The sequence below is a fragment of the Sapajus apella genome, unplaced genomic scaffold (assembly GCF_009761245.1).
Source record: "Sapajus apella isolate SASKATOON/1434 unplaced genomic scaffold, GSC_monkey_1.0 scaffold10, whole genome shotgun sequence".
In the NCBI taxonomy this organism is placed as follows: domain Eukaryota; kingdom Metazoa; phylum Chordata; class Mammalia; order Primates; family Cebidae; genus Sapajus; species Sapajus apella.
In genome coordinates this window covers 40,755,385-40,899,563 of record NW_022436950.1, presented here as the reverse complement: position 1 = coordinate 40,899,563, position 144,179 = coordinate 40,755,385, and positions in this window count along the sequence as shown.

Below are 144,179 nucleotides of genomic sequence, written 5' to 3'. Positions count from 1 at the left end.
TAAAGCAAACTTTGTAAAGAATCCTAAATATGTGTAACTATCTTTTTCATAAAGTGCTTCAGAGTGAAGAGATCTCAGTTTAGAATCTGAGTCTTATACGTTCAAAATGTCTGCATTTGGGGCAGTAAATGACACTTTTAATATGTCCTAAACTTCAGAATGTAACCCCCTTTTACCCTGTAAATATGGATAGCAATGCAAAAATGCCAGATTTCCAAAACAAAGAACAAAAAATCCACTTCTTTTAGTATTGACTAAAAGTGTGTGAACCATTACTATCTAAAAGTGTCAGCTGAGATTAGAACAGTCAACAAAAGTAAAGCAGCTATTGTAAGGATAGAAATGAATTTTGGAATCAACAGTAAATAAATAAATACATAAAATCTTGTGCTGCCTTTAGCTCGTGCTTCACTGAAGATACAGTCTGCAGAATTTTTATTGGCACTCTGCCATACTTATTTTCATTTATCTGCCTCAAAGCACCATTTCAAAAAGTGCAAAAGCATGTTGTTGATAAAGTAGATTGTTTATAGCTGAATTGAAAATTTCAGAGCAACACGCATTGTATAAAGTGGGGGAGGAAGATCTGGGAAGACTGCAGCTGCTGCTTTTTGAAACCTATGGCAACATCACTGTTAGAAATGGGAAGATGTGTTATTTTACCCTACAAAATTTAACAAGGAAATTTTTATAAACTGTATTAAGTGACAAGTATTACCAACAGCCACAAAGTCTGCTGAGTTTCTATTTACTGAAATGCTTTCCTAGCACATTGTTCCCATATTGCAGTCTCCTTTATAGTGTTGTGTTTTGTAATGTACTCAGCTACTCAGGGGTGATTTCAGTGATAGTAAATCCTGGGCCTGAGAGTCCCCATGTGTACCATAGTAATTTTAATACTTCTACAGTTAAGTACTGTCGGGTATAAATTTCAGCACCAACTTTAGTTGCTTCAGTGTGTTTTTTTCCTTTGACTGTTTTAGCAAAAGCACATTCAATAAATATGAAGTAAGAAAAACGTTTAAGCAAAGACATAAAGAAGTGAGGTGGTACCTTTTCTTTATTTATATGGCTAAATACCATAGCTGATACAGTTTATGTATTCCATTCAATGTGTAACTATTTTTACATATTGAATGTTATTATGTTCTGTTAACTATTTTTTAAATGAAAACACTAATTTTTCTAAACCGAGTTCCCCAGGCTACTGGGGTTCCTAGAAATGTTACTTATTATTTCTGGAAAAAAAATTTTTTTGTGTGGTCAGTTGTGTTTAGTAAGAAGTACTGAGTTAAACAAAGTTGGATTTCTTTTTTGATTTTTTAGTATTTTATATGCAACATGTAATGTTAATCTCTAAGAAGATGTATCATCTCCCAACAAAAGCATCCTTTTTTTTCTTTTAACAAACTTATTCAGCAGTTGTTGAACACTGGTGTTCTATATCACATTGCAAGACATGCTGGTTTAGAAGGATGTAATACATTTAGTACATTGAGATTTAAGCAAAGTTCTTGCATCTAAACTTTCAGTGTTTAGGGAGATCAATGCCAAGCATAGAATACTTTGTAAAACCTTACTATTTGTGGAATAAATTAATAAATTCTAGAATGAAGGCTATCTGCTAATAAATGAATGCCTGACAAAACAGCTGGTACACACTCTGCTGCTGAAGCCAGTGGCTTTGTATTAATCTTGAGGATTCTGTTGAATTATCCTCTCGTCCAAATTGTCTGCTGGAAAACTGATTGTTTTGCATTTGTGATCTACCTTTTTCCCCTTCCATTCTAGGATCGCTTAGAATTGCTTTTAAAATTTTTCTTAGGATTTACTCTCAGAATTAGATCTTAGAAGCTCTTTGTCTTTGATGTTCTTCAATTTTACTATCATATGTCTAATCTATGACCCTTTGTCTCCTGAAGTCCTTCTTATCTGTTTTATTATGTGATTTTTTCATCATAATTTTTTCAAATATTTTAAATATTTTTTCTACTATTTTCTTCTGAGTCCTTTATTATTTGTTTGTTGTTAATGTTACATCTAGTCTCCTTATCATTTAGTTTTTAAATTGCTCCTCTTTTTTTTCCCAGTGTTTTTCAATTCAACCTTACTTTTTCAGTAAATTAATTTGTCTTTTGACTGTGTCCACTCTAGAGTTTCTAGATAAAATACTGAGCATCCAGTTAAATTTGAATTTTGGATATGAAAAAAATTTAGTGTAAGTATGTCCCGCTTTGCCTCTTATATCATCTTGGACATATTTATACTGAAAAGAATGTAGTTATCTAAAACTCAAATTTTACTGGGAATTCTCTATTTTTATTTGCTAACTGTTTCCTCTGTTTCTACATAGTAAACTCCAGGGCATTTTTTTGTTTTTGTTTTTATTTTTGCTTTCATGATCAGTAAACTTATCTCTAAAAGTACTGGTTTTTTGTTCGTTTGTTTTTTAGTGGCAATAGTATTCTCCTGTCCTAGGAATGAACAGATATAAATAATTAATATGAACTTTTAAGGAAAACTTTAATAGATATCCCTGATGTGTTGAAAATAGAATGAAGAGTACCTTGGATCAACTAAGCATTAGTCTATTAAAAAATACAACAAATTGATTTTAAAACTTTTTGGGACTACTGTCTGTATGATATAGGATATTGTCAACTGCTATAACAATGGATTCCCAAATGCTTAATGCTTCAAAAACTAGGATTTTTAGCAGCCATGATGTTGGTTTCTTCCACACCTTTATTTTATGTTCACCCTGGTTACCCCCATCCTGGTCAGCCAGGAAAGGAGCCAACCACGGAAGAACATGCATAGAAGTGATCTAGTGCATGCAACCTGAGAGTGATACCCCTCAAGTCTACTCACATCCTGTTTGTTGGAATTCAGTCACACAGCCATGCCTAACTGCAGGGGAGCCTGCAAAATGTAATCCAGCTCTTCCCAGGAAGAAAAAGAGAAGATAGACTTTAGTGTGTAGTTAGAATTTGCTGTCACACAGCCATGCTCACATGCTCAAATGGTTATGCTAAAGAAGTATGAAAGCAACTTCGTGGATAATGGTTACAGCATGTTTTACCTTCCTGGAATTTATAATTGGAATTTTTTCTTCACTTATAATTATTTGTTGATGTGATTGAATAACACAGGTGCCTCTAGGAGAAAATAAAATAAAATAAAATATTTTGACATTAAATTGACATTTCTCGATTCTAGGAATGAACAGACTACTCTAATATTTAACAGATTAATTATTGAGATAGATATTTAAGGTGGTTTGGGAAAGACAAGGTGGTTATATGTAGAATATGGGTAAACCATTCAACAAAGCAGAGTGAGGAAGCCTGCCAAGGTATGCGAGTACCTCTTTAGCAGATGAATCGGAAACTTCTGTTTGCAGAGCTGTCAACATAGGCCTTCTCCTAAATACTAATTGCTTAACAAACAAGATATTAAGATCTTTAAAATAAGTGTTTCTTTGTCCTATATGTGTATTTATAAACATAGAACGGAAATCTCTACATGCAAAATATTTAGAGTTAGATGGTGTTGTAGGTAATTAGTGAGAAAGGCTGTATGTTTTCTCATCCACCTGCTGGTAGAAGCAGATGGTAGTTTATTTCTGCCCATGTGACCTACAGATTCTTCAGGTTTACCACAATACTATGACTATGGCAATATCATTGTTTCTTTCCCAGGTATGGTTAATCTCTGGTGTCTATAAATAGTTTGCTTTCCTTCTTTGCTTCACTAACCTTCTGAGAAGAAATACAATGATATGGGCCTTGCCATGTGAAAAAAAATTAAGTGATGCTTTTAGAAGCATATTTTCCCCCAACAGTTGTAACTTTTGATAGAAAAAATGCTATGATTTTCAATATTACAACGATCAGGAACCCCTTGGGGTATACATCCTGTCTGATTTTAGCAAAACACAAAACAAAACAAACACAATAAAATGCGGTGTTGTGAATAGTCAACCCACAGCCATTAACACCCTTCTCTAAGCATTGCATCATGCCTAGATATTTAGCTCTTCATTCTTTTACAACAAAAGAATGCATACTTTATAATTTTATTAGTTTCTTAAAGAAAACTAGATACATTGTGTTCATTCAGCACATTTCATCTGAGTATAGTAAGTCCAAACAGAGTTAATTTTTACTTCTTTCCTTTAATTACCCTTACCTAGTTCTAAAAATGTACATTAAAAGATAATATGAAAAACTACAAAGGACATTTTATGCAACATCTGCTTAATTTTAGTACTCAAAGATGTTAATGAAACTAGTAAGATAAAAAATAATTCATAAAAAGATACTAGATTATGGTTATAAAATCAGTACCCGATAGTCTTTACTCTTTGGAAGAAAAACCATTACAGTAGGAGATACAAACATTTGAAGCCTGCTACCTCTCAGATAATTGTCTAGTTGTTATTAGAGTGACTTGTCTTTTCTTAAAAGCCTATTCTAGGTGATTTTTCTTGTTAACCCTCAGCATCATTTACTGTTATTTTGTTTTAAGCTTTGCCAAGGCTCTTGAGTGAGGTCTTCTGAAGAGTTTATTTACATGTGGTGGGCAGGACATGAAATGTTTTTTCACTAAGCTTTTCCTGATGCCTACAAATGTGGTTATTTTCAAATCACACTTTTTGGACATTTTAAATGAGCTTCAATATATATATTTTTAAATAATGCATTGATGGTCAAGGCTTTTCGTTTCCTTCCTTTCATTGCATTAAAAGCAGTGCAATTAGCTGAAAAGGTAAATAAATTCAAGAATTTTAGTCTTCAATACTGGGTGTATTGAAGACCCCATGAATGACTCTTACAGGGCCATGACTCCCCTCTATTCAAGACCATGGACATATCCACTCATTGCAGTGAGTCTGTGCTTCCTTTTGGGATGGCAATACCTTGTCTCTTTTTTCCCAAGGGCTATTTGTAAGCTTAAAAAGAGTGACATAGAAATATTATAGAAAAATTACTGTGAACAAAAGCAAAATGTTATTATTAAAATTAAGTGGCAGGTTAGTTAAGTGTACACTAAATGCTTCGAAGGTTTGAAGCTTCTCTATCAAAATGTGCTCCTGGGGTTAGCAACACAGGCATCACCTGGGAGCTTGCTAAACACTCAGGATCCTACCCCAGATTTACAGAATTGGATTTGCATTTTAGCAGGTGTTTAATATGCACATTAAACTTTAAAAAAGCAACTTTTACACTAAAAAGCAGCCTTGAGAATTCTGTATGGTGATCTCAGTTCTGCAGATAAGGAATCTGAGGCTCGGAGAAGCTAACTTGTGTGACTTGAGAATTTAAGCTCAGGTCTGTTTGAAGCTCGTATTCGCACATTTCTACCATACTTCACTGCTTTCAGTGTACTGTAGTTCGTTTTTAAAGACAAGTGCAAAATTGTCACCTATTTTTTCCGCCATTTTTACTAGGTTTTGACTATGCTGGCAACATTCTCCAAAAGGACTAACACAAATTCTGATGACAGTGAAGTCATGCATTGCTGAGGAAGACCAAGTTTGGTGGGAACATCAATAGCATGGATTTTTGTGGCTTTGCACAGTTCTATTTTTGAGTGCTTGGAGGATCTTATTTATTAGAGCGTGTTTGCAGAAACTGTCAGTAAACATCTTTTCTTTGTTAATATTTAACCCACCAACTCTTTCAAGCTTCCATCTTTTCCAGCCTTACAGTCCCACATGCTTTTTAATCCACTAATAGCACCAAACTGTCTCCATGGTGCAATAAAAGTCTTCTGTTTTATGACTTCCTTGAATTACTACCCTAACTTATAATTTGCCAGATTTGTTTTTGCCTTCAAATCCCTTACTTCATTGTAGCCACATGAAAAATGTTACACCCTGTACATTTTTCTCCCCAAAGTCTAATGCTTATTTTTAATATACTAATAGTTCTTGCCCAGAATAATTTAGTCTTGCTGTCATCCAGAATGTTTTATTCACCATTCAAAAAAACTCTTAGAAAGTTTCTCTATAAAATATTGGAAAATATTTGAAGTAACTCTGATGACTATTGAAATTGAGTATACTTTAATTAGATTACATAATTGACAAAAATTCACAAAGAGTTTAGGGAAATAAGAAAAAAATCAGATTGACCATTTAGATGCTTTCTAGACTTACTTTTTAATGCTAACATGTTTCCAGAGGATTTGTGGGCTGAGTTTCTGGAAGCCAAGGACATTTCTTTTTTGAGTGGCAACCATAAATACCTTGATTTTTATCTGAAGCAAGTGAAAAGTGTGATTTCAGTTGGAGATAATTTTATTTTCATTGTATTTATTTAAGAGCCAGAAGGTGGGGATGGGTTTAGTTTATAGCTTCCTGTCCTAAGGAAGGGGAGATAAACTTGTAAAAACAAAAAGTATGTAAGCATCAGTCTTCTCTCTCTTATCATAGCTCCACGGGTTGACACCAGTCGTGTGTGTGTGTGTGTGTGTGTGTGTGTGTGTGTGTGTGTGTGTGTGCGTGTGTGTGTATGTAGTAAAGGACTAAGCAGAAGGAAAGGACAGTGCAGGCTTGACAGTGATGGGCACTTCTCCCACTCACCAGAAACATCGAAATTTATATAATAACTAAACCACTTCCCAGTGGATCTATGTGTCTAGGACATCTTGGCCTGTGAATCAGAATCTGATTAATACCTTTACATAGTCCTTCTCTTGCATTGGCAACAATGCAGACTCTTCCAAAGTAGAGGAGCTGAGATGGTAGTGAGTTGTTTTCAAGCATGTATCACTTAGCTTAGAACTTTGTCCAGGATGCTAGGGGACTATGCCAATTTGTACACAATTGAACCAAACACAAATGCTCTCGGGATTTCTAACTAAGAAGGTTCAGAGCATGTAAGGCAGTGAATAGACAGGGCAGGGTTAAGTACTCTTCACCACACGTAAAGCAGCTGAGTTAGACTATTGAATGTAACAATGTACAGATTGAATTGCTGGAGAAAATGGTGTTTTGGCCTCTTAGGTGGAAATACCAATCAGGAAATACTGAGAAAAGTTGTCTCTTCTCACATCCATTATATTTCTGAAATAGTAAAGAAGACATAAAATACATTGATTTAGGAACAGAATTCTGTTGACTGGCAACTGACATAATTTCAGTAGAAACCTTTTTATTTTAGTTGATTTTACTAAATACTGTTCATGCAACTTGCTTAGTTGCTGGTATGTAGCAAATTCTCAAAAAATATAAGCTATTTTATTATAAACAATAGTGATAAAAATTTAGAATTTTTCAACATAAAATTGTTCCCAATTATTGAGGAAAATATTGTCACAGACTTTTAAGTGATGAATCACAATCATTTGATGGAAAATACAGTGTGGTTTTTAAATGGAAAATATTATAATGCTTTAAGAATATTTTGTTTGTATTGTAACATTTGAGATTTGTAAAACATATTCAATTGAGTTTAGCATTATAATTTATTCTTTCTAGGAAAACATAAAAGTATAAAATGAAACCTAGACTTTTGCTTCAAGATGAATTAGATTATCAGAAGAACACTTCCACTGAATACTCCCAGAAGATCTCTTTAAAGGAGAGGTTATAAAGCATCAAAGACTTGAGTAGACAAGATGACAGAGAGAAGGAAAGAACAGAGAAGTGATCTTAACATTCAGCTTTGCTTTTGCGTTGGAGGTGCTTGCTAATTAGCAGGTACTGACAATAGGCTCAAAAGGTCAACAGAGCTTTCAGCATTTTTAGGTATACCCCCAAAGGGCTATACCCTAATTGTGAGGGAAAATAAAAGTTTTGCAAAGACCAAAACTGGGATTCAAAGCTGAGCATAATGTCAGGTTGAATTAAAGTGATATTCCTGACAGATGCAAAAGTAAATCCTCTCTGGAGATAGATCACAATGCCTAGATCCTCAAACAATCTCTATAATTTTTTGTACAAAATATCCTGTAGTCAAGTAAAAATTAAAATGTACTAAGAGACAAGATGAAATGACCAGAAATTAAGAGAAAAATGAACACTAAAAACAATCCACTAGAAGTCTAGATATTGTAGTTACTAGATGTAAGTGTTAAAATAACCATAAAGTATTTAAAAATAGTAAGATAAAAATTTTATTGATTTTTATTATATAAAGGAATCAAATTAATATACTCTTCCCAAACTGCTAAACAACTAAATTTAGAAACTTCATAGATGCTTTTAATAATGGGGCAGATAAGCTTAAGGAAAGATGAATGCATGAGAAGAGAGGTCAGTAAAATATATGAGCGTGAAGCATGGGGAAAAATATGCTCATTCTGGGAAAGAATGTAAGAGACACTGATGACATTAAAAAAAAAAATACACTCAGGTGTGACATATGTGCAATTAGCGTCCTAGAAGGAGAATAGAAAGAGAAAGAAGTAACACTATTTGAAGAGGTAACAGCTGAGATAAAAGGTATAAAGAAAGAAATTTAATAAATGCTATAAACCCCAACCAGTTTGTGTATAATAAAAACCATATCTACAAAAATTATAATAAAACTACTAAAAAACAAACAAAAAGAGTAAATCTTAAAAGTAACTGGATAAAAAGAACAGATCAGAATTTCATGTACCAGAAATCTAAAAGTAAATTTTTATTTTTTTCCCCGTTATCCTCAGCTCGGGACTGGAGGCATCCTTCAACTTAGACAACAGCTCCAGAGAGAATACCAGGACATTTGCTCTAGTTTTATCTTGAGGTGCAGAAGAGAAGACTCTTAAACCTTGGAGTATAAATAAATCACCTGGGAGTTTTTTTTTTTTTTTCTTTATTCTACTCTGTTGTGTAGCTATGATGGTGCCAGTAGTGACAGTGGCAGCAGAGGGGGCCTGCAGCAACTGAAACTGATCAGAGAAGGCACGACCCCAGGAGAATGGGGAGAATGCCTGTTGCCTTTTTTTCTCCTCCTCCCTTTCCACCACTTAGCTCTGGAAACAGATACAGTCAAGGCAGAGTGGAGTAGCTGTTGTTCCAGCCTTCCTGATGGACAACAGAAAAGGAGAACCTCAGGAAACTAGAAAGTACAGGGAAATTACAGAGAGAGATGAGTTTAGAAAAATGGCTGCACATGAACTCCTGGGCTGACTCCTAAGCTGCCCATTCACAGATCTAACTCTAAGTAAAATATAAAGGGTTTTGAGAAAACATTGGCCATACTTCTTAGGTTCCAGACAATCCAATGGTTAGCACACACCGAAAACTAAACTGACATTTTGTAATTTAAATAATAGGCTAGTCAAAATTTGTGGCCTAAACCCAATTGAGTTGATTGCCTACTAAAGGATAAATATCAACAGTTTCCATAGGACTTTAGAAAGATCCAGATTCCCGTAACCACATATTGAAAATATCTTGGATACATTCCAAAATTACACCACATACAAAGAACCAGGAGAATCTCAACTCACATGAGAAGAGGATCAACAGTTGTCAATGCAGAGATAAAGAAAAATTGTAAATGTTAGATAAAGACTTTAAAGCAACTATTAATAAAGTGTTCCAAGAAGAGCTAATACTCTTGAAATGAATGAAAATATAGATGGTCTTAGCAAAGAAGATATAAAGAAGAACTGTACAGAAATTTTAAAACTGAACAATATAATAACCATAATAATAATAAAACAAAACTTCACTGAATAAGCCCAAAAGCAGAATGGAGATGGTGGAGAGAGCCAGTGAACATGAAATAGATGATTATGAATGACAGAGAAAAAAAAGACAAAACAACAAAATATCTAAAATTTTTATCAAAGCAGTCTCAGAAGGAGAAAAAAAGGAGTACAGTACAGAAAACTAATTTGAAGAATACTGCATCCCACAACTGCAGAATACAAAATTAAACAAGTTTAAAATATTAAAATAATGCAAAATATTACTTTCATTATCCTGCAATGGATTTATATTGTTAACCATTGCAGGATGATAACAGGGGAAGCCCTAAATGCTTAAACAATACACTAAAATTAGCAGTGGGCTCAAGGGGAAATCTCAAGGACAAATTGAGAATATTTTGAACTGGCAACTACAGCCATACCACCCTGAACGTTCCCAATATCATCTAAAAATATTTTGAACTGAATAAAAATGAAAATACAACATATTGAATGTTGTATATGCAATTAAAACAGTGTGTAGAAGGGAATTTATAGCATTAAATGTTGAGCATTACATTTATAACATTAGAGAAGAAAATCTCAAATCTAAGTTTCCAACCTTAATAAACTATAAAAAGTAGCAAATAAAAACCCAAAGCAAACATAAGACAGGAAATAATACAGATAAAAACAAAAATTCATAAATTAAAATCGAAAAATGATAGAGAAAAAATCAAAAGCAAATTCTTTGAATAAATAAAATTAATAAATCTCTAGTAAAACTGACAACAGAGAAGACACAAATTATAATATCAGGAATATTACTATATACACTAGAGATAGAAGGATAAAAAGAATTTTTATGAAAGACTCTATAGACATAAATTCAACAGCTTAGATCAAGTGACTCAACTTCTTGGAAACCACAAACTACATACCAAATAGTCCTGTAACTATAAAGAAATAGAATCTTTAGTTAAAATGCTTTCAAAAGTTATATAGATTCAAAATTCTTTGTAGTCTTGGATACAAAAATTTTTTATGAAGCATTAGCAAATAAAACCCGGTATATATGTGTATGTACACATACATAGGCAAATATCACATAAGAAGTGAATGCAAGGATGATGAATGCAATAATGGCATATTAGTGGTTACCAGAGGCCAGGAAGGATGATGGGAAGGAGGAATGAGGAGAGGTTGATTAGGGGATAGAAATATACACTTAGACAGAAGAAATAAGACCTGATTCTTCACAGATAAGTTGGGTGGATATTGTTAATATTAATTCATCATACATTTCAAAATAGACAAAAGAGAATAATCTGAATATTCCTAGTGCTAAGAAAAGATAAATGTTTAAGTGATAAATATTCCAGTTACCCTTATTTGAGTTTATGAATCTATCAAATTATCTCATGTACCCTGGACATACGTACATCTAATATGTATCAATAAAAATAAATAAATACATAAACATTTAAAATTAATCAATGCAATCCACCATATTAATAGTCTAACGAAGAAAAAAAAAACACATAATTTTATTAGTTGACAAAAAACTTGACAAAATTCAAAACGTGCACATTGATTTTTAATAAACATGCACAGTTAATTTAATGGAGAAAAGATAGCCTTTTAACAAATGCTATTGTAAAATTGGATATTTATATTTATGTATATATTTATATTTGACTTAAACTTCACATTTATGCAAATTAACACAAAGGAGATCAAGAGCTAAATGTAAAATATAAAACTATAAAATTTTAGAAGAAAATATAGAAGAAATTTTTTGTAACTTGGGGTTAGGAAATGTGTTCTTAGATATGATACCAAAACCATGATACTTTAAAAAAAATTGGTAAATTGAAATTTATCATAATTTTCAAAAACACTTTGCTAAAAATACTAAAAGGAGAATGAAAAGAGAAGCTACAGATTGAGAGGAAATATTTGCAAAGTACATATCCAACAAAGCACTTGCAACCAAAATATTTTAAAAACTCTCCAATTCAACAATAAGGAGCAACCCAATTAAAAATCAGCAAAATAGAAACTTTACCAAAAAAGATCTATGAATGACAAATAAATTTTAAAAGGATAAAATAATTTGCAATTAAAACCATTAGGAGATACTACTATGCATCTATTAAAATGGCTAAAATTAAAAATCTATTTATACTAAATGCTTACACGAATGTGGAGCAAGTGAAATTCTCATGCACTGCTGACAGAGATACAAAATGGGGCAGCTACTCTGAAAAACATTTTTTTTTAATGTTAAACATATTTTTATCTATATGAACCAAAATTGTCCTTTAGTAATTACCCAACTTACAGCCACAAGAAAATTTGTTCACAAATATTTATATGGCTTTAATCATAGTCACCCAAAACTGGAAATAATCCAAATGTAGTTCAATGGATGAATAAAACAAAAACTAAAGTACATCCATACAATAAATATTATTTAGCAATACAAAGGAATGGATTATTGATATGCCCAGCAACTTGGATTGCTCTCAAAGACATTATCCAGAGTAAAAAGAACCAGTCTCAAGAAGGTACATACTGTATAATTCCATTTAAATAACATTCCCCAAAGGTAAAACTACAGGGATAGAGAACAAATCAGTGGTAAGAATGTGGAAAAACTAGAAATCTCATATACTGCTGATTGAAGTATACAAATCTGAAAAACCCTTTAATAAATACTAGAGCTAGTCCTTTGATACAACAATTGTACTCATAAATACCTATCTACAAAAATGTACACATACATACAGCAAAAAAGGGACGTGTGTGTGTGTGTGTGTGTGTGTGTGTCTAGAAGCACAGTTCATAAGAGCCAAACTCTAGAAAAAAAAAATGCCAATTAATAGTGATATAGATAAATTAGGATGTATTCATGCTAGAGAAAACTGAATGAAAAGAGCCAGATACAATACACACTGCACGAATTCATTTATGTAACGATTAAAAAGCCAAAAATAATCTGTAGTATGAGAAGTCAGGAAAGTAGTTTCCCTTGGGGAGGAGTGGAAAAAGTGTTGACTTGGAAGTGGTACAAGTCTAGTTGGGTCCTAGATATATTTTATTTATTAATCAGAACAATGGTTATAGTAGTGTGTTCATGGAAATTTTATTGATTAGAAAATACATGGTCTATGAAATTTTACATATACATATTTTTAACTGTTTAGAGAAAACACAGTCGTTTCTTAGTAAAGTCTGCTAAATGAAACCATGAGTTAGAATTTCTCACACGGTCAGACAACATAGCTATTTATGTCCAACAGAGGAAACATGCAAGACACAAATATTTCAGAGGCACAGTAGAAGAGATAGATACTGACAGTTGGCAAATGGTAGGTCCCCCAAAAGCTATAGATGTCTTCACGGTGTGAATTAAAAGACTTTTGGAGGATGCGGTAGGATAATAGGGAAAGCAGAAAAGAACAAACCTTTATTGAAAACCTACTATGTATCAGCACTATGCTAGATAATCTGTACTGTCAAAGACAAAATTCACAAAACCATATAGGAGATTATTTTATTTAGGCTATTGCAATAGAGAGAACATTTATTAATCAGAAACCTATCAAGTAAAAGGAAAGGGACTTGGGATTTTATAGAGGTAGATAGACAAGGGAATAATCCCTGAGTCATGGGAGTCATGAGAAAGGAGAGTAAGGGATCTTAGCCAAGCCACTGAAGAAAGGTGAAAGTGGAGCTAACCTCAGAACATACAAGAGCACCACACTCTAAGATTAGCCATTTCCTGGAACCCAAAAGAGTGGTGGTGGGATATTTTTTAAACCTTTCTTTGTTTTGGGGGAGCGAAGGACGCAGGTAAAATGCAACGTTGCTAGTATATAACATTTAATTTGATCTTCATATAGACCAAAACCATGGAACATTGTATTACCCTTATTTTATAGGTAAAATGGAAGCTTAGAGGAAAAAGAAGTGACTCAACATTTTGAAAAACGTAAAAATTCTGAAGAATTAAATAATCCTTAGTCACTGCCTTTTAAAGCATGCAGATGGATGACTTTTAGGGTCTAAATCTGGAATTGGAATTTCATATACAAACTGATCAAGAAAATCTGATGCAATCTTACACAGAAGCATGTGGAGTTCATGAGAGGCTGTCTTTCAGCAACTGAAGTGGCTCAGGAGAGGCTTCCCACTAAAACATCAGGAATCTTGTTTTTTAAATCTAAAAGCTATTGTGAAATAGACTCCGTGAAAAAGTCTTGAGGAACTGAATATACATGGGCAATTAAAATTCAAACCCTAGTTGCTTTGAATCTGCCCTTAACTAAAGCCTGAGCCCAGATAATGGCCCTAAAACCTCATATAGATGGTCTTGGTTTAAAGGTGGCCTACTCAAAGAGCATTACAGGCTTTTCTGTGGGGCATCGCCCCTCTCTGTAGGAGGGGCAATGAGTTAATCAAATACTTTGTGAACCCAGGCTAAATGTGAGATGTTTTATTAGATTTATGAAATCAAAAGCTTTAAAAATTATGACCCTGACCTTGAAGATCTCCCAGTCTAGAGGTAACAAAAATAATAATATAGTGGGACTAACACAATAGTAGAAGTGGGGATACTTTGCACTTACATACCTGTCGCAGACTAGAAAGTAAACATTTGGAGACCTCAGTATCAAGGTGTCTAGTCAGCTATTTTTCCATGCTTACAACAGTATTTTGTTAAACTGTACCACACTTGTCAAGCCTCCTCCCTCATTGAGACTATATTGCCTTAATAGCAAAATAGTAATAATAAATGCTTTAGCAATCTGCAAAGTAAAGAATAGTAGAAAGTTCTGTAGAAACAATTGTGTCACTAAAGTCTGAGAACTGAATTTTTCTTGATATGACGAAGACAAAAGAGGAAGAAAGACATGATATATATTACAATTCCAATAAGGCATTTGATAGAACATTTATCAAAACTTGAATGAATTAAGATGAATTCTTGGTTAATAAGTCAGCCTTGTAAATTTAAAACTCCATCTTTTCCAAAATAATAATCATAATAAATACATGGCAAGGCAGATAAAGAAGGAATTAAAAAATTTCCACTGGACTTGGCATTCAGTTCTATTTTGTTTTGCATTGATTTTAAAACTTAAAATTGCTAGATAAAATCCAGTCAACTCTATAAACACATTATTCAAATTAATAAGCTAATTCAGAAAGACACTTGCAAATTACTTATAAAATTAATTTCATTCTTTCATAACAAAAGCCAAAGTTAGGAAATGCCCATTTGACTACATGCGTAATATTAAAATAGAATTTTGAAAACTACAAGAGCTTAGAAGTAAATCTAGCAAATTGAGTATTACTTTTAGGAGACAAATTGTATAACATTTTATTAAAATACTTTAATAAGCAAAAAAATGAGAGCTAAATGATAAAGACGTTAATTCTCTCATTAATCCATAAATTCAGTGCAATTTTAAATTCTAATTCTAACCTTTGTATGAAAAACCAAGCAAGAGGTGCTAAAATATTATTAGAACAGCAAGGTAATAACTCATAAGATATCAAGACTTCTAAAACCACAGTTTTATAGAGAATATGGTATTTGCACACATATGGACAAATAGAATAAAGATCCCAGAAACATACACCCACACGTGGTAACTTGATATAAGGCAAAGATGGCATTGCAGATCAGTAGAAAAATATGAGCTATTTGCTAAATGGTTCCGAAACAATTAGCTATTCATGTGGAAAAATATATAATGAATTTCTGCACCACACCATACAGAAAAAATAAATTCCAGCTGGATTAAAGACCTAAATGTGAAAAGCAAACTCCGAAATGTAGAAAGAATACATTTGCATCCACAGAATACTATGTCTTAAGTAACCCACAAAAAACTCAAACCATAGATAAGAAGACTGATAATTTAAATGCATGAAAATTTTAAAAAATTGTGCTCCTGAAGGTAATATAACAAAGTGAAAAAAGTGAGCTACAAACAGGGGAAATATATTGTATAATATATATCATTGTAAAGGATAAGGGACTGATGAAATATGCCTAGAAATAAAGAAAAAAGGAAGGAAGGAAGAAATGAAATAAAGGCCAAGCCAAGCGAATATAAAATGATCATAAGATATAAATTTTTCACGAAAAGGAAACTATAGTGGCCAATACATATATGAAAGTACTCTTAATCTCATTAGAATCAAAGAAACATAATTAATCCCCCAAGAAGAAACTCTTGCCTAGCTATCATAATTCATCCATATTAAAATACATAACCACACCAGATATGAGTAAGAGTGAGGAGTGACAGAATCTTACATTCTGTTCACATTGTGGGAAGTAAAAACTCACTTTGGAGAGAAATTTGGCAATAGCTTGTTAAGATGCATATATCCTAAACCAAACAATTCCACTCTTAGAATAAAACCTAGTAAAACGTCCCCCTATGCAAAAGAAGAAACGTACAGTTATGTACAAATCAGCAGTGTTTATAATAGAAAATAATTGGCAACAATTTAAACGTCAGTCAACAAAAGAAAAGATCAATGAATTTGGATATTGTGCAGAGGACTATAGAGTAGTATAAAGTGAATTATCTGTATCTACCCCTATCTACCTGGATGAATCTTGAAAATTAATAACTCTCACAAATAATATCAGAAAGTAATGTTGAGGAGGAATAAAAGCAAGTTACAGAATACATTATGATGTCATCTATTTATGTTTAAAAGCATACAAAACAAAATTGCATATTGCTTAAAGATTGAGGAAAATATATAAATCATTAATAAATCCATGGACCAAAAAGCAACAAATAATGACAGCTACCAAGGGGAAGGGTCAGGAGTGAGATCTGAGAGGGTACATGGGGGTTTACTTACATTGATATTGTTTTATTTATTAGGCTGGACACTCAGTACATGCATAGGTAGTTATTCACTGCACCAAAAGTTACTGAACATAGGTATAGTTTCAGACTAAGGAAGATGATGATACGAAAGTCAATTGTTTGAAAATATGTACCCTATATGTAACATATATATATATATATACACATATGATATGTAACATATTTATATGAATGTGTGTGTGTACGTGTAAACATACATCTACTTATGAATGCTTATGTATATATACACACATAGAAATACACACATGCACACAAAGAACATTTGAAAAACGTTGGTGACAATGTCAGAAGGGCAAATAAACAGGAAAGGATTTTGGATTTCACAGAACACTTTTCCCTTACCAAATACCGTGACTGTTTCCAGGGAAATTTGGTAAAGTTAGACCCATCTCTCTTGTAGATCAGTTGTCTGATGTTTACTGACATTCCCAGGGAGAAGCATGTGATAGCTCAAGCATAACTTCTATGAGTGGATACAGTGGCTAACTTGTTTAGCTCTGTTTCCTTAGGTTTGGCAATTAGTTTCCAATGAAAACATGCTAACTAATAAGCTCCTGTTTCCATACGACAACGTATTCTCAAATCCCCTCCCAATTATACCACCTCTCTCTCTGTAATGTCACATCTCATAATAAAGTGTTAAACTTACTGGAGGGGAATGGGGATTTCTTCTTTTCAGGGATACTCCTAAAACTCTTCTCAGGGTCTGATTTTGGCCTCTCATTGAACTTACTGCTAATTGGCATTCCAAATGTTCTAAATCAGTGGTCTCCAATGTTAGGGAGCATCAGAATCCTGTAGATGACTAGGTAAAACACATGTTACTGGGCCCAGAATTATTTCTCCTTCAGTAAGACTACAGTGAGAACTGAGAAATTTGTATTTCTAGAAAGTTCCCGGGAGATGCTGCTATTGCTTGCTTCTAGAACCGTGCTTTGAGAGTCTAGATGGTCTAGTACTTTGTAAACTTTTCATAAGAAACAGTATACAAGATTATTTTTTAAACCCTGTACCTTTACATTTTTTAAATTCTGTAAGTAATTCTAACGACCTTCTATACCAAAGGAGATGCTTTCCTGAGTGTTTCTTCTTAGATCAGGAAATATGAATGTCAGAAAATTTAACAGAGAATAAAGGAGAGAAACACTAACCCAATTAGGTGTGGTGACAGATCCCGCCCTTAGAGGAGGAACAGGTAGAAGTGGAGTCAACCAGTTCTACATAAATCCTCTGTGCAGTATTTGACACTGTCGATGTATTCTTTTATCTTAAAACGTTCTCACACTTTACATCCTCCAGTTTCTGAACGTCATACTTTCCAGGTTTCATTTTCATTCCTCAATTTCTTTTATGAGCTTCTTTGACCATCCCATAAAAATGATATAATCTATGTTTCCATCTTTAGGTACTTTCTCATAATTTCATTGCAAGGTGATCTTCTCTACTGTTACGTTTTCATTTACCATTAATGTGGAAATAACTTTTAACTCTCTTTTTGTAACCTAGTCTTCATTGTATACCTACATTTTCAAACACCTACATGGCTCAAACTGAATGTAATTAAAATTAAACTCATTATTTCTCAAATATTCCTACTACCCTATCTACTCCCTATCCTCCCACCCAAAGTCTAATTTATTTTCTTGCATCTCTCATCTGCCGTATGCTGGGAGACGGTAAGTATAGTGTTTACATGCATAGACATTGGAGAGAAACTGTTGCTTGATGTTAGGCAAATTACTTAATATCTCTTAAATGTTGATTTTCTTTTTTATAACATGGAGCTAATAATAAATCTTGCCTCATAGGTTTTTAAATCATGTATCAGCAGCATCAGGGGACTTATTATAAATGCAAATTCTAGGGCCCTATTCCAGACCTACTGTATCAGCAACTCGGGTAGGGCCTTGCAATCTGTGTTTTGACAAGCCCCCAGGTGATTCTGATGCATGCTAGAGTATGAGTACCATTGATCTAAGGGAATGATCTATCCAGGCACTTAAGCCAGAAATCTGGAAAATCTTCTTTTCTTTCCCACATGTAGCCAAATTATATTGGTCATCAAGTCTCCCCAAACTCATCTAAATTTCTCATTGCATCTACTCTCCATTTCCATGTTCACTGTTGCCATAAATGCTCAAGTAGATGGTTGTGATTGCTTTCTGAAATCACTGCCACCAGCTTTGCCATCATCTCATTACTTCATTACGAGGCCATGAGAGTAGGGATTTAAAGAAAAATCTAATTGTATATTTTCTTTTTTTTTTCTTTTTTTTTTTTTTTAACAATTTTTTCCTACTCCTCTATCCATTGCTGGAAAGAGCCCAGACTCCTTTGCATAAAGTAAGCAGTCCTTCATGACTAGCTGGAGAATAAAATTACAGACATCTTCCTCCACTCCTGCCAAGTTCCTTCTCAGCTATTCTTTCTCCCGTCCAGACTTTCCTTGTTACAGAGCTGGTGTCTGTGAGTCTTGGTATAAAGCAGCAATTCCTGCAGGGCCCTGACTCTCATATAGGCATGTGTTATTAGTGTGGAAAGAGTGTAGGTTTTTAAATCTGGCACATCCAAATTCACCTCTCAGTTTTCTCTTTTAATCTTTATGTGATTATTTAATCTTCCTGTGCTTCTGTTTTCTTATGTCTAAAATGAACAAATCAATATGACTCACTTAATTGTGTAGTCCTGAATCAGATGAGTGAATGCGTGTACTACATGTACCATAATGTTTTCTCTAGAGCAAGTGATCAATACATAAAACTTCTCTTTTCTCTCCAATCCTCGTCTCTCTAGGGTCTCATGGTCCATAGTGGCTGTGTAGGTACTGCCATCAATATTGGTTTCTTCCTCTGATAATTGAGGCATAGCATGTTGGATGATAAGTAATTTATTTTGGTCTTGGACACTGTTTGGCATTTGGTTGCCAGCATCCTATCCTCTTCCTTATGGCACTCTAAATGCTCAGCAAATTATCTGTCACCCATTATGTGTAGTTTTGCTGAGAAGGTAATTCTGGCTTCTGGCATCCCGCTAAGAAAGACAAGGGAGCCTGGACCTTTTTCTTCCCACCCCATGATAGGGAGGGCCTAGGTCCAGGGCAGGAGGCTAGTGAAACTCAGCCACTCTGAAGTCTCTCCAAAGACTCTTACAGAATGTAGGCAAGAACCGGGTGCCCTTAGTCCTTCATCCCAGCAGAGGTATCCTGACTAGGATGTTTTCAACTCCAGGATGTTTGCTGTCTTACCATCTTTTGGGGCGTGTAGAATTTCCTTGCCTAATGAATTTTCCAAATAGGTCCCTCTAGGTTCCTGTCAATGCTGACTCCCCAGAGAGTCCACCTGTAAAACTATAGTTTGTTTCTGCTGATCAATTCTAAGAGGACTGCTATGATATCCTTTTCTTTGATTTCTTCTTTTATCTTATTGAACTTAAAGACAGAGCCCGAAAACCTTTTGTGGTGAGAGAAGAGGTCACAACTTGAGAAGAGTTCATGTAAGCTCTTGTGAAAATGCCAGTGCTTTCGGCATTAGAATTGTATACATGATTTGTAGGCAGTATATGACCTCGATTCTCTTTCTAGCTCCTGTTGATTAAAAATTGTATTTTTTTAAAAAAAAAAACAGATTGTCATTGCAAATGAAGAGGGAAGCATCATAACTATATTTATCACTAACAGTCCTCACTTGCCAGCGATTATCAATTAGTAAAAACAGATTTTAGGGATTAAAACAATAACATACAGTATTTATCCTCCAAACCATACTTCTCATTAAAAAGTCTTTCCAATTGGCCTGTAAAGGGCAATGTTGTCTTTTCTCTATGTAGAAAGAGAAGGCTTTCAATTTTGCACCATATTTGTGTCTCTCTTCATAATTACCCATGTGTAAAATGTTTCATTTCACGCTCATTTTTTTGTAGTATTCAATAACTAAAAAGAAAGATCATTTACACTCCTAATCTACAAATCTAATACTTGGTTATCAAATCTTGTTATTTTACCCCATGATGGTTCCTGGTATAGACAACTTGTGACTTGTTTTGTAAAAGGCATTTTAGTATAGGCTTTAAAAAAACAATTTCTTTTGTAATAGTATATCGTTCTTAAATGAACTCTTTTCTCTGCAGTCAGAGTGTTCCATTATCACTTCAAGAAACAAAGATATATAATCACTCTAATAACAAAACTACAACTGATTTTAATGATTCAAAGAAGTACACATAATAAAACATTTTAATTATGCTTAGCTTGTTCAAACTCATACTGTCCAATCTCATTCAGAGCTCTGGTCTCCAAAAATGTCAGCATAAATTTGCTTCTGTTAATTTATTCAATAAATATATGTTGTATTCCTATTGTGTACCAAGCTCTGGGTTAGGTCACAGGAATCAAGACAATGGTTCCTGGGATATGCCTTAGTTTAGAATAATGGAGGACAATTTAACTCCTTGAAGAGGTTTTATGTATTCCCTGCTGTAGACAGCAGAGATGTGGTGATGCACTGAACCTGGTCGTCAGCACTCCTGTTCCTGGGATAGGATCTCAGGTGTACCTCCTCCCCTCCCACTTCGTGTGTGTGTGTGTAACAAATTTTGCTGTTAACATCGTCCAGAAATTCAAAGTGACAGAACCGGAGGTACTGCAATGTGGAATTCTTAACTTTTGTAAACTGGTGAGAATGGTGGAATGGCCAAGGTCTCTAGTTAACGACTTCTCCATCTTCTCTTATAGACTCCTCTGCTCTGCCATTCAGGAATAGGATATGTGTTAGACAGCTAACATCTGGTCTGAATATCTATTAGGAACATATGCTTTCTTCTGCTATATTCTCATCCTAGAATAGATTAAGGGAAATCCAAACCAAATGGGGATTTGGGGAAATTTTCAAGGGTCACTTAATAAAGTAATTTTGGTTTTCCCTTTGGAAAGAACATAGCACACTCTAGAGACAACATAGAGACCTAGCAAAAGTCTTATGGCAGAAATAACCTGAATAAATAATTGTAATCATCCTCACCTTCCTCACAATTTTCAAATGGAAAATAGAAAACTGTTCATTGTCACAGTTACAAATGGATATACGCTGCTGGGATTTTAGTTGAAAAATGACATTTCTTATCATCTAAATGAAAACCAGTGGCTTTGGCTTTAGCTTTGCTTTCCCAAATTCTCCTTGTTAGTAATATTCATAGTTGCTTTGGGGACTGGCTTTGTTCTTCTCCTATACAAATTTCTTGATTTATGGTTATAAGACCTTCACGGACAAATGACAAAGGGCTAATGTTTATTTGCACAAAAGCGAATACTAACTAGTGTTCTCCACAACCAGGTAGTTGGAGAGTAAAGTTCAGTTCATTAGATATCGATTTTACAATTTGAACTTAAGATATTTGGCTTTGAGAATGTGTTCTCACATCAAAATTCTATCAATGAAATAGATATTATCTGTGATTTTAAGACTGGCTCTCTCTACTCTTTTAAGAAATTAGGTCCACACAGAATTAGTAGCTAAAGCAGTGAAGATGAGTTATGATAGTAACCAGAAGTACAAACTTTAATTAATATTTTATTTTCAGCATTCTTATCAAATCAGGAATAATTTAAAATTTTATTCCTGAATTTAAAATGGATTAGAAACATGTTTTATGAAAATAATTATATATGAAGTTTAACTGGATCACAGGTATTTGGTAGGGGTTGTGTCTAAAGATATGGTCTGTAATTAATTATTTTTTGAGCTCACACCTATGTATTGAGACTTTTGACATAGTGCAAACATCAGCACAGGGGCAGGTGAAAGAATATTTGATTCCATCTCAAACCAAAGTTTACTGGTTGAAATTAGGTTGTCTATAGCAACCAAAATGCTACTTCTGACTTTCCATCATAGGGACAAAGCTATGACCCATCTGACTTTGCATCATAGGGACAGAACTAGCTTTGAACGCATTTCCATTTGAAGACTTACATTTGTTTAATAAAGGCTTTTCCACTTTCCTTGGTATGATCCAGGACCCTGCTAATGAGCAGCCAGTAAATAATTTCTTTAACTGGCTCTCCAACCATTTTCTCCAATTTTAAGTTAAATAAAAGCTACTGGCAATATTTGCTTGTAATTTATTCTCTCTTCTTCCTCAGACCTTCTCCTTCTCCTGCCTTCCCATTTCCATTAAATAAAACTGTTCTTCCAGAAATTAATTTTTAGAAATTTGGGTTCAAGAGAAAATAGAAGAAATTTATCTGGGAGTTTTTTGTTGTTAATGACTAACATATTACTTTTAAAAAATGATAGTAGCATTGCCTTTACAAATAAAGGATGCATAACTTCCAACTGAAAAAAAAAGGACATTTCATCAATAGAGAAAAATCTCTAATTAAAGCACTTTGATAAATTATTTTTAAAACATCAAATGAGGTCTTTGTAAACATATTAAGTACAGGAGAATAGGAAAGTTCAATCATCTAGGGCCACTGCTGCAATTGGAAGTCATGGGCTTCAAGTCAGGATCTGATTTCTAAACTTTTTCATACATGTAAAAAAATCCCAAACATAAACATTTTTTAAAAATCTGGGCCGGGGGCGGTGGCTCAAGCCTGTAATCCCAGCACTTTGGGAGGCCGAGGCGGGTGGATCGCGAGGTCAAGAGATCGAGACCATCCTGGTCAACATGGTGAAACCCCGTCTCTACTAAAAATACAAAAAATTAGCTGGGCATGGTGGCATGTGCCTGTAATCCCAGCTACTCAGGAGGCTGAGGCAGGAGAATTGCCTGAACCCGGGAGGCGGAGGTTGCGGTGAGCCAAGATCGCGCCATTGCACTCCAGCCTGGGCAACGAGCGAAACTCCGTCTCAAAAAAAAAAAAAAAAAAAAAAAAAAACTGTATAAAGATAAGATGTTATTTTTAATAATGGAGACAAGGAGGCTACATTTTTGAAATCTTTTTTTTCTATTTGCTTTAATATATAATTATGTAAAATATGTCTATATCCTAGAGAAGTATATACATTTTTATTTATAGAATCATGTTTTTCTTATTAGTTAGCAAACAAATGCAGTGGCTCACTCAGTGTAATATTTCAAAGATTAAAAGTAAAGCTTGAGTCTATAGTTCAATCATTACGGAAGGCAGTGTGGTAATTCCTCAAAGACTTAGAGGCAGAAGTACCATTTGATCTAGCAATCCAATTACTGGGTATATATCCAAAGGAATATAAGTTTTTCTAATATAAAGATAGATGCCAATATATGTTCATAGCAGCACTATTCACAATAGCAAAGACATGAAATCAACCTAAATGTTCATCAATTATAAACTGTATTAAAAAAATGTGGTAGATATACAGCATGGAATACTATGCAGCCATAAAAAAGCATGCAATCATATCCTTTGCAGGGACATGGATGAAGCTGGAAGCCATTATCCTCAGGAAGCTAAGACAGGAACAGAAAACTGAATACTACATGTTCTAACTTAAAAGTAGGAACTGAATGATGAGAACACATGGACACATATGGGGGAACACCACACACTGGGGCCCGTCAGTGGTGGGGGTGGGGGAGGAGGGAGACCATCAGGAAGAATAGCTAATGGATGCTGCGCTCAATACCTAGGAAATTGAATGATCCGTGCAGTAAACCACCATGACACACATTTACTTATGTAACCAACCTGTATGTCCTGCACATGTACACCTGTACTTAAAAGTTGGAAATCAAAAAAGTTAATAGAAATAATCAAGATGTTTCAACCATATCTTTAATGGTACAATGAGTTTCATTTATCTAAATATAGAAAATGACACAAATATTCTTGCCCATTAATATAATCTACTCTTAGCCAAAAGTTGAATGTGTTTCTATTTTCTGGCTAAAATCAAATAAGTCATAGTAGATAAGACATTCTACATTTGGTAGTTAACAGGGCTAAACTTTTCATGATACTATTAAAAACCTACATAACTTTTCACTTGCTGCATGTACTGAGTTTTATTTTTCTGTAATATATCAATGGGAGGCATAGTGTTTCAGAAAAAAATAAGAAAAATGTCTATTGGATGTTTTGTTTCAAATTAAATGCAACATCAAAATTATAAAAATACTTAACTTTTGTAGCCTTTGTAAACATTTGCTTTACATATATGTGTGTGTGTGTGTGTGTGTGTGTGTGTGTGTGGTGGGAATGTAAATTAGTTCACAAACATAAAACCTGCTTGATGTTCAACCAACTATATATGTGATCCTGTGTCATGTGTACAAAAAATTCAAGAATTCAAAAATTTTTCGTTGCTGAGTGGTTAAGGACTATAGACATGAAGGGCTTTCCTGTAATCTTAAATTACACTTAATTTTAACCTCAATTAGGTTGAATTAAATGGTCTAGGGAATAGCATGTGATCCTCAAAGTTTTTGTTATACTCCTATGACATGTGATAAATGACTCAAATTGAAATTATAACACATATTGCTTCTATATCTACTACACTGAGCACAATCTTTCTTGTGCCATAGAGTTTTAATTGTTTAAATAAAGCCTGTCCTAGAAATCTTACTACATGTAAAATATGAGTCAGATTTCACTTTGGGAAAATACTGGAAGTGAAATGGAAAACATTCAAGTTATTTTGGTAAAATAAAAAATAGTGTACTTTCGCTTAAAATGTGATGTCTGAAAATAAATGTATAGCTTTTAGCTTTGTTATTGGTTTTGAGCTCGTTACATTCTAAATTATGTACCTGAAACTCATGAAAAGTAACATTTAGACTAATATATAATTGGTGTAAATAGCAGAACAGGTTGACAAATAACCTGTGTTCTTCAAGGTCATGCAGTTGCTACACAAAACAGTCATTCTTAACCTTGCCTTTGCAAGCTGTGACTAAAATAATCTATTAAAATACATATTGGTTCAGACTTTTAGGAAGGAACAGCATTTTATGAACTCTGTCTAGGGTGTATCCCAAAAATATTGGAATACCCACTTACAAAGAAGATGAAACCACATAGCTAATAGGTAAAATTCTCCTTGAGTGTAATGAAAATAAAATTTGGCATAAATATAGAGAAATAGGGAGAGGATTAGAATTTTTAGAGAAATCTACATACTGTCATGCTGTTTAATCATGTATTCTCATGTATCCATTCTCTCGTTTTTATTAAGGTGGTCAGTGCTTTCCGAGGTTAAAAGTACAGGCTCTTGAGTTACAATGATTGAGGTGCAACCTTAGCTTTTCCACTATTAAACTATATCAGTTGCGACAATTTTACCTTTCTTATCCTTATTTTCCTTATCTGTGCTATAAGGATAATATAAGATTTACCACAAAGGGCTATTTTAGGAATGTAATGAGATAATCTCTACAAAGTATTGCAAAGATTTAGCATAGTTTCTGGCTCATACCAATATTGATGCTGGCTAAATATCCCTTATCTGAAATGCTTGGGACCAGAAGTATTTCATGTTTTCAGATTTTGAGATATTTATATATATATAATGATGTATCTCAGGAATAGGACTCAAGTGTAAACATGACACTCATTTATGTTTTATGTACACCTCTTAGACACAGCCTGAAGGCAATTTTGTATACTATTTAAAATAATTTTGTGCATGAGACAAAGTTTTGAATGTGTTTGTCACAAGAGGTCAGGAGTGGAAGTTTTCACTTGTGGCATCATGTGCACAATCCAAAAAGTTTTGGGTTTTGAAGCATTTTGGATTTTGAATTTTTGGATTAGGGATGCTCAACTTGTATGTGTTTTATGATTAAATAGTGGTAAGTATTGATTGTGGAGATGAAGATATACATAAAGATGAAAATAAAAGTGTGCACACACTCACAATTCAAATATTCTGGAAAAGCAATGCTGTATTTCCTTCTAGTATTTTATATATATATATGTTATACACCTGTGTATAGGTGAATTTCCATGTTTAATTTTATATAGAGAGGGAAATGAATAGAACATATGATTTTATGAGCAGCTTTTTGGTACTGTCTTGTTTTGACACAGAGTTTAAAGGGGACTCTTTATGCTAGCAGGCAATGAAGAATGCTTTTCAGACTTAAAAAAATGGCCAGTTCTGTCTGTCATGTGTGTATCAATGGGTCCTTATTATTGGACAGGGTCCTGAAGCACAGGGAATGCCTACTAACTCCGTGAAAGATGATAGCATATCTTGAAATTATCTCAATCAGATAAAAATGACAATGTCTTATATGATTATACAATAGTGCATGTGTGTGTGCATGCAGACACACACACATACACACACACACACGCACACACACTTAGAGTTTCTGACCTCATCTCATGAGGTATAAATACTGATTTCTATTTTTGGTGTACAGATCAACAGAGTTTCTAATACCACACTTCTGCCACTATTTTGTATTTGTTCTATTCTGTGTTTTTAAACTGAGTTTAATCCAATGACTTTCTTTCATTTTAATCTACTTTATATGTATTTGATCTTTCTAGAGGCCATTCTAAAGCACCAATTCACTCAAATGATCTCTCCACTCCCTCTCTCTCACTTTCACTTTCTCTATTCTTGACATTATCTATTCTTCTGTCACCATTGGAGTATCTTCCTCATTTTTTTTTTAATACTTATATAGGACAACTTTCCTACAAAAACCAGATCAATTCCTGGATCTTCTGTGAAATCTCCCTCTCTCTCTCTCCCTTAATGATTGTCTTCTTCATTAAACTCCAATATAAACTACTATATACACCAGTCACCCTGGGTGACAGAGTGAGACCCTGTCTCAAAGAAGGAGGAGGAGGAGGAAGGGGGGCAGGGAGGAGGAAGAGGAGGAGAAGAGGGAGAAGGAGGAGGAGGAGAACTCACAAATAGATGATTTACAAATTAAAAGCAAAATTACAAGCTACTTTCTTCTATCTCTCTTATAATGTTTGTATTAGTCCCTTTCCATGCCACTGATAAAGAAATACCTGAGACTGGGCAATTTACAAAAGAAAGAGGTTTCATTGGACTTACAGTTCCACATGGCTGGGGATGCCTCACAATCATGGTGGAAGGTGGGGAGAAGCAAGTCACATCTTACATGAATGGCGGCAGGTAAAAGAGAACTTGTGCAGGTGAATTCCCGTTTTTAAAACCATCAGATCTCCTGTGACTCAGTCACTATCACGAGAACAGCACAGGAAAGACCCACCCCATAATTCAATCATTTCCCACTGAGTTTCTCCCACAACACATGGGAATTGGGGGAGTCACAATTCAGGATGAGATTTGGGTGGGGTGAGGACATAGCCGAGCCATATCAATGTTCTTCACATATATGGAAGAACATGGATTCACAAAAGGGATGAAATAATAGAATCATTATTACTTCCATGAATCTACCAGATTTAGTCTTTGTTTATTTGTAAATTACAGGATACCAAAGGGCCAGAGCCTTTGAAAAGGGGATTCTAATACTAGCAGTTAGTATTGTTATTATTTTTTTCTTACATTTCCTGTCTCCCATACTACTTTATACACTTTTTTTGTTAATAAACTATTTAAATAAAACCAGAAAAGACCCTTTCCCCCTTACACACCAGCACATGCACGCTCGCACACCCACACCCTCCCTCCCTTGCTGCTCTCTGACCAAGGCCACCTCAAACCCTGAGGTTCTCATTGTGACCAACCACCCTCAACCTGTAGACACCTGTACAGGGTGCAGATGCCCACTCATCCCTGTCGCTGGCAGAACACGGGCCTACACAAGAGCTCTCCACTCTCCTGGGGATGAAAGGAAGGACCCATCCTCCCAGGCACCCAGACCTGGTATGGCTTCCCTACAGTCTGGGAGCACTGCCAGGCAGCTGGAGTTGCTGTCTGCGGAGGGCAGGACTTTTCACTCCAGGCCAACCCCTCCTGTAACAAAGGAAGTAAGAGGATTGGCAGACAAGTTTGAGCATGCCCTGAGGGATCCTGCAGTAGGTATTGTTTAGTTTGGGAAGAGCAAGGGAGAGCAATTGAGCACCAAATTCCCTAACCCCACACTGCAGGAGGGTGCTGAGAGTATGTTCAGCATCCTCTACCCAGAAAAAGTAAACACAGCTGTGCAGCAAGAGTGTGATGGTGGAAATGACAGGGACCTACATTTGCAGGACCTCGTCATGACTTCACCCCAATACCAGTGCAGCAAGAGTGTGAGGGTGGGAATGACAGAGACCTGCAGCCATAAAAAACGATGAGTTCGTGTCCTTTGTGGGGACATGGATGAATCTGGAAACCATCATTTATGGGGTACATGAGAGATATTTTGATATAGGCATGCAACGTGAAATAAGCACATCATGGAGAATGGGGTATCCATCCCCTCAAACATTTACCCTTTAAGTTACAAATTTAAAATTTACAATTTTAGATTTTACAATTAAGTTATTATTGACTATAGTCACTCTATTGTGCTTTCAAATAGTAGGTCTTATTCATTCTTTAACTATTTTTTTGTTTTGCTTTGTACCCATTAACCATCGGCTGTCCCTGAATCCCTAGTTTATAACAATATTGATATAATAGTGCCTAATTTGACATGAACATTTTGGCACAGTTAGGAGAACCAATATTAAATACTCCTAATATCTAATGGAAAAATGAGTATGGCGGCAATGTGGGCACATATCAATGCTTCAGTGATAATGACCCTGATAAAACATTTCAAGCTAGTTATAAAATTACATTTACATGCTTAGAACAGTTTCTCAACTGGGGGCAATTTTGCCCCTATGAGCGTATTTAGCAATGTCTCCAGACATTTTTGGCTATCACAGCTAGGGAAATGCTACTGGCATCTAGTGGATAGGAACAAGGGATGCTGCTGAACATCCAGATGCACAGGAAAACCCCCACAGCAAAGAATTATCTGGCCCAGATGCGAAAGGTGCTGAGGCTGAAACACAATGGCTTAGCGTTTCTAAGTGTAATTTTTTTGGTGGGTTCTTCAGAATTGGAGAATAGTCCTTTCTAGTTTTGGGAATAGAGCTTACTCAATGTCCTTCAGGGTGAGACACTGAATAAAAACTGCTCGAGGAACTAGAAAATATCATATTTCTACAGAAGGTTACAAAACACTCTCACCAACCTGTTGGATACACGATAGGAGAGCTGCCACTCACTCCATAAATATTCATCACTATGGAAACCTTCCCACATCCATGCACTCCTATAACCTTAAATGGCAAACACATACTTTATGAGGATGGTGAAGAAAAAAGCAAATTAAGTCCTCTATTAGCATCCTATTGAATGTTTAATTGAAATTCTAGACCAGGGTTCTTCAATTCAGGTTGTTTATTAAGATTGCTTGAAGAAACTTAAAAATTCTGATGCTCAGGCCCTTGTATCCTAAAACAACTGAGAAATTGTGATGATGGGCTCCAGGCATCACCAATTTGTAAAAGCTCCTAAGTAATTCTCAGGTGTGATAAAGACTGAGAAGAATTGTTCTAGCCTTTATCAATAATGTTGCACCTAGGGGAAAAAATAGACTGACTGGAAACATTTATATATCATGCTAAATAAGTTATGTAAATCATTTAATAAGTTAAATACCCCAAAATTCAAGACAGAGATTCTAGATGTCGCTTTGTTAGTATCAAGGTGAGCACTGAGTGACTCTAAGGATTATGTACACAGTTCTTTAAAAGTTGGCAAATAGCTGGGAGGTGTTAGCTAGTTACTCTAATTCCTGCTGATCTTCATATATTCAAAGAAATGAAAGCAGAATAGTTTTTTTTTTCTTTCTGTATTTCAAGGGCAAAACAAGGTTTTGATGAGGATGGAATTATAAGACACATAATGCGACAAGAAGTAAAATTTGAATTCATCCCTAAAAATTTCTGCAAGAAGGGGAAATGGTGTAAACAAGCCATCTGTGTTGTGATGTGAAACACATTCCCTTGTGGTGGCCCTTGTGGGGTGCCTTTATTATCGTCAGAAAAAAAAAAAAAAGAGAGGAACTTGCTGCAGGACCAAAGGCAGCAGGAATTCTGATCAACTTGTTTTCTAAATATGCACAAAATCATTCCTGCAAGGAGACAAGACAGTCAAAAGTCAGGAAATGGATGAATTAGTATAAATTTAAGAATTAAATAAAATACAGTATTGGCAAAGCAGAGCTTTGATGCTGCTCTACATAAACACAAAAATGAACCGTTAAATTTAGAAGTGAACAGATTCAAATGCAGTTTGTCCTTTTTCTATCTATAGTATGAATCCTTCTGATCACGTACTGTACACTTGATGGAAGCATGTGGCTGTGGCAAATGTCCCCCAGGAACAGATCCAAATCAGAAGTTCAATTTGCTTCAAGATCTTTAAAATGTTCCAGGGGTGCAAAGTGGGTTGAGTTCACTCAAATTCTTATGTCTTTTAAAACAGCAAAATACACCACAGGGGGTAGTGAAGGCATGAAACTTCAAAAAGCACAAGTTTGTTTTAAAGAAAACAAACATTTTATCCTAATTTTCCACGAGAGAAAAATTAATAGAATTAAAAAAAAATCATTATCTGCCCCATTTTCTAGACCTGCAATAATTTCTTCTTCTATTATTAATATTTTTGACTTTTTCAATCTCTGAAGTATATGCTATCCTTGGGGTTTAAGGCATGAACCTCAGCTCCAATTCCTATTAGCCAGGGTTTCAGGAAGTTGAGTAACCTCCTGGATCCTCAATTATATCTTCTGTAAAGTATAGATAATAATATCTCCCTTAGTAATTAGTTATGAGGACTAATTTTTAGGATGATGAAATTGTGGCACACCCATTAAGAGAATGCTACTCAGCAATAAAAATGATATATTCAAAACAAGAATAAACCTGAAAAGTATTATGCTAAGTGAAGGAAGCCAGGATCAAAAGGCAGTATACGATATGATATGATTCCATTTATATTACACTTTGTAAATGGCAAAGCTGTAAGGACAGAAAAGATCAGTGAATGTCAGGGGTGTAGGCTGTAGATGGGAACTTACTGCAAAGAAAAAGCAGAGAACTTTTTGGGATGATGAAAATTGTATCTTGACTGCCGTGGTGTTTACATGACTTTATATTTTTGTTGATTCATAGAATAGTGTAATTGTTCCATGAATGGGTGAATTTTGCTTTGTAAATTATACATCAGTAAACTCAATACCCTACTCCAAAGAGTAATGAATGAAAAGATTAAAAACAAAAATAAATGTTAAAAAAATTAATGGCACATGGAAGTGTCTAGCATGTTACCTATAAACATGTTTTTGTCATCTCTTCTCCTTTGTTTCACGGCTGAATATTTTTAATGCAGAGTCTCCCTTTGAATGCAATTTTTTATCATCTGTTTTCTCCTTTGCCTCCCGTAAACTGGTTTCTGCCTTTTCACAAAACCCCAGTAACTCTTTATTGTCTTATTATTATTAAATTTCTGGGATACATGTGTAGAACGTGCAGGCTTGTTACATAGGTATACATGTGCCATGGTGGTTTACTGCACCCATCAACCCATCATCTACCTTAGGTATTTCTCCAAATGCTATCCCTCCCCTAACCCCCAAACCCTGACAGGCCCTGATGTGTGATGTTCCCCTCCCTGTGTCCATGTGTTTTCATTATTCAACTTCCACTTATGAATGAAAACGTGTGGCGTTTGGTTTTCTGTTCCTGTTTTAGTTTGCTGAGAATTATGGCTTCTAGCTTCATTCATGTCCCTGCAAAGGACATGAACTCATCCTTTTTTATGGCTTTGTAGTATTTCATAGTGTATATGTGCCATATTTTCTCAAATACAGTATGTTCTTCAATCTCTCTGATGGTTCAAATTTTGTTAAAGTGCCATTTTCTTGATATACCTTTTGTTTTCTGGACTTTGAGAACCCAGGGTCTCTACACATGCTCCTTTTCTTTTTCTGCCCATAAATATAGTAATTCCTCAAAGTTATATATCCAGTTTATTTTTTTTCTCATTCTTTCTATTTATATGGGCCCTCCTATAATTTCAACCATGAATGACTTTCAAAAATTGTACTTTTAAATATCTCCCCAAAGACCAAAATCAGATTCATATTTCCATTTGCCTGTTGGGTAGCTCTGGTTCCAAAAATAATAGGTTCTTTCCCAAATAAAATAATGTCCTGGAAGTATTTGTTAATGCAGTGCATTCTTAATGAATTTATGTGCCACAATTATCATTTGATATCATGATATCACAAATATCATGATATACTGGTACTGTATGTTTAAATATCTTGTTTCTAGAGTTCCCATTCTGTTCCAAGGATATGCCATCTTCTGAGCAAATAGTTCAGTGTTCCTCACTATGGTGATATTTTAATATAGTTTTATTTCTGATCATGCAAATTTCAACAATTACGTGTTCTTCATTTCTTCTTCTGACTAATTTTGCCAATGTTTTCTTCCAGATAAAAATTAGAGTTTTGTGAGATTTATCATGAAGGGATTATGATTTCTACTTTTATAAATCAATTTTAGAGTAATTAACATCTTGGTAATAATTGTCTTTCTTTCAAGTAAACTATTTTGTGCCTACATTTGTTTACGTCTTATTTTATGTTCTTTAGTAAAGTTGCGAACTTTTCTTCTTATAAGTCCTGTTCATTTTTTGGCTAAATATTCTAACATTTTATATTTTGCTGCTATTATGTATAGAATAGCTACCCACTATATATTGATCTAATTATAGCTGCTATATAAGAAAAATTTCCCTTATGTCAATAATGTTTTAACTGACTTTTCTAGTTATTCTAATTATACAATCACATATTTTTATGAGACCAAGAATGTTCTCTGTTTTCAATAAATTAGCCTCATTTCTTTAGTCTTTTTGAATTCATCAGAACTTCTAAAACAATGTTAAATAATAGTGGTTCTAGAATTGACTTTGCTTAGTTTGAGATATTAATGATAGCGCGTCTATTAATTACACATTAATCCGTTATATGTTTGAGATGCTTAAATAATCTCAAGGAATTATCTATCAAATTCTAGTTTACATGATTTTTTTCTAATGGGCTATTTTTTTCTTTATACCAGTTTTTGTAACTTTGGAGATACACATCCTTCTTTTTTTCCACCTTTTGCATGGTAAATAAAATATATATTTACAAGTGTATATGGGAGGAAGTAGAAAAAAATGCATCAGAATATTTTTTATTATTGAAATCTCTAGAGCTCATAATATTACATAAGGGTGCAAAATTCATCAGAGTACAAAAACATTCAATAGCAAACTGAACACTTTTAAACTTTCAAGAGTAATGCATATCAACAACTAAAATAATATTCTAACCACTAGTATCCTAAGGAATGTTATCCTAAGGAAAAAAGATGATATCTGCATAAAAAAATCACTAGAATTATGACCTGGTATTTAATAGTAATTCTTTGATACCTATAATTTTTCATGATTATTACATTTCAAATAATCTCTTCCCCATAAAGATATCACATTATACTATTATTCATTCATTCCAGTCAGCAAGCCTCAGATAATGTAAATCAATTGTAAACTGAAATAGCAAATGTAAAAATACATGATTTCATGAAATTAAGAAAAATAATGTTGGAAAATACTAGGATCATACTCAAATCCATTGATATAATACGGTCTGAAAGATTTAAGCCAATCAGTACTTGAAGAAGAAAACATCAAAAAGTTTGATGACATTAAAAGCATTTAATGCTTTGACTTTCAGTGGACCTTGAGAAAGCTTTAACTTTCAGTAGCTCAAAAGGCCCTTGGAAAATAAATTGAGACCTCTAGACATTTTGCCAGAAGGATCTTTTTATGATAATTTGTGAAAGTGTAATCTTATAATTTTATTAGAGAATTATTTTTAAAAGATTTATTATTTGATTCATCTTTATTTTTTCATAGAATTATTTGATAGTTTCAATTCCAAGTTATATATTGTTAGATGAAAACAAATACAATTCACAAATTCATTTTTATTTTAAGGTTCATTGTCAATAAAATGTTTTTGTTTCTAAAAACTACTAACTATGAGAGTATAGTTCCAGTTTTAAGTAAATTTACTTCTAAAGATCAGTTCCTATAGTGCTGAAACAATAAAAACCTCCTGGACACAAATTAATTTTCTAATATCAAGCAATCCATATGTGACTGGAATGAGCCCTCCTTGTTCTTGGTATATTATTCTCTTAACAGTCCTTGGGATACTAGTGGTTAGAATTTTTTTAAATTATTTTAGTTTTCATGATATACATTACTCTTGAATTGAAAAAAAGCATTAAAATTTTTAAAAAGATCTAGTATTTTATATAGAATATATTTTATTTACTTACAAATGGAATTGGCCTATAGTTTATATTTATGTGGTGTCTTTGGCAAGTTTTGGTATCAAGATTGTATTGTCTTTGTTAATTGAGAAACAGTAAGCATTAGGAATATTTAAACAGTAAAAACATTATCATTTATATACAAATTTCAAATAACATCTTCATAAAAATCTCAAGACTTTTGACCTGGTATTTAACAGTAATTCTTTGATACCTATAATTTTTTATGGTTATTACATTTTTTAAATGCCTGCTTTCCTCAAGTTAATTTTGATTTCTATTAAAATTTTGTTTCATACAATATTCTATTGAATTTCCAAAAATACGTATCAGTAGTCAACTCCGTTATCACAAATTTTGTGTAATTGCACTTTCTAAAATTTTTTATTGCTAGACATACCAATATTTTGTTTCTTTGTGCTCATGTAAGCTGCTGAATATATTAGACATACGGTTTATATATTTCCTACTTTATGCAAAAGCTTTACATGGACTTCCTTTCAAAAATACTTTTTAGTATTCCACTTAGACTTCTGTTAAATTCGCAATTATTTTTGTTTATTTCTCTGCTTAATTAACTTTAGCATTCACAAAATCCTCTAATACTATATTACTATTGAGCTTCTAATTTTCCTTTACTTCTCAGTCTATTGAAATGAATCTTCAAATTTTTGTTTCAATTAGAAGATACAAGTGTTAAACTTCTTAAGACTTTATGTTATCTTAGATTATTTTGCTTTCACAGATTAAATACATATTTATAATATGGATTAAATCTAGATGTATAATATAATTCCCTTTGGTTACTTCCCCCCCACCCAACAAAAACCTGTTTTCTTTCATTTAGTGTTACAGAGGATTCTGAAAATAATTTGATTTCATTTTTCTAGTAGGCAAACACTTTTTGTTTTGTTTTGTTTTGTTTTTGTCTTCTTCCTGGATGCTTGTATCTCTTTTTGAATTCGGCTTTTATAAAAACAACACCACCACAACAGTATCATGATCTATCTTGCAGTGCAGGGGTAAGGTATCTATTTAAACTTATCTTGTTCAAAAGTGAAGCTTGTTATTGAAAAATAATGTACAGACAAGGACACCTTTTTTTAAATCTATTAAAACACATATTCTTACTTCCATTTGTTCTTTACTCTGCACATTGGCTTGTATTAATCATCATATCTATTGTACCTTTTCATCACTTAGTCCTTTCCATTATATTCCCTCTGGTTCTATACCACGGCTACTGAGATCTCTGGCTGGGAGAAGAGGGAGTGCTCTCTCCACCCTGTAGTCTGGAAATGCTACAGATTCCCTAGGCTCCAAATGCACCTGCCTAACAATCTGTTTTCTGGCCAGCTTTGTCCGTTATTTCCCTTGATGTACTTTCCCAGAGAGGAACTTGCCTCCTAGGTCCCACAGGCAATACAAACCATCCAATCAAATTTCTGACTTAAATAGGACAACCCGACTTACATTTGTCTTCATCCTTGCTTCTTTCTCTCTTTACAGAGGAGGAATTCTCCATCCCCCTGGATGCAAAGGCTCCTTTGATCTCGTCTCATTACACAATCTCTTCCTTCCTGATCTCCAGCAGCACAGCACCTTCATTTATGGTCTGTGTGTTGGAGATTATGAATCCAGAATCTTAAGCTGCCTCTCCAAAGAGTCAGACTCACATCTCCAGATACCTATTAGACAATTTCACTCTAACATTTCACAGAAAATTCATATTTGCATGTCATAATTTTAACTCATCATTCCCCCACTTCTCATCTGGTCTATATTTGTTTCCTCCCAGAGTGGATGGCATCGCCACCACTAAATCACCCTAGCCAGGAAAACCAAAGCTGCTCTTGATTCATACATCTTCATCTTCCTGTATTTTATACAATTATCAAATATCTATCCTTGTACCTCTTAATGGTGAATAAATTCCATCTACCTTCGCCATTCCTGTACTTTCTTTAGGCATCAGTGCAGGCCATTGTCTTTCCTGATTGTGACTATTCCTTTTTATGTGGTCACTTTGTATTTATCTTACCTACCTCAAAATAATTCACACTGCAGCAGAATGGTGCCTCTAATGTCCCCAAATCATTAAAACTATGTTAAATAAGCTCCCCTAAACAAGCATTTGTGGTTGTATATTGCCCTCAGGATAAAGTCTTCACTCCTATTGAGTCTCACAGGCTCCTGTCCCCCGTTTCCTTCACATCCCACCCCTTGCAATGCCCAGTCACTTCCTCCAGCCAATGTTGCCTGCCCATTCACTCCATGTATACTGTGGTGTGCCAGGCTGAACTGCTGGAGCCGCATGCTTCCCTACCTCCAATCACTGTCTTCTTAGTCATTTATCCTCTTTTGCCATCTACCAAACTAACCCCAACTTTCAACTAGATGCCACTTTATCCAGGACATCATCTCTGACCAAACCATCAAACTCACCAAAGTGAATTAAGTCCTTCTGTGTTTCTGTAACACTCTATAATACCTTTTCGTAAAATTTACTACTAGATTTTACAACTTCCTGTTTATTTGGCCATAGTTCTACCTAGACTGAATCTTTATAAAGGCAGAAGTTAGGTTTGTCTTATTTTAAAAAATTATAGATCCCAGAGACCATCCAGGCACATAATAAATATTTGTTGAATCAGTTAAGTGACTAAACTATTTTACTGTTTTCCAAACATCCACTTATTCCCCTAGTCTTCAGAATGATGTTTTCTTTCTCCTGTTCTGCAGTATGTTTTTTATACATTGCATTCTTATCTCTTTATGAATCTCCAAATGAGGTGGGTCATACATAGCCGGATGAATCTTAATACAGAACATGTAGCTGTCTCTTGCTCAACCTGCTGTCTACTAGGATGACCAGCTCTATATCTGAAGAGAAGGCTGCTATAATCTGACCCTAGCACAACTCTAGGCATCTGTTTGGGATTCTTGCATGATTCTGATTATCCAAGGAGGTGGGATCCTCTTTCATTCTCCCTACCCTGTTATCTGAGGCCTGGAACCAGTGGAATACATAAAAAACCGAAACTCCCCAAAAGTGTGACATCCAGGACTCTTCACTCTTATTACAGAACCTTACTTGTAGTGACTGCAACTCCCATAAGACAGCCTGCCACCATGCTCTGCCCACTCTTAGCTTTTGTTGCCTTGTTTCCTGGTGGTTATTATCTGTTGAATAACACAGAAGAAAAATGGGAGAGTTGAAAGGACAATACATGTGGGCTGAGAACCTCGATTTTCACGTTTGACAGAAACATGTCTGTAGAATGCTTTAAAATTTAATAAGAATAGAGGCCTCTGAATGAAAAAGGCAGACTATATTGGTGATGGTGTTTGTTGGGGGTGATAAGATCTCCATCTCTTTCTTCAGATAAATTTTGTTTCTAAAGCAAAGCTAAATATGTTATAAAACTAAATATGGACAATTTATTCCCCCTCAATCCAAATGCTTTAGGGTTGTATTTTGCTGAAATGCATGCCTGACTCTGGCATTCAGTTGCCTGCCAGCGTTCATTTCCAGTACTACGGGAATTTTATCTTTTCACTCTGGCCCTTAGTATTTAATCTGGAAATTGGCAGCTCCTAGAAAGAATTATTTTTTAAGCTGAAAGACTACTTTTTATTTCTACATATGAAAACAGCATATTTCCATATTTCCTTAGAATATCAGAAGGTAAAAACCTTAGTTAATAACCTAAATTTGTTAATATGGACAGCATGAATAATTTTGCTATGCCAAGTTCTGCAAGCCCAGTGAATTATCAACACTCAAGGCAGTGTTGCTCTGCTTTCATACTCCAGCTTCCAAAATCAGGCCTTTACTGGGCATTCCTTGCCTAGCTGAGCTGAGCACCTTTTTAAAGCTATACTTCTCAGCAGCACATTGTTTTTCCCTTTGGTATCGGATTAAGAGCAAAAATAGTAGTAGTAATTAGCTCAGCTTCTAAGGATGAGACAGCTACTGGATAACTTAGTTATTATTTTCTTATGGAAATAGACACTTAGGTGTCAGTTTTGTTTTTCTTGCCCGCTGTTTGTCTCAACCCACCATCCATAGATTTACTGTTTTAAACACATAAGGTATCTTGCACAAGAATTATTCTGACAGAGAAACTTGTTTTCCAATATAAAATTAAGGTGATTAATCAACGTCCATGAGATTTACTGCAATTATGTGCCCTATCTTCCGAAACTGGTGACCTTATAGGTTAGTAAAATGGCCATTCAAGACTCCATTAAGGTGTCAGATGAACACTTACCCTGCCAAGTTAAAACACTAGCCTGTGAGATTCTGTATATCCTCTCAACCAATGTATAATCAGAACTCATAGAAGTTGCTTGTTCTCCCCAAACTCCAAAGAAATGGTGGTGAGGTAGCACCTCTCATAATTAAAATGAGTTACTCATTGGCAAATGTTTACTTCTTCACTCTGTAATTCTGAACTCTGCTGTCTAGAGATTTAATTATCTAAAGTAATAATGCTTACAATAGGAGGCATAAAAATGGTTCTATTTAACTGGAAATGAATTAGCCTTTTTGAAATCCTCGTGTCAGGAAAAATATGGAAGAGACATACACTAAACACAAACAAGCAAACAAACAAAACAGGTAATCTCATATGATGCTTCTTTGGTCCAATAGTTAAATTTAATAGAACCCTTATAAATAGAAACATTAAGATAGAGATTTCTCAAAAATGAAGCTTTGGGTTATTCCATTGAATTAAGAACCCCAACTAAGAGGCAAGTTGAAAGTAAAAGAAACATGGAATAGTTAATAGCAGAAAGTCATAAATATGGTGGATATTGTAGTGACCACCTGTTGAATCAAATACTGTAACTTTTAACTTGTTTTTCCATCTTGCTGTGTTATGTATGTATTTTAACTATTTTTATTTCTCTGTCTTCCACTATTATTTGTTAAGGGAATTACTAGTAAAGAATTCTACAATTTAATACCATGAGTGTCAGAATAAAGCCAGACCTCCATATTTGTGGGTTCTGCATCAGCAGATTCAGCTAACAGTGGATAAAAAATATCTGATTGAAAAGCAATACAAAAGAACAATAAACAATTAAATACATGCAGGTTTTTAAAATGCAGTATAAACAACTGTTTACATAGCATTTACATTGTATTAGATATTATAAGTAATATAGAGTTTTTTAAAAGTATATGGGAAGATGTGTGTAGATTATATGCAAACACTATGTCATTTTATATGAGACATGCACCTATAGATTTTATCATCTGAGGACGTCCTGGAATCAATGCTTAATGGATGCCGAGGGATGCGTGTATATACTAAAGGTCGAATGGTCATTATCCTAAAGTCCCATGCTTCAGCGAGAGAAATTATCTGATTAAATTTTGGTTAGTCTCCTGTAAACAATAAGTGGTTATTTTAAATTATATGAAAGAGCAGTTGCATTATATTTTTTGAATTGTAAGCATGTCAAGAAGGGTGCATATAAATATAATGGAGCCAGAGAGGTGGGGCTTATTGAAATTTGTCCAACTTTGGCAATTAAGAAATTAAATATATTTCCTTTTTGATAAAATTTCAGAATCAGTGGGAGAAAGAGCTCCACATTCCATTATAAAACTGAAGTAAAGCATTTGTTCTCCTTTCTTTTAGTGAGGTAGGACATAAATATTTGATTTAAGCTTATCCAATCAGTACTTTGGAACTTTAAGAGAGAGAAAAATACAAAACAAACAAAAAAATGTGGCTCTAATGGCAATAAAGTGAAGGGACTGGTGGCACAACAGATACCTACTTAACTGCACCGGTGGTCACTGGCGGTTGGTACAGTAGTTGTATTTCCTGTTGCATCATCTTAACGAGGAAGTTTCTATGGCTATTCTTGCTGTCTACCTCTCTTAGTTCTCCAGTTTTTTGGGAGTTTTTGTTTGTTTGCTTTTTGTTTCTGTTTTTGTTTTAGTCTGGTTCTCCAATGTTCTTATTGATTCAGAAAGCTACCTTTCCAATTAATTCTTTATTCTGCATAAATATGGCAGAACTGATGATCTCTTTTGTTTGCAACAGAAAACGCAAATTGGTACAAGTTCTCAGCACAGTGCCTAGAGAGGAATAGAAAAGAGCTGCAGTTCCAGCAAGCTGGCTGACAGTGGCCAGTTGGAACAGGGGATCTGTGTTTGTGGCCATAGCGCCTGAAATAAAAATGCCTGTTACTTGAAGAAAAAAACCCTCTGGTATTCCTCCATTTATTATTATTATTATTTTACCTTATTGAAAAAGGAATGTTTTAATTCTCTCCACTGTTAACTCTTTCCAAAGGTTTTGATTTCTTTAACTTTTATAAAAATTAACACTTATGGGAGGCTAAGGTGGGTGGATCACAAGGTCAGGAGTTCGAGACCAGCCTGACCACCGGGTAAAACCCTGTTTCTACTAAAAATACAAAAATTAGCTGAGCATGGTGGTGCGCACGTGTAGCCCCAGCTACTTGGGAGGCTGGAGCAGCAGAATAACTTGAACCTGGGAGGCAGAGGTTACAGTGAGCTGAGATTGCACCATTGCACTCCAGCCTGGTCTATAGAGTGAGACTCTGTCCCCCGCCCCCCCAAAAAAAATTAACACTCATTTCACCTTGGTGAAGAAATTGAATATAAGCCTTAATTGCAAAATAAGATCCACTTTTGCAAAAGGACTTATGAGATGGTTATAACCTTGATTTTCAAAAAGAGCAGGCTTGACTTATTGTTTCTGTAAAAGCATAAACTGGTAAGTAAATTCACAAACAGGCAATTCATCTCCCATATCACAAAGCAGGTGATGTGGTATTTCAGAAATAGTTTGAATTTTTGTCTAAAGAAAATTATAACCTGTTGATCCTGAAAATATACAGCAAACTTCCAAAAGAAGGAAATAATGAGAGGAATTTCCTGTTCATATCTTTATTTTCTTTAGAGATAGAAATTTGTGAAAATCTGCAAGCTGAATTTCTATAGCTAATACAGAAAGCTCCTCATGCAATTTTAATAGTTATAATTAGCTACTTAGAAAACTTTCTTTCATATCTCAACCCATTAGAGGCTCAGACTTCAAAATGACAACTAAATTTTTTAAAATCTCTTAGCCTAAAATGTTCAGTTCAACATTTTTCTAATTGCTAGTGAAATTTCATTTTGTTTCTTTTCACAAAAATCCATCATATAATCACATTATTATTTGTGAAGGAATGTTAAAAAATGATACTTTGTAAATAGAAATCATCCTGAATATTTTATAATTTTATCTTCCTCTTAATTATTTATAATGCAATATGCAGAATAAGATATGTATGAATGAAGTTTGACTAAATATTCACAGTTTGGGAATATCTGGGTTCAAAAAAGTTTAAGCACAAAAATACCCTTCATTACAATAAAGAACTGCAATGCTCAGAGGCCCCCACATAAGTCTGCTCTGTGATGAATAATCCTGGAGGGCTTATTCATACATAATATTAATACATATTTAACTGTCAGGACAGACCAGGCTAGGGAAATAGGCACACTAGGAGTTTGGTGGCAAGGAACCATGTTGTCTTAGCATTTTTAAAAGTGAATAATCTTAGACATGTCCAAATAAGTGATTTAAGCCTTAGGAACACACGAGACACAACATTCAGAACAGAAATAGATCCCAGGACTAAGAACTGAAGCGGATGTTATAAACTTTGGACCCACCAAATGAGTTTGGCTTGGAGGTACATTTTGCATGAACTCCTCAGGGATTAACAATAAGTGATAAATGGTTGCTAATGTAACTGTGTTATGGTTTGAATTGTGTCTTCAAAAATGCATATGTTGAAATCCTACCCTTCAGTGCCTTAGAATGTGACCTTACTTAAAAAAAGGTCCTCATAGATAATGATTTCATATTGGACTAAGGCCAGCCTCTAATCTAATATGATTGGGATCCTTACAAAAAGGGGAAATTTAGATACAGACATTCCCATAGAAAGAACAACATGTAAAGATGGAGGCAGAGATGAGGATGATGCTTCTACAAGCCAGGGAAGTCAAAGTTTGCCAGCAAACCACTAGAAGCTATAAGAATTGGTGGTTTGCTGAGTCTACTCAGAGCCCTTAGAGTAAGCATACTCTGTTGACATTTAATCTTGGGTTTATAGCCTCCAAGATTGTGTGAAAATTCTGTTGTTGAAATCACTCAGTTAAGTCACTAAGCCATGCAGCCCTAGGAAACTCACGTGACTTGTGTGTAAAAATTCTGGATCTTCAGCTTCTCTGAAAAGTGGCCAACTTTGGTATCATCCAGCTGATTAACTGGAACAGAGCATCAGCTGTCCCCTCTCCACAGGAAGTTTTCCAGTTTACCAAAGCCCCAGTCAGGCCATTTTAATCATTTAAGTTGCCTGCTGGATTTTAACCATGTAAAAATTGCCTGGTATCACCTCAAAGGAAAATGGAACAGGAAGTTTGGAAGAACCTCAATAAATTTATGATTTAGAGAAGTAAAAAAGTGGAAGAATATAAGTGTGGGAAAAATAAAAAAAAGAGACAAGACAAAGAAAATAAAAATGACTACGCAGGAAGTTTTCTGATAATCTCAAATTGTAAGGAACTATTACCAAGATAAAAGGAAAAAGATAAAATTCAAAACAAAATAGAAAAGCTAAGTGAAACTGTGATCATGATGCCAGAGAGGCTTCTCAGACCACCTGCACTGAATAAGAGGAAGACAGAAGGGGTATCTTACTGCTCGAGGGAGTTTTAAATGCTGAAAGCAAGCTCTGGAAAAGCAGTATAGAAACGGTGGGAAGAGAGGACTGAAGACAGACATACATCTGGCTAAGGGAATGCTTCTTCACTCAAGTTCCACTTTGAACAAGTTCAAGCTATGAAGTTGAGACAAATTACATCTGCAGATTTTCAGAAACGTTGATCACAGAACCATCGCTGATAACCCTTGAGGAATATTGGGGGATGGAGAGGATCCAGAAGACTGGAAATGGGCAACGATCTAACAGTTTTCAAAGAAAGAATCGTGGAAAATTTTTACAAAATGCAGACCCATATGCCTGATATCAATTTTTACTAAAATGTTAAAACAGAACATCACTCAAATTGGGACATGTAGGGAAAACAAACGATTATTAGAACTTGGAATTGGTTTAAAAATAGATGTTAAATAATAATAGAGGCGGCAGGAAGGTGATCTACGCCCTACTATTCTGCACTCCTCTCACTTTTTCAAGCCACACTGGCCTCTTGGGTGTTGCTAGACACACCCAGCATCCCTCTGTTGAACAGGCTCTGTGTTAACTGCTTGTTCTTTCTGGAATGCTCCTCCCAAAGGCATCTGCAAGCCTTGTGCCCTGCTTCCTTGAAGGTTCTAGTCCAGTGTCAACCTCTCCTTGAGGTCTTCCCTGATGACCCTGTGTAATGTTGCAGCCCCATGTTCACCCTCTCTATCCCCTACCTCCACTTTATTTTTCTTCATAGTACTTGTGGCAATTTTTTCTTTATTAAATAAACACTACATGCACTAAGTAATGCCAGTCACTTTTATAGGGGCTTCAGTCTCTTCTCCACAGTTCTACACTGTCATCATCTAACAGCTTTATATTTGACTGATCTTTTTAGGGTATTGTCTTTCTCCACTTCCACCCCCACCGGAATTTTATGAGAGTAGGATTTTGCTTTTTCTCAATTTTACCTCAGCCCTCAGAACACAGTGTTGTGACACATTGTAGATATTCAGTAAATATTTGTTAAATAAGTAAAATATAAACATAGGAGGCTGGAAATGCATGAGTCTCCCCTTCTAAGATAAGACATTTCTGTTTATGAGGATAGGTATTAAAGATTATTAATCTTTGGATTTCAACACTTGGCAGAGTGCCTGGCTTGTGTAGTGAGGGAACATAGGAAAGAGGAGAGCTGGAAAGGAAGCTGGACATATGAGGTGCTTGGCAGAACATGAGCTAGAATTGCTTAGCATCCCAAAAGCCCAGAGAAGAGAGGTCTGTCAGTAAGGAGAGCGTGGTCTATGGTGTTAATGGCAGAGATCATGTCATTGAATTTTCCATTCAACTGCTCAGGCTCTGAGACACACATAAAATTGTCTGTAATTGAATAGAATAAAAAATTATTTGCAAAATATGGATCAAGCATTACCCATATTGGAGCTACTTTAGAAAGTGCTATAAAACCTACCAAGAAGCATGAGAAACATCTTGGCTCTGAAAAGACTGGCAATTCAGTGAGAGAGGATGCAATAGTTAAAGTGGTATCAAGTAGAAAACCAATAACAACAAAAAGAACAGCAATGTAAGCAATGACATCAAGTTCTATGTGACTAATGTCAAAAGGGTAAATGCTTTCAGGAAAGGATAGAGGTCACAGTAGGCTCACAGAATACATGTCTGGAGAGTTCTATCTTTCAGTAGCATAAATGTAAGTCTTCATGAGGACAATTAACTTTAGTCAATCAACAAAAGACAGGATTACTAAAATAAATGAGTGTAAGGAAAATATTAATAACCAAATACCATTAGACATCAAGATAATCCTACCTAATGCTGTTAGCATTTGAAAGAAAAACATTCAGATTCCTAATCTACTGGGGAGTATGAACATAATGTGGCTTTGAAAATTTTAAAAAGACCTCATAATTAATTTAATCACCATTTTGCATAGCATTCCCACTTGTAATCTGCATTTTTGCTTTAAAACTCTTACTATATAGCTGTCATTCTGATCTAATGAAATGCCTCTTACTTAGGAAGAGAGGAAATTTTCAAATATTGAGGCTACACAGAAATGAAGAATGAAACATGTGTCTGTTGCTGCAATTTCACCATGGTAGACTAATTGCAGAGGCCTGTGGGTATGGATTGATGTTGCTAAGTAGTCAGCCTTTACTGCCGTCGCTTTCAGGGCAATTTGCATAGCATGGCTCATAGTGTTTTATGATTTTTCTTTTAAAAATAATCCTACTTTGTTAGTCACTAAATCTGTTTAACTCTTCCAGTGCTGACTAGCATCTAGGCCATGTCTGCAGAGTGAGTGCACATGTTTCTCACTTGGTGAGTGCCGAGAAGAAGGGGAAGTGAGTTTGAAAAGGGCATCCTAGCTGGTGCAGCTTACTCTTTTTATCTCTGAGAAGAATTGAATTTGCTAGAAAGTAGACAGTCATGGTTAATTTTTTGTGTTAACTTGGCTTAGGTTAGTGATGCCAGATTGCTGGTCAAACATTCTTTCTGGGTGTGTCTGTGAGGGTGTTTCCAGTAGAGATTAGCATTTGAATTGGTAAACCCAGTAAAGTAGGTCACCTCCACCAATTCAGGTAGACATCATCCTGTTTGCTGAGAACCTGAGTACAACAAAAAGGTGGGAAATGGGTACATTTCCTGTTTCTGAACTGGGATATTCATCTCCTCCTGCCCTCAGAGATTACTGCTCCTGGTTCTTCAGCCTTTGGACTTAGCCTGGGACTTCCACTATTGGCTTTCCTCTTTCTCAGGCCTTTGGCTTTGGACTGGAACTCTACCACCAGATTTTCTGAGCTTCCACTTTGCACTTGGGAGATTACGGGGCTTCTCAGCTTCCCCAGTTGTGTGAGCCAATCCTGTGTAATAAGTCTCTATCTGCATAACTATACATATCCTATCGGTTTTGTTTTTCTAGAGAACCCTGACTGATATATAGATCCTGAGGCAGACATGAGTGTTTAGGAGGTTTATTGAGGAATGTTCATGAGATTCTATACCTCCAGAAAAGAAGGAAGCAGGATTAGAAAGAAGGAGAAGTTGTGTTACAACACAGTCAGAATGGAAGCGTGAAAGTGGAATGGTGCATCATAGTCAACTCAAGTTCTGGTCAGAGGCTGGCTTTTATACCCCTTGCTGGGTGTGGGATGCCGCCTTTGGCAAGGAGGCATGACCTTGCATGATGCAAGGAGCTGAAGTAATCCCTGAAAATGGCTGACAGCTGAGGGCTGTTTACCAGAGACACTCCCATCAGCTGGGGAAAGAAGTCTTTCACTCCCAAATGGGGACCTAGGTGGCACAACACAGTTTCCACCATGGGCGTCACATTTCTATTAATGACAGAGGCTGAGTCAGACATCAGGTAAGCAGCATGGTACAATCTCCTTGACTTGTGAGAAGGTCCTTCTATGGAATATTCTTCAATAATCTGTTCCCTACTGCCTAATGATTTATTATTAATCATCTTGATACATTCTATAACTCTAAATAACTTAAATGGAGTCTTTGGCAATTTTAGTAATTTGTATCACACCTGAGAAAGAGAGCGAGAGAGAGAGAGAAAGAGAGAGACAGGTCTAATGATTATTGCAAGCTTATGTAGAAATATATCGATTTTTCTACTGCAATCAAGCTTAGGTCCTGAAGCTTAGTGTGTGCATGATCATTTTGTGTTGGAGATAATGTTTTACAAGGGACTTACAAGTTCAGGATTTTCTGGTTATAATGCTTATTTTCTTAGACTTCAGTAAAAGAAAGCTTGTACAGTGTGAAATATACTCCCTTCATAATTTTATGAGTTCTTACTTTCTAAATCAATGAAGTTACTCCTTCAGGAAATTTCTGAGGAAAATAATGGAAGAAAAGTTTAGACATGTCACATCAGTCATACAGATATTAAATCTACAGCCTGATGTGGTATAGAAGGTGAATTTGCTCACCTCATGGAATCTTTGCATTTGAGTCGAGGGGAAGCATCTAACGCTAGCACAATTGAAAGCTTAGAACGTGGCTCATGTTTAAACAAACAAAGGATAATCTGGCCTGGCACAGTCTGGCCACTGCGGCAGTGTATCTGAAGGTTATGTTTTATGTTTATTAGCTCCATCCAGATGGCGTTTTATGTCCTTAATAACTTTGTCCCTGACTAAGCCATGAACCTACCATTTGACAAACACAGTAGGAAATGTCTATCAGCAGAAAAGCCATTTTATAATCAGAAACATCACTTGAGCCATTCGGACAACATTTTGAAAGAATTTGATTCCTTTATGTCAATGCCTATGGTTATTTGTTGACAAATACAGACAGCTTTTCCCAACTAAACCTGAATTCACTGAGCTCCTGGAATGCCTTTAAAAGGAATACATATTTCTTCTAATATTTTACATGAGTAATAACTTTCATTATAAAAGAGAAAATTGCTTTGATACACATTTATTCATCTTTATATGTCCATAAAAATTATTGTATAGCATGTACTAATACTCCAGCATTCCAAACAGAGAGACTGAAGAACAGAAGGTCCAAAGGCATCAGGTGAATTTTTTATAATCCTGGTTTCTCCTAGCTCTCCGCTCGGAACTTTATGTCTAGATTAGCCTACATACAGAGTTTATGCTGTGTCTTGGAGTTGTTCATAAGTGGGACTTTTTTGGCAACAGTTGTTTATGCTGCTGACTAAATTCTATTCTAAATTCAAAATTTCAACCTCCTTGAGGGCAGTGGTTATGTTTTGTTTATTGTTGTCTTCTTCAGACTACTAGTTTTAGGTGGTTGACATACATTTGTGAATTTTATTGAAATAAGTCGCTGCTTTTCTGATTAAACTCTGGTCTTCTACTCCCTACTAAAAAGTGAAGGTACTATTTTTAACTATCAAAAAAACAAAAACGAAAACAAGAGTTCTACATGATTATTTTGTCCATTTCTCAGTGGGAGTAGAGATTCTTGTCTGGAATTCCTTTAGGAAGAAATGTAGACCAGAAAAGTAGAAAAAGTGTTATTAACATCTATTATAATAATTTTAAAAACACCTAGGTAATTGATTTCATTTAGCTTTTAATTTTGAATTCCATTTCCTTCTCCTTCCTTCCTTCTTCGTTCTTTTTCATTTTTTGATTTTAAAAACATTTACTAAAGCAACTACTATGTACCAAGAGTTATGCTAGATCCTGTTCAGATACATACTCATTTAAGAAAGATATCACTGTTCAAAGTTTTCTTAAAGCATTTAGCTTTTTTAAAAAAACACTTATTAGAAATTATAAACATGACATGCAGGCACTATATTGCCCATTTTCCTGCACTGTGCCTTACCTCTTTATTTCAGCCTTAGAAACACTTTTTTCCTGTATTCTTATATTCCTCCAAATAGAGTATGAAAGTTAATTAAATTGTATAATCGCAAGTCATGGAGGCTAAACTTCCAATTATATTAACATGCTATTTTTTTTTTTTTTGAGGAGGAGTCTTGCTCCATCACCAGGCTGGAGTGCAGTGGCAGAATCTCAGCTCATTGCAACCTCCGCCTCCCAGGTTCAAGCAATTCTTCTGCCTCAGCCTCCCAAGTAGCTGGGACTATAGGCGTCCACCACCACACCCAGCTAATTTTTGTATTTTCAGTAGAGACAGGGTTCACCATGTTGGCCAGGCTGGTCTCAAATGCCTAACCTCATCATCCACCCACCTTGGCCTCCCAAAGTGCTGGAATTACAGGCATGAATCACCGTGCCCTGCGTATCACATGATTTTTAAAATTGTAATTATAAACACTACCATTAAGTTTACTCCATATTTTAGAACATTTTGCTTAGATCCTTAGGCACAGAATAAAAAAGGTTTTAAGGGGCAAATCATTCCCCTTAGAACAGAACAGAAAATCATTCACACATTTGATCAGTCAACACTAACCAGGATAGATTTTTAAAGGATTGATGTTCAACTCTTGGGGAAAAATTGACTGTAAGAGAATTTAAAATCATGGTAATACCGGAAGGAGTAAGTTTAACATGTTCTTTATTAGAGATCATCAGAGAAGAAATATGACTCTATCTTCCTTGCAATATTCTACAATCTTACTGCCAAAGACTATATATGATTTTGCAATTGGATAATGTATAAGAACTTGTGGATAGTTGCTGTTTAACGAAGTTTAAGAAACTAAATACCAATCTTTGGTGAGAGTGATTTTACATAAATACTACTGTTTTTCTTTCTTTTAACATGGTTTCTGTTAATAATGTGGTTGTTTCACCAAGTCAAAAGAATCAAAAGAAAAACTTGATTTACTCATTAAAAACCAGGAAGACAACATTGTAGAGGCCAAATTTGATTTTACACATACTTCTGGGCTTTAGCCAAATTACTTAACCTCTCTGTGCCCCAGCCTCCATATTGATATCATGAGAGTAATAATTTCTATAGATTATAAGGTACCGGGAATATTAAAGGAGATAAGATCTGTTCATCACCGGTTCAATGTATGGCACACAATGAAAACACAACTGTTAATGTCTTTATTTTCCTTTGTAAAGAAAGTGGCCTTTCTTCACATAATAAAACCTCTATTCAAACTGTGGGAATGACAAAGTTTGGATTTACCAGGCCATACCAACTCAAAAATTACACTTGAAGAATGACATACAAAACGAATCACAGACTGTAAGGAGGAGGCAGCAAATAAATTGCTGAACCACATTTGTAAAGGAATAACACTTGTGTTGACAATAAGAAACATTCAAGGAAACTGCACTAATTCTAAGCTTATAGGAACCACAAGGGCCACATAGACCTGTTCAAAATAGGGTCCCTGTCTCATATGCTAATTTTCGACCAAATAGTTTTTCAATTTTGTGTTAGAGGAAACATTAAAAATAAAGAAATTAACAGAAATTGATGAAATGTGAGCTGAACACAAAGGAGCTGCAGAAAATATCTGTTAGTTTGGATGCTAGAAATCTGAAGGGGAGGAAGCAACTTGAAGGCAGGCAAAGGCCTTCTGCCAACTCTGCAGGGTTTTTTTCCACCTGGGGAATATGGAAAGGTTTGGATGCTCAAAGCCCACCATGCCCTCATCCACATCATAAACAACCATGACATGGTAGCTTATTTAATATTCAACTTATTGTATGGTAGTATTTAAATCATGAACTCCATTGGCCTTAGCTTGGAATCTTTCTTGTTTCCTGAATGACAGTTTGGGAGACAGATGCAGCTCTTAGAAAGATGGCTGGTCTTGGGCCGGGCGCGGTGGCTCACGCCTGTAATTCCAGCACTTTGGGAGGCCGAGGCGGGTGGATCACGAGGTCAAGAGATCAAGACCATCCTGGTCAACATGGTGAAACCCCGTCTCTACTAAAAATACAAAAAATTAGCTGGGCATGGTGGCGCATGCCTGTAATCCCAGCTACTCGGAAGGCTGAGGCAGGAGAATTGCCTGAACCAAGGAGGCGGAGGTTGTGGTGAGCCGAGATCGCGCCATTGCACTCCAGCCTGGGTAACAAGAGTGAAACTCCGTCTCAAAAAAAAAAAGAAAAAAAAAAAAAAGAAAGATGGCTGGTCTTTGTTAAATAATAATCACAATACTAATAAAAGTAAAAGTGTTCATATTTTTAAAATCTGTTTACTTCTTTCTTGAATTATGAAACTGCTCCATAATTCAAGAAAGAAGTAAACAGATTTTAAAAATATGTTAGCAATTAGGCATTAGGGTAGTAATTAGGTATTAGGGTTCAAATCTGTTATTAAATCTATAGCCTGATACGGTACACAAGGTGAATTTGCTCACCTCAGGGAATCTTTGCATTTGAGTCAAACAGAAATAGGTTAATAGGTTCAAATCTGTTATTTGGTCCAATACACATTACACAGTATCACTATAAAGAAAGAGGTAGCAGGACAACCAAATTATATCCAAGGCATTTGAGGCAATGAGAGAGAAGGATTTCTCCTTCCCATCCACATAGACCAAAATAAGGCAGAAATACTGAAAAGTTGTCTGTGTTCTGCAATGCACATGCCACCCTCGTAGTCCTTCCGGAAGATAAAGCTTGATGAACTTTGAAAATACCTTGTTCTGTCAGAAATGAAGAAGCAGCCCTTTGCTTCTGACCTCTAAGTTCCCTTTGTTGAATGGGTTAGGGAAAGGAAAGCTTAAGTTTAATTTCTTGATGAAATAACGTCTATTCATTTTCAATTTGTGATTTTAAATATGGAATGACCTGACATGTCATTACTGCCTTGGTATTTAGAAATGCTGTGCTAGCCACTTTCCTTTCATTTTACTATAATACAGCTACTTGGAGAGCTGTTTCTCCTCAGGAACCAATTCTTGACTTGATAGGTTTCCTCTCCCCAACCACCACCAGTTCCCAGTAATTTTATTTTTTAGATAAAATAAAGACCAATGTGTTTTTATTCTATGCCATTTCAGTACATTGCATTAAAAATTGATCATGTCTTTGTAATATACTTTTCTGTTAAAACAGGATATGTATAGTCATTGCTCAGATGCTGATTGAATTATAGCTTATCTGGGTTTTATTTCAGATTTATTTTAAATACAAAGATTATGAAGAAAAAGCTGGTTAAAGCATTGCCAAGCGAACTAAACTTAGTGTGCATGGTATCTGACTAAATATATGTTTTTTTTGTTTTGTTTTGTTTTTTAAGTAAGAAGAGGAAACTACTATTGAAACTGCAATTATGTTTCACAATACTGTTTTCTTGAAGGCTACTGTACAATAATGTTGTAACAGCACTTGGAGACTTTCTACTCATAATGAACACAAATATACAAGAAAACATTCTTATTCTTTCTCAAAGATATTCTCTTTGTTCATACTAAACCACAAAGTACAATTCTGCACAGGATATTCAAAAACTTCTGATAAAACGCCCCACTGGGTATATGATGCATACAGTTTGAGTATTTAAATTTAAGTATTTAAATTGAAATATTGCTGTTCTTAATTTATTGAGTTCTTGAACACAGCTTAAGTGCTTTTTGATTTTTAAGGAAAAAAACTGTGAACATGAAATCAATAGTATTAAGAGTTATATGTACTATTATTTCATAATTTTATATATTTTATTTATGTAATATAAAATATATGTATTTATAGCATAATATAAAATATATTTGCATAATGCATATAAATATAATGAATACTATATAATAAAATATAATGTGTGCTATAATGTGTGCTCTGGTATATTGTATTTTTGGCTATAATTTATCATCTAATATCAAGTAAATCATATTGCATTTGGAATATTTATAAAGTGTGTTAATAACACTAAAACATGACAATAGCTATCACTGTAGTAATTATATCTAAAGTTATCATGCATTGCTTAGTTCTCAAGTGGAAAATGTTTAAATTACATCCTTCATTAAATGAGTAAGAAAAGTACACCAACTGATTTTAGGAGCCCTTAGCATTTTGGAGTGCCAGGAGCTCTTGGCTCTGTGAGAAACATCTACGATGACAGAAAGGAAACAACCCTGAGTAGTATTTACCCTTTTGTGTTTTATGTAAAAAGTAAATGACCTAAAATTATTGAACTTTTCAGGATCATTTCTCATTTTGCTGTGGTTAGAATGGTATGAGATCTAAAGTCAGATTCTCTCCCTATGAATATTTCTCTTCACTTTCAGAAATAATACAAATTAAAAGTGATAGAAGTACTGGCATTTAGAGTATCTGCCATTTAATGCTGAAACAACACTCTGACTCCATTTTGATGTTGTTGTTTCCTGTGAGTGCAGGGTTTATCCCATACCAGGATGCATCATACCACAAAGTCGAAGAGAACTGGGTATGAGTTAGCTACACAATTTCACTGTGCCCAAACCTTTTTTGTTCTGATTTACAGAATAGCTGACATGAGTTGAAAAATGTACACCTTCATGAGTAGATCAAGTACAGTATACCCAAAAGATGGTTTGTGACATAAAGTAACCATAAAGTTCATCTGCATCTCAGCCCTGCAGAGCTTGCGATGTGGCATGTCACAGAGTTGCTTTCAGCTGATGCGATTGCTCGCTCCACATGCTGCCATTTACAGTACACGGTATACAGTAAATCTATTTTTTGTCAAGATGGGCTGGGTTTTCACAGCTCTGCACATGACATCCAGTCACTCTTCTTGGCTCTTAATGCTTAACATGGTGTAGTCTTGATTTTTGGCTGATTGCCTCCAATATGTTCAATTTTGGATGGTTTTTAAAGTAGGTTTGTGAAATGATGCCCTAGAAATGTGAAAAATGTATAGGTTTCCTTAAAGGGCTTGCAAGAATCATTCTGCTTGCATGGGCGTCATTTTGAAACTACAGTATTATCTCAAGCATTTGTGACGTGACCTCAGTGGGCACTGGGTACATTCAGAAGGTAGATAAAAGGACACTGAAGGAAACATTAGTGGTTGTCTTTTGGGGGTGGAATTAGGGGTTGAAGTTAACCGACAGCTGCTTTTCATTATGCAGTTTATTTGTTGGCACACTGTTTTTTGTTTGTTTACCTGGCACATCTCATTTTTACAATTAAAAAGTTTAATTAAGCAAACGTAATGTTTCCAATACAATTGTCATTTTAAAAATTGCCTCCTGTCTATCACTCACATTGTCATAACACTATTAAGTTTCATAAACACAAACTCTAGCCTATTACAATGTGTTTCTTCCTGACTCTTAATTTGGCCAACCTCATTTTTAAACCTTTGTATGCCTGGATACTGTATTTTTCATTCCCACTGTCCATGCTCATGGCCTCCTTCAACCACAGGACTATTTCTGTTTCTATGTAAAATTTGTTATCTGTGTGCTATTGATGCAACTTTAGGTTATCTAAATTGCCCAGGATAAGGTTCCAGGAGGCATCCCCAACTAATTGCCTTACAGAACTTAACAGTTTACATCAATTGGTTATGAATCATCAGTAGCCATATTAATAAAGTAACCAATATTTTAGTAAAAGATGAAGTATGAGGAGGAAGCCTAACTGATTTATAGCAAATTTGATGTTTTCATTTTTTTCTTAATATTTGAAACTATCACATGTAAAAATGGAAAGACACAGAGAAAGACATGTAGGAAATTCAACATTTAGCATTGCATTTGTTTTCTACTTAATTTTAACATTTTTGTCTAATTTGTATTTGAATATTTGAGAGGCAATTTTATATACAAATTTAGTTTCCTTTTTCTTTTCCTTGAATTAGAGGATATTAACAGAAGATAGTGGTATAAATACAAGTAATGAGAAGATGACACTGGTCATGTGGCAAAAATTGCATAAATTAGGTACTCCTAATTAAAACATTGCAATGGGTCTAAAGAAAACAAATCCTTAAATAAAAAAAAATACTGGCAAATGATATTGCAATTTTTAGGGAGTTGTATGCCTCCCTAGAGATAGGGGAAATGAAACAGAAGCCAAGTGGAAAGGGAACTCTAAGAAACCTCGTAGGTTCAAACACTACCCTTAACTTCCAAGAGCAATTCTCCACTGTCTTGAACTAAGTAATCTCAAATGTCCTTTCTAACTTTAAATTTTATAAGAAAATCAGTTTTATATCTGAGGGCTTCCTGGACAGTGTCTAAACCAAGTGCCTGACACGGTGGCACTTAATAAATGTGCATTCGATGGGTAAACAAGAACAAGGTAACAAGAGGATGAGCATTGACCATAAGCTTTCAACTTTAAATGATAGATTCACAGGTTATAAAAACCCTATAAGCAGATAAAACATAATCCCTCTATGCCAAGCTCTCAGGCACAATTACATTGGCAACACACAAACCCACACACCCACACTCTTTGTGGTTGATTCATCAGGGGCTTTTACCCTCTACAAAAATCTATGGAGAAAGTTACAGGCAGAAGTACAAGCTGACTTGGAGATTTCATTAAAATCTGTGAAACTCATGAAACTCTTTAGACCAGTACATTTGTCAATCACCCAGTAATTGAGAAGTAGGAGCTGTGGTTATGGAGTTATTATATATGCAGCCATTCAATTAGCTGAGTTTCCCAAGTCTAAGAAAAACCGAGAATAAGACAAACTAAAAAGCTCTTTCTTGGATCATCTGGATAATTAATCTAGACTTCTAATTTGCAGAGCTATTCTAGTCATCAGAGCAATAAACATTTTATCTGTGTTTACCAAATATGTGGCAGGCACCATGTTAAATATTCTACATGTGTTTTTACCTAGATGGTATACACTGATTTCAGTCCATTTTATGGATGAATAAACAGAAGCTTCATTTACTCATTCGCCAGATCTTTATTGAATAACTACTATGTGCAAGACCTGTGCTGAACACTAAATTGATGGCAACGAATCAAATAGGCGCAGAGAGATCTTGGTTAGGACAGCCTTGCTCAATCCTTCCTGAGTCAAGTCATGAGGCAGATAAATCAGTGCAGAGACATCTGGACTGCTCAGTATTGAGTCATTGTAGCCCACCCTCACACATGTGAAAGCCAATGGTTGTTAGTTGACTTGAAAATAATGTAACACATAGTGAATCACACAGGAAATACAAAGGTTAGAGTCAAACATGTAAGATTGGAGGCAATCACATGAGGCAATTTTGACAGTGTTTCAAAGTGATGTGACAGGGAGCACAGTAGTTTGATTAATGTGTTTATACCAGGTGGCAGCATCTATCTCATTTAGCTTAATTATCACAGCCACCAGGGTGTGTCTCAGGAAGAAACTAAGATTTGAGAATCATACTCACTCATGTTCTTGGCTGTCCTTGTATCTTTCAAGCTTGCTGCTGTGAAGTGTAATTTTCACCAAGTCTGTGTGTGAGAACTCTTTCTTCTCAATTCTCAAATCCAGTTGCCTGTTGACTAATCCAATGCCTAATCTCAGGGAGCTTACAGTCTTGTTGAAGAGATCGTTTTGAAAAAGTGACCAATATTGAAATCCTAGAAAAGACAAAACTGGAGTGATAGAAAGCAGAGGAAGGGAATTGACTATACATGAGTACCAGGAAACTATGTGGGTGATAGAAATGTTACACATCCTGATGTGGGAGTCATGAGACAAAATACATTTGTCAAAAGTTATAAAAGGGTACACTTAAAATTATTGAATTGTATTCATATGTGGTGTATATCAATAAAGATGGCAGAATGTTGCCATAAACTTTGGAATTTTAACACTATTTTAAATTTAAAAAAGACGTTTCTAATTGTCTATATATAGACATTATATATAATATAAAATATATGGATACATGTATGTAATTTTAAACAAATATAACAGAAAAAATGTGTATGCATATATACATGCATGTACATTTTAAGACGTTTCTAATTATTAAAAATTATATATGTGCATATATATGTAATATTATGTATACATATGTATATCACATTTGGAAAAGGTGAAACATAAAACTAGAATTTAAGAGGGTTTGAAGAAAGGTCTTCCATTGTATTTAATGTAAACAGTAAATGCAACATAATCAAAATAAAAGAATCAAAAGTTACTAACACTTTTCTGCACTGAGCACTAAAACAGTTTAAAACAGGTTTTTCAGACTGATTTCTAAAACTGATGTGGATCAGCTGACATAGTATACTACTTATTAAAATATTTACACATTGTTAAGAAAAAAGCAAATGAACAAAGGAGATAATAATTTAAATTTTGATAAATGATTTGGAAGGGGAAGACCAGAGTTCAATGAGAGAGTTAGACAAATTACATTTTTTTAAATGTGACAGTATTTTTTGTTATTAATGTCAATGTACTTAGCAAAAAATAATATTGAAAGGGAAAAAGCAACATTATAAGGCAAGAATTTAGAAATAATTGGCTTAGTTTACCTATGGAAACTTTAGGAGCCTTGGGCATTTTAAACTTGCTTAGAGTTGGTTTCCCATGAAGATCCTCAGGTTGGATTTTTTTTCCCTAAACTAGCTTTCTTATTTTCTAGATGCCTTTAATTGATATCACCACACTACCATCAACTGAGCACTAATGCTGATATTAATATACCATAAATGTTTCTCACTAGTATCTTTGTTTCTTTTTATTAAAGCAATCACATAAAGTATTAAATGTATTTTAAAAGAGTTTCTATGTTCTGCGTAATGTGCTAATAACTATCGCCCACTTGCCTGAACAAATGCTAATGACATGAAGACTCTGGCTTTATCAGACAGTGACTATTATTGCAGAGGGACGCAAATGCCAACGTCTCATAAAAGGGTTACGATGTACTATGACACAGAACAAGGTAATACTTAGTGATTTTACATAGGGAAACATAATAGGGTGAAAACATTGACATGTTCAGTTAAAAATAATCCTTCAAAAGGCCAAAGTTAACAGTTAAAACAATTTTTTATCTAGAAATTGGCAAAAGATTTATCTAAAATGTTTATATTTTTGCCACCCCATAAATCAAAATTAGTTTTCCATTAAAAAAATTGGATCAGAGATGATAATCTTCTTGCCAATTTTTTAGCTAAATGCAAATGGAAACATCTGAGATTTTAAACTGAAAACTGAAGTTTATAGATATATAGTAAAACCACTGCCTGTGAGTGTTACATTGTGAGATCTGAATAGCATATGAGGTTATGAATTAACAGTAATTTCAGATACATAAAGTCTTTAATTTTCTTTTATTAAACCTATAAACACAAAACAAAAGCCTAGCTTTATTAATCTGTCTGCTTTATTATTTCTACCTTTCAATGCTGATGGAATGATAATGTAACTTCTATTTATTCTTCAAATCTCAAAACTTTTTCAGAATCCCCAGACAAGCCCAGGTTCTTATGATCTGCCCTCATAGCACCATGTTATCTTCCCTTTGTAACATTGGAGTCTATTTTTAATTTAAAAATAATTAACTGGTAAATAAGTGCTGAATAAATTCAAGCTGTACAACATAACTTAATTATGTGCATACATTGTGTAATAATGACAATCAAATGAATTCACGCATCCCTTACCACTCATGCTATATGTTAGAAAGTTAGAACTTGCTCATCTTATGACTACAAGTCTGTACACTGCAATTGTTACCATTTTATTAATACCTGCTTGAATACCTTATTCACACATCTGTTAGCTGCACTAGCATCTACATGGGTTTTTGTTCGCCATTTAATCCATAGGACCCAGTATAATGTCCAGTACACAGCTGACATTTAACAAATATGGATTAAGTGAGTTAAATCTGATTATCACAGAGTAACTTCTATGATTTTTCAAGAGTATGACCAATTATTTATTAAATGTTCTACTAATAGTAGGTTTTCATTTCTGTATTTTCCAGTTTTCAGCTGTCTTAAATGTCCCAAACTGGAAAATTATACTGTTTCTCAGCGTCATTGTTTTGTTTCTGCCTTCTCCTCTGCTTTCCATCTTCCTTCCCCAGCCTAGGAATGTTACCCGTGGATCCATGGGCCAGAAAGTGGGCAGCACATTTACAGTTCCTCCTCTATTATATTGCATGGTATTATGATGACCTTGACTCCACTATCAGAACTTTTCCCCTATCTCTAGGAAGGTGTCAGCATTTCTGGAAGAGGAAAGAGCCCAAAAGGGTTTTGAGATTTTAGGATACTATGAAATGCCAGGAACACATTGTGAAAAATGTGTCTGTTTCTTGAGAACATTATACTTTTAAAGTGAAATACCTTCAGATCATCCTGTTCAGCATTCACTCATGGCTATGAATGCTACAGATTACTTTCAGAATGGCCTTATAGCTTTAAAGAGCTTGTCTCAAAATTCTACTGACGTCCTTTCAGTTAAAACCATTAAGTCAGCGGATGCAGCATGTATTTACATGACAGGGCGTAACCAAACTGAGGATGTATAAAATAGATCAGCAGGTACTAGTGTCTTAATGCAAACCATATTTTATGAGGTGGAAAGTCAATGAACATAGAAGAGATGATTGACAACAGTGTAATAACAATGAGATTCTGCTGTCTTTACCCAGGGGACAGAAACAGAAAGCTAACATGGAAACCAAAATACAACTTTACCTTGGGCCATAAAGACAAAGCCAGCAATAGAAAAGAGTCATTCTTCATGATCAATTTCATTTGCCCCATGTAGCTTCATTGTGATAAAAAGGACGATTTTTACCAAAAGACACACTTTGAGCAAATGTGCTAATTTCCATCATGTTTACAAGGTCTTAAGTCATGATATATGCTAACGTATGTATCCCAAAGCTTCATTACAAAATCATTAAGCTGATTCCCTCACCAAAATATATTTTTTCTCTTTAAATTTTGAGGGAGAAGACAGGTGGTTAAAGACTAATACATTTTAAAAGAACTGATGGTATCTAGCCAGCTCCCCCCCTGTCACACAACTCTTTGAATGATTAGGGGTACTGACTGCCAAATGTGTTTAAAAACTCATTTGAAATGAAGAAAAGACTCAGAAATAAACAAAAAAGGGAGGGAAGAAGAGGACATTTTATTTTTACATTTTTTCTTGCTTTATTTTTAAGATGAGAAGTAAAACTGTTCTTTTATTAAATAAATGACAAAAGTTGTATTCATGCAGGCTTAAAACACATTTCAACTCCAAAGTCTGAAGGAATTTTATCGTTAACTACTGATCCACAGACTTGAAGTTAGCAGGATAATTTTTATGTGATTTTAACATTTGTAATACTATAGACCTGCTGTCTTGGAGATTCAGGTTTTTACCTAGATGTTTGCAAAAGCTATAGCTGTGTAAATAAAGTATGTACAATAGCACTGAGGTATGAAGAAAGCAATGCTTTTACGTATTTAAGTATATAAATTACATGCATCAAATATATGTCTGTGTTGAAATGCACAATACAAATTGCCAGTGCAAAGGTACATTAACATAACTATAAACATTCTTTTAAAAACAACAGCATTATAGGTGTGTCCTAAAATGCATAAAATTTGTTTGAAAACGAGTTATAAAATGTTTTTAAATGGACAGAATCCTGAGTTTTCCAATAAGGCAGAAAGTACTACAGAACATACTTGAGTATCTACCATTGCTCTAAGTGTAGAGAGACAAATGCCCATGAATTGGGGTCAAAATGGTATTAGTGCCACAGTGTGCAGGACCAAAATCTGTCATGGGTGATTTGGACGTGGCACCTCTTAAGAAAAAAATGAAGAACATGCTTTGCAATTACCAATCTGCCTGGGCATGTACATAGAGGGAGCTGACAAATGATAAAGGAAATTGGAAAGGTTGAGAGGATGAAGTCAATAATAGATTTATCTCCAGACATTTAGCACTTGAAGTGCATCTGTTATACAATATGTAGACATATTTTACAGCAAATTTGGAGATACTGTGAGCCCACTGGGCAGGGACAATATCTAATTTTATATTCTATGTAATTCTGAGCATAACTTTGGTGCTTTATCAGTTAGAGGAGGAGGTACCCCCCTGTGCTTACAAAAGGGGAAATGCATGAAAAGGACACAGGAACGTAACCCCGGGTTTTGTGTGCAGCAGCAGTGTGGAGGAACAATGCAAAGAAAAGCAAAGCGAAATATGAAATAAGAGAACTATATTTCATGTACAACATGAGGAAACCGTACTAGGAAAGTTCTTTCGACCTTTAAAAGTCAAAATTTCTATTTTTTCTCAAACTCAAGGAAAGTTATTTGCAACTTTTTATTTTAAAAGAGTACAAAAGTTCTGTAATAAATTGAAAACCAATAATATGTATAGATCTCATTAGATAGCATTTTAGGAAGCAATTTCTTGCCAGCTTAAACAGTATTTTCCCAAAATAATTTATCTTATTCTTCAAAAAATTCTTTTACTTCTCAAAGACTATAAAGACTGCTAATCATAGATATGATATAGTATTTGCTTTTATAATACTAGTATTAAGATAACATAGCCTCATTTATAATATGCATACAGAAAGAAAAAAATTATGCCTATTTGTTTATTTATAAAAATGTGATATGTATGTATAACTGAGAAATTTCTATTTTACCATTTGTGTTTTTTTTCTCTCCACCTATCTGTTTTCTTTTTTCAACCGCACGTGTATGAAGAAACATATATCTTAAGGCTTTAATTTTGCCTTTTCTTTTTTAAATTTATCTGATATACTGAAAAATCACATGAAAATACTAAAAAAGAAACAATAAGGCTCCAAAATATTCTTGCATCATAGCTTATTTCTCTAGGAATGGGAAAATAAATGCTTTATCCCTATTGTTATTTGCTCTTATTGTACATGACGCTAAAGCAATCGGTCAATTCAGCTAAAAAATGCTTACCCAAAGGAGTTACGTACGCTCCTTTAACTGAAACAAGCAGTTGGCTGACTTTTGCCCTATCATCTCCATACACACTTAATTTTGTAGTCACTGTGTGAATTTTTAAAGTCTCTGTTTTAGTTGTCAATTAAAATGAATTATTTCCTTCAGTTGTTGGTGAAAGTTTTTTGATCAGTATAAACAAGACTGGGTACACAGTCTCACATGTAGGAGGGTTTTATGCTTTTATTGTGGACCCAATTGCCTAGCATTAGGTGGTGTGATATCACTGTTTCTCCCAAACCACAGGATTCTGTTCTGTCTTTCGAGTTGACAGGTCTACAGTTTTTAAAAATGCATTTCACATTAGAATGATCTGTCTTAGGTAGCAAGTAACCCCAAGGTGGAGTGTGGATACACATAGCTTACTGTCTTTTCACTTACCATACTGCCACATATAAAATGACAATCTCACCAAAATTTAATGCATATATATAAAAGATTTACCAAGCTTGTTTTTACTTATATTTTAGCGTATTTTACAGTTATATCAAATAATTTGCTTCCTTACACTTCCTTCTCTGGAAAATCAAATATATGAATATCATTTATTGCATTAGCAGCAACAAAAAAGCTCGAAATAATTTAATATTTACATTCACTTTGAAAAACCCTTTTTCTGATGTTAATATCTAAAGCAGATATCGTGACCTATAACTTAGTTAAAATATATAGCCTCTTATAAGAGATTTAAAAAAAAAAAAAAAGGAAATCCAGATCCTGGCATTATCTCAGCAAAGCTTAATCTAACATCCAGGAAAGAATACAGAAAACAGGAAGAGCTGCTGTCTCTTTTTTTTTTCTTTTTAAAGACATACTGCAGTATCCCTTTTGGAACTTTTATGCTAATAAATTCCAGCTACATTACTGTACAGTGTCTGAAAGAGATGGACAACATTATTTTAATGGAATAGTTTTCCACTGGATTCAAGGGCATTCTCTCCTGCATAAAGAAAGGACTCAAGACAATGGTTCTACCATACTTTAAGTGTATTTTATTTTAGCTTTGAATAGTCATGTGAATTAAAGTAACCTTCACACTCACAATGAGAACTTGAACTATACTCTGATCAAGTTCCTTCCAATAAAGAAAATTAATAATTTCTAAAAATCCTCAGTAAAATCATTTTTTTAAAAATAGCATGAAAAGGAATAATATTATAGTCAAATGTATACAAAGAAAATACAATAACCAATAGAACCTTCTTTTACATCTTTTTAAAACATACAGATCTCTAATGTTGTGTTTAAAGAAATGTACTTGATTTAAGACACTAGGTACCAAGAACACAGCAGTGAACTAAGCAAGAAATAACATTTAATTGTGTACTGGATACTAACTATCCATTGCAGTTGTATACTATTATTTTAAAATAAAACCTGAAGGGAAACAGCCAAATATTGCCTTCTAAAATAAGTAAATAGAGAACAAAATAAACATTCAATAAGTTGAGATTTTAGTGTGTTTGACACAAAATATAAATGCACAATGGTGATTTGGAGAATGGATAGGCAAAAGATTATTATGTCCTTCTGTATATTCAGAAAACTGTGTCCAGGTTCATTTGATGTTATAGGCCCCTAAAGTCCTGTGTGTGCCTTCTCATGTGAACATAAAGAATTCTGAACTATACACTGTGATGCACCAAGATGAAATGCCTTTGAAATTACTTTATAAACAAAATTTCAGACAGAAAAAGAAGCAATGCGAATTTTTGTCTTGGAATTGTACAAGTAGATAAGGAAGAATGAGCCAAAATAGTCACTTCCAGCCTTTTACATTGATCAATTTATGGTTGCAAAATAAAAATCTTTCTTTAGATTTTCAAAATGAAAAAAATATGGATATATGTGTATATATATTTTTCTGCATGTTTCCAATATTAGCAATTACAAACTTGTTTTAACCATCGCTTCTTCCAACATGGACTCTACTCCTTCCATGAGTAAATACGGTTTATAGGAATTTTCTCTGACCTTTATAAAATGCTATGGCAGATTATATTACAGCATTTTATTCTTCAATATACAATGTGAAGGTCACTTATGTTCTGTAATGAGCGAAAGCTCTATTTTACTAATGTTTTCCATATCACATTTCCAACTTGATCTCTAGCTTTATCCTTGTAGTCTGGAAGTCATTGGGCAGGCCAATTTATTGCCTAAGGTTAAGTAAAAACAATTTTAAGAAAAAGTTGTGGATATTCTAAAATACTCTATAGTGGCTTTTTCTATGTTCACAACTTTTTCACTTCTTCCATAAAATCCTAACCAGTACTTCTTCTACTCTGTGAATTTCCTTCACTCATTCTAGTTGCTGTCTTTGATCCATCTTCCCTCACTTAGAAACTTTCTTTGATTCTTTAGACTCTAAATTAATCAAAGAAGACCTCCATGGATGCATAGGGCATGTCCCAAGCCCAGGAATGCTAAGTGATATGGCTTGTGCTTCTCAGCAGAAAATATCCTGTTCTTTCACCTACACTAGTGAATCACTTGCAGAAAAAAAAAAAAAAAATCAAAATAGGAACTGTTTTTGAATATTCCCCATGCTAAATATGAAATCACGTAAAAGAAGTTTATTATTGATGGTGTGGCAAATTATTTTAATGTGCATTTATTTCACATGTTCAGTAAGAAGACAATGAAATAGAAATCTGTATTATTACTACCATCATAATCTTTTCCAAGTATAGCAGATTGTTTGCAGTTCAGGAAAATCAGGTATCCTCTGGAAAATATGAGACTATGTGTTTAAAAATTCTTTTAAGCTTTTGATTTTAGTGACAGGAGTGTTTCAAAATTTAGGAAAAAACTTTCTTTTTTTTTTTGGCCACTCTTTTTCTAACCAGAAACCAAGGATACCAAAAGCATAAGATCAAGCTCTGAGGGAACACGAACCTATAGATAAATCACCTACATATACAAATATGTATGAAATGGTATTCAGTGGTATAGACACCACACGACGTACAATTTTTACAGCAAAAGGAGAAGGCTTGTGAAATTTTTAAAGGTACTATAGAAAAAAATTTGGCCTAGGGTGTCGAAGGCAGTTGCCACCAGAGGGCGATTATTGAAGGAGAGCTTCATTCTGCACAATTGTTTTGTGCATGTGTGTTTTTTTGTCCAATTAATCAAAAAATGTAAAATACTCACAATGGAACCTTAAACTTCATGCAGGAAAACTGGTTGCGATTTCTTTTTCCATTTCAAACAAAAAAGCAAATATCATTGGTGTTAGTAAAAGAAAGTAAAAGAGAAATGGAATTTCTTAACTTATAGATGAGCTAGTAGATAGCTCCATGACGAATTAAATGAAGAAAGTAGTGTCTTAGTAGATGCTTTAAAATCCAATGTGCTGCCCCCAAAATATATTCTGCTTTATTCCTTTGTGTTCCCTGGGAGTCACGGAGCAAATTGATGCTTATTGCCAGAGGTTTCTGAAGTCATTAATCTTTAAAAGAATTTTTTCTTCTCCTTTCCATTTATTAGTAAGATATTTTGGATTTGGTCCTAAACATCCTTTGTAATTTCATATACATTTTATTTTTGTCTGAACATCAGACCACATAAGGGACAGAGTGATACTTTTAAAAGCATGAAATGTAACATAATGCAAGCTTTAATATCTGGAACAGAGTAAAACAGTAGCTTTGAGTTATATTACCCACCATAAACTTTTTTAACCTGTGGCTCATTTTCAAAATAATAAACGTAACTATTCCATAAAAATATCTCAACACAGAAGAGCCAGAAAAGTGAAGGACATGAACAGATGGCACATCAATCTTCTGCATTTATACAATTTGTTTTTTAATGCAAATAGTGTGGGTTGCCTGCTCATGCCTTGGATATTTGTTCCAAAGATGAGCACATTTTCTTATCTTTCTGGATCAATGTGACATTTGCAGTTATCATAAAGAGGGAGCCCATTTAATGATGTTAATGCTTCCTTAATGTAAAAATAAAATCACCTTCTTTATAAAAGCAAACAGATTAAAAGTCCCAAAGAGACCATTGAAATCTGTGACATTTGCAGTTACTGGTAACTAGATGGCTTGATTATACACAGGTAAAAAAAAATCTTAAAAGCATTGTTTATGCTCATTAATCAGAACATTAAATATGAATTCTAGATTCTCCTGTGAGCAAGAGAGTAAGAATATATTTGTATAATGAAACCAGGAAGCCAAAGTTTTTCTTAAAGTTATTGTAGTTAAATGTTAAATTGACAAGCATCTCTAAATTTTCAAAGAGCTTGAAGATTTTTAGTCTTTGTGGATCCTTAAATAATACTATTTCTAAGATGCGCTATTTTGCTAAAATAGAAAATGTGGTCAAAAATAGCAGAACTGCTTAAAAAGGTGTGTCACTAATATTTTTTACCTTAATTCATAGAATTGTTCCAATGTGTATCTGTCTCCTTTCTCCATGTATTTCAACTCTCATGAAGAAGAGCTATTTATAGAGAAGAAGAGTGATGTTTCTATGGTTCATTCAGTTCAATTGGTAAAGCCCGTTTGGCTACTTCATGGGGAGCCAGCTCTGGGGATTTATTTCTTTTTCTTATGTATTGTTGTATCTGTTTTCGATGTTTCATACACATGCCCAGAGGCCTTTTGGCAGAAGACACACTTTTCAAAGCCAATTTGAAAAAGCAAATCATTTTCCTTCCTACTCAGACAGCTGGCTATTGCATACAGCCTTTTCCACTAGAAACGAGCTATGGTCACTAACTAATTCCAGAAGGTTCAAAAAGTTGGCATTTGATGAGAGAAAACTTTGTTTGCTATCAAATTGGCATCAACTCTCACAATAGGATAACTCATGAGATACAGGGCAAAAGGGTGTTACATAAGTAACCTAAGCTACTCTGTGTAACTTCTCCACAGAGCTTGTGTAGATAAAACAAGAAGTCAGCAACACCTCAGGAATGTTCACTAAAACAGGTGGAGATATGTCTTAGGTATTCGTGACTTTTTATAGATCTCTTTTTATGTGGAATTGTAATCCACCCTTCTCTGGTAGGTGGGGCTATGTTGGCAGATGTTATCTATATACTTGCTGTAGGATACGCACACCCAATTTAATAAATAAAGCTGATGAAGTGAGGCAAATTCAAATTTGAGAAACAGAACCTTTATTGCAACAATAAAATATATTTCAGGCTCAGGCCTATGTGCCTAGGGTTAAAATGAAATCATGACAACATGAAATAATTGAATCATACTTTGAAAAGAAAATAAACATGCTAGCTGGGACTTCAGTCTCTAGGGAAAGTTTTCCATCCATTAACTCATTCAGTTATCCATTTACCAACAAATACTTATTTAATATACCTATCATGACAGCCAGGCACACTTTATGGTAGGCATGAAAGATGCAGTAATAAATAAAAGGGGCACAGTCTCTATCTTTACAGAACTTGCAGGCCATTGAGGGAAACACATTAGACCAATTAAAGCCTGTAGTTCATTGGGGGAAACATATTAGACCTTATTATTATTATTACAAATAATAATAAACATAATGAGAGAGACTATATAGGGTGTTATAAAAACACAGAGCATGGGGTGGTGATTTTGCCTAGAAGTCAGGGAAAAGAGGAGGGAGAAAAGTTTTCCCAGTAGAGGGAATATAAGTATAAGGGCTCAGTGATGAGAGCATGGGTGGTATACTGGAGGAACAGGTAGTAGTTCAGGAAAACATAAATAGCTAACGTGGCAAAGAGGATGGAGAGACATGGAGGGTCCCATTTGCAGGTATAAGAGGCTATTAAAGGGCTTATGATATGACAATCAGAACAGAAAATGAATGGAATGGAAAACCAATCACCAGGAGTTTCTGGAAGTATTTGAGATTGTTGTTCTGGTAAAGGAAAGTCCAGACGTATTTGGCATGTCTACAGAAGCAGCCTAGACAGTAAGTCTTCATTTTCAGTAGCTAAAGAAGAATGTTACATTCTTCTTATTTTCCTACAGAACTGGTTAAAGTCAGATCCACCATCACATACTCATACATGCATTCCCAATTCCCACCTAGTGACTTGCAAATGGCTGCTCAATAAAATGTGAAATAGACCCCAGAGGAAGAATGAATACTCATATTAGTTTCCTGTGATGGCTGTAACAATGTACCACAAATTGGGTGACGTAAGAGAAATGTATTCTCACAGTTCTAGAGGCCAGACAACTTTCATCAGTATCACTAGGCCACAGTCAAAGTGTGGGCAGTGCAGTGCTCACTCCAGGGCGTTTGAGGGATAATTCACTCCTTGCTTCTACCACCTTCTGGGGGCTGCTGGCATACCACACCACCCTCTGTTTCTGTCTTCACATCACCATCTCCTCTATGTGTCTATCTAGACTCCCTCTGTCTCTCTCTTATAAAGACACTTGTGAAAGCACTTAGGGCCCACCCTGATTATCCAGGCTCATCTTCCTATCTCAAGGACTTTAATCACATTTCCAAAGACATTGCCTTATAAGGCAACATTTAAAGGTTCCAGGGATGAGGATCTGATATTTTTGGTGAGGGGCTAGGGACAGGTGTGCATTTTCAGGTGACCATAGTACTCATTCACAATTCTTAAAATCTTCAGTATTGAGAGAAGAAGAGGAATAGAATTGCATGCAACTATTCTAGGATGTAAGCATTAAATTCCCACATGAAAGAAACCATTCAACCTTGATCTAGATATCACTCTAGAGAACTGGCAATTCTGTGATATAGGGTGCATGTAGGTGTCAGAGAGGTGCCTAGGAACAAATTATCATCAAGAAGCTTTGAGTAATTTAGTGTTAAGTGAATTGTAAGAAACTTGAGGGCAAAACCAATGCCATATTTTAGTTCCCACGGGGATTAAATCCAAAATAGATACCTCCATAGTCTCCAGAAGGTCCTAACATAAAGCAGGTCCTTTCAGAGTTTTGTTGAGATGGGTTAAAACTTCCAAAAGAGGATCTTCATTTGAACCATACATCCAGTACTGGAATTTTTCCATTTATATAAAAATGTGTGTGTGTGTGTGTACATACACACATATATACACACACATATATATATACACACACATATACACACATATATACACACACATATATATGTATATACCTTCCATTTATATATAAATATATATGTATATGCCTTTTTCCATTTACATATAAATGTGTATATATGTATATACATTCCATTCATATATAAATGAAAAAATCATGCATCATGTATTCTATATGATACATACAAAATACCCTTCACGTACCAGGCACTAAATGAAATAAAATAAGTTCTAGGTATTTTTCAGTCCAGCACTGTATCCCATGCAAATTACATTAGTGATGTTGGAATTAGTCCTAGTCCAGAACATAGCGGAAGGGAAATTCAAAAGTGTTCTAGGCACTTTACAAGTGCCAAAATCCTCAATTCTTACCAAGATTCTGTAAGATAACATTATTATCGCCATTTAAGAAATAATCAATCATGACCCAAAAATTTTAATAAATTCATGAAGTCATACAGCTAATTTGGAGTAATCTGTAATTAGAATTCAGGTCTGCCTGATTACAGTGTTCCTAATTTTTTCATCACACCAATCTTATTGCTCAGAAGCAGAACTGGAGTTTGGATGTCCTTGGATCCAGTTTTGAGTTTTACCATAATGCTACACACCACAAGATAAGTCCTTGAAAGAGGCCATTTTGAGATAAATAGGAGAATATATCATTTTCCTACTACATTTGAGAAGTTCATTTCCTTCAGACAGAGTATAGGTCAATAAAATGAGTAAGTTCAAGTAAGTTTAGCTAAATCAATGGATCACAGGGTCATAAACATGAAGAAAACGATCTTTGTGGAATACTGCTCACTTTTTGAGGCTGCTGCCACTGAGAATGGTTGTGACCTTACACAAAATATTCTTGGGGACATTGAGACAACAGTCTTTTTTATTTCTTTTGTTTCAGATGAGAGATGAGAAATTTATACTTTTTTAATCTAAGTTTAAAGATATGGCTTGCTAATATTAGCAGGACTCTGAGAACATATTTTTCTGATTTCTATGGCTTTTACATGAGCCAGAAGTACAACTACAAATAGTAAAATATTCTTATTAAGTCATGGTAGAATAAGCGTTCTGGGCATGCCAGGGCCGTGGCTTCTGCCTTCTCTTCTCCAACAATCCTTGGCATCCTAAGGATGTCACACAATTTCTTGCTACAGTGAAGGACAGATTCATGCTGTTACTTTTTTTTTTTTTTTTTTTTTTGAGAAATCTTGGTTGAAAGCACCAACAGTGATACAACTTGGTTCATTTTGTCATTTTTTACTCCCTTGAATTACTACATAAATATTAATAGCTAAACACATTGCAAACAGGTGGAGCTCATTCTGTCTCTGGAGCGCTGCCACCGTTATGTGATATCTCAGATGGGTGACGAGATTTTCCATGTGGGGAGGGCGGTCTGTCATTCCATGCCAACCCCATTGGACACACCCTTGGCTTGGAGTCCTTTATTTCCTGTGATATCTCTATGACAGCCTTCTTGGTCTTTTAACAGTTCATTCAGTAGAGCGGGAAGGAGTAACACATTCCATTTAAGAACCACATTCACTCCACTGTGTATCTGGTTACTTTATTTCAGACAGTGGCTGCTACTGATAAAAACATGGAGGAGAGTTCCCAATATTTAAAGGTGCACATCAGTTATGCATGAAATATATGTTTGCAACACATTTAAATTTATGTATGCTTGATGAACTTTGCAAATTAAGAAAGTCACAGAGCTATTATGGTAGATAACATTACGATAAAGTCTCTCTTTAGTCTCCTGATTGGCAAATTCAAAGCTCAGACTATAGATCCAGTCAAAGTAATAATTTATTCTCTTACAGTCCATCAATGTATAAGTGGCATAATTCTTTTCAAAGGCCTTAGATAATATTTTTCTACCTTTTATGCTGAATGATTTTTTATATCTATTTACCTTCAATGCACCTAACATATTTCAAAATAAAATTCAGAAATCCAGCTGACTTCCATTTTGCTAGGCATAATGGGTGATGTGTTTTTCCTGTATCAGTAAATCATTCATATATATTTGTTTCATAGGAAGCAAGTATGTTTAGAATTGTCCTGAACTATGTTGAACGTATGCGACGGCATGTGATTTTTTTAAGACTAGAAAATGCATCAGGCTTAGTGTACTTGAATTTCTCAACTGTTTCTATTTTATTATAGAATTTAAAAATTTGACCCATAAGCCCGAATAACCCATCTTCCAAATCTTACGCATTAGATAAATTTCTGATTTGCCTGTGTAATTTGACAAAATGTAGATTTTTTGATTTTATGGAAAAGGTTTAATTTGGTCCAAACTGTGAGGCAAAATTGTAATTTCACTGTCATCTTATTAGTTATCATATGTTAATGAAAACAAAAATATTGAGGTAATACCACTTTTTAAAATTGAGATAACACTGTTAGCACTCATTTAGTAATCTGCATTTAAATGGATTCATTTTCTGGTAAATTTTAAATGGTTTGGTCAGTTTTTATGATTTTCTTTCTACTTTGAGCTTAAATTCGGTGCCTCCCTCATTTTCTCTCTCTGTCTTGCATTATCTTGGGTATCGGGTCCTCTTCAGGGTGGTCTCCTGACCTGCTTTACTTAGAGACAGAGAGCCCATGACTACCATCATTTCATAGAGGACTCTGTGGCAATCTACTACAGGAACGCATATACTTAGATGATTCAAACCAAGATAGATAGTGTCCAGAGAGATGAAAAATAAGTTATGGGAGGAGAGAGACATTGCTTCCATTTTCATCAGACTTATGTATGAAGATCGCTTTATTATAGACAGTGTACACAGAAGGACATCAGTGTGACTTATGATTCACAACCCTAAACACAGCTTTTGCTAGGATTGTTACATAGACATGCGACTATATCACAGATATGCCAAATCCTAGGTTTTCTTCCTATTTACTGATGTTTTTAAACATTTTTATGTTGAAATTCAAGGCCTTGAGTTGAAATAATTATATATGAACTAATAACTGGGGGATAATAGACTGTTTTTCCTGATTGGAGAAAATGAAAACCAGTGGAGAAGGATAGGGTGGCTTCCTACTATGATAATCTGAAATTCCACTCCAAGGCTTCCCTGTTCATCTATTCAAATGTGAGATACAGAGATACAATTTACTTAACTCAGAAGAATAAACTGTTCATCCCATTTGAAGAAACAATTACTTGTTTTGTTGAAGCACGTTTTCAGTTCTACTTATCGGTTTCCGCTTATTTGCCTATGAGTTCATAGGATATTAGGGGTGGTGTACTATTTGTCTTTGAAACTCTAGTTTAGTACAAATAATGAATTAAGAGGTGGCAATTGCCAAATATTTACTGAATGCCGAATGAATAAATTGCCTGCACTCATCAAAGTATGATGAGTGTGTGTGGGGGGAGGGGTGGAAGTGATATTTTAGACAGTTATAACAAAGTATTTCTTAGAAAGTTTGTGAATTTTATTTTCTAATTAACAGACAGGGTTGGTAACATATTGGGGGAGGGTATGCCAACTGTTAAACATTAAGAGGACATAAATCAGGTGTAGTTGTTGACATCCCTTTAGCTACCAAGACTAGATAAAGATCAATGACTTTGATGTTGGAAGACATTTTAAAGCATTTACAGTGTGAGCTTGGATATTCTAATAGGGAACATGGCATAGTTTAAATTGGTTTGAAACAATAATTGGTTTGAAACAATGACTAATCATTGACTCTCTCACCTTCTAAAAGTGACCCATTCACCCTTTAGAATGCTAAGGAGACAGTAACCCAATTAAATACAAATCTCAAATCCCACAGGAAAGTGGAGCAACTGAGGAGCTAGGAAAGCACCCCTGACTTTCCACTTACCCCTGAAGAAGACAGGCTGAAGCCCCAGTGCAGCAGAATCAGAATCCAGATGGCTCCCTACTGGGTGCCACTTTTAGATTTCTCCAGAAAATAAAACCGAGTGTGTATGTCAGGGGGTTGAGAGTAAAGGGGATGGTTGTGTTTACAGGTGTCATCAGAAGTTCATTCATTCATTCTCGAGGTTTTGACCCCTCCCCATCATACACACACACACACACACACACACACACACACACACACACACACACAGGCTTCATGGTACCAATTTTCTTTGCAAATTACACAATGTTATACATTAATATTCTCATCTTTACTTACTTATTTGGCAAAAACAAGTCCACATGCCAATATTTAGGCTCACCTATATGATGCTTTTACTGGAAAGTTATAGAAGATTTTATTGTATTTTTCTGTGAAGAAATTTTGGGAAGAGCAGCCTTGTCTTTTTTTCATAGCAATATCCATTGACAAGCATGTTTCATTCAACAAACATTCATTGGATGTTTACTGTAAGCCTGGCACTCATCTAGGTCTGGGAGGGTTTTAGATACTAACAATAAAGAGGAGAGAAAAAGAGAAGGAAGACATAAAGGGGAAGAGATGCCATCTTAATAAATCATAAGATGCCTTTCCCAAACTGGCAGCTCCCGCTTTTCTCCCTTCCCTCTCTGCCACCAAACAAAGAAGATGTGGGGTCCTAGAAAATGTCCTTGTTGCTGCTGGAAATATTTATAATCCTGTTGGCTAGATTTGGTGGCCAACACTTGTAATCCTAGTGCTTTGGATGGCCAAGGCAGGCAGACTACTTGAGTCCAGGATTTTGAGACCAGCCCAGGCTGGTGGTGCATGCCTGTAGTCCCATTTACACAGGAGATTGAGGCAGGAGAATTGCTTGAGCCCAGGAGGTCGAGGCTGTAGTGAGCCATGACTGTGCCACTGCACTCCAGCCTGGACAACAGAGTGAGACCCTGTCTCAAAAAAGTAAAAAGAAATATTTGTAATCTCTTCTATGCCTTGACAGACATATTTGAAGATTATGAAGTCCAAGCCCAGCATTTTGGGAGGTAGAGGTGGTTAGATCACTTGAAGTCAGGAGTTCAAGACTAGCCTGGCCAATATGGTGAAGCCGTCTCTACTAAAAAGACAAAAAGTAGCCAGGCATGGTGGCAGGCACATGTAATCCAAGCTACTTGAGAGGCTGCAGCACTTGAATTGCTTGAGCCTGGGAGGCGGAGGTTGCAGTGAGCCGAGATCACACTGCTGCACTCCAGCCTGGGTGACAAATCGAGACTCTGTCTTAAAAGAGAGAGGTAGAGGTAGAGGTAGAGGTAGAGGTAGAGGTAGAGGTAGAGGTAGAGGTAGAGGTAGAGGTAGAGGTAGAGGTAGGGGTAGAGGGAGAGGGAGAGGGAGAGAGATGATAAGCCTTCTGTGAGAGGAGTTTTATAAGTAGATTTCATTGGTGGTATTTATAAAATCCTGGCCAAATTCACTTCACTGAATTTTACCAGTATTAATAAAGCTCCAGAGCTCTGTAAGTACTCTGTCAGATATTCAAAGGTATTTTAATTTTCCTTGTTCTTACAAATGCTGTTAAAACTGTCTGCTCCTAAACACAGGTTGAACAAACTTACAGAACCAAACCTTCTTATATAATAATTGCCTTATGGCCTCATGAGGACCCCCCTCAGAAGCAGTAGATATAAAGTACTGGTTCATTAATCAGATAGCCTGACTCTACTGTTGATTAGGGGGTACTCACATATCGCCCTTTGGGACTCAGTTTCCTCATCTGTACTATGAAGATACTTAATGGAGTCAGATTTATCTGGATTCCAATTCTAGGCCTGTCACTCACTACTATGTAACTCTGGGCCAGGTACTTCATGCTGTTTGGTTTCCCCATCCGTAGCAGTGGCTCAGAACAAACATGACATTATGTCAGGTGTTTGAAAGGATGCTTCATGGAAGGCTCTGCACGTATTCCCTTGATGCTCAGAGGCAGGTAAGTGGCAGGGTGAATGGAAGCTACATGGGAACAGAATTTGGCTCTCGATAAACAGGATCATCTTTAATGTCAGAGCTAATCCGAAAATGGGAGATTGTTTAAGAAACATCAGATTACTTAAGGACACACAATTGTTAAGCAGTGACAGATTTCAGACCTAAGCTAAGTATCAGAGAAAAAAAAAGGCTATTGAAGAAAACTTTCCCTATATTTGAACCAAAATCTTTCCATATTTTCTGTTTCTTCACTTTAAATTTTTTACATGTTTTCTAAAATTACCAATCAATTGACTGTTCTTTTATAATGTCATCAGTGAATTTCTAATTCTTGAATCTAATTTAAAAAGCCTTTCATTATTCATTACTTACATATGTTACATCTACTTTTCAATGGCTACTCAGTAAATACCATAGTCACAACCCTATCTTTTTCCCTGAAGTCTGAGACTTTGGCAAAATTTATCTTTTTTTCCCTCGAAACTTTTTTAGTTTTTACAAACTGATTTGTGAAATCTGAGTTCCAAACATCTCTTCCAATATTTTTGACTGTTCTTTTTTTAGGTTATTTTGTGGGTTCTTTGTTCCCTGACCCTGATATCTGGGAGGACACAGCTCCTCGCTCTTTCCATTTTTCCCTGAGTGAGTTCATCCCATGTCAGCCAAAGTTAACAGAATGAAACACTACTACTCTCATTCTTTATTCTATATGATGAATTAAAGTTTTTCTTGTGCATTAAAAATGGTAACAGATAATGTACCATCCTTAGGAGAATTGAGAAAATGGTCATTTGTATCATTTTCTATAAAAATTAATTAAAATTTGGATTGAAAAGACAACTCTCCAAAACCTCTCTGGTCCAGACCACTCAAGCCCCATATTTCCAACAGCTTACTAGTTGTCACCTGGACAAACTGGAGCCCCTCAAGCCTGTGATTGCTCTCACAGCATTCTCTTCCTCTTTGTGCCTAATTATACACAATTTTCCAGTCACTTGTTCAAGAAGCTCAGGAGGAACCCCAAGTTCTTTCATCTCTGAAATATACAGAAATGATGTACTAAAAATGTCTTATCTCAGTTCCTTTCTTTTCAGTCCTACAGGCTAAAATTAGCCTTTTAGTATATTTTATTTGGACTATTCTCAGAGAGAAATAGTTCTTTAATTGAATTTCTTCTTGCATGTAGACTCATCAAGCAACCACCACCATCTTTGACTGATCCGTCAAAATTCAAAATGAGCATTTGTATGTCTTCTTTGGAAAATGTTGATTCATGTTTTTTGCCCACTTTTTAATCTGGTTATTTTGTTATTATTGTTTTGAGTTGTTTGAGTTCTTTATAGAGTATTGATATTAGTCCTTTGTTAAATGCATAGTTTGCAAATATCTTCTCTGATTCTGCAGGTTTTTTGTTCACTCTGTTGATTATTTCTTTTATAGTGCAGAAGCCTTTTAGTTTAATTAAGTCCCATTTGCCTATTTTTGGTTTTGTTGTATTTGATTTTGAGGTCTTAGTCATAAATTCTTTGTCTAGGCCAATATCCAGAAGAATTTTTTCCAAGTTTGCTTCTAGTATTTTTATAGTTTCAGGTATTACGTTTAAGTCTTTAATCAACCACAAGTAACTTTTTGTATACGATTAGAGATAGGGATCCAGTTTCATTCTTTTGCATATGGCAATTCAGTTGTCTCAGTACCATTTATTAAATAGGATGTCCTTTCTCCAGTGTATGGTTTTTTCAGCTTTGTCAAAGATCAGTTGGCTATAGTTATGTGGCTTTATTTCTGGCTTCTCTATTCTATTCCATTGATCTATATGCCTCTTTTTATTCCAGTACCATGCTATTTTGGTTCCTGAAGGCAATGGATATGTATAGACATTTTCAAAAGAAATTATACAAACAGCAAACGAACATGATAAAATGCTCAGTATCACTAATCATCAAAGAAATGCAAATTAGAACCACAATGAGATACCATCTTTAGCAGTCAATGTGGCTATTATTAATGCTTATATTGAAATTCATTTATTATTACATTTATTATTATAATTTATTATTTATTTTTTACATTTACTATTAAAATGTTTGCTTCTTCATTATTAGAAAGTCAAAAATAACAGATGTTGGAGAGGATTTGGAGAAAATAAAATCGTATATATTGGTGAGAATGTAAACTAGTATAACCTCTGTGGTAAACAGTATGGAGATTTCTCAAAGAACTAAAAATAGAACTTCCACTTAATCCAGCAACCCCACTACTGAGTATCTACCTAAAGGAAAATAAATCATTATATCAAAAAGATACCTTCACTTGTATGTTTACTGTAACACTATAATAGCAAATATACAGAATTAGATGAAGTGTCCATTAAAGGATAAATGGATAAAGAAAATGTGATATATCACTGAGTACTACTCAACCATAAAAAGAATAAAATTATGTGTTATGCAATAACATGGATGGAAGCAGAGGCCATTATCTTAAGTAAAATAACTCAGTAATATTGCATGTTCTCACTTTTAAATGAGAGTTAAATAATGCGTACACATGGACATAGAGAATGGAGTAATAGACATTGGAGGTTCAGAAGGGTAGAAGAGAGGGAGGTGGGTTAGGGATGAGAAATTATTATGCTCTAGACACTCTGCTACACTAACCAACTGTGTGATTAAAGAGTATTGATGAGAACAGTAAATTTTACTTGAATAATAAAGGAAATGCAAAGTTTACCAGATAGATAAAGAGGAGAATGACATTTAGAAAAGGAAAACAGCAAAGATAAAAGCTTTTGGGGACATTATTTGGGTGATGGCTACACTAAACACCAGATTTCACCACTACCAAATATATCCATGCAACAAAACTGCATTAGTGCCCCCTAAATCAATTTTATAAAAAACAACAACAAAACAAAACAAAACAAAACAAAGTCTAAATGATATCTTCAGCATGTAAATAAAGGTTTTGTTTCATTTGGTTCTATCTTGATGTGACTGCTCTTCTCTCTTTGGCATGGCATGCATGGTGCTTTTTATCTTCCTTCCCAGGTTAATTTTTTGAACCCCTTGATGCAATCTGTCTTCTACTGTTGAATAGTATGAACTTCATTGACTGTACACCATCTTTTACTTTTTACTCTGAGCTTTTACCTTTGCTGTTTCCATTTCCTAAATACTGTTCTCTGTATTTATCTGGTAAACTTTGTACTTCCTTAATTATTCAAGTACAATGTACTGTTCTAATTAATGCTCTTTAATCACCCAATTGATTAGGGTAGTAAAGTGTCTAGAACATAATAATAAATATTAAAATTTAAATATATCATATATTAATACATGTTTTTTTATTATGCTGTTGAAGATATGATGTACACTCTAGGTGACAAGTTGTACCAACAAAATTGTAGGTTTCTTCCAATTTTGAGATTCTATAGATCTATGATTTATTCTAAACTAAATATTAGCTCACCAGCAATTCAACGATATTCTTTGGCCATAGTTTCTCATTGTCGTGTCCAGGATAAGCCACATTTTATAAGACTTAAACATAAAATCATATTTTATTACTGCCCTCACCTACTCCTATAATGTAGTTTAAGTTTAAGTAAGTCCAAGTCACTAAAGTCTCCACCTTACCTTAGGGACAAAAATGTCTGAAAGAGAAAATCCCTAATTTTCTCAGCAAAATGAATCTTTAAATCTCTCCCTATCCTACCATAGTGCTCTGTGTTTTTACTTTCTTTCTCTCATTTTTTCTTCTCCCTCCCTGCTGACATTAGCATTAAAATATGCTACCCTAACTAAGCAGTCTGTTAACTGATAAGCTATCAAAAATCATTAAATCATTTGTTTGTTTGTTTTTGTTTTTTTTTTGACAGAGTTACACTCTGTCAGCAAGCTAGAATGCAGTGGCACGATCTTGGCTAACTGCAACCTCTGCCTCCTGTGTTCAAGTGATTCTCCTGCCTCAGCCTCTCAAGTAGCTGGGACTATAGGCATGCACCACCACGCCCAGCTAATTTTTGTATTTTTAGTAGAGACTGGATTTCACCATGTTGACCAGGATGGTCTTGATCTTCTGACTTCATGATCCACCCACCTCAGCCTCCCAAAGTGCTGGTATTATAGGTATGAGCCACCATGCCCGGCCAATCATCTGTTATTTCTATAGCTCAAAGGCAGATGCCATTTCAAGACCTAGAGTTGAATGGGTAGAATTTGTTAGTGCTTTTCAGAATTACCATTGTAAACTCGAGGTCTTTTAAAATGGGATGATTGGAAACTTGAAGTATTATCCCATGAACAATCAATCTTTAGAATTTGGCTGCCCTTAAATTTTCAACTGCATAAAATCATTGTATATTGTATTTTATCATAAAGAATCTTGATTGGCTAATGCTTATACTGAAAATATCTGCTATAGTTAATTCATACCAACGTAATCACCAAATAAAACTCAGATCAGAACATCCCCTTCTATTCTGGCAGGGGCCCCCTTTGCTGTAAGATACTTTTCAAAGCATCCCTGAAGCAGCACACATGTACTTTGCAAGCAGTTATTTCCTAAGTTTGTATTTCTTGTTTATTTATTTACTTATTTAACACTAAATTCTGGGGTACATGTGCAGATCGTGCAGGTTTGTTACATAGGTATATATGTGCCATGGTAGTGGTTTGCTGCATCCATCATCCCATCATTTACATTAAATATGTCTCCTAATGCTATCCCTCTCCAATACCCCCCTCCCAGTTATTCCTCTCCTAGCCCCCCACCCTTCAGGCCCCATTGTGTGCTAAGTTTGTATTTCTAAATCACTTTAGGCACAGTGAGGTGGCACTTGTTGGAAGTGGGTCTGCTTCGGTCCCAGGCCTTACGGCACCTGGGATTGCTGGTAGAGGCTTGGATTCTAAATCAATTTGAATAAAAGAATCATTTAAAAACCAAGGGACTTGGGTTGCCAAGATTTTTCAGTGATATACTATTTTTGCATTATAGGATCTAGTTACTAATTTAAAGATTACAGAAAAGTAAAACTACAAATTGTGGAAAGGAAGATGAACTACTTAATAACACATATACGAAGGCAGTCAGCATGACCTTGGATCAAGATGTACAGGTTATTATACTCCAGTATATGTTATATTATGTAATTGTCCAATAGTGGCCCAACAGGTTGAAATTTTAATTTGATTGATTCCATGGTCGATAAACTATTTGAAGTATATGATCTCATTTGCTCTTAAATTCTAGCCCTTGTTGACATGATCAATACATAATTTTTCACAAATAACCAGAAACATTATACACAGAATAAATAAACTGAATAAATATAACACATATTTGTGTGTATAATAAATGATTATTTTTAAATTAAATTATTTTTAGTTATACAAGTATTGAATGAATAATTCTTTAGAATATAATGTTGCTGTGTTAAAAAAATGAATAATTCTTTTTGTAAAACTCCAAACAATACTGAAAAATATTGAGTAAAAAGACACTCTCCACTTATCCTAAAGCCAATACTCTTAATACTTTAATGTATATCCTTTGAGGTCTTTTACCATGCATTTATAGTGTGTTGCATGTGTGTGTATACATACATATATACGTAAACCTGTAGAGTTTTAGACATTTAAAATTTTTATTGTCTTTGTTTTTAGGGCAGCCTCATCTCATATGCACACAAAACTCAGGAGTCAGATGGCCTGGATTTAAAATCTTCAACCTTCTCCAAGTTACTAGACGTCTCTATGCTTCAGCTTCCTCTTATTTAAAATATGGATAATAACAGTATACACCTCAAAGAATTTTGTGAGAACTGTTGCATGAGTTTGTGTTCCACGATTCTGAATACTTCATATACATGAAATACTTAGAACCATCACTAGCACATAGTAAACATTATATAAGTATTGTTATTTTACTATTTTATACTCTACAACCCTCCTTTTACTTAATAATATATCTTTTGATTTCTCTGGATCACTCCATAAAGATTTACCATATTTATTTTAAATGTTGCATAGTATTGCAGAATTTGGAAGTAATTTATTCTCCTGTGGATAGAACTTTAATTTTTTTTTTTCAAAATCAGCATATGTTGCAATGAGCATCGTGTGTGTGTGTGTGTGTGTGTGTATGTATGTATGTCTGTGTTTACATGAGTACACCTGTAACTTTGATTACTAAAATTAAATTGGTGGATCAAATGGTATAAAAACTATCTTTTTAGAAATCCCCAAGTCATCCTCTAAAAGGCATTAGAAATTTGCATTTGCACCACCAACAAATACAGGTATCTTCACAACCTGCCCTGAACTCCAGTAATTCTATACAACTCTTTTAAAGTTGCAATTCTCTCAGTGGAGAAACTGGGCATTACTATCCAAATAGAATGCGATTACTTTTAAATTTCATGTAATCTAATGAATAGAAATAATGAATCCTCTTTTAAAAATAATTTTGCATTTGTTTAATTAATGATAAAGTAGGACATTGCATGGATCATGTGCTTTTTTGTCTGTGTGTTTTGGGTTTTATCTTTAAATTGATGATTTTCAAGATCTAACATATTATGGATATTAATCATTTTAATCATAAATGTCAAATATTTTTCTTATTCTTTTGCATTCTTTTAAATTTTGTTGATGTCTTTTATTACTATAAAATCTCTATATTTCATTGTAGTAAAAATATGACATGACTTCTATATTTTGTATTTTGCATAATACATATAAGACTTTTCTATTTTCGGTAGTTTTTAAATATGTAAATCTTAAATCCACCTGAAATTTACATTTTTGTAAAATAAAGTGTAAAAAAATCTGTCTTACTTTCCCCATATTACTAGCCATAGCGAACACCATTTAGTAAGCAGTCTGTCTTTTCCCTAATTATTTGAAATGCCATATCACACACTAAATTCCCATATATAATGAGTCTTAGACTCATTATGTTCTCTACTGATTGACTTATATTCTCTATTCTATTCCATTAACAAGTTTGTCTATTCATTTACCAGTACTGCATAGTTTTAATTAAAATAGCTTTATAGTATGTTTTAATATTAGTAGGGCAATATCATTATTACTGTTTTTTTTTCAGTTTTTTACAGCTATCTTTATTCACGCTATCTTCCAAACTAATAATCTATTTTTCAATTTCTGTAAAGCCAAATTGGATTTTTAGCAGAATTTAATTAAATTTATAGATCAATTAAGTTTAACTATTTTAAATTATTTTATTCAGAATCATGATTTTTATTTGTGCTGCATTCAGTAGAAGGAAAATTGATTTTTATCTTAATTTGCATTTCAATTTAAGTTTATCTATTCTGAACATGACATTTATTTCTATTTTCATCTATTACCTGGTATGTCCTTTATTACCATTTTGTAGTTTTTTTCATGCACTAGCAATGATAATAATGTTAAACTAAACCTACCATAGAATTTACTCTGTGCCAGGCACATTTCTAACTAATTTACACAAACTGTCCTTCTTTAATGCACACAAAAACCCTGTGAAATAGTTATTATATTTTGCATTAACACAATAATTAAGGTACACTAAAACATTTCTTAGCATTATAAAGCTAGTAAGCAGTAGAGCTGCAGTTCACATTTAGGTAGTCTGGGGCCAGCATCTATGTCCCTAGGAATTAGTTAGGTATAACTATATGTATTTTCTGTCATGATGCTTTTTAATTTTTACTTCAACTGAGACTGTGATCTTTTCTCTTATTAAATTTTCTAATTGCCCATTGACAATATATAAAGAAAATGTTTTTTGTAAGGCTTGGTATTATAAGCATAACTATTAGAGACAGTTTTGAATATCAAATGTAGTACTGCTTGAGTCCAAAACTAGGCAAAGGCTCAATCAGTGGATGTTTAGTTTTCATTCCAACTTTCCAATGGAGTGACTGCATTATACCTAGGAGTTGGTATCTCTTAGAGTACATCAATAAAATGAGAAGAAAAGTTTTCTTCTTAGTGTTTCTTCTAAAGAACAATGGGGGCCGGGCGCGGTGGCTCAAGCCTGTAATCCCAGCACTTTGGGAGGCCGAGGTGGGTGGATCACGAGGTCAAGAGATCGAGACCATCCTGGTCAACATGGTGAAACCCCGTCTCTACTAAAAATACAAAAAATTAGCTGGTCATGGTGGCGCGTGCTTGTAATCCCAGCTACTCAGGAGGTTGAAGCAGGAGAATTGCCTGAACCCAGGAGGCAGAGGTTGCGGTGAGCCGAGATCGCACCATTGCACTCCAGCCTGGGTAACAAGAGTGAAACTCCGTCCTCCCCCCCCCCCCAAAAAAAAAAAAAAAAAAAAAGAACAATGGACCCTGATATTCATTTATCAAACATTCATTAGGCACAAAAGAAAGCAATGCTCATTGTACCACATGAACAACATGAAGGTAAAATATAGTTCCACATTGGTAGTTTATGACTAATAAACCTTTAAAAAATTCAGCGTTGAAAATCATTATGGTAATTACATAGATATTTGTTGATCCTATATTTTTTTAAAAAAACACTTTTCAAGAATAAAACAAACAAACCCATTCAAAAGTGGGTGAAGGATATGAACAGACACTTTTCAAAAGAAAACATATATGAGACCAACAAACATATGAAAACATGCCCATCACTGGTCATTAGAGAAATGCAAATCAAAACCACACTGAGATATCATCTCATGACAGTTATAATGGCAATCATTAAAAAATCTGGAGACAAAAGATGCTGGAGAGGATGTGGAGAAATAGGAACACTTTTACACTGTTGATGGGAGTGTAAATTAGTTCAACCATTGTGGAAGACAGTGTGGCAATTCCTCAATGATCTAGAAATAGAAATTCCATTTGATCAAGCAATCCCATTACTGGTATATACCCAAAGGACTATAAATCATTATACTATAAAGACACATGCACATGTATGTTCATTGCAGCACTGTTTACAATAGCAAAGACCTGGAACCAACCCAAATGCCCATCAATGATAGACTGGACAAAGAAATAGGAAGACCTATGCTTTCTTTCCCCCATGAAAATACTAATTTAATGGTAACACAGAAATAGAGCTATATAAGGTACCTGACAAATAATTCAAAATAACCATTAAAAAGATGCTCAACAATTTCAAGAAAATATGCATGAATAAAATGACAATAGTAACAAAGAGATAAAATATATTTTAAAAACAAATAGAATTTTTAAGCTAAAGAATAGAATAAATGAAAAAATTCACTGGAGAAACTCAACAGCTGACTTAATCATCCAGAAGAAAGAATCAGTGATATAAAAAACAGATCATCTAAAATCATCCAGTCAAAAGGGGAAAAAAAAAGACTAAAAATTATTTAAAAAAAATCAAGAGACTTACGGGACACCATCAAACAGACTAATATATACATTGTGAGGGTGTCAGATGGTATAGAGAGAAATAAAGGGAAGAAAATGTATTTGAAGGAATAATTACCTAAAACTTTCCAAACTGGAAGAAGGAAACGGGCATCCAGATTTAAGAAACCAATAGATTTCTAAGCAGAATGAACCAAAAAATTCCACACCAAGATACATTATAATCGATTTCTCAAAAGTCAAAGTAAAAGAAAATACAAAAGCAGAAAAAGTGGTTTATCATGTAAAAGTAAGCTCTCATGAAACTATCAGCAGATTTCTCAGCAGGAATATTACAGGCTAGAGAGAATTTGAGATGATATAGTCAAAGTGATGAAAATAAACAAAATGCAACAAAACAACTCTGTCGACCAAGAATACTTTGTCTAGCAAAACTGTCCTTAGAAAATGAAGGAGAAGTATTTTCCCAAATAAATACAAGCTGAGAGAGTTTTTCACCACTAGACCTGCCTTACAGGAAATGTTAAAGGGAGTTCTTAAATTGAAACAAAAAGACAGCACATAGCACACATGAAAACATATGAAAGTATAAAGCTCACTGGTAAAGGTAAATATGTGGATAAAGACAGAAAACTGCAATAATGTAGTGCAATGGTGGTTTGTACAATACTTTTACTTCTGGAAAAGAAGCTAAATGAGAAAATTATTAAAAAATAATTATAACTATAAAACATGCTAATTAAAATACGATATAAAAAGATAAAATTTGGCACCAAAATATAAAGTTGTATAGGGTAGATATAACAAATAATTATACAATGCAATAGAGTTTATTGACATTTATTATTTTTTGTTCCATAAGACTTTTAGGTTTTCAATTATTTATTGTTACATCTTCCAGGTGAATTGACATTTATTATTTTATAATGTATTTCTTTGTCTTTGTTATAGTTTTTAATTCTACCTTATATCACTTTATATTTTGGTGTCAAATTTTATCCTTTTATATGGTAGTTTGAGACTATTATTCTAAATGAAGTAACTCAGGAATGGAAAACCGAACATCATATGTTCTCACTCACAAGTGGGACCTAAGCTATGAGGATGCAAAGGCATAAGAACAACACAACAGACTTTGGGGACTGAAGGGGAATGGGTGGGAAGGGAGTGAAAAAGACCATAAATTGAGTGCAGTGTATACTACTTGGGTGACGGGCACACCAAAATCCTACAAATCACTCCTAAAAACTGTACTCATGTAATCAAATACTACTGCTCCCCAATAACCTATTGAAATAAAAAAATTAAATATATATATATTCATATATATATATATATATATGAATTTAACACCACAGCACCCAAATATATAATGCAAATGCTGACAGCACTAAAGGGAGAACTAGGCAGCAACACAATAATAGAATAACTAACTTTCAATATCTAACTTTCAATAATGGATAGAATATTTGGAAAGAAGATCAATAAGGAACCAAAGGATTTGAATAACATTACAGATGAAAATGGTCCTAAAAGATGTAAAAAATAGTCCATCCAACAGTAGCAGATTATGCTTTCTTCTCAACTGCACATGCAACATTCTCCAGGATAGATCACATTAAGTTACAAAAGAACACTTAACAAATGCAAGAAAATTGAAATACCAAGTATCTTTCTGACAACAAAAGAATGGAAGCAGAAATTAATAGCAGAAAGAAAACTAGAAATTCCCAAATAAGAGAAAATTAAACAACACATTCTTGAGAAACCAAGGGATAAAAGAAGAAATCAAAATGGAAATTAGAAAATATTTTGAGAAAAACAAACACATTTTATACCAAAACTTATAGGATGTAGCAAAAGCAGTATTAAGAGGAAAGTTTATAGTGGTAAATGTCAATATTTTTTAAAAAAAGAAAGATCCTAAATAAACAATTTAAATTTTATCTAAAAAAAAAACTAGAGAAAGAACAACAAACTAACAGCAAAGTTAGCAGATGGAAGTAAATAATAATAATAATAATAATAGAAGATATTACTCTCTACTAAAATACAAAAAATTAGCCAACATGGTGGCTCTCATCTGCAGTCTCAGCTATGTGGGAGGCTGAGGCAGGAGAATTGCTTGCCTGGAGATGGAGGTTGCAGTGAGTCAACATCTCACCACTGCACTCCAGCCTGGGTGACACAGCAAGACTCCATCTCCCATAAAAAAACTAAACAAAACAAAACACAATAATAAAAGGAAAACTTTTTTTCTAGGAAAAAAATAATAGAAGATAAACATAATAGACATTAGAAAAATAATATTTTTTAAAAATCAACAAAACTGAGTTGTTTTTTTAAAAAGGCCAAAGGAATGACTTTTAGCTAGACTAAGCAAAAGAGAAAAGATACAAATCCTAAAAATAAGAAACAAAAGAGAATTCATCACAAACAATGACACAGAAATAGAAAGGTTTGTAAAAATACTATGAACAATAATATGCCAACAAATTGTGTAATTTCAAAGAAATACGTTAAGTTTCTGGAAGCATAAACCCACTAAGACTGAATCATGAAGAAATAAGAAATCTCAACAGACATGTCTAGTGAGGAGGTTAACTCACTAATAGTAATTAAAAAAAAAACTTCTACAGAATTCCACAAACTTTTAATGAAAAATTAAGGCCATTCCGTCTCAAAATCTTTAAAAATATAGAGTAGGAGAAGACTCTTTCAAACTCTTTTTATGAGGTTATCATTACACTGATGCCAAATCCAGATAAAGAAATATTCTAAGAATAAAAACCCCTGACATCAATATCTCTGATAAATACAAAAGCAGAAATCTTCAACAAAGTACTGGTAAATGAAATTCAACAGCACATGAGAAGAATCATACACAATGACCAAGTGGGATTTGTTCCTGGGATGCTTCAGTACAAAAAAACAAACAAACAAAAAATAAAAACAAAACAAAACAATGTGATACAGCACATTAACAGAATTAAAGATGAAAAGCACATGATCATCTTAACAGATTTTTTTAAAAAGCACTGAACAATGACCATCTTAATAGATCTTTTTAAAAGCACTGACAAATTTAAATAAAATTTTATGTTTAACACATTCAATAAACTAGGAATTAAATGAAATTATCTCAAAATAATAAAGGTCATACATGGAAAGCCACACGTAACAACATACACAATAGAGAAGAACTAAAAGGTTTTCCTCCAAGGTTAGGAGAAAAACAAGGATGGCCGCTGTCACTACTTCTATTCAACATAGTACTAGAAGTCCTAGCTAGAGCAGCTAGTTGATATATATATATATATAAATCTAAATCAGAAAGAAAAATTATCTGTTTACAGATAATTTCTCTCTCTCTCTCTCTCTCTCTCTCTCTTTCTCTCTCTCTCACACACACACACGCGCATACACACAAACCTGTTTGAACTAAAAACTACGTTCAGCAAAATTGCAGGGCATAAAATCAGTTGTTTCTATACACGAAGAGTGATCAATCTGAAAAGGGAATTAAGAAAGCAATCCCATTTACAATAATATCAAAAAGAATAAAATACTTAAGAATAAACTCAACCAAGAAAGTAGATGATCGGTATACTAAAAACTATGAAACACTTGTTAAGAGAAATTAAGTTACACACAAATAAGAATGACATATCCTGTACACAGATGGAAATACTATTGTCAAAATACCTATAATACCCAAAGCAATCTAAAAATTCAAGGCAATTCCTATCAAACTTTGAATGACATTTGTTTGTGGAAATAGATAAAACAACCCTAAAATCCATATGGAATCACAAAGAACCCCAAATTTTCAAAACAATTTTGAGAAAGAACAAAGCTAGAGACTCTGAAACATATTACAAAGCAATTGTAATCATAACAGTGTGGTACTGGTGTAAACACAGACATACAGACCAAGGGGACAGAAATAAACCCATCCATGTACAGTCAAACAGTCAAATGATGTTTGACAAAAGTGTGAACACTGCACACAATGGAGAAAGGATTCAACTTAATCCACTGGGAAAACTGGATATCTTTATGCAGAAGAATGAAATTGAACCCTTGTGCTACATTATGCATAAAAATCAATTCAAAATGAATTAGACATAAATGTAAGATCTTAATCTACAAAACTCCTGGAAGAAAACATAGGAGAAAAGTTTCATAATATCAGTCTTCGCAATTATTTTTTTGATATAACACCAAAAACATAGGCAATAAAAGAAAAACAAAGTCAAGTAGGAGTGCATCAAACTAAAGCTTCTCCCCAGCAAAGGTAATAATCAACAGAGTGAAAAAGCAACCTAAAGAATAGAAGAAAATATGTACAAACAATATATCTGATATGGAGCTACTATCCAAAATATGTAAGTAACTTCTATAACTCAATGGCAAAAACAAACAAAAAACTTGGTTAAAAAATGTGCAAAGAATGTGAATAGACATTTCTCCAAGGAAGACATACAAATGGTCAATAGGTATATAAAAAGATGTCCAACATCAATAGTCAACAGGAAAATGCAAATCAAAACTACAATTAGACATCTAACTACAATTAAATGTCACTTCACAGTGGTTAAAATGGCCCTTATGTGTGAATTCATTATATATAAATACATACATCAGTGTTAGAAGGATGTGGTGAAATTGGAACCCTTGTAAACCATTGGTAGGAATGAAAAATGCAACTGCTGCTGAAAACAGGATGGAGCATCCTCAAAAATCTAAGAATAGAACTACTATATGATTCAAGTATCTCACTTTTGGGTATTTATCTCAAAGAACTGAAAACAGGACCTTGAAGAGACATTTCTATGTTTGTTGCAGAATCATTCAAATAGCTAAGATATGGAGCCTACCTACAAGTCCTCTGATGGATAAATGGGTAAAGAAAATGTAGTATATACATACAATGATATTGTATTTACCCTTAAAAAAAGAAGGAACTCCTGACATATGCTACAACATAGATGAACCTGGAGGTCATTATGCTAAGTGAAATAAACAAGTCACAGAAGGACAAATACTGCACAATTCTTTTTATGAGATATCTAAAGTAGTCAAACTCATAGGAGCAGAAAGTAGAATGGTGGCTCCAGGGAATGGTGGAAGAGGGAAATGAGGAGTTGTTGTTCAATTAGTATAGAATTTTCATCAATAAAGATGAAAAAATTCTAGAGATCTGCTGTACAACAATGTACGTAAACTTAGCAATTCTCTTCTGTAAACTTGAGAATACAGGTCTTTGTTTTCATTAACTTTGTTAATGATTACTGGTCAAACTAAGTCATGTGACCAAACCCAGAGTCTGTTTTGATGGGCATCAAGAGTGTGGATACTAGGAGCACGAAAAAGTGGGGCTATTAATACAATCAATCCAGCCAATGCACTAAATAACTCAGGCAAAACCACAGCATATTTTAGCATCCGTCATTCCTCTCCCGAATTCTTTCTATCACACTAAGTAATTATTAGTAATGTTCTTCATTACATAAGTTAAGTGAGAGTAATTATTTTGGGTAAAACATAGTGAACAGTTTAAATTGGCTGATCATAATCACATAGACCATGCTTTTAATAGAAATATAATTTAATATATTTTAAAAGTGAATACATTTTTCTAAGCCTCAAAGAAGCTATTTTTAATTGGCACTAAAAAGAATAAATCTTTAAAAATTTCTGTATACATTGAAAATTTTCACAAAGAATGGATGTGATGCTTACATAATATAACATGCCATTAATCAATGAATGACCCCATTTTTTCCATCAGATGTACAAGAAGTGGATAATTCTGAGACTATTTTTGTGTTATAGATATTTGACATAATGATTAAGTGAAAGGACAAATGCTAAATATCTTTACTATTCAAATATTTACTGACCCAGGATATAGAAGTGATTCACAGAAGGAAAACAACAGAAAAGCTGTGCAGCACATGCCTTTATTATTTCATTTCCATACATCTTAATTGTGCAGTAGCATTATTGGGTGACAAGCGCAGATGAAAGCGTGCATAGACACACATATGTAATATGTCACCAATCTTTCTTTCGAGATGCTCACTATTTTGTTCTGTCCCTGATTTCACTAATGTCAACATAAAACTCAACAGAAAGCACAAAACTTAAAAATGCCATTGGACACACTGCATTCAGATTCCATCCAAGCAGCACCATCACTTTGTTCTATGAAATGTGGATTGCATGCTTCAGTACTAGCAATTCGTGAACTGGTGCTGTGCATACAGTTTGAAGTCAACCTGTCCGTTTTTTTAATTCTTACTCCCCATCTACTAAATGTGTGACCTTGAAAGAGCACCTTGGCTTCTCCAAGCCTTGGTGTAAAGAGCCAGGCTGGGTGTAAAGAACACCATAAGTGATCAATGAGCATTTGTTTAAAAAACAGCACTAGGATTTATTGAGTACCTGCTTTGTGCCAGGTATTACTTCAGGCGTTAGAATACAAATAGTAATTATAGATTACAGGTTTTGATTGCTTTCTGTGTGCCACTAAGCAAAAATCTTTATCTGAAACTTTTGGAGTCAGATATGATTTGGAATTCCAAATTTTTAAGATGCTTGTGGAATATACAACAAGCTAAATGGGTTTGGAGCAACACCCTATAATGCAATATATTAACTTTTCTGCACTGAAACATGAATAGTCACACCAAATGGGATAAAGTCTACAAACAGCTTCACAGTAGTTCAGGCCAGGTTTTACCAAATGAGTTTGCTACAAATTTATAGAAAATTTTCCAGTATCCAGAACATTTTGGATTTGAGTATTGTGAGTAAGGGATTGTGTTTCAATTTAACTCACTTTGTCATCACATCAAACCTATGAGTTTGATGTTATCATTACTGCTACTTAAGTTCAAGGAAATGGAAGCATAGTGAGAACAAAAAACTTGTCTAATTTTACCCAGCATAGAAGAAGCAAAGGCAATCTAGCTCCAGAATAACTATCTGAACTAAATGATCAATAATAAGCAATATAAACTAAGAGAAGCACAGGAATCTCAGAGTTCATCTGGATGAAACAGACAGCTAACAGATATAGCCCAGAGTGGGAGGGGCAGGTGCCAGTGTGTCCAAGGCACTGTAAGAACTAAAGAGAGGTGCAGAGGATGGCAGCGGTGGTGGGGAGGTGGTTCATAGCACAGAACGATTCAGACCACCAGATCTCTGAAATAAGTTGGAATCTAAAATTCAACTTAAAATCTGCCATTTCTTGTAGGATTAGGTTTAGTGTCCACACCTTGACTTCTAAAAAGACACTCTATTTGTTTAAAACAAAATCTGGAATTCCATTGCTAAGGAAAGCAAGCCAGAAAACCCAAGGCTTTTGAGGGCAGCCAAGTTAAATATTATATCTCTTTTAAAGAAATTAATCCCCTTGGGTCTTCGACCTTTGTTCTTTGCTCCCAAAGGCAGCGACATATGATGTTTATCTTGCCAAAAATGGTTAAAAGTCATCTAGGAGCTCTCTGCTGAGTGGGCCAACCCACGGTGACCTTTTTGACTAGACCAACTCCTGTTACGTTAACCTCTGACTTCAGTCCTCTTAATGGCAATATTCCCCAGCACTGTAATTTCCCTCCCACTGTGTTCTCTCAGGCAAATATTTACTACTGAGGTTTCACAATTTATTTTTCAAACAAAGTGGCAGGGACCACCCCATGCCACCACATCCTCATTTCGTATTAGAACCCATCATTCCTGAGATATAATTTTACCAGAACAAATGTGCTTTAGGGACTTTTGACATGAGATGAAGGCTTGACTTCCTATCAAAACCAAACCAGGCCCTTGTCAGCTTTTAGATGGATATAAACAAGAAACGCAAGCCTGTAATTGGTGATGGAAATCAGATAAGACCTCTTTAAATACAACCATTGATACAAAAATGTGAACTCGAATTACCTTTGATTAAGTCACTTAAAAAAATAAAGCTGGGGTGAGTTTAAAAGAAAGATTCTGAACATGCTTGTGAACCATATCTTGTAGTTTTTCAGCGTCTCAGAGGCAAGCTGAAGAAAATTAAAATCAGAACCGAAGGCTTAGGAAAGGAAACAGAACTTGGAATAGAGTTCCTCTCGACCCTTAGTATTTCTAAAGTCCCAACAATGACAAAAATACAGCAATTATTTGTTCTCAAGCTGCAGCGTGTCATTCTATGCAATAGAAATGTAAATACTGAAACAGTCGATGTTTGATACTTAACTTCCTATTGAGCTGTGAGAAATTCTGCCCAATCAGTGACAAACAATCTTCTACTTAACTACTTGACATTAGTTTTCCAATAATAATCTTTGTCCCTGAGTTATTGTACAGAGACAGCCTTTTCTAAAGCTGGGGTTCTCCATCCTTAGACATTTTATCCTCTTCTCTAGAAGAAATAACATGCAAAAGAGTGAAGCTCCCCCTGCCCTGTTTTTATATTATTTGCATTAAGCTTTACAACAACATATTATTCTCAAGTCCTTAAAATCATTTTCCAATTTATTTATGTGCTAGAAGTTATAATTAAATATTATGCATTGTATTCAGTAAAAAAAAAGTTCTAAGCTATTTTCAGATGTCAAAGAGAACTTTGTAGCATTCTTTTAATAATTATCTAAAATGCTTTTGGAAGGTGGAGAATACAAATGTAAATAAAATCTTCTTTCACATCATTAGAGTTTATCATTTAACAGATATGCAGGCAAATATAAAAAGAAAACAACTATGCTATATGAAAACATGTTTTAAGTTCTTTCAAATTTTTTATCACTTGAATATTGTTTTTCTATCATGTTATAGAAGCCAAATCCTATTATCATGTTTGGGCTCAAGCTTAGAAAAAAATGATAATATTCTACAATACATATGTAATGTTTCAAAGTCTGCTTCTGGCTTCAGAGACAATATCATATAGAAATATTACATATTTAAAAAGAAAGAAAATGAAATCTTTTAACAGATGGCAATCTATTGTTAAGTGGAAACTTTGATGCTATGTATTCCATTGAAGTATTACTTTGGAAATAGCAAATGCTCCGTGACCTACCCTCCACTATTGTTAGCCCCTACTAATACTCTACATTTTCAAATATTCATTTTTGTAATACTGTTTAAAATTATTATATTTTACATCTCAATATACACACACATATCATATTCATGAGTAATTTTCTAACAGGATAAAATTACATTTCCACGAAGTGATGATGTAAGGACAATTTTGGTGGGGTAGTGCACAATATATCACATTAGAACATCCTCTGAATCACAAAGAAAAGCATCACACAGACTCATTTTTTAAAGCACAACTGTGAGTACTGACTGGTATTTGTATTGCAAATAAAAAAATAAAATAAAATAATAAAGTACATTTATTTACACATATTTTTTATATTTACCATGGAAAGGTTTTTTTTGTTTTGTTTTGTTTTTTCCATATTGTCTCTCTCTCTACCTCTCTGTGAGTCTTCTACTTGTTTTTTTCTTTTTTATCACAGGCATTATTAAGCCATTCTACATAGCCTTCCACTTTTCTTGGGGCTGCCGTTGAGACCCCTGAAGAAGTCTCAGGAGAAAGTCTGGGAAGGAGAAACATCGAATTTGTATTTATTTCTTTGAGACATGGTGGTGCTAAGGAAGCAGTATCTCTGCCTGATGGTTACTCATATTCCACTGCTCACACCTCCTGTGTTGAGGGGATGGAAAGGGGAGTGGAGAATCATTGTGGGGCTGCCTTGTTGCCACATTTTCCCTAAGAACAGGGTAACTTATGAGCATGGAAGGGCTATCTCTTCCTTAGGATAGAGTTAAAATAAAACATTGGGAAAAATGCTGGTGTTCTGTTAAAAAAAAATTAAAGAAAGTGTACATCTCTCATAAAAATATATTATTATGTGTTTATTTGTTCACATGGTAAAACATAAGCCCTTAGATTTAAATACTGAAACTCTAATTTGGGGGGAAAATTTTATTAAAAATAGATTTTTTGAACAAAAGAAACTGACAATGTTCTTAATGACAACAGTAATGACTGTTATCTGGAATATAATCAATGTCATGTTCTACTTCATTACATTTACATCTCTGCAAATCTATTCTGCATATACACATATAAAATCTGTAGGAATTGTAATATTCCTATACAGTCAAAGAAATCAAGTTTCCCTTTAGTTGCTTTTTTCTGTAAAGAACCATTTACAATAAGAAGGTATCTTTGGAATACTCTATTGAAATATGACTACATGCACAAGTGAATCCCAGTGGGTCCCTTTGTGGAGATAAAACTAAGATTCCTTTTCTTCCCTTTCCCCAAATTGTTATTGTATTTGTGCTCGAGAACTGATTGTGGGAAAAATTGTATTCTCTGTCATAAAAATAAAAAGAAAATATAATAAACCAGTAATTGGTCAATGACAATTGGGGGAACAACTTTACAGTGCCAGTCAGACATGTATCATAACTGATCTTTGTACTCTGCTCAAGGCGCAGTGCTTTTCATAAAACAAATCCTACCTTATAAAGTTCTTATTTCACACCAGGCCCTTTTATCCTCGGGTACACAATGCTATAAGTTATATGGCTATTAAAGTGACTCTTTTGTTCTATAGTACTGCCATCAATAAAAGGACACTGGGAGTAAAGGTGAAAATAATTTTAGAAATGGAAAAATATAAGATGTTAATTTTATGGTTTTTAATACTGAGAATATGAACACATGCACATGTCTAATAAGAACTGGGTCACAATAGGAGGAAAGGCAAGACTGACTTGCTGATAATGACGCATTTAAACTTAGCCAACTCAGATAAAGCTAATTAACTGAGACATCATCCAAAAATCTGACCACTGAGTTCACCTCTCCAGTTACTCTTCCTGTAAGTTTTCAAAGATGGTTATTTAGGAATTGTTAGATTTCTAATAACACAATACTCTGAAGGAAAGAGAACTTACACTGCCGTTGCAGCAACCACTGGCCTAGTTTACTTACAAGGTGTCTCTATAAATTTTTAAATATTACTTGAGCAACTTTATTAGCTTTCTGCTTGAGAAACAACAGAATACACACATTAAAAGATGGGACAAAAAATAAAAATTTTATAATGGGAAGTTGCTAATCTCAACATCTTTTTGGGCCACCGCCACTATAACAGACACTGTAAATGCCTCAGAAAATGTGTGACTAGTTTATCTTTGAGAAATGGCCACAGAAGAAATCTGTCTAATAATTAAATTTTCAATAATTTTTAGAATGACAAATTTTAAAAATAAATTAATCTCAGGAAGAAGTACACCATAAGTTGACTGTTGTATTCTCTTGAATTTACAGAGTTGTTTTGCACAGAAGTATAAATAAAATCTCATTTAATAAATACTGCTAAATAGTAACATTTTAATTCTCATTGCCTAGCTTGTTTTATGCCCTTTTAAAGAAATCCATTGTTTTCAATTTGATGCTTCTATGTACCTACTCAACAAACATGTATTGATACGCCTATGTGAATAAAGTAGTGTTTAAGGTGGCAAGTTCTACAGTTGAACTGCCTAGGTTCAAATTATGGCTCTGCTGCGTACTACCTGTGAGTCCTTATACAATTTATTTAACATCTCTGTGCTTCATTTTGGTGATATTGGTACTTACTCCATAAGTTTGGCATAAAGTGTTAAATGAGGCAACACGTAAAGCACATAACACAGCACAAGGCATATATTTAGGCAGCACTCAATAACAGTAGCATTTACCATCAGGACTGAGGTCGATAACAATGTTGATGAAGGTGATTATGTGTCAGGCATTGTAACAAGTTCATTGGAAGCTATAAAGGAGAAAGTTGTTTAATTTCAAAACACTCAAAGATATATAAATTCTGTTGCAATCATGAGTCAACTGATAAAACAGTTGACCCTGCTGATTGCTTAAGGGTTTGTTGCTGAGGGCCTTCTGTGCATGAGAAAGCCTAGGCAAAGGCGAGCTTGCAAGGAACTTTAAAGCACATTCCCATTTATGCCCGAGAATTGTAATCTGGGCAGCAATGTAGAGCATGTGTTGAAAGGGAAAGAAAGAGGAAGCTGTTAATAGTAGAATACTGGAAACCTATTAAAGCACCTAAGAGAGAGGTAGTGGGGATCTGGTACACACAGAAGGCATTAAGTAATAAGACAGACAGGAAGTACACCAACTGGATATGAGGAATGATTTAAGGTAATTCCTAGGTTTCTAGCTGGTTATATGATATTGCTCTTCAGTTAAATAGAAGAAGCACAGGTATAAGGGCAAAATGTGAATTTCATTCTGCACATAGGGGTAGACATCCAACAGGCAGTGAAAAAGACAGAAAGTAGGAAAGGCAGAGAGAGAGGGAAACAGAGAGAGAGAGAGAGAGAGAGAGAGAGAGCCTTTGTATTAGATGATATGTCCTTCACACACATTATCTCATTTAACATCACAATAACCCTGTATGGCAGCATTAATATCACCATTTTCGGATGATAAAATCCAAGATATCTGTGACTCCAAGTGGTCCCAACTATGATGTTATTATATGGCTCTGCAATAAACTTGAAGCAGTTGGAAAAATGAGTCTGACACTCAGGAAAGAAGTTAGCTCTAGCAATATAAATTCCTGAGTAAATGTGTAAGATTATCCAAAAACTTTGTGAGAAAAAATAGAAAAATAACTAGAAGTGGAAGCTTGAGGAACATTAGCATTCAGCAGATGGATAAAACAATAGTTGCTGATAGAAAGATGGAGAAATAATCAGAGAGGTAGAAGAGCCAGGAATTGGTGTTTGGGTAGCCAAAAGGGGAGCAATTGAGATGCAGAAAAGAGAACATGGAAGAGGAAATAGAAGTGAAACCAGGTTATAGCAGATTGAGGACTAGAAGAGGTTGAAATGGGATGCATGAATATAGAGTACTCTTTGACGAAGTTTGGCATGAGGAGACAGAGGAAACATGACAGGTTTTGAGGGGTCTCTGGGTATAGCACAGAAAAAAAAAAAAAGATGAATTCACTTTATCCATGCCAGACTCCAGGAGGGGAAGGATGGGGTCAGTTTGGCTGTTACACTGCAGTAAGGCTGGTCTGTATGTTGAGAGTTGGTGTGAGGGGTAATGAATGTCACCTTAGAACCAGGGAAAATTGTTTTGGTAAAAAAAAGAACATTAGGGCTATGTTTTAGAATTCTTAATTCTTTAAAACTTTTAGAATTTAAAAATGTTTTATTTGAGAAAAATGTTAGTAAAAATTAAGTCATTAAGAACACCTAAATCCCTCATTTGAAATAATCTTTGAAACAAGAGGGCATATCAAATTATAATTATAGAATATTGAGAAAATAATTCTGTCAATAACATTGTGCATTAGATTGATCCATATGAAATTGTCATTTTTGTTATCTCAAAACTGTCAACTATTGTCAATTTTATTGGTTCAACCTAATATAGCAATGTGTAAGATTTCCTACAAGTTATAATCAGAGAAAATTCCTTAGTTTTAAAAACTTTTATCATTAAATAAGAAAGAATATAAATTAAATTGAAGAAACTAAAAAGATAGCAAAATTAATCCTAAGTATAAGGACAAAAACCAAAATGTTAATAAATAAACTTAAAAAAAAATAGAAAACATAGAATTTTTTAATAAAGCCAGTAACTGGTTCCCTGTGTATGTAATAGACAAACCACTGACAAGACCAATACAGGAAAAAAAAAAAGTCAAATACACATAGGTTGGTAGTTAGGAGGATGGTTTCTAAAGTTAGACAGCATGGGATCGAAAGGAATACTGCCATAATAATTTATGTGACTTTCAGAAAGGCTGTCTCAATATAGAGGGGTCTGCTATTATCCTTACATGTTAGTCCATTAAAGGAGAAAAATGTAACCATTGTAATATATGCCTTAGTTTTTTCATCCAAAAACAGGAAACTGATAGCATCTAGCCCTTAGTGCCACGGTAAAGATTAAAGAATATAATGTGTGTACACTGCATGGCACGGTGCCTGAAAAATAGTATTATTACTCCAATAATTTTAATATTTTGTGATTATTATAGAGAAGTAGGAAGGTATAATTAGAATACAAAGATTTAAAAATTGTAACTACTTTCTACATAAGTTTTTATTAATTTTTAAATCTCAATGAATAATTTTAATAAAATTGTCAAAGTAATAAAAAAGTAGTCATTATAGATAGAATAAATTTCTAAGCTCATCCATAATTATCAAAAACATGTCAAACCAAGATGGTTTCACCAGCAAATTATTTGAAATCTTCAGGAGGCAGGCACTCATGGAACAATCAAACCCTGTTCTAATTGAACTGTTTTAGAATGTAAATAAAGAATAAAATCTTCCAAATTTATTTTTCAAATTTAGCCTAACTCTGACCCAAAGCCTGAAAATGACAGCATAAAAATGAAAACTATGAACCAATTTCACTTATAATAAATGCAAAATTCCTAAACGTGAAGTGTAAGAATACTAGAAAGATTTTTTCTAGGATTTAAAAGATGCATTGATATAAATTATAGGTAGAAGAAGAAAAACAAAACAAAACAAAACACAGTTTTTTGGCCATATTAGCAACAGCATACCCATTTAAAAAATATTTCTGTCTACTTCCTGCTTTCCTGTGGTTATTAAAATATTCCTCTATATCTATATGAAAGCAGTCTATTGCCATTTCTTTTCTTACCCCTTTGGCTTTCTTTACTCTAGAGCTCTTTTTATCAGTGTCATGCATTCAAAAAACTTTCAGTTCAGTGAAAATTAAAGGCAGAATCATAGTCAGGCCAAATGGTCTTTCCCCAAAGACTATGGGGAAAGAGCAAATCATTCCTGGTTCAATTTTCTATTCTTAACATTCCTGCTATAAGTGGTAAGTGAAAGCAAATTAAAATAAAAAATGGCAGGTGGGAGGGCAGGTGTATCAGTCAGAGTCCGCAGGATGCAAATGACACTAGCACGCTGGGTAATTTGAAGAGACTTTAACAAAGGGATTTCACATGGTGTAAACAAGTTACAATTGCACGAACAAGTTAAAAAAAAAAAGGAAGAAGGAATAACAAGCCCCTGAACTTGAAGGGGTAAGAAAAGGGAGTTGGATATATACTGGGTTGAATTGTATCCCTTCTCCCAAATTCATGTCCACCTGGAGCCCATGACTGTGACTTTATTTGGAAACAGGATCCTTGCAGATATAATCAAGTTCAGATGAGATCATACGGGATTAGGGTGGACCCTAATGCTATGACTGGTATCTTTATAAGAGAAAAGGGAAATTTGGACACAGATACAGGGGAGAAGGCAGAGATCAGAGTGATCCGTCTACAAGCCAAGGAATGTCAAGGATTGCCAGAGCCACCAGACTCTAGAACAGGCAAGAAAGAACTCTACCCAGAGTCTCAAAGGAAACGTAACTCTGCTGACACCTTGAGTTTGAACTTCCAGTTGCCAGAATTGCAAGAGAATAAATTTCTATTGTCTTAAGTCACCTAGATTGTGGTACTTTGTTATGGCAGCCCTAGGAAAACTAATACAAATTCCAAAGACATGATGGAGAACAAACAGAATCCGTCCAGTAAGGCAGAGGAATAGTGACAATGAGATGTATGCAGTGTGGGTCTGGTTTCTTCTTCAGTGTTCAAGACCCATGTGTCTCTCTTCCATTGACTGCCTCTTAGAAATGCTGTCCATTCAAAGCACAGCAACTCAGGGCCTTCAGCTTTCTGTGATATTGCTGTACCTTGACCATTGCTTTACCATTTGGACAGCAGCTAGGATGGGGTGACAGAGTGGGGAATGATACATCAGTCTGGAGGATGCTCATATATCTTCAAGGAAAGAACAGAGGTGTATTAGAATACAGCTGATATGCTGGCATTTATAAGACAAACAAACAAATAAGCAAAAGATACTGTATGATGAATGAAGGGAGAAAGTACAAAACAGTACTGTCCATTGAGAGAACAGGAAACTCAAGTATAGTATCCAGAGCCTGAAAGAGAGAGGTGCCCATCTAATTTGTGTTCAGTCCATTCATGGGTGGCTGGATGTAAGAACAGATGGATGAATGAATGAAGCGCTTATATAAGCACAAGAACTGCTCTACTTTTTTCTAGTCCTGAACACCAATTCCATTGCGAAGTTCTGAGTAACAAATTTACAAAATCCTATTTCACTCATAAAAGAAAGATTTTTGAATATGCTTGACTAGGAATTTTATTCTAGTCCAGAACTAAAATGAACCAGAAATTATATTTTAGTCCAAAGTGAAAATATCAGAGAATAAATTATTTTATTGATTTAGACAATTTAACTTTGAAATAATTTTAGATGTTTAAAACTATTTTACTTAATTTTTAAAATATTTTACTTTTAAAAAGCACCTTAAGTTTACTTTCCAGAAGTGAACTATAATGAGTAGAGCTGTTTCACTTTCACTTAGCGTTTGCCTGAAAAAAAAGTAACTTGCATGAGATAATTTTGAAAATCACGCCTGTGGTAATTTCCAAAGAAATGCTTATGACCCCAGAATTGTTACATCATCTCTGGTTTGACCTATCTACTGAGACCACTCAAAGGAATGGAAAAGGTTTCCCTTGGAAGATACCTTATTTTGGACAGATTTGGGGCAACATGCCCTTTGTATTATTCGTTTCAGTATTCTCCATTCTGCCCTTCACATGCCTGGCACATAGTAGGTGTCTGGTGAGTGTGTGTTGAGTTGAATCAAACTAATTTAATGCATAGATCTTCAGAAGAAGCTGCCTTCCTTTTACCACTGTCTCTGCTTTCAGCCTTTAAACTCAAAACTTAAAGGGCAAAACATATAAATATATGCAAAGCTACTTGTGTTTTCATTTTACTCAAGGTATTTATATCATAAGGCATTTAGAGTCATCTGCAATGCTTTGTGAGACATTTAACTATACTGCTTTGGTTTCTCACTAATTAAAAATCAAGTTATTAGAATATAAATCTACTGGCAACATATTTAGGCATGCACAACGCAGAGACAGTGTAAAATATAGGGAGGGGTCAGTGTTAAGTTTTACGACTTTGACACACTGAAAATAAGTTCCTCATTAAGAAAACATCTTGCTTCAAAGTGCAGTGGCTAGTCTCAGGGTCTCAAGACCCATAAAGTAATTAACCTGATGACATTTTTTTTTCTCTACAAAAATATCTTCCATGTTTCTGAATATCCATGAAGCAAAGCAAGAGGCAAGAAACAAACAAAGTTTTACCAATATTACTGTTAATGTGCTGCAGTGGGCTATAGGTAAGAAGCAGATGAATAATTAACAAAGAGTCCCAGGCAGTTAAGCAGAAAAAGTAAAAGTATTATGATCACTGGGGTGAAGTACAGACTATATCCGCCCATTCAGCAAGCTGTGATGTCCCTTATCAGCCAGTGTTATTTCACCAGCAACTCCCAAAGACCATTATGCCTGGTCATGATGCTATCCAACACACTAATATGGATTCAGTTAAAATCCAGGTGTACAAGCAGGTTGGGATTTCCTTTCAAGTTCTGGGCCTATGCCTTTAAGGGACCAACATACGCTGAAAATAAATCAAACAAACAATAGCTGTAGAGCAGTTACCAAAGAGTTTATCCCCCTCCAACGGTGATTTTGTAGTGAAGTTCATCTCAGCCTAGGTACTAAAGGTATTAGACTAGGTATAGACTGGGGCTTCTAAATGCCCTCTGTTCAGCTATCAGTCTATTTATACAGGTGGAAGAATTGCATAGCTAGACTTAGAAGATAGTGTGTTAAATGTGTCTCAGGCATTTGGTTCCCTAAGAAATAGTTATATTTAGCAATGACCATGTGATTCCTGGACCCTGGGAGTACAACATTGGGTAAGAATGCAAACTTGACAAAGCTAACAGTTAAGGCATATCTAGTCTCTGAAATGTGATTGTCTTATTCCCAGAGGCTGGCTCAGGTGTCTAGGAGAACACAGAGGAGCACCTAACTCACCTGGGGCCTGGTAGGTAGGGTGCCACAGAGTGGGTAGCACTTAGGCTACATCTCGAAAGATAAGTAGGATGTTGCAGCACATAGGAGAGTCAAGGACATATTAGGCATAAGAAAGAATAAATGCTGAAGCATGAAGACACGAGAATGTGTAGCATGTCAAGAGAACTAGGTTGCTCATTATGGCTGAAGCTCTGGATTCTTTGTCGGGAAGAGATAGGAAAGGAGCCTGGTTAGGGAAGACGAGACAAATTCAGATGATTCCATGTGTATAACACAAACTTGGGTTTTATATTGAAAAGGACAGGGAATATTGAATTCACATTGAATTAATTGAAATATATTAAGTAACCACAAAACATAACCAGACTTGAGTTTCAGAAAAATTACTCTATTTGTGAAATATATTTCTATTTGTGGGATATTGCCTATTTCAATACATAGTACAATTAGCCAACTACATGATGGAGCCCCATCCCTAGGTGCCATTTTTTTATTTCCCCTTTCATTTTGTTCCCAATGTTCAAAGTATATTCTAAGTTTCATCATTTTCTTCATTTTACTTTTCATCACCATAGGGCAAGCCACCATCTTCTCTTAATCTAAATTGTTGCAGTAGCATCTAAACTAGCCTTTTGGATTCAGGCTTTGCTTACATGCAATCCAGTCTTCTCAGGATAGCAAGAGTAAGCCTATTAAAAATTAAATTATATGATACTACTTCCCTGTTTTAAAACTCTCCAATATCTTCCTGTCACTCTTAGAATAAAATGCAAACTCCTTTCAAACACCTCCAAAGCCACATAATCTGCTGCCAGTCCACCTATCCGTCTCAACCTATATGACACTTTCACATTATCTATGCTCTATTCTTGTGGGCTTTGCTCTCTATTCCAGCCTCGTGCCCTCACTCATATCTGGAAGATTGTCTTCTCAGCCCTTCAGATGGCTAGTTCCTTTTCACCATTCAAAACTCAGCTAAACACTAAAGATTCAACATGCCTTTTCTTAGAAAAGTCCTCTCTTTATATCCAGCAGTCAGTATCACTTTAACTTTTTTCATTTGTAGTACTTAGAAATCACCTGAAATTATCTAGTTTATGTATTTGTCTTCTTTATTATTATCTGTCTCTGGGCATCAGAATAGAAGGTCCATGACAACAAGGATCTGGTCTATATCCTCAGTACCTAGAAACTACTAGGTACATAGTGGGTCCTTGATAAATATGTGTTGATTGAATCAAACGTGGATGAAAAATGAAAAAAAAAATCAATTTTAAGACTTTTGAAACAATGCAGGTGAAAGATGTGAGAGTTTGAATTTGAGCAGTAGGACTAAAGGTGGAGAGGAAGAAGTGGATCAGAGAGATGGTTGGCAGATGGAACTGATAAAATGTCATAACCAGCTGGATGTGGTGGAAGGCAGAAAGTGAGGAAAGTGGGAGGTATCCCCTTAGCACTGGAATGAGCCAGACATAAAGTGCCCTTTGGGTCTACCAGTTTAAAAGTTTGGAGCATTTCATTTTCTAAGTAAAAGGATACACAGCATGTTCTGTTGAATGAGTGAAAGGATCATTCTAACAAAAGAGTTACTGAATTATTCATGTTACCTAGGAGAACTTACAAAATATGTATTAAAATTGCACTGAATGCCAGCACTGTGTAGGATATTATAAGGGACATGGCGGAATTAAAAGATGCTGTCCCTGCCCTCTTTAAAGTCGTGGAATAAAATGAAGAATCATAAAATAATTCTAGAGCAATCCAAGATAATATATTACCAATTTTGAAAATGTGTGATACACCAGGGCTTCAGGAATCATAGATCAGGCACAGCATCTTAATGCAATGGTGCTCTAGGGCAGAAAATTTCATTCTGATTTCACCTCAAATCTTTTACTCTGGCCAAAAATGTTCTTAGCATAAGTGAGGTATCTTTTTGGGCTCCAAAAGGTATTGGTATTTTGAGACTTAATTCAAGAACTTTCAAAGGGGGAGTAGCACAATTCATTCTTTCAACCAGTATATGGATTTAATATTTTTAGACAAGAGCCAGATTGGCACAGTTTGTTCTAATGCTCCATGGATAGCATAGACACACTTTCCAACAGGACAGCTTAAAAAAAAAAAAGAGAGAGAACGGACTCAAATTGCTTTAACAGGTATGGCCTTATAGGCTATTTTGTTTTGTTTTTCTCTGTAATACCTTATTTAGTTTCCCTCTGCTAGACTAGAATCTCTTCCAGCATAAGCATAGTGGTATCTTCATCTTAAAAGATGTTTCATAGCTCAGCATGGATATCTGCTCAATGAGATTTGATAGATGAGAAAAATATAGGCCATTAACCCTAAGGAGTGTGTGTAGAAGATTTTTGTTTGTTATTTTCGCGTTAAATTTCAAATTCCTGGGAGTATAAATAGGCAACATGATTTTTGAAGATCTCTCTGAAGTTGATGGGTATGAATGGAAATCAGGTTATTTTTCTTCATCACATAACCCGTATCAATGCAACTGGCTTCATTGAAAAAACACTGGATTCTTTAAAACCAATGCAGTGGAGCTAGATGAAGGCCATTACAATTGTACAGTCATGCTATATAAATGTAATATCATTTTCACATGTGTTGACTCATTATTTTGTTTCCAAATAACCCTGTAAGTTGACTTTCTACCAGCAATGGTCTCATTTTATATATAAGACTGTTGGAGTGTTTATTTGGCTCATAGAGAATCATCATGAAGCTTGGGTTAGATCCTGGCCTCTTCATGCCTTGCTTGTTCCATGCTAAATACTGTGGACATTATTATATGTGCAATAGTGATTTGCGGGCATCAATAGCTTAGATGCAAACATCTTGCAGCCACTTCAAAGCCTTACTGCTCTTCTAATACTTGGAATCGTAAAAGTATTCCATAGCTTTCCGCTGACAGTCAATATTATGAACACTTACTGTACTGATAAAAATTTATATTTACTCTGTGCACTTGGCGGTCTCAGCCATAAACACTTCTGTTAGAGTGGTGCCAAAACATATAAAGTTTAAGGCTTGACCAAGCACTAAAGCAGAAGCTTTCACCCTGGAGACTACTGCATGAAAGAATTAAGCAAACACTTTTATATTGTATCAAAAGCATCTCTTACTCTGCTAATTGAAATCAAGTTGAAATAATAAACAATTGCATTAGTGTATTTCCAATAACTAGTAGGTTTATTTTAGATCCAATTTTGAGTTAATTTTGCAGGTTTTAATGACAAAATCCTGCAAAGAATGAATATCATTAAAAAACTAATACATTATTGATATTCTAAAGACTCACACAAGTAATTCAAAAGTAGGGAATAAAGAGTTCCACCTATGTATGGTTTATACCATGCTAAATTGCTAAATTCTTTACATGTGGTATCTCTTTTAATCCTTAAAACAGCCCAGTGAAGTTGGTATTATTAGTTTATTGTTAAAGATTAGAAAACTAAGGTTTAAGAAATTTAAGTAATTTCTTAAGTGTTGAATTAATGCTTCCCCAACTCTGACTTCTTAACTCCCACATAAGAGAGAAAACTCATGCAGTTAGAGTTTGCTGTAAGGTACTGAAAGACGTGCTAATAGTCACATTGAAAGATATTGACTTTCTGGACAAAGACGAAAGAATAGGCCCTTAAACTAATGGAAAATTCAGAACTTGGAGGAATAAAGATAGCAGTAGCAAGTGACCTAAGGCAACACTATCAGTGTTTACCAGAAATAGAAGTATTAGTGAGCAACCAATAAGTTTGAAGGAATCAACAGTGAGATACAGAACAGGAAACCTAGATACTTAGTTGGAAAAAATTCATTCAAGTATATGTGAATGTTGAAACCCATGCTTTATATCTGTGGTTCTCAAACTCTCTGATCTCAAACACTTTAGTCTTACAATAGAATAAGAGGCGCATGACATCACAACAGAAGCCCCCATTCTCATCTCTGTTGTCATGAGGTTATATAAGGCACACCTAGACTCAGATGTTAGGAGGGAACAAGAGTAAAAAGATACTTAAAACTTACAACAAATATTTTATAAATCTCCTTTACCACTATGAAATAAAATTCAAAGATAATATAACAGAACTTAAAAAATTGCTGTAATATAAGAAAAAAACATTTTATAACTAAACAGTGTATTTCAATATGTAAATGCCTAGGGACACCTACTCCAGAAAACAAATGCACTCCCCTGCATTTCCAAATCGCCCCTAGAGAAGGTTCCTTGAAATCCACTAGGTGAGATAGAGCCAGGTATGTAAGCATGGACTTTCTCATGAGAGCTTACTCAATGGCAATGGAAGGAGCAGTATTTAGGGCTTGTGGCCCTGTCCCTTTACTTTCAAGGAAGTTACTGGTTTAGAGGTAGAGTTGAGGTGGGAATCAATGGGAATCACGGTTTCCAAGATGGATGTCTCTAATGGGAAAGTCACACAGTTGAGAAGTTAAAGGGAGAGAGGCTAAGTGGCCCAAAGTTACCCTACACCTACTCTTCAGGAAACTTGGGGGACTTTTTCCTGGAGGCTATAGATTTCCATGGGGCCTCTTAGCCCTTCCTTAGGATCCCTCCCTGATGGAAGCAGAGCATCCAGATTCAGTGGGAAATTCATGGTGCAAAGGAGCACGTCTCCCTGTAATCTCATCTCTGAATCAGTGTGTATCCTTCACTATAAAAAGCAGTTATGATTAATGCACCATAAGCTGTGCAGGGCAAAGAGGGTGAAGGATTTGCATGACCCTAGCACAGGCTTTCAATAATACCTAGAGCTCAAGATTTTGTAACTCTTAAATCACCTCCACTTTGACTAGCCACATATATATCTAATTGAAGCCTGTCAAATTCCTTCTCAAAGCTGGCACCATGTCAACGACCTCCTGGCAATGGTCTCAGCAGGGTGAAGTGTACAATGAAAGGAAGTATTTCCTTTTATTGCTTCTAAATTTACTAGCCTTTAGCTTCATTGAATTAAATTATGGCACAGGGTGAATATTATAGTTATAACTGACATTTATAAACTGAATTCCATTCATTAATCCTGAAATGCTATGCAAACTGATTTAACAAAATTAAATGTACAGACGTGTGCTACTTCAGCTTTCTGATAACTTTCTGGATACTTACAGGACTTCTTCAGTTTGAGTAATACAGTATTGAGTATTACCTGCATTTTTAATCCCTACCTTTTAACCAGAACAGTTCTGTGTGTGTGTGTGTGTGTGTGTGTGTGTGTGTGTGTGTGTGTTTGAGAATTGGTACAGCTTCCTAAAAGCTTCAGATTCTTTCCCTAACTTGGGCAGAGGAAGCCATTTGCCACCTCTGTGGCTGGACAGCAATCCTGTGGGTTCTAGCAATATTCTATTTTATCTGCACATGCTCTCTCTTCCATCATTCCCTCCCTCCTTCCATTTTCCTCTTTTTCTTCCTCCTCCCTTCTTTTTTCTCTCTCCTCTTCCTCCCTCCCATTCTCCCTTACTTTTTTCATTTCTTATTCTCTTTTCTGTCTTTTTATTTCTATATTCTTTACTGATCTCTCTGTTTTCTTTCACATTCAGGGGATATATGTATAGGTTTGTCACATGGTAATATTACATTATGCCGAGGTTTTGTCTTTGAAGCCATCACCAAAATAGTGAACATAGTACCCAATAGGTAATTTTTTTACCCTTCCCCTCTCCCTCTCTCTTCTGGAGTCCCCAGTGTCCATTGTTCCCATCATTATGTTCATGTGTACCCAATGTTTCACTCCCACTTAATAAGTAAGAACAGAACATGTGGTATTTGGTTTTCTGTTTCTACATTAATTCACTTAGGATAATGGCCTCCAGCTGCATCCATGTTGCTGCAAAGGACATAATTTCATTCTTTTTTATGGCTGTGTAGTATTCCATAGTGTATATGTACCATATTTTCTTTATCAAGTCTGCTGTTGATGGGCACCTGGTTGATTCCATGTCTTTGCTATTGTGAAAGTACAGATGTCTTTTTGATAGAATGAGTTATTTTCCTTTGGTATATAGCTAGGAATGGGATTGGAAGGTTGAATGTTTACTCATCTCATGACTCACTAGGGAATTGATCCTTGGTGTTAACATTTTTATTTCCTTTTTCCTTGATTCTGGGGGATGAGTAAAGGAAGTCAAGTATAGGCATACACATATATGTCTTCGTTCTGTCTAACCTTCTGTTACACAAACAGCAAATCTCTGAAATGAAATTTGAAGCCTGGGTCCTGGGTGACTTGTTCAATTTGTCCCAACTTAGGATGAGTTTGAGAGGCAATACAGTGTAGAGAAAAAGCCAAAAGGATGACTAGGGTTTGTATGGAGGCTCTAACATCCACTCCCTGTATGATCTTAGGTGAATCACTTACCCACTCTGATATTTAGTTTTATCAGCTGTAAAATTAAACATTTGGATAACATGGCCTCTAAAATTTCTTCAGTGAATTTTCAAAGTTCATTGCTGTATCACCTCTTTTCATATTATATGGCTTCCATGAGGCATACTTTTCCCAAATCAGCCCTGGTTTTTATTTGTTTCAAATAGAATCCTAAACTTAACAATATGCATGTCCCAGAACCCGGAAGAACAAAACGACTTTTCTCACTTATGTATAGATAGGAGCATAAGCAGGCAAACTGCAAAGTTGTGCTTCGGCTATACAACTATTGAGAATATGGAACAGATTAGAGGATCTACAGAGGGATTTCAACCTCTCCATAATGTTTTTTAAAAATTATAATACACTTTAAGGAGAAGGATGTTTGTCTTAGAGTTGACAGAAGGCAGTCAATGAATAAGAAGTTCATGACTGTCTAGCAGACAGCTGATCAACAGTAGCCTTTGGATACTCACTTGGTACACAAAAGGTACTGGGTGCTTTAATTTACCAGCCAAAGAATACCAGGGCCCTGACATAACCACACTGGACTGAATGATACATCACACTATGTGCCCAGCCCCAGGTGCAATTTCCAGTAGGCAAACACTAGTGAACAAAGGACACTGGCCTGTCAATCAGGAGTGGCATGTATCTTCACAACAGAAGTCCCCATTCTCATCTCTGTTGTCATGAGGTTACATAAGGCACACCTAGACTCAGACATTAGGAGGGAACAAGAGTAAGAAGATACTTGAAAGACTGTACATACTTATATGAAAGATTGATCTCTAAATGGACTATTTAAATCATTGGATTCGACCAGACTTTAAACCATATTTTACATATATTTTTCTTTCTGCTAATTAATGTGTGGGAATTTGGAATGGGGGTGGTGGTAATTGGTGTAGAATAACGGAATTAAATTTAGGCAGAATTAGAAGTACTCTCATTTTTCTTCAAATCCAAGTTATAGAGTGAGTTAAATTTTGTGGCTCCATTAAAAAATAAATAGGAAAAGTAAAGAAAATCCTAGTACACTGATCTCATAAAACATTTTCAGATGTAAGAAAAAAAAGAATGAAGACAGAACTTTGGTGGGTGGAAATGTGCAAATACACCATTAATTTTAGTGTAGGCTGAGTCCTGAAATCTAGAATAACAGCAATTATTATTTAAATTAATTCATTCACTTAGTTAATATAGTTTTTAATGGCTACCATGTGCCAGGCACTATGTTGGGCTCTGGGGTTGCAATAATGAGCAAAAAGGCATAGTCCCTGCCTTCATGGAAATTAGTTTTGTGGCAGAGACAGATAGTAGTCAATGGTCACATGAATGAATGTAAAATTACAGCATTGATAACATGCTTCAAAGGACAGCTAATAGTGACCTATGAGAATGCATCATGGAGGAAGGGACCAGGAAGAGGTTAGATTCTGCAGGGCTACAAGCTGTAGGACTAAAGTCTCAGGGCAAGGATAGTAAGCAGGGGATGGGGGAAATCCAAGGGTGAGGTCAGCTGAATGAGAAGCATGCATAAAAGGTTTGTAGATGGGGAGTAGCCACATAGGAGGGGTCAGACGGAGGCCAGTCCAAAGCAGCCCAAGCTAGCAGGGCCCTAAGAAGGGAACTGGTCTTTCTTCTAAGAGGAATGCAAAGCCACTGAAGTGTATTAAAGGTGTTTATGCATCTTGAAAAGACAAACATATCATTTTTGCTTTTAAAACTTACTCCCATTCAAACACACACTTTGTTTTAGATGGAAGTAAGGCAAAGTTTTGCAGAGAAATTGTGTTTAACTAACAGGTTTAACTAACAGTGTTATGTTTATTATTATTAATTACTCAGAAAGTGCCATCCAGCATTCCAAAGAAATGAAAAGGTTTGCAAATTATCTGAGAATTTACTTGTATATTAAATGATCAGTACATCATATTATGTGATTATTTGCCTTAAAGTTACTCATTTTCTTTCAACAGACATATTTGACTCTTTGGTAATGGGCATAATTAAGAGACTGGATCCCCAGCCTAGAGGATTGTGTAGGTTTCCTGAAGATATTATTTTTATTTAATTGGGTATATGTTAAATACTGCTTTGTGTGTGTACATGTGTGTCTATGTGTGTTGGGATGTTAGATTAAGAAGGAAATAAGGGTCATTGTGCAATGATACAATCACATCCTTAGATCTCAACCACAAAGATAACGCTCAAATGTGTTTCTAACAGTCCCACTGGCACTAAGCAATATGTGTATGTTGTTTTACTAAATATAATATTACTACACCTCTTTTAATTATGACAATTTTACAAACAGTTAACCCTTAAAGGCAACTTCGGTTCTACCAAAATATGTGTGTGTGTCTTTATTGCTATACCTGATTATATAGTGAATGCATATTTATAACTATGCACACATCACATAAGTGAATAAGCAAAACAAAAACTCAAAAAGAATGTCTCAGGCCAGGCCTAGTGGGTGGTACACACCTGTAATCCCAGCACTTTAGGGGGCTGAGACAGGTGGATCACTTGAGCCCTGGAATTTGAGAGCAGCCTGGGCAACATGACAAAATCCCATCTCTACAAAAAATTTACAAAGAATTATACAGGCCGGGTGGTGCATCCTTGCAGTTGCAGCTACTGGAGAGGCTGCGGTGGGACCTCCTGAGCCTGGGAGGTCAAGGCTGCAGTGAGCTGTGATTGTGCCACTGCATGCCAGCCTAGGTGACAAAGTGAGACCCTGTCTCAAAAAAAAGAAAAAAATAAGAAAGAAGAATGTCTCGAGGTAGGAGTAGAGCTAGCACACAGGCTACAGCTACTTGTTGATCACAGTAGTTGATAATAAACAATGGAGCCTCTACATTTTTAAGGAACCTTTTTGACACAGATGCATTAAAGTAGTCACAGACAAGCAGCCAAATCTAAGCTCCTTTATCCAAAGGTTTTCCTTTGAGATAATCTAATAAATATATCCAATGGTAAATTCTTTCCCACTTTTTAAAAACTTTTTTTTTTTTACATTTGTTACATTTTCTTATTGTTGGTTTGATACTTGTTGTGTATTTCACACTGTGCTTTCTCAAAACAGGAGGTCCATAAACCTAACGCAATTCCATTCCTGGTCCAAAATTCAAATGCTGGTCAGTGTATTATAGGGGGTGAAGTTTCTTGACTTTTCCACTACCCAACTCAGGGAGTTGTGAGGGTTTGCTATCCTGAAATTGGTTTCTGGAAGACAAGTTCTACTTGTGGTAGCAGAGTAGACTCTATTCTCTGTGATATATGTGAACCATCTTTCTACCACCTATTTTATGTGGGCACCATAACCATCACACACTACTAATTTTCTCCAACCATGGAAAAAATTATAAGCCATTATATTTAGTAAACCAACTTTATCTGTCATTGGTGGTGCCTGTGTCCATATCAGTTATATTTATTTCCTAAGCACCTCATGTGCCTTGCTTGAAAAAAATACATCCAAAACAATTCAACAAATAACAAACAGAAGGAAAAAAACAGTGTTGTTGCTTCATTTACTTTTGTTTGGATTCAAAGTCTAGAAGGCTACATATATGATTGTGTTGGACAATTAATAATTTTATTAAAGATACTTTTTTGTAAATACCAACATGAATGTGAATATGAAATTGGTGCTCATTCATGGAAGGCAGTAATCTTAAACTTTCTTAAAAATAAATGTAATTCTCTGCTAGATGCAGTGGCTCACACCTGCCATCCCAGCACTTTGGGAGGCTGAGGTGGATGGATCATGAGGTCATGAGATCGAGACCACCCTGGCCAACATGGTGAAACTCCATCTCTACTAAAAATACAAAAATTAGCTGGGCATGGTGGTGTGTGCCTGTAGTTCCAGCTACTCAGGAGGCTGAGGTAGGAGAATCGCTTGAACCAGAAAGGCAGAGATTACAGTGAGCTGAGATTGCACGACTGCACTCCAGCCTGGAGACAGAGCAAGACTGCGTCTCAAAAATAATAATAATAGCTGGGCGCGGTGGCTCACGCCTGTAATCCCAGCACTTTGGGAGGCCGAGATGGGTGGATCACGAGGTCAAGAGATCGAGACCATCCTGGTCAACATGGTGAAACCCCGTCTCTACTAAAAATACAAAAAATTAGCTGGTCATATTCGTGCGTGCCTGTAGTCCCAGCTACTCAGGAGGCTGAGGCAAGAGAAGTCCCTGAACCCAGGAGATGGAGTTTGCGGTGAGCACGCCATTGCACTCCAGCCTGAGTAACAAGAGCGAAACTCCGTCTCAAATAATAATAATAATAATAATAATTTTCTAATAATTATTTAAAAGACTCATGGCAGCTTCTTTTCAGAACTATGCTCACTATCTGAGTGATGGAACCCATACCCCAAACCTCAGAATCATGTAATATACCGATGTAACAAACCTGCACATGTGGCCCCTGGACCCAAAATAAAAGTTGAAATTATTTTTTTTAAAGACAATACTTTTTAAAACATCCTCATTTATGTCATAAAGGACTTTTTGAAGATCCACATAGTCTTCCTTTTTAGTCCATGCCTCCCAGGTAGCAGTTTTCTGACATATAGCAGTATTTATGGCAACATGAATAACAAGGTAATAGTATATCCAGGACCAGTCCTACACAAAATAGTTATACCATTTAATCTCCTTTAAAGGAAATTCTAACGTTTCTGACACACTCAGATGCCAGCCCCTAAAACAGACTCTACTCTGTGATGTAACTTACTCTTGCATTTTATCAGGTCCTGGTAGAGAGAAATTGATGTGGTGTGTCTTTAAGTGGCTATGTCTTTTCTATTAATATCACTCACCCTTCTGCTGGTAATATATTGCTTCTTAACCCCAAAGAGAGTGCAGCACATGACCCAGGCTGGGCCACACTGTATCTGCTTCAGTTATCTATTCCTGCATAACGAGCCACTCCATAACTTAGTGACTTAAAACAACTGATTCGGTGCAGCGACGGCTTATCTGTGCTCCAGGTGGTGTAGGTGGAGTTGGTTGAGTTACTCATGCAGCAGCATTCAGCTGGGAGTTTAATGGGGGATGAAATGTTCAAAATGGCTTCCTGATGCCTCAGCTGGGATGGTTGGAAAGGCTGGTGTGCTGTGGTTTTTCTCTAAGTACTAGAGCAGTCATCATTCACTGCTTGCTCCAGCTTTTTCACATGGCAGTTGATTTCCAAGAAGACACTATTCTCTTACAACCTAGGCATGCAACCATCACAGTCCCATTTCTGCCATATTCTATTGGTCACAGCAAGACACAGTGTCAGTGCAGATTCTGGGTAGAGACTAGATGCTCCCTCCTGATGACGGGCATACCATGCAATGCACAGGAAGAGACAGAACTGTTGGCAGCCTTTTTTGTAAACAGTCTACCACAGTCCTTACTTTAAATGGTTGGCCATCCTGGTCACTCTCCCCCATGGTAGACATGAGAAGAACTAGGCAAAAGTACCCTCTCTGGATTGCCAAACAGAAAGTAGAAAAGATTTAAAAGGAGCAAAAAGAAAGTAACAACAAGAACAAACAACTTTTTCTTGTTATTATTAATCTGGAAAGATATAAGTCCTGTGCCGATAGTGGCCGTTTTCTCTGCTGCATAAGAAGACCCCTCTGCCATTAGGAAAGGATGTAGCCAACCCCAGAAACAGAAATGAAGGCGAGAGAGAGAGAGGGAGAGAGAGAGAGGAAAACAGAGAAAACAGACAATTTAATTCTGGATCTGGTGCTTGAGATCAGCTTAATTTACTTAAACTTAATTGAAATAGGTTTTCTTTATTTTCAATCCAGAGGTGTTCAAAAGACAGAAAAATCTTTGTGACCTAAAGTCACTATCTAAAATATTTAGTCACAAGAATTTTGTGTTTTTGGAGAGGTGCACAGGAATTAGGGAAAGTTTGAAAGGAAAAATATCGGTTTAAATCAAGCACTAAAGGAAACTCTCTGTGGCTTTTTAATCCCAGTATTGATTTTTGTAAGGCAAAAATCCACCACTTTAATTATATGTGATTCTTTGCTCTCTAAAAATAATGTGAAAAGAGAACATTTTAAATGCTATCACAGACTAGCTTAGCATTAAGAACATTTAATCACACATACTTCGTTTTCAGATGAGGTTACTCTATGAACTATGCTCTCAACAGGAGTAAGAAAGAAAATCTATCAACACTATATGTTTGTGTGGCATTCTAAAATCAACGGTGTTAATAGCAGTTTAGAGAGTATTTAAGTATAATTTATTCATTATTTATTGTGGGCTAGGCATAAGGAAAATTGCTTTATATGTGTAATAGACAATCAGTGAATTTTTTCCTTTTGTACCAGAATTTTGTTATAGAATAAATAGGGTTAGATATATCCCTATCCATATATACTCTGAGTGCAGAGACTGCTTGCTATTGAATCATTCCTAACTGAAGCTATACATAAGGCAAGAAAGAATACATCATCATAGTGACTTAGAAGTCCAAAGGCAATAAGTCAAGATTGGTGAAGTTACTTACTCCAAGATGTTATGAAGGACCTGGTCATCTTAAGTACAGGTTGAGTATCCCTAACACTCCAAAACCTGAAATGCTCCAGAATCTGAAACTTTCTGAACACTGACATGATACTCAAGATATATATGTTCATTGAAACATTTTGGATTTCAGATTTTTGCATAAGAGATCCTCAACCTCCCAAGCCTACTTGAAAGCCAGATGTGGTGAGAGTAGGAGAAACCTGTGGAGCCAGCTCCCTTAACACGGGAAAGATGTAAGGAGTATTTGACATGTATCTCACATGCTTTAACATATAGTTTATATTAAACTCAATTTCGAGAGATAGGAAGGCCCATAGATAAGGAAATACTGCCATTGAAAAACTAGTACTCACAGTTTCCAAGAGGTGGGGTTTGCCATGCCATCAGGGACCACACAGGAGTCATGGGACAGCCACGAGACAGGGGTGGGAGAACTGTGGGCAAGAGCCTTTATTGCAGTTTCTGTGAGAAGAAGCAGATGAGGCAAGCACTCAGTCTTAGGATGGCTAGTTTAAATAATTTCAGTTGGTTCTGGTGCATAGGAATGCCCCTAGTTGCTTGATATGTGGCCTTGGGGTGACTAGGGCAGGTGTATATTGGCTGAGAGTATGGGAGCCCCACAAAGGAGGTGATTTGGAGTGTGGACTCCTGATTGGCTCATTTTTGAAAAGCCTGCCCCTAGGAGAGGGAATGGCAGTGGGGGGCAGTTTGTTAAATTAAGGAAGAAGCAGGAGGCCAAGGCCAGGTGACCCAGACATATTATCAGGTTGTTCAGAACAAGACATGTTCAGCATATACACATAGGGCCAGTGTTAACGCATCAAGTTTAGAGAAGCTAGTGACATGATTAATATCCCTTGAGAACTGAGGTTTCCACTGCTGTGTTAGAGATTTCTGAAGCCTAGAAGATTATAAGAATTGCCAGAGCCATAGGTGCTTGAAGAGACCAAGTTGTAGAGAACATCAAAGAAGATGGGTCAACCCCCTCCATCTCAGTTCTCCATAGCTTTCAGGGGGGTCCAAGAGCTCAAAGGTTGCAGTGGCTTCATATGGAGCAACAGATAAAAAGAAAGGGCAGGAGCTGTGTGATCTTGCATCAGGCAAAGCCTCCTCCCTACACCTGCAAATAGCACTCACTTGAGCAGAATCATCTCTCTCTCTTTAATGGATAGGGGGAGAGAGACATCCTAGAAGTGACTGAATCCTAGAGGCTGAAGCCTGTGGGAATAGAAAGCAGGAGAAAGGCAGAGAGGAATCAACACATAAAGTATATAAATGCACATTCTGCTCTACTCCTGCTCGCATGCTCCAAGTCTGAGCTTTGACAAAATATGAAATTATGAGATTGAAGTTTTTTAAAAAAAATTATACTAATTTCTGGGATACATGTGCAGAATGTGCAGGTTTGTTACATAGGTGGGTACATGTGCCATGGTGGTTTGCTGCCAGGAGATTGAAGTTTTAAAATCACCAGTAAAGAGTCTAATAGGTTTATATGGATACTATTCTGATATACCAAAAATATGTTATTCTGTAAGCAAAGGTGAATTTTCAGTTAGGGTATGTGACTATGATGTTATCAAAGGAACTGCCACAATTTAGGGAAAGATATTTATGGAAAAAAGGTTAAATTGATTCATATTTATATACCAGTGGGATGACACAATAAATGAGTTTTATATACACAATCTTGGCTAGCCTTTATGGTAAATATTATTAAATCTATTTGACAGATGAGGAAACAGAGGCTCAGAGAGGTAAAGTAAATAAACAGTTTGAAGTGGCATATCTGAAATGTGAACTCATATTTGTAAGATGCCGAATGCCTGAATTCTTGGGTCCTGAACTACACAATTTTGAGTCTTGCTGGTTGGTTTTGTTCCTAATATTGTATTCTGAATTTTTAAACCTCTTTTCCCTAAGATTTTACTTTAATTTACATATAAATATGTAGAGATTCATGAGATCATCTAATTGTTTTTACACAGCAGTTGAAAGGGTGGGTGCTATATAGGCCGAAGGTGGGTGTGGAGCCCAGATCTGAAGTTTCAGACTCCTCAGACTAGCCTTTCTTCTAATTTGTCATGTCATGTCTTTAATGTTAGTCATCATCATTTGTTAATTTCAACCAATCTTTACAAATAAGAAACAGGTTTTGGAATACCATCTTCATTGTTAAAATTTAAGCCAGCGGTCAAGAAGGCAGGGTTCTAATCTCAGTTCTGCCCCTAAACAGTTTGTGTAGCCTGGGGCAATTTATTTAACCACTTTTGGTTCCAGTTTTTCATGCATAAAATGAAAATATTTGACTAAATGATTCCTATAGTTCCCTTCAGTTTTATCTTTTCAAATTGATATGACAAAGTCCAATCTTCTTTCTACAAGACTACTAAGTAATTTTTCTCTTTTTTTTTTTTTTTTTTTTTTCAATTTATTTCCATAGGTAACTGGGGAACAGATGGTGTTTGGTTACATGAGTAAGTTCTTTAGTGGTGATTTGTGAGATTTTGGTGCACCCATCACCTGAGCAGTATACATTATACCCTGTTTGTAGTCTTTTATCCCTCACCCCAGTCCACCCTTTCCTCCTGAGTCCCCAAAGTCCATTGTGTAATTTTTGTGCCTTTGCATCCTCATAACTTAGCTCCCACTTATGAGTAAGAACATATGATGTTTGGTTTTTCATTCCTGAGTTACTTCACTTAGAATAATAGAACCCAATCTCATTCAGGTGGCTGCAAATGCCATTAATTCATTCCTTTTTATGGCTGAGACTACTCAGTAAATTTTTCTGAAAGTGTACCCTTTTATTCCACATAAAAACAGTTTTGCAGGAAAAAGCTCAGATTGTCAAATCCCTGATTCCTTGAACCATTTGAGAGAAGGAGAAACTGAAGCCCAGGGAGGTTAAATGATTGTGTACTTAGCCTTAAATATATATATTTTTAAAAATACTTCTCATATAGAACTAGAGCTTGGTTTTGTAACGTGCTTTTCCTTGTATCCTGCCATCAATAAGGCTAGTATGTGAAAAAAGCACAGTATCAGGTAGAAAGTATGTACACTGCTAACATTTAATTTTGTTTCAAAGAACATTTCATTGAAATGATTAAATCACTTTTCTAAAAAATGACAGGATGCATCATCTGTCGTGGAAGGAAGCGTGTTGTGGTTACCACTTCAGAACTTCTGTTAAGATTGTCCAAGGCATGTGTTATGAGAGGAAGAAGCACTTCCTAGGTCACTGAGCATTTGCTGCTGAACATATGCTATCTCACAATGGCATACATCCACAGCTTTTTTATTACATAGTGATCTGAATATTTTATGGATATTCTGAATGGTGAGATAATTGATGATAGAACACTGGAGAAAAGAGTTGATAGCTTTTTTTTTTTGTTGGTAGCATTTATCAGATTGTCAATTAAATGCTTGTCATGTGGTAAAGGAAAAATATTTATTGCTGAAGCAGACATCTAGCCAGACCTTCAACCAAAAGTGTGGTACATGTGAGAAGGCACAAAGATATGTACCTTTTGGAATGATGGATTGCTCTTTTTTGTCAGCTGAAAAGGACGACAGAGTTGAAATTAACAAGAATTAGGGTGGCTTATTTAAAGTTTATTTATAAGAGAAATAAAAGTATTTGCATTCATTTCACAGATATGTAAGACTAATTTGCTAACTGAAATATCAACTGCCTCCAACCATTTTGCGGAAGAGGCCAGGTATAAAAATGTTAAGGCTTTGAAATATTTATGTGCAATATACTGAAGAAAACTAATCCAAAACAATTAGTTTTAAGGTGCTTCTCATCTACATGTATTATTTATTTTTATTTGCTGGAAATTGGTTAATTCCCTGGTACATGCTCCCATAGCACTCTGTACTCAACCTCTAGTAAGATTCTCAGCTCTCTTGTAATTACTTGCATTTTGCACATTCTCCTCAATAGACTACAAACTCCATGGGAACAGAGACCATGTCTATCATATTATGTTTATAACTGCCAATGCCAAGCATCTAACTAGACACAGAGTAGGAGTCTATAATATTTTGATGATTAATTGGCAATTGCCTAAAAGGGAGTTTTCTAAGACATAAGAAATTGAATGGTAAAGCAATTAGTTGGTATTTACCACTCACTTGCAGTAAAATTCTGCCCCAAAGTTCCCTAACAGTAGAAAGTTGCTATATTATTTTTTAGTGCAACAATGGTAACACTAAATCAAAGACTTATTAAGTGGATGAAAAAACTTGTCTTAATTTCTTCAAAGCATGGAAGAGACTGCTCTAACTTATTTTGTAATAATGAGTCCAGCTAGTGAGGTAAGTAAAATTTCATTCTGAAAACTTTCTGTGACACTGGACAATGAATGTCTTCTTATTTTTAAAAATCACCTAGTCAGTTGTTTTGATACTATTCACATGTCATAATTGTGCTCATGTTTTTGTATTATGACTAGTTTTATTACAATGGGTACAAATCTTCAGTTCTCTAAATTTCAGGATCTAGCACTCTAATCTCTGTACTTACTTGTATTTTAATAGTTACTTTTTGTTGATACTTTTGTGAATTTTGTGTTCTCTCTAGAGTGTCCCATGGCAACTCAAATTCTTACTGCTTTCTCAAGGCCAGTCACGCGAAATAGGCTTAAAATTACACTTTGCTAAATAACCTTTGAAAGTAATCTCTAGATAGAAGTAATCCACTAATGATATCCTGATATGCAGCAGCTTTGCCATTCATTTTGGCAGCCTTTAGATCACGTTCTGCAGGGCAAGGTTCTCGCAAATACCTAATATGGTTGGAAATCTGGGGCTGTGGTGGGTTTAATAAGTCCCAGTCTCTTTACAGAAACCAAATTCAAAGGCATTGTCATGATTTTTGGAGCAGCAACTGATAGTCACTTAATATTAGAAGGAGCTGGTTCTAGGGGACCAACTCTATCCCCTGAAGTCAACTAACCATTTTTAGTTTGCTTATTCTTTCCCAGCTCACTCAGCCTAAATTACAGAGCTTTCATTTTTCTGGCAACCACTTAAAAATGACATCAACTCAGGCAGAGGTCATCAAGCTCATACCTTCAATGTGTTCTCACTAACTGTATTTGAAAAAAAGGATTGCCATCCTCAATTCCATAGACTTACCAGTGCACTGACCCAAGATCACTTTCCAGCTCCCACTAGCCCTTTTGCTATTTAGTGGCACCTTCTTAGTGTGCCCTCCACCATTGGTTCTCCCAGGCATGTCTGTGTCCACACTCTTCTCAAAGTGTCTGCACAACCTCACTGTTGCTTTTAGTCAGTGGACTTTTCACCTAAAATTAATCACATGGTGGCTGGGTGCTGTGGCTCATGCCTGTAATCCCAGCACTTTGAGAGACTGAGGGGGGCAGATTGCTTGAGCCCAGGAGTTTGAGATCAGCATGGGAAATAAGGTGAAACCTCATTTTTACAAAAATACAAAAATTAGCCAAGTGTGGTGGTGTGCACCTATGATCCCAGCTACTCGGGAGGGTGAGGTGGGAGTATCGCTTGAGCCCAGGAGATTAAGGCTGCAATGAGCCATGATTGCACCACTACACATCAGCCTGGGTGACAGAGTGAGACTCTGTCTCAAAATAATAAAATAAAAGAAGATAAAATAGTCCCCTGGTACCTCCATTTTTCACTTAACCCTCAGTGCTCAGAATGCACTCCTCACCCATCCTTCACGTGGCTTCTGGCCAAAGCACTTGCTGAACTTAAAAGTCCTGGAGCTCACCACTGACCACCTCTTTGTTATTTTGGTGTTGTTTTATTGTTGTCAGACTACACAAAGACATTCCTTTATTATAGTACATGGGTTGGTACTGATGGGAGAGCATACATGTAGCCAGCAACCACTTGCCTGGTTAGCATCAGATGGCTGTTCCATGGCCATAGCTGTGCCAAAGGTGCTGCCACCCTGTAACATGATTTTCTCAATGCTGCCCATCAACACCTAACCCTGTATTTGTTTGTTTGAGACTCTGTCACCCAGGCTGGAGTACAATGGCATGATCACAGCTTACTGCAGCCTCAACTTCCCAGGCTCAAGCGACTCCCACCTCAGCCCCTAGAGTAGCTGGGACTACAGATGTGTGCCACCATGCCTGGTTAATTTGCTGTCGTTGTTGTATTTTTTGTAGATGAAGAGTTTTGCGGTGTTGCCCAGACTGGTCTCAAACTGCTAAGCTCAAACGATTCTCCCACCTTGGCCTCCCAGAGTGCTGAGACTACAGGCATGAGCCACCATGTGTGGTCCAAACCTGTATTCTGATCTTGAGACAGGAAAATGTACTTTAGAGCTGCCACAAACACATTGCAATCCATCACAAAGCCCATAATAAGGTTGAAGCAGCTTGATGGGGCTTTTGGTAGATAGCCACATTAACCAGCATCTCACTCATGTTGGTGCTGGTCTCTGTCACTAGGATCATAGTGCTAGGACCCCTTTGGAGGCAGGCAGTTCTGGGGCTGGAGTTCACTTGGAGACTGTGTCTCTTACCACCTTATTTTTTTTTTTTTTTTTTTTTTGAGTCGGGGTTTCGCTCTTGTTACCCAGGCTGGAGTGCAATGGCGCAATCTCGGCTCACCGCAGCCTCCGCCTCCTGGGTTCAGGCAATTCTCCTGCCTTAGCCTCCTGAGTAGCTGGGATTACAGGCACACGCCATCATGCCCAGCTAATTTTTTGTATTTTTAGTAGAGACGGGGTTTCACCATTTTGACCAGGATGGTCTTGATCTCTTGACCTCGTGATCCACCCGCCTCGGCCTCCCAAAGTGCTGGGATTACAGGCGTGAGCCACCACGCCCGGCCCCACCTTATTTTTAAATCAAGTGTTTTCTGCTTTCCTATTCCCCATAACCTGAGTGTAACAAAATTTTATTAACCTTTCACTCCCCTTCCCAAATCTCTCTTGATAAAAGTATTCTGAACCTTCTTTGGCTATTTCATTTATTACTGATTTATTTAATTATCCATTCATTTATTTAGCAAACAATTATTAAAGGCCTTCTTGGTGCACTTCTTAGCTAAGAAGTGTGGGTACAGAAATGAAAGTTAACCCCATCTTCAAGCAAGAGACAAGAATGAAACAATTACAGAAGAGTACAATAAATTCATAATAGAGTGATGGAAAGATTGCTGTGAGGTGGAAAAGTGGGGTTTCTGATCAACTTAAAGGGGTAAAGGGAGGTTTCTAAGAGGAGGGGATGCTGGATCTGGTGTGATGATAAGGCTTTATCCAGGGAGAAGGGAAAGTACAAGGTCAAAGTCATGTAGCAGTGGGAGAAGATGGCAAGTACTTCAGTGTGGCCAGCAGATAGGTGGTAGCCACAGGAGCTGGAGCTGGCTGGAGATAAAATCAGAACATACACAGCATTTTGTAGAAGGCTATATAGAGTTTAGAAATTATTTGAAGCTATGAAGAATTTTGCCCAATGGAGGTGAGATGTTCAATTTTGTGGTTTTCAAAATATTACTCTGGGAGGACAAGACTTCATTTAACTCCCTCCTTATTCCCTGCTAAGGAAATTCCTGAGAGCCTAATACTCTATCCTGTTATTTTATATCCTTTCCCTGGGATAATGTATCCACTAATGTATAGCCAATTATGAGAATAACCAGATGACTCTCAAATATTAATTTCCATTTCTGACTTTGCTCCCCAATAAAGGAAATTCTGCTTCTGCCTGCTGTTATATCATTTCCTTTCTTTTTTCTTTTCTTTTTTTCTTTTTGAGGTCGAGTTTCACTCATGTTGCCCAAGCTGGAGTGTGATGGCATGATCTTGGCTCACCACAGCTTCAGTGTCCTGGGTTCAAGCGATTCTCATGCCTCAGCCTCCTGAGTAGCTGGGATTACAGGCATGTGCCACAACACCTGGCTAATTTTGTGTTTTTAGTAGAGATGGGGTTTTACCATGTTGGTCAGGCTGGTCTCAAACTCTGGACCTCAGGTGAACTGCCTGCCTTGGCCTCCCAGAGTGCTGGGATTACAGGCGTGAGCTACCGCGTCTGGCCTGTTATGTCATTTTCTCTCTAACTCTGCTGTCTTCAATGTTGACCAGATTTCACAGCATGGAGACAACTTAAATTACTTTCCTTCTCTTATGTCCATTGTCCAGCAGCCAACAGGTTTGACTGCTTTGTGTTCTCTACTGCCATTTGCATTTTTTGTCTCCATTCCCTTTCTTTCTAGCATAGCCCAGATCTATGTTGCTTATCTAGATTAGTGATAAGGATTCTTTTTTTCTTTTTGTAAAAGACAGATTCTTGCTCTGTCGCCTAGGCTGGAGTGCAGTGACACCATCATCGCTCACTGTGGCCTTGTTCTTAAAGGCTTAAGCGATCCTCTTGCCTCAACCTCCCGAGTAGCTAGGACTACAGGTATGTGCTACCACACCAGGCCAACTTTTGTTTTTTGAGTAGAGATGAGGTCTCACTATGTTGCCCAAGTTGGAAGATTCTAAACTATCTACTGTTTCTTCTTCCTTTAGTTATTTATTTTTGTTATATGTATAGAGTAGTATTATGCAGGAATAAAATTGCATGCACACAAAACAACATAAAAAATTTCTAGTTTAGCAATCATAAAATGGACATTCGTGTTTATACCAACAAAGTTAAGACACAAAACATTATTAGTAAATTTAAAATCTTCTGTATACCACTCTCCAATATCATCTACTCTCTCCACCACCCAGAAATAGCCACTATCCTAAATTTTGTGTTAATCAGCCCCTTCCATTTCTTCATATTTTTAAGCACCCATGTATGTATATTTTTTGTTTGCCTTTAAAAAGAAACTTTTTATAGGATAAGTCTTACTATATATATATTCATCATAATGCTATGTATTCATTATACTATCTATAATCATAGTATATAAATGAATACTACATATATCTTATACATATTCACTCATATAATATATTCATTCATACTATATGTATTATAATATATACTCATCATACTATATATATGAATCATACTTATTTCTTTCACTTAATATTACATTTTTGAGATTCATCTAAGTTAATGCATGTAACAGTAGCTTATTTATCTTCAGTGCTAGCAGTATTCTATCACATGAATTTATCTCAATTTATTTATTCAAGTGCTTATTCTTTGTTTTTTGGTATTATAAGCAGTGCTCTTTTAGATATCCTCATACAAGTTTTGTGGTTACATATGCAGGCACTTTTTTGGAGAATATTAAATACTAAATTATAAGTTGTATGCATATTCAACTCTCCCAATTAGTGCCAATAAGCTTTGTAACTTCGTTATATAAATTTACATCCTGATGTGAGTTTTTCGTGTTCTACACCCTTGACAATGTCCTTTCTTTAAAGTTTTGCCAATCTAATGGGCATGAAACTGTGTCTTATTGTCATTCAAATTTGCATTTCTCTGAGTACTCATTAGATTGAGCATTCCTGTGTTTATGAACCTTTTGAGCTTCCTTCCTTATGAATTCTTATTTACCCTGCTCACCTTTTTATTGGCTACTTAGTTTTTCTTACTGATTTCTAAAGGTTCTTTATTATTCGAGGTTCAATGCTTTGTATATTATATATACAATTATAGTCTATTTTTCTTATTCATATTATTGGTTCTTTTAGTTGCACACTTTAGTGGATGTTCTTTTTTTAGCACTAACACGCCCAGAACAAGAAAGGGAGCTAACCATTTTCGTACACTGCCCAAGTGTCAGTAAATAAATAGATACCACATTACATGTGTCCAAGGCTACATCTAGAGAATATTTTTTCTTTTTGAAAGCATAAAAATCTGTAAAGATATTTTAATAATGCTAGGTTGAAAAACTCTTTAGCAAATATTAAATGTATTCATGATATCTATAAGTGGCAAGACCTTGTAACTAGTTCCAAGGACATACATTTTATAGACATATATTATATAACTTTCTAATATGTCTTAAAATAAATAAGCTATTTTTACTTTGTTGCATGTATATCTTAAATAGAATTCTATTTGTAATTTTTCATTCACACCACTTTTCTCTTGCCTGCAAGAGCCAATTGTGCATGTCATTTTCTAATTCTGTATTAAGAAAGGTCATGTTGTAAGCTTGAAATTAGCCATGATGTTTCTGTTTACACCATGCAAATTGGAAAATGCTTCATATCAGAGTTGTTGGGATTTTTTTGCCCAGATTGTCAGTTTTGAAAATTTACCAACACACCACTGCCCACCTACCCAGCACATAGAGATTGTACTTGTTAAGGTCACTAGTGACTATAAAGTTGCCAAGTCCAATACACATTTTTTATTTATACTTTATTGGGTCTCTCCGTCACACCTGGTACCACTGAACACTTTTTTCCTTCTCAGAATGAGTTTTCAGTTGGACTCCAAGACACCTTTGTCTCTTGGTTTCCTGGTCACTTTACTAGTCCACTCTTTCTTGGTTTCTTGACCTATTTTATTTCTCCAGCCTCTAAACGTTGGATGCTTCAAGGCTCAAACCTCGAAGTACATCTTTTCTTTTCTATCTGCACTCACTGTCTAGTGATTTCATTCATGCCCATGTCTTTAAATATCCGCCAAGTACTGATTACTCCCAATGCGCCTCTCCAGGCTTAAAAATTCCTCCAGTTAGTAGATCCGTGTATCAGCTGCCAGCTTGACATCACCTCACAAATGTCTGACAAACAATTCGTTTATTCATGTATGAAACCCAACTTTTGATTACTTTCTCCAAATTTATTATCCACTCTTCCCCATTTCAATATTATATCCTGATGCATTGTATTTTATCAGTTACTTACCCCAAAAATCTTTAAGTCATTTTTGACTCCTCTTTTCAGCCACAATCATACTGTCCCCTGGCTTCCAAACTTGGACTTTCATAATCTAGTCTCCCTACAATAGACAAAGCAATGCTTTGAAATCACCTTAGAGCTTGCCATTCCTCTGTTGAACATTCCAGTTCTTTCCATTAACCCCTAGTAATATCCAAAGTCTTTATTATGGCCTATAAATCCCCCTCTCATATGACCACCCAGTACTTCTTTGACTGGATCTCCTACCAACCTCTGCACTACACCTAGGCCCTTCCAACCACATGGGCAATTCTTCAAATAAGTTGACCATATTTTCGCCACAGGACCTTTCTATGTCACTAGTTTCTCTGTCTGGAATATTCTCTCCTCTCAGAGCTGCAAAACCCACTCCTTCACATCACGAGGCTTATCAAAGAGGCCATGCTTGCCATTCTTTGATGATTCTCTACCATCCTTTCCCCACCATATTCTTTATTATTTTCTTCAGGACACTTCCCACAACATGGCATGTTGTCTGTTTCTTTATGGCATATCTTCCCATTAGGACCTAAGCTAAGTAAGAAAAGAAACCCTGTTTTCTTTACAGGTATATCCTAAGAGCCAATAAAAATTCTTGCTGTATAGTAGGTACGTGGTAAATATTTGTTACATAAAGAGTGTTTAAAACAATATTTTGTTGTATTTATAGCATTTTAGCTTTCATATGTAAAGACAATTATAAGAAAAAGGAGTTGACTGCTAGGTTAGGCGTTCTCTGTGTACTTTCTAAAGAGGATATCAAATACAAAAAGGCACTTTTGTACAGTGGAAAGTGATCTGCCCAACTGCCAAGGTATTTGATACAGAAAATCAAGTGTGACAAAATTTAGTCATAAAGGCTTCATGAATGCCACAGGTATCTCTGCCTGCATAGCTGTAGAGAGGACAGTTCTGGATAACTAATTTTTTTAGGTGCAGAAGAGTGGTCTGATCAGGCACATATTGGCTTTAATCTTGTTATTCACACTGGTTACAAAAGTTTGCTCTTCATCAGAGAAAAATACGTGATGTCTTCCTGCCAAATTCCTGCCGACTGCAAATGAGCACAAAATGTCAGCTTTTGTTATTTGAAGCACTAATGATGGATTTGAAATATTATTCTCACTTTGATTCCAGGATTCATACTATGGTTTAACTGATGCAATATCCCAAGTTCCATTGATAGAAAAATCAGATTTTAATGGTTTTAATAGGGAGTATGATCAAATCCATACAGATAAAATTAGGGGGAATTATTTTAAAAAGGCTTTTTTCAGATTTTAAACAAATTATAAAAATCATGTACACCTCAAACATGTTGAGATTCCTGGGGAATGAGGGATTCAATAGTATTGGTAAAGAATATCCTCTTTTTAAAAAAATTTGTGGTTTCAGTTTTACTCACCAAATAATCACAATCAATTTAATATTTAATGATAGAACATTTAAAGAAAACATTTTAAATTTAAACTTAAAGAAAATCATGATTTCTAATTGTCCTTACAATTTGGTAAATACGAACTTTAAAAATGAGAATTTGGTGCTCAACAGTAAAGATAAAGTAAAAAGTATAATGTCCCATCTTTCTTCCATTCACCTGTCCATCTGTTTCCCTGAAGTGTGATTTTTAACCCATCTAGGTGTTCACTGTGTCTTGTTATATTTTATGTCTAATGTGTTTCTAGTACAAAGAAAAACTGAACTGAGAGGTGAAGTGACGTCTGTGACTAACCTTAAAAACCTATTCTCCATAACCCTAGCCCGATTTTGAATATAACAATGGCTTGTTCTTAGAAACTTTGAAAAAGCTGATATTATTTCCCAAAAGACAATGAAGAAGATTGGCACATTGGTGCCATGTCTTTATGGAGGACAATTGAAAAGTGGTGACTGATACCTAGACTCTCATGTGAATTATTCATTCAGTCAGTTGTTATGCATGTCCCTATAGCTGTTTATACTTTTTGTATTCTCCTAATATTGGTTAATAGTTTTGAAAAATATTTCTGGTGGATTTTATTCTTTAATCAACTACCTGGAATGTTAAAGAAAAAAAAGATTCCTCGAGTTTGTTTGCAAATCAATGACAGAAAAATGAAGTTTGCAAGTGATTTTTCTTATTATAGTATAAGGATCCAGACAGAGATTCACATCAAATTTTTTTTAAGAGATGGGGTCTTACTATGTTGCCCAGGCTGGACTCAAACTCCTGGGCTAAGTGATCCTCCCACCACAGCTTCCCAAGTAGCTGGGAGTACAGACATTTTTAAATATTTAATTTAATCATATTGTAAGTAGAAAAAGAAAAAAAGTACAAATTGTTTTAAAATTGTTACTTTATACTTCTAGAAATAAATGTTTTGAAATAAGAGATAATATGGAAAATAATAATGAGAAAAATCAGAATCTTGACACTAAGTACTAATAACTCTTATAAAGTAGATAACTTACCAGAAAGTAACTTTCATATTTCAAATTTTCTTCTCTAAATCATTATGCATATATTATATACAAATATATTTACATAAATATTAATATATGTTACATACTAAATACTTTATATATATATAAATGCATATAATACCTACCATGTCAAAAGCACTGCACTTGATAGTGCTGATCTGTAATGACTACAACACAGTACCTGTTCTTAAGGAGTTCATAGTTTAATGAGAAGGAGGGATTAGCACAGCAGTTATTTCCCAGGTATCAGCCTGGTGATTGTTATATTGCCTAGAAACAACTACTCAATATTAATTCTATTTTCTCCCCTGCCAGCCAGATTGCTTTAACTGTAGCTTCCCTGAGATCCTTTATCTCAAAGTCTCCAAACAAGAGGCTGGAGAGCTAGAGCTGTGCATCTCTTTCCTGCATGAGCATGCCCATGGGTCCCAGGCCATAGTTGCCAGATAAAATACATGATTTCCAGTTAAATTTCAGATCAATGAGTACATTTTAAAGTATATATCATGCAATGTATAAGATATGCATTAAAATGTTATTTATCAGAAATTTAGTTATTTGCAAAGTGTGACAACCCCATTCTAGGCCATTGATCTAATTCTATTTCCCTTTAAAGTGAGTTGCTTTCTCACTAACAATGCTCAGAAACTGAGGAATAATATTTATCCACCAATTTTTGTCAATTCTTAGATCAAATTCTACTATCATAGTAACAGAAAGAATGGTAATATAATGAGAGTATGCAGTGTGCATAGAAATATCTGATTTGGCTGGTGAAAGGGATAGTATACTAGTGAATTGTGGATGGAAAACAAATGAGGGAGGAAATACCCCATCTCTACCCCCCTAAAATATAGATAGATAGATAGATAGATAGATAGATAGGCATATATTTGAACACGGTGGTGTGCACCTGTAGTCCTAGTTACTTGGGAGGCTGAAGTGGGAGGATTGCTTATACCCAGGAGTTCAAGGCTGCAGTGAGCCATGATTGTGCCATTGCACTCCAGCTGAGGCAACAGAGTGAGATCATGTTTCTAAACAAACAAAACAAATACATAGAGTATTATTCTTGGCCAAGAAAAGCATCTGTAAAAATACAAAGGCATTTGAGAGCCTAGTTATAATCTCAAATGGCATGTTGTTGAGTATGGCTAGAGTTTACTCATGCAGAGCACAAAGTAGGACATTAGACATAGGTTAAATCCTGAAGCATCTTCCCTGGCTATCTTGTTAAAAAGTCTGGGCTTCTTGGAAGGAAAAGGGAGTAAAGAATTTTAAGAGGTTTACTTCAAGGTCAGGATCTTATATTAGGTTCTTTTAAAAGCAGAGTCTGAGACAAAGACTTGGGTGTAGGTAGTTTATTTGGGAGTGATCCCAGGTAGCAGGAGTGAGGAAGGAGAGGAATGAAGCAGGGAAGGAGGAAACCCAATAGAAGAGTGGATTTGGTAAGTTGCTGCTGGACACAACAGGGCTTGACTCCATAAGGATCTCTGAGTAGAATATAAACAGCCTTACATTCTAGGAAGGATAGAAGTTAGGACATTGATCAAATAGTTCCCATTTCCTATTGGTTAAAGAAGTACAGAGGAGGTGGTTGGTAACTTCCCTAGATCTCTAGTCCTAGTGCATGCAAATGCCAAGTAGACTCCAGTGGCTTTTTGGCTTGGCAAGCAGAAAACAAAGGTGAAGACACTTGTCTGAGGTGGGACATTGCATAAATCTAATACTGTAGCTAAAATTAGAAGTAGCCCAGGGGATGAGATGCAGGGCACCAACAGTGTCTCTACAATCAGAGATTTATCTATAATTTATATTGTAAGTATAATTTGCTAAATTATCATCTAATCATAGCAATTAAGAGGGAATCATTCCCAGAAACCCAAGAGTAGAAAAAATTAGCAATTGATGCATAATTATTGTGATTTATTATTTAGAGTTAAAATCTTTTACACAAACAATTCGTATCTGCTAGGAACTGGTTATGTAAAAACCATAGCATTAATAATGCCTTCCAAAACTATAAAACTAGCCAAAAGATGTACAGAAAGAATGAATGTAAATATTATAAATCTATATGAAGAGCAAACTTGCTTTTTAAAAATAGAGTAATATGTTTGTCAGTATGAATTCTATGTAATTTTCAAAATTGTGGATGGATATTCAAGCACAAATAAATTACATATAATTGATTAGCTAAATTGATCAAATAGAAAGGAGATGGGGGTGATGCAGGAATAATATTTATTGAGTATCCTCTCTGTGAGGTTTTCAATATGTGTTCATTCCATATACTTCACAATGACCCTGGAAGGAGATATTATTAGCCCTTATAAATATTTTAAAAACTGAGGATCATAGTGGTTAAAGGGTTTGTTCAAAGTCACACAGCTAGTAGATGGTAAAGTCAGTACTCAAATCCATTTCTTTTTGACCCCTCTTTCTACTTCATTGCTTTGTCTTAAAAGCTAGTTGCTTTGGAAGGTAAACCATGAAAGTACTTACAATTCCTTTTAAAAATAGAATTACAATATTCACAGTTACTAAATGATATATTGCAGTATTGCATGCTTGTAAAATACATACTTCCCTAATTTTATAATCACAGTAATATTTATAATAGAATATATTTAGGCCATATGAAAGGGTTCTCTGAAAGTGTTAAAATGCGAAGAAGGTTCTTTTGGCCATGGGCATGAGTTTAGTAAAAATAAAAATGTATCAGTATGTTTAGTAATGAGAGGAAAAAAATGTTTTCTGTGGTCATGTTTTCCAACTTTAAGTATATTTGCCTATCATTTTAATATAAACAGGGTGTATTTATATAGCATAAAGCAATAGTAACCAGATTCCTTGTTTTCAGGATGCCAAAAAATATATCTTCAAGGATGATAAGCAATAACAGAGAAGAGTGAATCAAAAATATCAAGCTTCTATCTGATTCCTGACCAAGATTTTAATTTTATTGCACAAATGTGCCGTGATGACAGCTATATACAGTAGTAACACCCACTCAACCCCATGCAGGGAAGGGTCTACCAGCATTCCCATTATAATCCATAAAGGGATTTCTGTTGTTTTAATGGATATGAAATTGGCATCTAGGTTCTCAGAAATATGTGGTTTTGTTTAAAAAAATAAGCTTTCTAAAAAGGGACCTAAATAGCATCAGCTGGCTTTGATTAGAAGGTGCATAGCACGTGATTTCTGGTGAACTGTTAGACCTACTGATGTCAGTGGCATGACTGCATAGTACTTGTCTTGTCACACTGAATGGCATGCAGAGGATAGTGCCAAAGGAGAGATTTTTATTTCAAGGGGTACTAAGAAAGGTGCAGCATCCCAATTTTTGAACCATTAAAGAAACTACACATGTAACAAATAGCTGAATCATAATTTAAACCACTCTGCTTTTTATTTTACAAAGTGAAAATCTATCATGGAGGAAAGGCAGTATTGCATAATGGTAGAAGCAGGGACTCTGAAAACAGACCCCCCTGCAGGTTTTGAATCCCAGATACATTTAAATCATAGCTATGGGACTACGGGCAAGTTATTTAAACTCCTAATGCCTCCACTTTCCTGTCTGTAAAATGAGACTAGTAATAGCACCTATCTTACAGTTTTGAGTATTTAATGAATTAACACAAGTAAATTATTGGAACAAATATCAGACAGAAAGTACTTATTAAATGTTGAATACAAAGAAAATAAACCCATTGTGTTTGCACCTGTTTTGGATAAGTAAATCTACTCCTGAATTGTGTAGGAAGGAGAAAAGTATAAAATGTATGTGTGTGTGTTTCTCTAAAACACAGCTACTGTGGAAATTGTCACAGTTACAAATTGAAACTCCATTCTGAAGATAATAAAAGTAACAAATATTTTTCCATAGTTTTTAATATTGTACTGAGAGAAATCTATATGCCAAAATGTATGAGACTCCCGGAGTAGAGATAAGAACAAATGAACCAGCAGACACATTAGGCATCATAACCTGTGTCTACTGCAACTTTGTCTAGTACATGTAACGCCAGCCACATACGTAACATTCCCTTAAAGTTTATGCCACAAGCTCATAGTGGCTTTAATTTCTTTGTGGGTGGAATGTGGGTATAAATACATACATTTATACAGACATTGTTATGAAAAGGTACCAAGGATACCCAATGTAAGTTAAAATGTGTTGTTTATTAATCATTGTTTTACGAGAAGTAAGGACAAGAAGTGTTTACCTCCAAAAGCTGCCTGACCACCATATTGTGGTTTCTTAGCACATCAACTCTCACACTTCTGTTTAAACATACTTCAACCTAACATGCCTCCAATTCAGGTGAAGGCTGGGATCAGGGGAAAACAAGGAGTCCTAAGTTAGCAAACTGCAAAAGGCAATTTGTAAGGTGAGGTGATAACATACATGTGAAAGCATTCACAATGTTTATTCAGTAAAGCATTAAAGTTCTTTCCTTTGGCTAAGACAGTCACATTTTCTCTAATGTGTTTTTCACAGCATGCGGTTCTGTCCATTGTGGCAACTACAGCTGAGGTTGGGGGCACTGAGGGAGGAGGACATGGATGGCCAGGTATACTGGAGCCCATAGATCTTAAGGTTTTGTGTCCTGTATCTCCATATATTCTTCTAGGCCTCTTGGTGGCCTTCTCTTTGTCCTCTGTGGATGCCAGAGGAAAGTAAAAGCATGGATAGGGGTTCTTTTCTATGTTTTTAAGTTTGCCTTATAAATAGTATTATTATAAGTCTCTCACTTCATTGATCCCCTTTATGAAATTTTAAATAATAGTTGGTTTTATACGCACAAACTTAATTTATGATGTTTTAATATGTAAATATTTAAAACTGTATTTATGTATTTATTTATTTATTTATTTTTTGAGGCAGAGTCTTACTCCGTCACCAGGAGCCAGGCTGGAGTGCAGTGGCACAACCTTGGCTCACTGCAACCTCCGCTGCCCGGGTTCAAGCAATTCTCCTGCCTCAGCCTCCCGAGTAGCTGGGACTAAAGGCACGCGACACCACGCCCAGCTAATTTTTTTGTATTTTTAGAAGAGACGGGGTTTCACCATGTTGGCCAGGATGGTCTCGATCTCTTGACCTTGTGATCCGCCCGCCTCGGTCTCCCAAAGTGCTGGGATTACAGGCTAAAACTGTATTTATTAAACTGACTTCCTATGTAGGGACTTCAATTAAATTTTTAAGTAATTCAGATAAAATCTTCCTGATGAGTAGTTGTATAACTTTAACAAGTTAAATTTGTAAATGGGGAAGAGCTTAAGCTCTTTTAAAAACATCAGCACTGCACATAAGCTTAACAAGATTCCAACATAAAATCCTGAGCCTAATTATTTAACTACTTACTTCTCATCAGATTTATTCTAAGGAGATAACTTGTTTTACAGTTTATAATTACACAAAATATCAAGTATGTACAGATTATTTCTTAATTTCAAAATATTAACAGTATAGTTTTGAGTCTTTCAAAAGTTTTTCAGGTTGAATTCAAATACTCTAAAAGTTGATAGATGCTTGATATTAAAAAAAAAAAGAATTAGCATTGCAGTTAATGAAGGTAATTAAATACTGCCATTTGGACTAAGACGTGGAGGAGATTCCTACCCATGACCTTGTTGAGATATGCTGACCTTTATAATTGTTATGTCAGGGGTTCCATAACTCATGAAAGAAGTGATGTCCTTGCCCACTTCCCTGGGTTCTGGTTAAACATATTACCTCATTCTTCTGTCCACTCACAGAATTGTGGAGTGTGTGTCCTGTGTGATCATTTGATTCAATATAGCATTGTAATTCCTAATTTAGGCAAATAAATACTCCTTTTAACTTTAAGTAATTTTAATTTTAAATAACTTTCAAATGGATTGCCCCATTTTTCATATTCTTGGGAATATACAATTGATATGGATATTTGAATACTTCATTAAATTTTAACTTAATAGCTTTGTCTTACTAGTGATCACAATTTATGAGGTTTTTCTAATGATGGGTCCCCTTCAGTCCTCTTACAGATTTACTTGACATTCTTTAATTTCTATGTTGTTCATTGAAATAATAAATGAGTTAAAAATACCAACATGATTAACAAGATTCAATGAGTACGTTTTATTCTCTTTAGAATAAGATCAGATTTTCTATTTTGCATAATATTATAGACTTAAAGCTTTTCATACATTTGATGTTTTTCTATCAACCCTAATTAAGATTCTTTTTTTGATGCTTGTAACAATTTTGGCTAGTGGGGATCTTGTAAGGTTGGTAGTTGTGCCCATTTGATATGGCCTCAATAATCATTGAAAAATGTCTTATTCCAATGAGCAGGCACATTTTTTCCCTGCTCCAGATTCGAAATTAGCAATTTCAATAACCTAATGATGTAAGTAGGCTCTAAGAGAAATTGTGGTAAAACATCACTTCTGGGCTATATTGCCAAACCAAGCTAAGAAATAGATGCATATTGATGTTGATGTTTACTCCTTAGTTCTAACAACAGAGTATTTCTACACTTTTAATTCTAAACAATTATATCTATTTCCCTTTAAATGAAAATATTATTTCTTTGGAAAAGTAAACAAAAGTGCTTATTTGTCAATCTTTAATAAAAAATTCAAAATAATAATACCAGTAATAATGTAAATAGCAATACTCCTGAGTGAAGTTCAAGGTTTTCTATTCAGTCTTTTCTGCCCTTAAAATGTGCCTATTAGACAATGATGCACCAAGGTAAAAGAGGGAGTGGGAGCCATCTGCCCGGTAGCAGCAGTATCTTATCACTAACATTGCTAGACCTGCTGGTGCACAGTGATAATAAAAAGCAGACCAATTTTTAGTTGTTTTTATTATTGTTTCTAAATTCTTTCAGGTAGCACAGTTTTATTGCCTAAACCCAGGCTCTCTAACTCCCTAAGCCCCTCTCTATGCCCCTGGACATGACTACTACCAGGTATGTGCAGTCGAATTTCTTTACTCAAGAGTCATTCATACATTCTCATTCAGTTCTGCCTGGTAAGAGCTTCCCTAGTAGCTGCTGCAGCAGTTTCTGCTCATTTTCAATTTAAAGCTATTTGTATAGCTGACAGTTTGGAGTTCTTAGAAGGTGACTGCTTTAAGCTGCTAGTCTTTTCTTGGTGGCAGAGCTCACCTCATGGAAGGGGGTGAAGTCCCACTCCCATTCCACCTGGAGAAGATAGGAAAACTTGAGCAGCTCAGTATCCAAAATTTGGTACATGAGTTTTATTTCACCACCATCTGGTTAATCTACAAAGAGATAATGTATATTTATAAGTGCAAGATTTATATATTTCAGTTCTGGCTAGCATACAAAAGAAGAAAATCTGCTTCCTACTATTTAATTTCTAGTGATATTAGAGCCGTTATATTTTCATGTATTCAAATACATAGCAACTTTTCTAAATCCTGTTTTGATATTAAAGCTTTTAAATTTATCTTGCTCCCTTTTCAAAACCACAAACTCTTTTCTTTTTTACACTATGCAACATTCCCTTATTGACACAATATTCATGCTATGTATTTTTATAGCAAAGTTTGCAGAAGAAAGATCCAAATGATTTCATATTTAGAGTTAGATTAGCAAAGAACTAAGTGTAAATAAAGGCTCTTGAGTTTTTAATCAAAATATCCTTTTCTGACTTATGAGCAGATATATAAAATTTTAATTTATAACTTATACACAATATATATAAATTATGTAAATATATGTAAATGCATACCTATATGTATGTTTATATATATCCATAAATATTATATATACATATATTTCCTAATTTTAATCAAAGATAGCGCTAGAAGAAAACTCTGTCTTTTAAGTGGCTTTAACCTAATGATTCTTAAATTCATACTTCTAAAATCTAATTTAAAATAACTGTAATCTATTAAGATAAAATATAAATGAATAAATAGAACATGCATCACTGAAATTTTATACAAATCATATAAATTAGTGGCTTCTGCTAGAACCCATTCATTAAAAAATCATTTTCTTCTTCTTGTAAACACTGCAATTGCATGTGTCTATATTTTATAAAATATTAATATAAAACTTAAAATTTTAGTTTTCTTCACAGAATCAAAATATGCCCTGCCCAACAGTTCCACTTCTTTTTGTAGTAATTACATTAAGTTTTACAGAGAGAAAACACACAAAACAATGTTATTTAAATTTAGGGGAAACCATTGATGTTTGCAGTTTTAGTGTACAATATTTTAATCAATTCATGATATTTAAAATGCACAAATGATTTATTAGCCAAGAAAAGAGGGAGAGCTGGTTTGATTTCTAACTTTCTAGAATCACAGTTTTGCTAATGATAAAAACTTAAAGCTGCCGCCTTTATCTTTATTTCTGCCTTCGTCTCCTATTTATTCCTTAGCCTAGGAACTATTCTCAGCCCAAAGTGAATTTTTCTTTTCAACTTTAAGTCTATTAAGGTCATGTGAAAGAATTATTGATTTAAATATAGTTCTCAGCCACATATATATTCACAATTGCATCCTCTTTTGATGGCTAAAACCATATTAACACCTACTAGCAAAGAATCAAACACAAGCTCTTTACTTTTCATAATGTTACTAATTGAAACTTCATGGTTTCAATTGAGTATTTTCTTACAGTTTTATTCAGTCATTCTCGAGACCCTGAAATCTCAAGATGCCATTTTTAATTCAATAAATTTACAGTGTTTTTATCAAACTCAGCACTCCAAGCTCTTTTTGGAGAGAGTTACTTTTTGTAATATATATTTGAATTTCAATATCTATGCAAGCCTTCTTCTGGAAAAGCATGTTCAAATATAAGCAATGCTTCCACTCTTGTCTTTTTGTAAACCAGGAGTATTCTAAGGAAAGAATTACTCTAATTTGATTTATTTCTAATTACTCAAAACTTAAGGTTCAGCTGGAGGAGAAGTACATTTCAATCACAACAGACTTCCTCTGGCAGGGTTTTCTCAATCCATTATCTGTAGGCTATGACCCATCAAGGGTCAAAACCTGGGTTGATGATACCTCGAGGACAATATTCTCTGTGAGAAGGTTTATGCTTTTTTTGTTTGTCCTTGTTTTTGTTTTTTGTTTGTTTGAGGTTGAGTTTCACTCTGTCACCTAGGCTGAGTGCAGTGGTGTGATCTTGACTCACTGCAACCTCCTCCTCCTGGGTTCAAGCAATTCTCCTGCCTCAGCTTCAGTAGCTGAGATTACAGGCACAAGCCACCATGCCCACCACCGGCTAATTTTTGTATTTTTAGTAGAGACAGGGTTTCACTATGATGGTCAGGCTGGTCTCGAACTCCTGACCTCATGATCCAACCTGCTTTGGCCTCCCAAAGTGCTGGAATTACCTGAGAGAGCCACTGTGCCTGGCCGGTTTCAGCTTGGGTGCAGGCCTCTTTATAGGAATAGAAATGATCCCTCATATGTTTTCCTTTCCTTTTCCTCCTTCCCTCCCTTCTTCTCTCCCTTTCTTTTTTCCTTTCCTTCATTCCCTTCTTTCTCTTCTTTTCCTATTAAGTTCTTGAAGCAGCTTGCAACCTCTGCTGATATCTGATGGAAGCAATTAAGGATATGCCTTTTCTAAGTCTCAGCTTCCAAAAGAGGTAGCAACTTCAAGACTGTTTTCCAACTTTTGTCTTTGATGTTTGATAGCACTAACAGCCATGAAAGCCAATTTTGGGCATCCCTGATATTTTAGTTCCAAACTTCAGAGCTCTAAAACTACAAAGGCCCAAAATGATTTAAGCAGGTACCATGTTCCTCTTCTAATTTCTGAACTGAGAAGAGTCCATGATAATGTTGTAATGTTGCTCTAAAACAATCTTACTCAATTCTTACAGGATCATAAGAGAAAAATTCAAAATGTAGGTATGGGTGGTGTAGGGGTGAGGTAGACAAATAGGTAAGCTCGATTTACTTTCCTACCTAAAATGACAATGCATTTCTGAAGTGAAATTAGCTTGAGGATGGAGCCCATTCATAGTTGGAAGGTTATACATTAAAATATATCTTTACATCCTTTAGCAGCTAAAATGATACAAGGAACAGGGGAAAATAAGACAGCAATAAGTCTTACCTGTGAATTTTTATACAAGATGAAATTTTGTCTATTATTGAGGGAAGAGGCTGATACACCCCCCCACCACACACACACACACACACACGTGATCTCTCTACAAAGAATAAAGTTGAAAATACAAACTAAACTTCTTAGATTATTATTGGATTCAAATTTTACATGTTATTCTTAACTGCCCATTTCCAGAGAGTTTGACAGAAGAGCTTATGAGTCCATGAGATAGATGTTTCACTTTGTGATTTGAAGTTAGTAAAACATCCAGTGGATGGTGAAGGTAAACTGAGGACAGGTGACAGAAAAGCCCCAGAGGAGTCCACGAAAAAAATAATGATAAAGGTAGGAAGTGTGAGAGTTTCCTTTGATGATGTTTTACCCAAATCACAGTCAAGGACTTTGTTATTTTGGTACATTGGGGAAAAGGCCACATGTGAATCAGTGATCAAAACCTCCAAGAATAGTAAATGGGGAGTCCAGACAATTTTGTTTACAGGGCCTTTGATTAAATATTACCCATGCTAGGAGTATCTTCCTTTTTACCTTTAGAATCTACTCAAATTTGGCAAATGGAAGAGACCCACACTAAGGACAATGTGAGGTGGTGGGGACATGGCGAGGACTGGAACTAGCAGCCTGGCCAGGTCTCTAGTAAGAAGGCAACACAATTCTGTGTTTGGGAGAAGTGGCTCCAGCAGCTGTCATCTCTAAAGGGTCTACAGAGATTTTGCATAACTAGGCCCTGCTCTAGTCATCCGGCAATCTACCTCCAGCAACCCCCAAGATCGAGAGGCAGTGCTGCAGTCTGTGGTGAACTGCAGAGACAGTATTCAGAGCTTGATGTTTAGGAAGGTCTGTGAATGGTAGCAGGTGAAGGGCATGGACAGACATAAGAAAACCCATGGGACTCCATAGCAAGCCAAGTGGAAACAAAAGAAAGTGACGAGACTTCTACAAATTTGGCATGGCGGGGGTGGCTAAAAGTTACGTAAGTTTTTATTCATCATGCTAGTTGGTAAAGTTTGTGATATTGTATACAACATGGACTATTTTGGTAACTTGACTTTTTTGCTGAATGAACTCTTTATGTAAATATTTACCACCATTTACAAGTATTTTATGAAACGATTTTTGGCTGCAGTGGGTATTCTATCATACGGATGTACAACATAATCCATTTAACTAATCTTCTAGATTTGGAACTTTAAGATTGTTTCTATTTTTTTTATATTTTAAATAGTGCCTCCATGAACACATTTGTAGATATATATTTGTAGATATAATTATGTGTAAATCCCCAATAATTTACCAGTTGGAATTTTATAGTTTTTTTTTTCCATTTTTGCAAGTTTCTATAGGTCACAGGTAATAATTTTAATGTTTATTTTTCTTTTTCTAGTTTCTATGTTTTAAAAATACATCTTTGTAATGAGTAGTATATTTTTTTAAATCACGCAAAGGAAAAGGGAGAAAATAATTTTACTCACTCATACTTGGCTGCATTATTCCATTAATATCATATCTATAGTACTAATACCTATTTTCACATAAGCATTTGACACTGATAATTTCAACAGGAAACACAAAGAAAAGTTTTCTCTGAAGAACACTCCCTCATTTCTCCTAATCAAAAGGTGTCACTTTGAGATAGATGAGTATCAAATTGAAATCACAAATATTCAAATCAAATTAACAAAGAGAATTTTGAGTTATCTCTTTGTCATGGTGAAAACGTCTAGATATTTCAATACATTTACATTCCTATTCACCTCTGCAGTGACAGACTTATTTACTACATGAATTGGTAGTCATACCACAATATGAATTTAACTTTTCTACAGAAAAACACATTTTTTTCTAAAGCATTTTGGAAGTAAATTAAATATTAAAATTCATGCCCAGATTTTTTTATAAAGCTGTCAAATTCTCCTTACCTTAAAAGTAAACTATGTGAGACAAGAAAAATAAAAGCTGGACAAAGAAATTCCCCGCCAAGAATTCTGAATTGGAAGAACAACACACAGCTCCTCTACATGGCTGCAAATTGCCTGGTTGATTGTGAGAGTAACAACAGCTACCACAGAAAGAGGTACCATGGACTGGCCACTTAATTGTTGTAAAGGAGATTACTGTCATTACTTTATAGATAAAGAAACTGAGGTTTAGGAATCTTCAGAACTTCGCCCAGTATCACATAGCAAAGAAGTCATTAAGGGCTTTAGAATGTGTGTATATCCAACCATATCCCATTGCTTTCTAACACAAAATTGACATGAATTCAGAACTGTTGACATGCCAGAGGTGAGCTGCCTTGAGACCTCCATTATGGCTCAAGCCCCAGAAAAGCCTGGGGAAGTAAGTGTGGTTGTACACAATTCATTTAGTACCAAGATAGTGATGAAATCAATTAGAAACTATTAAAAATGTAAGATATTCCTACAATTTTCTTCCTGAGTAGAAAATTAAGATAACTCAGAAAGGCATTTGGGGAGAAAGACTGGTCAAGTGGCTCTCTTCTCCCCCACCCACACAGGTTCTCTTGATCCTTTACTCCCTGGCCTCAGTTTCCCAGATTCTGCCTCCTTTGTCATGTCAGCAGTTATTCTGTGCCCCACACAGCTTCTCTGGGTGAGGAAGGGATGATGAAGAGGCTTTCCTGTAGGTTTAGTCTGTGGAAGAATCTGTGAAATAAAATCAGAACTTTTGTGATTCATCTTATGCTACCTTATCTCCTGTGCTTTAGTATATTAAAAGAATTTCTCTTTTTCAGCCTTGAATTACATTGCAAAAGGAAAATTCCCCTTCTGTAACGTAAACTGAGTCTTGATTTAGGTGGAGATAGTGGGGTAGGACAGAGCTACAGGAAGAAGGTTTGTGGAGATTTGGGAGTTGGGGACTGCTTCATACTAACTGGTTTAAAGTCACACACAAAATGAGTACTCCTTAGACAAGAACAAGGAATTATTAGGGTGAGAATATTCACTTTTCTTAAACTAGTTAGTGAGTTGAGTATAGGCTTCCAGCAACACACTCATTTGCAAACAGGATTATTTCTTTAAAAAAGGAAGAATTAAAGAGGGGTGAATATGTCAACCCAAAGCCTTCGGGTAAGAGATAGGTTAAGTCAGTATGTTTTTTATCTCCTCTCCTCTGGTCATTCTTCTCTAGATAAGTCTACAGTGATTTTTAAAGACCCAGTTCAAATCAGCACATCTTTATAATTTCTATTTTTCATTCTAATAATTAGCTAAAAACAAGTCAGCCAACCCCTGTATACCTCTGATACTGTGCAAGGATTGTGAAGGTAACTAAGATAAGACTCTTGTCCTAGAATATGGAACTGTCTAAAAAAGGAAAGAAAAAAGCAAACAGAAATATTAATAAAACTTGTAACATACAGATTAATGTGCTTTTATCTTTCAAACATTTTGATAGAGAGCCTTCCCTGTATTCAGTAAGAAGAGTTCATTCCTTTGAGCAGCTTTCAGTTTTTGTGACAAAGAGAAACAGTCAATGTTCAGCTTTTGGCCCCCAAAATAGACTACTGAAGTTCAAGTCAGAAAGCCAGAGCTTTTGTCTGCAGGATTTAGACTTTTGTAGAGCAGAAGATGTTGAGAATCAAAAGGCAAAATCATGAAGAAATAGGAATTAAGAGATAGCCATTCACAAGATTCCAGAAACCAACTTACCCAGAGAGAAGAGGGAATCTGGAAAGATGAGGAGAGAGGTCCTTAAGGTCTTAAGTACCTGTGATGACCTGTGGGGAGGAACAGTGAGCAGGAGGGACTTCCCAGTTTCTAAACCAGCACTATCCTTTGTTAATACTAAGGACAGTCTTGGAGGTGAGATGCCACTGATACACCTCCAGTATCATTCAATGCACTGTGGGACACTGTGCATAATCTGTGATGGCAACTCAATTAGTTGCCTGATGAACAGGGCCTGTCAAGATGCTTACGGATTGTCCTTCATAGCTGATATCCATCTGTGTCCTAAAATGCAGCTCTTTTGAATCCTTCCACATGGCCCAACTCTCTTTAAAGGCCCAGAGACTGTTAGTTCTCTGACACTGAGAGTGGCAAAGCTCCACAGCAGCACCCTGGCCCTGTGGCTCCATTGCAAGCTAGGAGAGTGCTGTACAACCCAGCCCCACAAGTGGCCCTTCTTTCCTTCATCCTAGTCAGAGCATAAGTTTGTGGCTGGACACATGGTGGCTCAGCCAAGGTTGTACTCCTGAGCTTGGCACCAGCCCTCTGCTCCATTCTTCCCCTGCCATTTTCCAAAGACCAGGTATTTCACAACTGCATGGCTTCATAGTTCCTATCTTGCTATTATTGTACAACAGCACACACATGTCTAGACATCTTTTCCAAGAATCCAATTTTTCCCCTAGAAATCCACTTTGATTAACTTTTCCCCCAGAAAGTGATCCAGCCAGCCTCACCCTTCTCCTAGATGAACCTGCTTGGCAAGATCTTGTTCATTCAACTGTGCATAGGTGAAGGACTCGGGGTGGAGATATGAGCTGTTTATTAAAACGAAATGTGATGTATCAAATTAAAGATTTATCATATTACTGAATTATTAAAGTTAGTAAACATGACTATATTACTTAAATGATATACCAGATTACTTAATTGATAGAACAAATTACTTAACTGGATCTTACACATGCCTAATTCTATCACATTTGCTGAACACTTTACCTTACTAAAGAGGCCTATCTCAGGCAAATAAATTATTCCAGGAACTGAACTTATAAAGCAAATTCTACTAATAATGTAATCTGAACCATATTACTAAATATGACAGATCTGACATTAGCTGACAGATATGAATTGACTTAATTAAGTATTAATCATAATAAATTGAGGCAAGATTTAAATATGGGATCTAATGTGACTTTCCTATCAATAAAAAACTGTGATATTGCTGCCCTCAAAAGAGATAAATTTCTGTTGCTAAGCACAATGTAGTAACTACTTCATAATGAGGCTTACCTGTCATCAGACAGCAGTAGTCTCTTCAGACACACATTGGCTCATTTACATAGTTAAGCAGTTTGGTCACACACTTAACACTGGACTATTTATTTTAAGAATACAGAAAATTTTCATAGAGAGCACAGAGAAAGTGGGAAAACCTCTTTAACTCTTTAACTCTCAAAAACCAATATTACATGTAAGTGTGTGTGTGTGTGTGTGTGTGTGTACATATTCTATCATGTAATACAGAGTATAAATGCTCTATCTCCACGGCCCATAAATTGGCGGTCTTGCAGTCAAATTCAGCCTGCAGACATGAAGACATATTTTGTTTGGCCCATAGTGTTTTAAACATAGGGACATTTCAGGAAAAATGTCTGGATTCTTAAATTTCATTTTGAAAATCAGTGGTCATTCTCATACTGCAACAGTTAGTTGGAGCCGAGTGGGAGCTATCCCAGTTAGGTACAATATGCACACTGTTTTGCCATGGTCTCTCCTCCATACTACTCTATTCTGGCCCTCTTCA